This window comes from Serinus canaria, chromosome 8 (assembly GCF_022539315.1).
Source record: "Serinus canaria isolate serCan28SL12 chromosome 8, serCan2020, whole genome shotgun sequence".
Classification (NCBI taxonomy): domain Eukaryota; kingdom Metazoa; phylum Chordata; class Aves; order Passeriformes; family Fringillidae; genus Serinus; species Serinus canaria.
In genome coordinates, this window is record NC_066322.1 from 23,550,631 (window position 1) to 23,666,718 (window position 116,088).

Sequence of the window (116,088 nt, forward strand, 5' to 3'; positions counted from 1 at the left end):
ACCAAACAGCCTCTCTCTCTCACTCTCCTCTGGGATGTATAAATCTTTGAAAGGGACATTGAATCTGAATTTCTAGGTTCATAATGGTCTCCATTGTCCAGACATTATAATGGAAAGTGAATTTTTTCATTCTGCTTAAACATGCATAAATAACACCCAAACAATGTGTCATATATTAACACAATTTAAACACTTAGTCTGACTTGTCCCCAAACCAGCTAAACTTACCTGGAATGAACTCCTAAGTGAATTGCAACCTTAAATCACCTTGAGTTTCTACTATGACTTTGTGGAAGACTTGCCTTTTAATGTCTCCTATTGCCATCCCAGCTCCCCTCTCTGTGTGTAACCTACAGAGATGATTAAGACAAAACTGCTGGTGATGCCATCCCTGCCTTTTTGTAAGGAACATCCTTCTCTACTAACTCTTTCCTTCTTCCTCACAGACAGAACCTTTTGAGCAGCTTAGGGAGCAAGGGAGCTTGTTTTGATAATGAATTGAGACCCCTTTTCTCAGTAGGTACTGCTGAAGTGGGAGCATTTTCACAGATCTGCAAGTTGAAAATGACAAGGAGGACGAAGGATAGATAGACACTGAAAACATAGAGGAGAAAGAAAGGCAAGACTTTTGATATGTTTATTGAGTGGAAGCTCCCAAAACTGATGAGGAAATTATTGTCTTCCTAAACACCCTCAAATTGCCCAAAGGTGGATTCAGCTTACATGGCTCAGACATCAGGACACAGGTGCCTGTGCTTGTGCCAGTTATCCCAGCAAAGCACAAACCTCTGGAAGGTCATTCACGTCACTTCAACCCCAACCAGCCTTTGGAGGTCCTTGTTTCCCTTCAGTGACTCTAAAGGGCTCCATGGAGGCGTTGCTGCAGCACAGGTATCAGCTCTGAGATGTCAGGAGAAGGCAGGCACATCCTAACCCACAGCTCTGTACCACCACCTGTATGAAAAAGCTATGATGAAAGTGCATTTGTGATTAATCACAAATCCTTACAAGCTGGGGATTTCCATGTAATAGTTCCCTTATGAACCATAACACACACTTCCTGTCAGCTTAATGTTTTCTCTAAAGGTGTGCAGCAACAATTGCTCCAGGAGAGCTCAGTGTTTTGGACCAAGTTACAGTTTCTAAGGGAATCATAACTTTGCCTTGATTTGAATGCAATTAAATTCTCTGCCATAATAGCAGCATAATGACAAGAATATTTTTTCTTTATTTCCTCAGCTTGGAAATTAAAAGGGAATAACACACACTGGTGCACAAGGAAATAGACCTTCAATTCCATACAGACAGCAGTATGCTCAAGTCAGTGTGTTCTCCTTTCTGGTATGGAAAGGGATGCAGGAAAACCCCATTATATATTTCTATTTAATGCCCACTTCCTGTGCATGAAAAGGGGGAAGTTGTGCCAGCAGTTAGAAGAGGGACTCAGCCATTGCTTGTAGCTTTTCTTCTCAGCCCACTCTGGGTTTTAGGCTACTTACTGAATCCCTGTTTGCCAGCCTGAGATGCTGAGACCTGAGAGTTGATCTGATAAGAGCTGTGTACCGGTTTAAGTTTGCACATGGCACACGGTCCCTTGCTGTGATGCTGATAAATGCCTTGGGTAGGGCACAAATGAAGACTTCACCCACGTCAGTTCTACTGCTCCAAGCCATCCTTCTACTAGTTATGAACTTAGAATGTTGTTTGTTGGCTTTTTGTTTCTTTGGTTTTTTTTTTTTGGTTTTTTTTTTTTTTTTTGGTGCATAAAATACATGAAAAAAATCCCCAAATTCTTCATTACTGTTATAGTCACCTGGTTTTGCTTTATCTCCTTGCAAGCAGGATTTTTATGGGCCCCTGAAGGACTGATTTACATAAAATTTAACAGTGTTTATCTCCTAATGTAGGAGATACAGTTGAGATCTTAACAAGGAAACTGCTGTTACTGTTATTGGGACAGGGTCTCTTTTTGTCACTTAAAACTCTTTTTAACTTAAAACTGTGTATATTCCTGAGGTGAGGAGTGGGATTGGTTCTGTGCTTTGCAAACAGCTGTGCCAGAGAAGGAATCACCAGTGAGCAGTGTCCCTCCCAAAAGATGTGCACCTCTCTCTCCCCAGGAGGAGGTAGAACAGCTCACACAAGTCTTCTCTGTGTAATTCAGTGTCAGAATGAGCTGTGCTAAAGCAGAAGAGGCTTAAAGAGAAAGTTGTGCAAGCCTAACTGGCACTGAGCAACAAATGTTCTTGGCTTTGTTGGTGCTAGCTCAGTCAGGAGCAGAACTCAGCCTGTGCTTTGCATCCAACTCTGCACCTTGAAAGGCAGAGGCACCTTCTGCTGCTGACCTGAACAGGAGCACTGCACCCAGTCCTCACCTGCCACTCCTTCCCTGGGTTTTCAGACCTTATATTGTCTGTTTAGAGAAGAGCCATAATAAAAGGGGGAGGGGCTCTGGTGAACTGGACCTGCAGGCACACAAATAAAAGTCGATCTTGGGAGTTGGATTTAATGATCCTCGTGGGCCCTTTCCAACTCAGGGTACTGCATGATTCTGTGATCTTCACTGATTCATCTTATTTTAGCACAGGCACATGGCCTATGATTGCAGTGCCAGCACGAAGCATTCTTCAGGCTAAAACCCCAGTGACTTTGGCAGTACCTGTGCTGCATCCAAATGTTGAACAGTTGACAATTAAAGTTCCTGCTCAGTCTTTCCTCTCTCAGCCCTTGCCTGAAATTAACAAACAGTTTTGCTAAACTGTTAATCTGGAATTAGGACCTCAGGATTGGATGCTTTGCCATGGACCTTTTCTTCTTGTTTATATAGCTTCCAAAATGTGGGTGGTTTACTGGGGGGTTTATCTCCCTATTTTGTCTTATCTTTCCTAATTGCAAGCTCAGGTATAAGCAGAATAATTGAATCTGCAGAGTAAATAAACAAGCGCTGCACATAGAGCTGGGAGCAGTAAAGATTGCCTGAAGAATTCCCAGGTGTTTCTGTAGGTTTCTCCTACAGCTGGGCTTGCTTTGTGTCCCAGGGTTTTGGTGTAGGCCCTGCTCTGTGAGGATGAAGTTGTGAAACAGAAGACTCTGGAGGATTATGCAGCGTTAAGTGAGGCAGAATAATCTTTGACTCTTTTAAAATATTTCATTCTCCTTTTTGCCCTCTGAAGAGATGTAGTGCTGGGTGAGGTGAATGAGAGCAGCAGCTCCTACTTCCAAGGCCATTATTTATTCAGAGATAATTATTTATTGGTTAAAATGCATTCTCTTATATGCCCAGAATTTGCAGTCCAAGTTTTTCTGTATTGCAGATTAACATCCATTTCCATTTTAATAACGACAATGAATGCAACAAGCAGGGCCAGACTGTGCAAAACAAACATCTGCTAATTTGTAGCCTTTTAAATATGTAAAGCTAGTCTTTGATCTTCATGCACCATTAAAAAGAAGCTGGGAATTTCACAAATCTGTTCCTGTGTCACTTGTCAAGCAGCAGAACAGCTCAAAGAGCAGCCTGTTGGTTTGCAGCATCAAACTCACCCCAACAACTTTGGCATCCTATAAAAAATTTGGTACCTGACATCTTCACATTTTATAGAACATGCAAAATCCATGGGAGGAAGCTGCATCTGCAGGGCTCATGCCTTTCTGTGCCCTTTATTCTTTCTCCAGCAGCAACAGCAGTGTGGTCCATGTGAGCCTGATTTGGCTTCTCCAGCAGTCCTGGGGGATGGAGGAGTCACCCTGGCAGTCAGAGTCCATGCACAGTGACCACACTTTCCAGCCCCAGGGACTGTGTTTACAAAAACCCTTGAATATCAGCACGGTTAGGAAATAGTTCAATGTTTTGGGACTACAATACTTGAAGGGAAAATGAATTTGTCATTGTGAGGTTTACTTTAGCCAGGGTCCAGGTGATAACAATTAATGAAAATCCTGAAACTGTTTCTGGCAGCAGCTTGTGCAGCATTTTAGTTTTTCTTCTAAACTCCTGTTAATTGGGAAAAATGTGCAGCAATTTCACTTATTCTTCTATAAGGTGAGCCATGACTGCTCTCATTTCTCCCATTTCTGAAGTGAAGAGCTTCACTGAAGTATCAGGAAATCATCAGTGCCTTTCAGAAAATAAAGGCATCTGAAAGAGTTTTCAGCTTGAAACATAGACAGTTGTGCTGATAGCAGCTACCTGATCCAAGAAATGGTCTATTTTTCACCCATAACAAGTAGGACACAGGTACAATACACATACTTTTGGCATAAACAATGAACTGCATTCCCATTTTTAGGGGAAGACAGAGTCTCATTAGCATTGCTGTATTGATAGAACTGAGGCAACATGAGAGGCATGCACACACTGATTGCACTGCAGCACTGTGATGAGAGACAAATCTTTTTTCCCCTCAAAAATAGGCCAAATTGGTGCTTCTACACCTCTGCTTTACCTGCTACCTTAAGAGGCTTGTTCTTTCCTCTTGGCACAGAGGTGGAGCTGCTTTCAAAAGAAAACAACCAGGTACAAGCCATTGGCTTTCCATACTCAAATGTATCCTCATCTTTCCTCTTTCCAAGAGTTTTGAGGGGCTTATTATTATAAAAATAACGATAATTTCATCTTTGCAAATATTTTTCTCTGGCTACTTTTAGTCCATGACTCTCCCAGACCCAAGTCAATTCATTCCTACAGCAGCAGGAGAATGAAAGAAGTAAAACCAATTTCTATTCTCATGTACAAAAAAGTAAGGATGAAATTAGTTCTCCTCTTGCAGGAACAACCCCCAGCACTTGGTTTTGATATTAAACCTGTAATTTATTTGTGAGTTAATCAACTAATACCTGGTTTGAGCATCACTAGGCAGGGACAGAGCACAGGGCTCAGCTGATGGTACTCTTAGTACCAAAATTGTCCTAGATATCAGAAATTGTTTACTCTGTGTATCATTTTTCAGCTTCTAAAAATAGCTCTCCAGTATGCACTGTCTCATCTCAGAAATGAGTAAAACAAACACCAGAAATCAGGGAAATAACTATTTTCTGCTTTTAAACATATTATTGACTACATGAGAGTGGCAGACAAAGACTCCATCAACGAATTTGTGCATAAGGAAATGGATTTTCATGTAAATAATTATTATGAATGTTAACTAGCTGCACACATCATCAGGAAAACATCAGGGAGGTTTGCTTGTGGAAGCTAAACAAAATATGTTTGCTTCTTGCTGTTCTTTTATGGGCATTTTTATTGGAAGCACAGTTTATAGAGGCATAGCAATCATATATGTTTCACTGTAAAAGCACCAGGTTTCTTTGGAAACAGTATCAGGCTCTCTGCAGAAAAACAAAGTTGGCCAAACTTCACAGTTATCAACCTAGAGTTGAAAATATTCCCTCTTCTGGAATGTCTTGATGTTGTTTATGTGCACCTTTCTGGTAGTGATTTCCAGTGCAGCAAAAAATAATTAATTGCTAGAAAGTTGAAGGTAGAAATTACTTCAAATGGGATCTTGCCAAGGATTTGGCAAACAAACTGTTGTTTATTTCAACATTTTCATCACGCTGAAGGAAAAATGTCCTTAGATGAAAACTTATCTGCCTGGTTCATTGGATGATACTAAAACTGTAAGTGATGAAAAGGATGTAGGCTTGCTGGAGTCTTTCTAGTTCACATGGTAGCACTTCCTGGCAGGAACAGTCTGAGACAGCTTTTATAACCCAATCTTCAAAGAGGCCTCACCTCCATCTCCAGTTTTTCAGTTGTTTTCATGAAAAAGTCTGCCTCTGTGGACAGAAAAACACAGGTTTCCTGTGAAAGCTTGGGGGCATGGTGCCATAGAGCTGATAGGCATTGCATTCCTGGGAAAACAACTTCCATGCTAAGGAAGAGAAGCACTCTGCTGTTCTCCTACTGAGTGGGCCATGGACACCAAAGAGAGCCACATAAATATCCCAGAGGCAGGTGCCAAGAGGATGGTGCCAGACTCTTGTCAGTGGTGCTCAGTGACAGGAGGAGGAACAATGGAAAAAAAAGTAAAACATGAGAAGTTTATCAACATGGAACCATGGAATATCCAGAGTTGGAAGGACCCACATGGTCATCCAGTGCAGCCCCTGGTCCTGCCCAGACACCCCTGCAATCCCACCCTGTGCATCCCTGGGAGCGTTGCCCAAACCCTCCTGGAGCTCTGGCAGCCTTGGGGTTGTGCCCATTCCCTAGGGAACCTGGGCAGTGCCCAGCACCCTCTGGGGAAGAACCTTTCCCTGATCTCCAGCCTGACCTGCCCTGGCACAGCTCCAGCCATTCCCTGGGCCCCAAGAACAGAGATTGGAGCTCACCCTCCACTTCCATGGGGAAGAACTTATTTCCATGGAGGGCGGCAGAACCCTGGAACAGCTGTCCAGGGAAGGTGCGGAGTCTCCAACTCTGAAATATCCCAAACCCACCTGTGTCACCTGCTCCGGGTGACCCTGCCTTGGTGAGGGTTTGAACTGCACCAACTCCACAGGTCCCTCCTACCCTCACCGATTCCACGATTCTGTATTTGTGCATCGTGACCTCACCGGGCGCCTGCTTCCTTCCCGCTCAGAGCCCCTGCCCTGCGACACCGCGGATCCGTGTGCGCGACGAGCAGTGCCGGTACCGCGGGGCCCGAGTGCGGAACGAGCGGTGCGGTACAGCAGGGTCCGAGTGCGGAACGAGCGGTGCCGGTACCGCGGGGTCCGAGTGCGGACGAGCGGTGCGGTACAGCAGGGTCCGAGTGCGGAACGAGCGGTGCCGGTACCCCGGGGTGCGAGTGCGCGACGAGCGGTGCGGTACCCCGGGGTCCGAGTGCGGGACGAGCGGTGCGGTACCCCCGGGTCCGAGTGCGCGACGAGCGGTGCGGTACCCCGGGGTCCGAGTGCGGGACGATCACTCCCGGTACCCCCGCAGCCGGCGGGGACCCTGCGGGCGGGCGGCTCCTCCCCGCGGTGACGGCCCCGCTCCGCCCCGCCCCGCCCGCTCCGCCCCGCCCGCTCCCCGAGAGGCCGCTCGGCTCAGCTCGGCTCAGCTCGGCTCCGCTCCGCTCCCCGCCGCCGCCGCCGCACACCGCCCGGGAGCCGCAGCCGCCCGCGCCCGCCGCCCGCTCCGGCCCGGGGGAGCCGCTCCGAGCGCGGCTGCCGAGGTGAGCGCCCGGGGCCGGGGCAGCGCGGGTCAGGGGCCGGGAGGAGCCCCCTATCCTCCGCGGGGCCGCTCCCCCGCTCCCCGTTCCATTCCCTTATTTCTCGTATCCCGACCCCCCCCCGCCGCCGCCTCCGGGCGATGTTTTATTCATGGCCCGGCGGGCTTTGTGCGGAGCGGGCTCGCCGGCAGCGCCGGACCCGCGGCCGCGGCGGGGAAATGGCTGCGGGTGGGCGGCTCGGAGCCCCCCCGGGCCGGGGCCAGCGCCACCGGGGGGCTCGGCTGCGGCTCCGCGGCCGGGGCGGGAGCGAGCCCTGCGAGCCGCTCTCCGGCGGGTTTTGTACGTATAGCTCTGTGTCGATATCTGTGTCTATTTACGTTCTTTTCCGATGCTCGGCAGCGGTGTATTGCAACACCGAGCGCTCGTGCGCCGGGCGGCACTTACACCATCTCCGAGTTAACTGTAGATGTCAGACTGTGCTTGCTCTGGGGTGATGTCAGATTGGTAATAACGCGCAGAAATGGGGATTCGGTACGGGCAGAGCGTGATGGAGACGGCACAGACCCGGCTGGCGCGGACAGAGCCGGCGGAGCCGCTCCGCTCCCGGCGCAGGGCCTGCTGCGGGGGCAGTGCCCCGGCGCGGGCGGAGCGTGGGGGCACGGCGATAATTAGCAATTATTTGTGGGTAGCTGCGGACTCGGAGGAGCAGATATTTATGCCTGGAGCGGAGATACTTGGCTGGTTTTGCCTTACAAAGGTATTCAGGCGGGTTTTGGTTAGAGAGTCGGCTGATGCCTGTCTTGTCTGCCAGTTGTGCCATAAGGCAACCTCCTCGGCTATCGTCAGTCCAGAGGAGGAATTCTGTTGTGTGCTGTGGAAAGCTGGCTGTGATCAATAGGCAGTGTAATGTTAGCTCCTGATACCGCCTCTTGATTTCTCCCAAGCTGATCATGGACCAGTGAACTAAAGCTGAGAGATGCTGAAACGCTTCCCTCACCTTATTCAGTTCCCTATCCGCCTGCCCTTCACTTTCCCTATGCCCCGGTTGGTTGGATTTCAATGGAAAGATTCTGATTCTGGGCCTGTTCAAGGAAATCCGTGTGTTTTGATTTTGCTTGTCTAACTTGCTGTTTAATAATCGCTGTGAGGCTGAAGATCCCCGTGCCCAGGCGCTGGGGGTGTTTGCCCTTCCATACAAGTGAAGTTAACCGATACTGCTTGATGTTGTTTAACCTTGTATTATCTTAGGTGTCATATGATGAGGCAGCTTGATTTGTTTAAGGTTTTGTGATGATGCAATGCAATAATAATTATAAATCTTCTCAATGTCTGAAGAATCTTTAAATACTACTCTGTCTTGGGAGGTACTTCATGTGTGTTTATTCCCAAGAGGCATGGATGAGCAGATGATATTAATCACGTTCATTTTGGGGTGGGAGCAGTTTGGCACAGGTGCTTTAAGTTGTAATTTATGGGTGTGATGTCATGTGCTAGATAAGCTTTCATAGGATCTCGCTGTGTAAATTACAGCCTTTGTTTATATACGTGCAATTTCATGTTTTGGAAATCCACGCCGAGTAGTTTGCTCGGGAGCCTGCGCCCGAGCTGTGAGTGAGCTCCAGCAGGATGTGCTTCAGTTGCGCAGCGGAGCTCAGGGCTTGAGAACATTTTGCTTTGCCTTGTGCTCCCAGCCCGCTCCAGGTGTGAATGTGCCCCATGGCATCTGTGTGCTGCGATGTGTCTGGTGCTTGGCTGCAAAAGCAGTAGCCGGGTACTCGGTTTGTTTTCTTCTTTCTTCATGATCTGGTCTGTTCCGTTTCTCAGAAGAAGCGGGGTGCTGAAATTACTGATTTCAACTAATGTGTGCCGAAGAGAGCAGCTTGGTTATTTCGGGCTGCTGTGGTTTGTTATGCAATCAGATTAACAAAGGTTGAAATGATCATTCAGCTTTGGGTAAACACGATCTATAGAACAGTGTGGATTAAGGCAGCTGTTTACATCGGGCAGATCTGCACTTGGCGTGTTGCAAATACTGGATGGAAACACAATGAGTGCACATTTAGTAATGTACTAAGCAAATTTTCAGCAATCTCTTTGGGATTATGATGTACTTACTATCGATTGTCAGTGCTCCAGGAGCTTCTGCAGCGCCTTAGGTGCTGCCTGCACGCATGGGCAAACTTACTTTTGGCTTCATTTAGTTGACAACCCAAGGCCTCGTGGAAAGTCTTTGTGCACAGCCGCTGGTGCCTGGGGTGCTGTGCAGCCTCTGGGCTACTGCAGTCCAGGGGTTGGGTCAAGCAAGATGACTGATGCTCAACTGGAAGCTTCCTGAATTAAACAAAAAATACAATTCCAGCCGAGTTTGCTGAAGCTGGCAGCCCCTCAAGCGGTCCATTATTAGTTGGCCGTTTCTTGTCGCTGTTGTGGAGGTGGCATTGCTGCAGGAGAGGTTCTCAGGGCTTGTCTCCCTGAATCTGCTCAGAGCAGGCGGTGATGCGCGGGCAGAGATCGGCGCAGGCATCGCCACCGTGCTGGAGGTGACAGGAGCTGAGAGGGCAGGGGACAGGCTGGGATGTGGGGAAGTATTCAGAGCATGGGGAGGAGAGGGAGGTGTTGGTCAGCACGGACCTCTCCATAAGTGTGTGCTGGGATCCCTGTCTGCAGCTGAACTGCGGTGGGCTCACCTGGGCTCTGCTGCTGCAGGTGGGCAACTTCTAACCCAGAGCCCTGTCTAAAGTCTGCTCAGGGCTGGGTCAATTCTCCAGTTAAATCCCTCAGCACTGGCATCTCTTCACTCCAGAATTACCTTCCTTTGAAGCGAGCAAGAGGGCAGCTTCTGAAAATACAGGGTGTGATGGCATCAAATGTTTGGGGGAAACGAGGAGTAAGCAACTCCTGCAGTCAGTTTTCCAGAGGCCTTTGTGTTGGTGTGGAGCCTGAGCCTTCCAATCTTCCCCTCATTCTAGGGTAGGGGACCCTTGAGGGTGCTGCTTTTCCATCCTCTAGCAGGGGATGGAACAGAACTACATTTTGAATGCATGCCCAAAAATACTCTGGAAAGAGTTTATTATTATTTTTGTTGTTATTTATTTCCTTGCTGGCTGTGTTTAATTCTGTATAAGCAGGTGTGTAATTGCAAAGGGATTTCACAGGCACTTGCGATGTCTGTCACTGTGCTACTGTCTACTCTGTGTGCTGTATAGCATTTGTGATCAATGTACACAAGCACATTTTGGGTACACTGGAAACTAAAGAGGTACTACAGGGAATAGTTGATACTACTAAGGCTGTGTTGTAGGATGTTCAGAGGAGGCAGTGTGGAATGTGATATGCAGTCAGTCATGTTAAGACTATTTCTTTCACTGGTACGAGTTTACTTCAGCTCTGATTTATTAACAGGTTGCTCTCTTGTCATCTTCAATCTTGTGAAGGAAGTAAGAGCAGTTATTCTCTGTCAGACTGAAGATCTGTCTGGCTCTTGTGATGGGACCACTCCCAGGTGCACTGAAAAACTGGAGCAGTGAAGTTGTCCTCCTGCTAAACCCTTGTAGCAGTCACCACTCTAGGGGACCTTTGGGCTGGCAGCTCCAGGGAGGAATTAAACTGTGTTTAATAGCTGCTGAAGGATTGTCTTCTCTAAAAAAATGTCTTAATCAGTTTTGAAAAACTTCACGGCATTAGTGTTCACAACTTCCAGTGCTGGTGAGCTTCTGGTATAATTGTCTGGTTTGAAAAGGATTTATATTTTCATTTTACAGTTTGCCATTTGAAGTCCTTGTGGTTTTATCTTAATTCTAGAAGAATATATTTCTTTTTAGATTTTCACACAGAAATTAACTGTATGTGGGGGTGCTAATTGATCTTAGAAGGTGAGTGAAGATAACTGCTTTACATTTGCAGTGAGGTACAATCCCAGCCCTGTTTGCAGTCCCATTTCATGCATAGGTACCATTATGGCTGTCATATTTAGGTGACTGCATGCAAAAAAATGTTCAAATACAAGAAGTGATTTCTGCAGCTGTGCATCCTTGACATAGATTGGGGTGAGTCTTGACTCAGAAACTGAAATGACAAAAGAGTTGCTGCAAGCCAAGGAGCAACTTCAGCAACATTGTTGGAAGCTTTACCAAAGTAAATCTTAGCAAGGGATCTGGTGCAACATTTTAGGGCATGTGTAAGAATGCAGAGAACAGAATTTAAAAGTTGTATTAAAGAGCTTGAAGTTAAGTAATACAGGTTCCACTAAGTGCTGCATGATGCAGGAAAAGCAGTAACTCAGTCCCTGAACTGTTCTATTGGTTGGCTTCCACCACACCATCCTCGACCATTTCAAGAATAGATGGGTGGTAACAAAGTTGTGGTTTAAATTCCCCTTTTTCTTTGTGTGGCAGGGAAGCAGGATCCTTTGGCTGTGAATTGACCTACAGTATTTGTTTTTGTGCTGGTGGTTCAGGAGTCTGTCTGGGTTACAAGAGCCCTCTGGGTCACAAACTTCAGATGCTGGTGGCAAAGTTGTGTTTGGTTTATTACAATAAGCTCTTCAAAGGTTGGTAATTTATTCAGAATCATACAAAGGGTATCCTGAGCTGGAAGGGACCCATCAGGATCATGGAGTCCAGCCCTGTCCCTGCACAGATACCCCTCCAGTCCCACCCTGTGCATCCCTGGGAGCATTGTTCAAACACTCCTGGAGCTCTGGCAGCCTTGAGGCCGTGCCTGTTTCCTGGGAAGCCTGGGCAGTGCCCTTATTGTGGTAGCTTCTGAAATCCTTTTGATAAAAAAGGGTAGAATTTTCATGTTTCTAAAGCAAATAGAAATTCTTGATCTTGTAATTTCTACTACTTTTCCACCCTTAAGCCTGTAAACTTATGATTAAAGTGGGTGGAATTTCAGCCTGACGGTTTAGGGGTGGGATAATAGTAGAGACTGACCAGACAAATGTTTTGTTTTAAAAATAGAGAGGCTTACATAATGATGCTATACAAAACAACAGTATGTGGATATGGACAAGATCTCTGGAGCAGTGTTAATCTAACAGCATCCCTTGCCTGCATGTCTGCTGTTGCTTGCTTCAATGGAAGGCAGTTCTGGAGTGAAGAGATGCCAGAGCCAAATGATTTGACTGGAGTATTGATCCAGTCCCGAGCAGATTTTACACAGGGCTCAGGGTTAGAAGTTTGGAGAAACAGGTTTTTAAACCATTGTGAGCTCCTAATTTGTTACCTGAACGAAAGAAAATGATTCCTCCTCTTATTTTGTGGAGCTCTTGGTGTTTTGAGTTGTTTACAGAGATTCATGTCTTAATGTGTGGCATGTGCTTAGGAAATCTGAGGCCCCATTTTGGAGAATAAACCAAACCATTGAACATGTCTGAAATCATCAGGATGGGCTTAGAGACCTTTCTCTTGCTATGAAAGTGGCCTCAGTTTCTTCTCCTTCTGTCTCTGTATCTCTAAGAGAAAAGCACAGGCTTTATCTGTCAAGGTTGGAAAAAGATAAAGAGCAAGTTCACTTGAAATATGTATTTAATAGGGAAAATTTCCCAGGATCTATATATACAGGTGGGCATTTTCCCAAAAGTATGGTAGGTGTTGAGGCCATAAAAATGTTGCTGCTAACCAAAATTCTAGCCCTGAATGAGTCTATAAATACCATAGCCTCACCCCTTTGGCTCTGTGAAATTATATATAGCTGCAATAATTTCATACATCAGGACATAAAAGGGCCTTGGTGGACTTGTGCTTTTATAATAAACAAGGAAAAGTTTATCTAGGTTGCCCAGTTTATTCACACAAAGACAGCTCTTTACTTGAGGAGGGGGAGGTTCTTACCTCTTGGACTTTCCTCCTTGGGATTTTCATCTCATCCTGTCCCATGATTTTATTAATAAAGGCAAAACAATTTTAATGTTTATGCACTTAGAGCTCTGCGTTTTGGAGTCATGGCTAATTAGATTTGTGGAGCCTGTGCAGTTTTGGATATTGGGCAGGGAGGCTGTTTTTGCAGGAAGACACAGAGGAATACACAGTCTTCCCTTTCTTACAGTGGCAGCAGCATTTTCCATGCCCTGTACACGTTCATGATGTCGGTGTGCTGTTCCTGGGGAAGCAGGCTTGTTGAAGTTCACCTCTGTGTTTGAAGAATTCCTTTTAAATTGCTGTTCAGTAAAGCTCTGAGTAGCAGACATTTGCACTTCTCCAGTGGAGAGCAGTCTGAGGGAGGAATGGGCTGGTAAACCAAAACAAATGCTGTCTTTCTAAGGGCTGGTAACGGGCTGTAAGCCCATTTCTGCTTCAGCTTTGAGGGATGACTAAGATGTTTCTCTGTTCTGGCAATATCCACTTTGGATCCTGCTGCTTCATTTCATCTACAGGCCTGCTCACCCCAGCTGCATCTTGAAGGGAGCACAGCTGGCGTGCAGTAAATGCAGGGGCAGGCTGACTGCAGTAAATGCACTGGCAGTGTGCAGGAGCTGCTCTTTTGTTAGTGATCGCTGTGCCCAGCTCCAGGGCGTTCTCTGAGTTTCAGGCTGTGGTTTGGGCTGCTGAGCATGGCCAGCCATGTGATGCTGGAGGACAGGCTGCTGCTCCTCTCCTCCCAGCGCAGCCTATGTGCGTGCAGAAGTTGTGGTCTGGTGGATGCCCAGGGGCTCAGCTTTCCCTCTGAGCCTTTATTTTTGCAGGAATCTGAAACAGCAGAGCTGAAGCTGCTGAATAAGCCAGACTGAATCCAGGGGAGCACATCTGGCTCCCCCCTTCATCTGCCACAGAAATGTGGAGAGGAGAAACTCCTGGAATACTTCAGGGAATTGTTTTATTAGTGGGTGAAGGGAAAGCCAGACAGGGTTTTCTCATCCCATCTCTATTCTCTTTACCACTCAAAGGTCTAATGGATATAATTGTTTTTTCTTATGATTTATGGTTTTAAATTACTCTCTAGTTTTCAGGTGTGGGAGTCTATCAGCCAGGGCTGCTGAAATTAAAATCAAAACCTTGTGATGGACAAGCTCCTGTGAGCTTGATCCTCATGATCTCTGTTTAATAGTAAGAGGGAGCTGTATTCTTTCTGCTTTGGTCATGTTGGAATAAGGTGTATCTTTGAGACTAAAAAGTCCTGATGCTCATGGGAGGAGGGGAGTGTTTCTTTTGTCTCCAGCATTGCAGCAGAGATACTAATTAAGTACCAAACAAATTGGATTTGGGCAAGTTTGCCTTTGCTATGGCAGTGAAAATGTTTTGTTTGGGAGAGCTGCACAAATAACACCCGCAGGCATTCACACAGAGATAAATCAGCCCCTGGCTGCCCCAAATCTTCCTGCTTCAGTCGGCAGAAACATGCCAGAGGAGCTTTGGGGATGGCAGGAGTCAGCGAGCATGTTCTGGAGCAGATTGCACAGGGGCACAGCCCTGAGCAAAGATGTCACAGCGAGGAGTGACTGTGGTGCCAGCACAGAGAGCCTCTGTCAGCGGGACAGGCAGCTCCAAATGTGGGGCTGCTCTGCTGCTCTTCCCCAACTACAGGGCCCTGGGCTGGGTTTTCCTGGAACTGCCATCCTGAGCTGTGTTCTGAAAAGTCAGGCCTTAAAACGTGGAATAAGAAACCTCAGGCTTAGTAATGACGTTTAGGAGAATAAGAAACGCTCAGCCTTGTGAAGCTGCATTTAGTTGTACATTTATTTGGGGATCTTTACAAGCATAATGGAAAATTATGCACTCGACTCTTCTCAGAGTTGCCGTGGGATTCAGGGGACCTAATTTCCCTAAGACTATGAAAATCCCAGGCTTTGCCGTGTAATTTTTGTTTGCCTTTACACTTCTGTGCTAGTATCTGAGCCTTCTTTCATCCACAGCAAATGCTTGGGTGCTGCAACAGAAATAGTTTGGAAGCCAATGATTTGAGAGAGAAAGGGCTGGAGCTTCTTAGATGTCTGGGGACTGGATGAAGTAGGATTAATCTGGCATTAAGGCAGAAATTTGTGAGAGAAGCGTGGTCAAGTGACTGGCTGGAGAGAGGGGGGATTGATGAAGTCAAAGTCACTTCTTCGGCCAAAGGGGGGATCGGGCTGATACATTTCTGACAGGGTGTTTTGCCTGGCCTTTGCCACAGACTCTTGGTAGCTGTCACACACTTCTCTGCAATTGCTTGGCATTCTGAGAGATCAAGCCTTAAAAAAAAGACTCACAGAGTGAGCATCTTTCCAGAAGGTCATTGGAAATTTAATGCTACAGTGTAATGAGGTTTGTGAGTTACCTGTAACACAAATAACAGTGCTGACGAGTTGCTTTTCAATTATTAATTCTTGTACAGTAAGCTGTGGCCATTAAGATGGGTTGTCTATGCAAAGCGGTTCCATAAAATGCAAATTATTAGCTTCTATGTGGGTCAGAAAACATGGCATACTTGGTGTAACTTGTAGTTAAATAGACTTCTTTGCTAAGCAAATAATTTAAGCACTGGTTACTCTCAGCATCGTCAAAAACATACATGAGTTCTTGCTGAGTGTAAATAAAAGGGTTTCAGCTTTGAATGATGACTGCAGGATTTGGCTTAAAAGCTATTTTTGGGCCACGGGCACAGCCCAAAGCCAGGGGACGTATGTGGCTCTGCTCCTGGAATGGCGTCAGGATGGAGGATGACTAAGTCACCCCTGCAACTTCCTGCTTGCTCCAGAAAGGTGGTGATTTATTGCAGCTCTGTGTCAGCAGTAAATCGCTGTCCACCCGCGCTGATTCAGCCGCCCAACTTAGCTGGGAGTTAGGGCTGTGCCCCGGCTCCCTCCCGGTCCTTCCCACCCCGGGCTGGGGACGGGGCCATCGCCCTTCCTGACTCCTGTCCTGGTGCAGATATGGGGTCGGGATGGTGTTCCTGCCCTGGGGTTGGGATGGTGTTCCTGCCCACTCAAGGAAGACTGGCCAGGCAAAGCCTCGGGGTTTTGGGCTTCCGAAGGCGCTGATGTTGAAGCAATAGCAAATGTGGCAGAATCAGCACATAGCGATGTTGCTGCTTGGGGAAAAATTGGTCCAAACTCTTGGAGGCCCTGCCCTGGCTTTCCTTTGTAGGCAGAACAGGTTGGGCAGCAGCACAGGGCTAGGGAGGCTGCACAAATGAGGGGGAGGTCACTGAAGATGTTCATTAGGTGTACTGTGCTGAGGGCTCCTGTTTTTCTGGGGTTTACAATGCCTCCAGTGCATGAGGACAGATTTCTTCACTCCTGTTGTGATGAGTAAGGCAAGTTGTTGTTTTACTGCTGCCTTTTCCCCCTGCCTGCCCTCTGAAAGAAAGCCCAAGGTGCAAACTTCCACCAGTCTAAAGACCTGGTTTTGAAATAAAACACTTTGTTTCAGGTACAGGAATGATCTGACTGATGGCAATACCTCCTCTCTTCTCTTCCACCCTGCTCTCCCAAGAGCTGTTGCTATCCTGGGAAAGCACATGAAGAACCCACTTGCTTGCTCTTGTCATCACAGCCCTTATCTCTTTAGTGGAGTGTAAATAACCAGGATAATTGTTGTGTTCCTGTATGTTTTATGCCCTAAGACAAATGCAGAAGAAACAACTCTTTTCTGGGGTGTTTTTGCATCATCCTGTGCTTTGAAAAGGCACAAACAGGCAGTTGCTGGCCACAAGCAGCATCAGCTGCTTCCCGCTGTGTCTCTGGCCAAGCAGGAGGCAAGTTTTGATGCAGTCCTGGGCAGAGGTGGGAGGGAAGATCCCAGGTGAATTATCCATGCCATAAGGATATTATCCCCCAAAATCTGTGAGCTTTCCTAGTGTGTGGGGTCAGCTCTGCCTTTGATCTTGGGTTGTAACTGAATATCCTCAGGAAAAAAACTGCAAGTAAGAGTGGAGGCAGCTCTGAAGACTTCTGGATTTCTGTTTCATGGTTGCTACCTGGTGGGTGGTGCTGTCTGGTTTGCTGGTGGATTCTTTTAATTGGTAAATTGGTGACCTCTCTTCTTTCTTAAGTGTTCAATTTCCCATTCTTCTTTTCCTTGTCTATAATTTTCCATTCCTTACCTGCTGCCATCTCCCCTGACATGTCATGAACATGCTTGAATTTTTGTGTTGAAATGGTTTTATTGCTTTCAAAATACTAAGTGTGTCTGGGTGTAAAAATGAAAGTAGCACGTGAGCTTCAGCCTGCTGCTTCAGTGCCAGTGAAATCAAACTCTGTGAGCTAGCATCCATATCCATAAGGTGTTTTCCAAGTGCAGACTGAGCCGTGGTGCTGAGGGAGAAGAATGTTGAGGGAGAAGAGCCCCAGTACTGGAGGAGTGCAGGGACCTTTCTGTATCATCAAACTGCAGGACTGGTTTTGGGCCTTGATTTAAATGGCAAAGGAGTGATGGAAAGCAGAACATGGGAATGACTTTGGCCCTTAAGGCAGAGTATGCCTGCTGGTGGTAGGGGTTGGAAGCTGTCTCCAGTCTCCTTTCCTCATCCCTACCTGGTCATTAGCCACCAGGCTGAGTAGGTTGAAGGATTCGAGGTGCTCTAGGACTAAATTGAAAACTGGTGGAAGTTACAGTGGGCTCAGGGCAGTGCCTTAGACCTTGAGTTGTTTGTGATCACCTGGAAATGTAGGAGTGCTGTGTGCATCTGTCTTGGCAGTTCCCCTGGTTTCTCTCCTGTTTGCTGCTCTGTTTTAGGGAATACTGGGGGGAAAAGAGAGCAAGCATGCACTGGTAAAACAGCTTTACAGCCTGTGATAAGGAGGAGAAAATGTATGTGCTTCCAGATATTGCTGGAATAGGAGAAAAACGACATGGGGTAGGGAATGGTGCACTGGGATGGGAGCTGGGAGACCACAGCTCGTTTTTCTAGGGGGCTGTGGAGCTGCTGTGATGGGAGTTGCCCAGCCAGACTCTCTGCAGCCACCACAGTGTCTGTGGTAAGGCTCTGAGCTTGTTCTGTGCTTTGCTATCACAAAAATAAAAACTGGTTCTTTTTCTTGCTTTTGAAGTGATTTTGTTAGGTTTTTTTCTGGATCCAGAGCGAAATCTGGATTATTTTTCGAAATCCTTTGATCAACTTGAACCTCAGTATCTTAATTCTGTTCTCATAATAGATTTGCTTGTCAAATACTATTTTTAAGGTCAGAATTACGACAGAGAGTGTTTCCTCTTGCTGTCTTTGACAAGTACTAATGCTCAGAGTGCAGTCCTGGGGCTGGGGTGTGCATCCCTATTTCCTGATGGTTTTTGAAGCTTCACCTGCCTCCCAGTGCTGATGGACTGCAGGGCTGCATTGCTAATAACTGTAAACAGCAATTCTGACTCACTGGTCGTGGAAGACAGAAGTACAGTCATGGATTGTGGCTATGCTAATTTGTTTACAAATAGGAGAATTTGTATAGATGAGGTTTAGCACATGTCTTTCTGGTTGCCCTCTTTAGAAGGTGTATGGCTCCTCTGCACATCTGGTGTTTGGTTGTCCCCCAGCTTCAGCTCCCACCACCTTTCTGCAGTCCCTACCTACCTCATACAGACTGGAGTCTTTATACCTTGGGCTTAGCATGCATTAAAAATTAACTTCAGAGTAATGGTTGGCCACCATGATGCCCAGCAAAGGAGATTTCACAGATGTTCATAGCATGGCCTGGGTTGGAAGATTATACCTTGAAGATTATATCATTCCAACCCCTGGAATGGCAGGGACACCTTCCACTAGACCAGGTTGCTCCAAGCCTCATCCAGCCTGTCCTTGGGTATTTCATTTTGGCTGACTCTTCATTTTGGGGTAGAGGCAGAGCCTGAGCATTTGTGTTTGGGTTGTCACCATCCAGAGCTGGTGTCAGTAACCAGAAAAATGACATGGAGAGTGGGAGTATAATGTTCATCAATGTAATGAGCAAGGAGGTGGCAAGGTGGAGTGCTGAGATGGAATGTGGAGAGCTAAACAGCTGATGGCATGAGGCTGGAGATGTGAGCAGGAGAAGCTGAGGCACAGCCTAGCAAAACCAGGAGGAGGCACTTGGTGTTGGAAAGGACATTGTGTAAGGGCACAGGTGTGCTTTGCATTGCTGTCCCCAGGTGTGTCAGGGGCAGAAATGATCAAATGCTTTTCTCCCATCCTTCACATGGTGTGTGTTAGGAGTAAAAGCTTTCTGAGTGAGTGCTCAGGGCCAGAGCTGGTTTCTGTAGGCTGCCATGGCTTTTTGTTGCTTTTCTCCATTGTGCACCCTTCTCTTCTAATGGGTCACAGAGAGTTGGGCTGGATCCAGACAGAAAATTTGTCAGTGGAGTCATGCTGAACAGCACCACTAGGTATGGGCAGGGCACAAGAGGAAAGATTCAGTCAGGGTTTTTCTTCAATTCTGAAATACTAAAGAACAGCCAAAAAGCTTGTAAATATTCCAGTTGTGAACTGCAGTGATTCTGCTTAATGTGCTTTACTGATCTTCCTGTCATCTCTTCCATAGGGAAATGTTAATATTCCACTTAGGAGCAGTATTTCTTTTGATCTCTGGCTGCACCCCTTGTTTGTTCCCTAAACCTTTTCTCTTTCTACCACAAACCACTTAGATAACTGGTGTTACAGCAAAATAATCACCACTTGTGTTAGTTCCCTGATTCTCAGTGGTGCTGCTTTGTGTTCTGGGATTTGATTGCAAGACAGACAAGTAGATAAGTAGGTAAAAGGCAAGGCAACAGCAACAAGAAGAAAAAGAAACTGCATTTGATTAAAATCCATTTAACTGTGGTGCTTTAACTGTAGCTAATCGAGTGAGTGTTCTTGGGGGAGAAATGAGGGTATAGGTGAAATTTAATGGATGAGCCTTCACTTGTTCAACTTGGGGTGGGGTTGATGGAAGGAATCAGGCTCATTGTGGGCACACTGTTGGGAAAGAGGGAGCACTAGCTGGCTGTGGGAGTACAGAGATTTGTGATTCCAGTGGCTGTGCCTGGTTAAAAGCCCTGCTCTGTAGCTGCAGGCTGGTTGGTATTTCTGTTTCATGTCCCCACCCGTGCTCTGTGGTGTTGCAGTGACCTGCAAAAGCCAGAGCAGCACCAATTCTCCTGCAGTTTCGTGTTGCCACTTGTGCTGGCACAGGGGATGTTTGACAGGAGAGGTCCTGGCAGGACACCAGGGAACAAGAGCTGGCTTGTCAGCAGAGGGAATGGAGGGAAGGCTCAGAGCTGGTGCAGCAGGGCCTCGTGTCCAGGACAAAGAGCTCCAGTGCTGGTTTTGGGCAGGGAACCTCCTGTGTGTGCTGCCTGTGAAGTCTTGGGCAACACAAAGTTGTTCCATGGGGTCTTCTTTATTGGTTAAAACTTTAAGGTGTTTCTAAAAAGCGCTTAAGAAATTCCTTGGTTAATTTTGCTTCCAAGTCAAAAAGCTGTTCTGATGGAGTTTCCTCTCCCAGCACTGGCACCATTTCCCATGTCCTCTTCTTAAATTTCCCCTCACCACATTGCCAGTTGTTTTATGTTGGGGCTAGGAGAGCCCAGATGAGATCAGGTGTTGTTCTGGGAAGTGCAGTCTTGCCTTTCAGCAGGGAGTTTGGTTTTCCAAAGCTCCCAAGGTGTGGGAGAGGGAAGGAACGAGGAAATGGGCAGGAGAGCCCAACAGCTGTGATGGTCAGTCCCTGCTGACTTGCTGCTTTGCACTCCTACAGCTTTAGCTGCTCTTTGAGGAGAGGAGGGTTGGGGTGCTTGAGCTGGGGTAGGAGGGAGTGTTACTGCCTGATGGTTTCTGTATTCTACACCATTTCCCATGGATCTGCTTTTGGTTTCCCTTGGCTGCAGGATGAAATGGACTTCCCAGACTGGATGTAGTTGTTGGGAATAACTGTTGTCACCTCACCTTTAAAGTCTTGGGTGAGCTTGTGGGGTCTGTGTAGGATGGCTGGGGGGATTGGGGATTCCACTGAAGGCTTCCTAAAAAAAGGAATTGCTTCTTTCTGTGTTTCACCTGAGCTTTTAGGATAACAATGGTTTGGGAAAGCAAAGGAATGCAATGAAAGTTTGCAAACAAATTTGAAAATGAAAAAAAGCCTGTTTCTCCCATGGATATAAGAGCAGAGGGATGGAAAGGTAGAACTTTCTTTTGCCTCTGCTGTGCTACTTGCCCTTTGCTTTCCTGTCTGAAATGGTGTAAAAATGCCAACCAGCTCTGCTCAGCACAGGGGAATGAAGGTGTAAAGTGCTTTCCCCATTGATGAAAAGGAGCAGCTGTTCTCTTGGGTTTGGAGTAGGGGGGGTTGCCTGCCTGTCTTTAATTTCTTTTACTTTGTTTTCTCATCTTCCTCTCTGATGAGTGCTGAAGGAAGTGCTGGCATTCCTGCAGTCTCTGAGGAATGATGGATTATCATCTGTTAAGGGACTGACAGTCCAATCAAGGTGGTGGATTTTGAGCACACTGTGAGTGCACTTGTTCCTTGCATGCTCTTACTCAGCGTCTGTGGGGTACAAATGTTTGCTAGCTGACAAAACTCACTTTCATGTTTATAAACTTAATGATTTGTTTTGGTGAAACTCCCTTAATTTAGTCTATTTGAAGCCAGTAGAAAAATTCATTTACTTTCAGAGTTGGTCATTTTTTTTTTTAAGATTGCATTTTTCCTCATGTTTTCTGCCTACTCAACTATGCACAGCCAATCAGAATGTTTTTAGTCCTACTATAATCTGTATGGTAGATAAGCAGTTTATCCATCAGATATGGATAAACTATTCTCCATCAGATTCCTGTATAAAATGACTGAAGTGATTGGGCAGTGACCTTGAGAACCAAGGGTTTGCCATGTCCAGTCTCCTGAAGTGCCTCTGTGGAGATGTGGGAGCAGGGATGGTAGGAATGCCCCTGTTCCTCCAGAGGAGCTCTAATAAAAGGTGCAAGTGTCCCTAACTGAAGGTATATTTGTAACATTAATAATATAGATTATTATATTAAGTAAGTAAGTGCAATTAAGAGTATCTTAAGTGCAATTTTAGAGTCACTGAAGTTTGAAAAGGTCTCTAAGATTGAGTCCTGCTGTTCCCCCAGCCACTGCCAAGCCCACCACTAACCCATGTCCCCAAGTGCCACATCTACATGTCTTGGGAATGCCCCAGGGATGGGGACTCCATCCCTGTCCTGGGCAGCCTGTTCCAGGGCCTGACTGCCCTTTGAATGAAGAAATTTTCCCTGATATTCAATCCTGTATTCCCAATCTAAACCTTGCCTGGCACAGCTTGAGGCCATTCCCTCTTGTCCCATCCCTGTTCCTGGGGCAGAGCCCGTCCCCCCCAGCTGCCCCCTCCTGTCAGGGAGCTGTGCAGAGCCAGAAGGTAACAGGGATAAATAAGAAGGTAATAGGGATAAATAAGAAGGTAACAGGGATAAATAAGAAGGTAACAGGGATAAATGAGTAGCAGGACACATGCAGAGACAGTGGGGCAGATTGCAGCATGGGACAGCTGTCCAGGTAAGCACCCAGTGTCCCCTGATGACCCTGAGATTAGTGTTGGTGACAGACAGGGACATTATCTGTGATCCTGGGTTGGGTACCTTCTGCCTGTTCAGAGTTCATTAGTGCTCTGTGTGCAGATTGGATGGGCTGGCAGGAATCAGTGTGGTGCCTGTGCCCAAGGAGGGTGTTCAGGTCTGTCAGGATTTTGGGTGGATGTGCAGGCAGACCATGGCAGCAGGAAGCTCTGGCTTTAGGTCGAGTTTCCTGCTGACTGCTTGGCACCAAAGCCTCACCTACCCCTACCTTTCACTCCCCCCCCCATTTTACTTGGGTTAATTGGCTTTAGCCTAAAGATGTTCCTGCTGAACTTGTTCCAAGTGGAAGCCAGTCTAAACCACCTTGTAGCATTGTACATATTCAGGCAGTAGCAAAGGTGCTGGAGCTTTGTCTGGGGGTGTGGAAATCTGTCCTGGCTGTGGGCTTGGTGTCAGCAGTCACCCTGCTCCTGGTGGCTTTCCATTCTCCTTTGTCAGCTTTGTGAGGAAGCAGACTTGAAGCGGGAGGAGAAGGTAAGTGGAGACTGAAATTAATATTGAGCGCTTCTAGGTTAATTTCACTGACAAAAATCTCTGCTTGTTTTCTGTGGGAGGAGCGTTTGCCAGAACCTTGCCAAATTATCCCAGAAAGGAGCTGGAGAATGTGAAGCAGAAACCTCACAGCATTTTCACAGGAGTTTATTCTGTTGTTTCAGTAGTGACTCATCTCCAGAATGATCCATCCTTTTCTCTGTGTGTATGTGGGGAAAAAAAAAAAAGACACTGAAAAAGGTCTCAGAGCCATCTCAGAGCTGCACGAAATGCAGTGTCCTGTTCAATTGTTAGTTAAAGCACCTGAGTGTCTCAAGCCCTTAGGCAATTTTGAGAGTTATCCTGGCAAAAGATGTTTGCAGTCAAACCTGGCTGACTTTTTGTTAAACATCCTGAATTTTTTTAAGAGTGTGGAATGAGACAGAAGTGGTAGGTGTAGACAGAGGAGAAAGTGCTCGGTATGATTCTCTGAATGGACAGAATTGTTGTTGTTGAGACCTCAAGGATTGTTAGAACATCACTTTTTCCTTTCTGTACATCATGTTTTTAGCTGAATGACCTGAAGATTAAAGATCAGCATTCCAGTGTGTTTGTTAAATGCTTTGCTTCCTGAGGCTGCTGTTCAGAAAGCTGAGGGCTCTCCTCTCGATTTTTCATCCTGCCCCTGCTCAGCATCCTCAAAAGGCAGCAGGGAGTACAAAAACAGGAAAGGGGAATGATAAAGTGTGGGAATCAAGGGAATGCTGAGTTAGCAATGCCAGGAGGAAACAGCTCTAACCACAGCCTTGCTGCTGGTGAAAAATAAATGGAGGTGAACTGACTTAAAATACTTCTGAAAATGGAGTTCTCTTTCTTGTCACATTTTCCTGTGACTTCTCCTAACAATTTTTAATGCAATAAAGTAGAAAGCACGCCCGTTGTAGTGACTGGATGCTGGCATTAGTGTTTTAGCAAACACCTACACAGCATATATATGGACTAAATTATCTAAAGGGCTTGTTAGCATATCATCTGCATGCAGGAGAAAGTGATGGTGGTGATGCATGCTGCTTAGAAATCTTGTGAAGGATTCTAGCTCCTTCTTGCTTTCCTTTTTCTTTTCATTGTTTTCTCCACAATAAAAATGCCCACTGCATTTGAGGAGGACTTTTTCTCTCTGTCATCATTTTTTGTTGTTGTTTTGAAGGCCTTGAGACATTTCCCCCTATTTTATTGTAGGGAAATTTTGTAAGGTATGCAGGCAATGCTTTTGTGAAGTTCACAGAGCACATGAAATACTGGAGAGCAAAACCATCTGCCAGTGACAGTATTTGATCTACAGAACAAGCTATTTCTGAGGGAAGTTGAGTAATGCTTGACTTGATGTTGTTTTGTTTTGCTTTGGTTTCTTGGCTTCCAAATCAGTGTTGAAAAATACCTGCCAACTGTAATTGTTTTACTGGAAGTTTAATGCAAGGTCTAATTTTACTGGAAGCCTGGAGGAGAGGAGGAGACAGAGCTGGAGAATGGCATCTGATGTGGGGCAGTGGTGATGTCAGGCATGTTTAAGATAAGTGAACTTGCTGTTAATAAAATAAACACTCAGTGCTGCTTTTGGCCCACTGTGGGCCATGGAAGAACTTGTGGCAAGCTGGGCACTTCACTACTGGACCAAAAGTCTTGGCTGGTGGTTTTGGTTGTCTTTCACCAAGACCCTCTTGGCAAATGTGTAACTTTGAGCCCTCAAGCTTGCTGTGATTGAAGTATGTGTATGGTTGAAGTGCTTTGGCTTGAAAAGAAAATCAGTACTATTCTGATAAGGAGATGGGAAGTGCTAAATTGCTGAAAATATTAGCTTTTCTCAGGTGATTCAGGTTTTCTGTTGAAAACTCATTATTGTGCTGGTATTTTTCCATCAGGGAACCTTCGAAGCAATTTCAGCATTTTGAGATGGGTCTGCTAAAACCTTCCTTGTCCAGCTTTTCTTTTGAGAAGGACAGAAAGTAAAGAGAAGAGAGAGAAAAAAGTGAATTTTTAGAGGGAATCAGCATGAAGAGCAGGCTGTTTGGGGAGAATCCAATTTCTTCCACATTATGTGATGCTTCATGGTAGAGATGCCCAGATGTGCTAACACTGATGTGTGTGTGGCTGGTGTGAGACAGGTGAGTTACAGCTGGTGGCTTGGCATCCAGCAGAAACCCAGGGATTTGTCTTTGGTCCCAAAAGGAAGGATTTGGGAGGAAGCATCTGTTGCTCTTAGAACTTGAGGTTTTTTGACACAATCCTGGTCATCCCTCTGGAGTTCTCTTCCCTGTGCTCAGGGTGAACTGCATTCATCTTGTGGGTCACTTATTTGTTTATTTATTGAGTGAAAGATCAAACCCCCTTTTCAGACCCCCCCAAATCTTTAATTTAACTTTACTTAGCAGGTTATGTTATTTACCACTGACTTCTGGTTTTGCTGCCCATCACAGAAGCATGTGAGGAGTTTTAACTGCAGGACTGATACATTTCTGAAATTGGAGAGGTGATAAAGGATTGGTGGTTCAGATGTGCTCTGTGGGAAGTGTTTACAGAGCACCAGGGTTGTGGCAGGAGCAGTAAACATTGCCTTTTAATAATTTAGGCAAAGTGTTTGGGAAGAAAGCAGTGGGAAACAATTTTCATGTTGTTCTCAAAGGGAAAGTAGATTCCATCCTGTGAGCATTGGGCAGGACAGTGACAGTGCTGGGCACAATGCAGTTTTGTAGCTCACTATGAAAATGAAGAAGAATGAAGGGGAAGGATGAAGGCAAAGGGGATTTTCCTCCCTCACTCACTTTTTCTTCAGAGAAAAAAGCCCAGACCCATAGGTTTTCTCAATTTACTCATTGGGAATAAACTTTTAAAGTGTTTATAAACCACAGGGTTTATGTGATTTGTCTGGTTTAGCAAATCAGCAGAATCTGCTTAGGCAAGGAGCCAGGGAGGGTATTGCTGCCTTTCTTTTAAATTTCAGGTAGAACCTTACAATTAGAGGTTGCTACAAGTCCCTCCAGCATGTTTCATATAATTTGATATTTACACACTGAAAGCTTGTCTAGACTCTTCCCAGTTGTGTTTGTTATGTACAGCATCAATCACTGTGTGTCTCTCCTTGGCAGTTTGTGTGTGTGAGAGTCATCCTGGTCTCTCTCCATCTCCCTTTTCCCCATAAACCCCCCCCCAAAAGCTTACTCCCCTTTCCCCATAAAGCTGCTCCTGCCAGGAGCCCAGCAGTGTCCTGAGCTTTGGTTCAGTCTGGGAGCATGGGATGTTTTAGCTGATGCTACAGGCTGGCTGCAGAGACCTCAGCTGGCTGGATCTGCTTCTGGAAACCACCTGGCCTGGTTTGACAGATGCTGGGGAATGGGAGAGGAATCAGAAAATGGTAAAACCTGTGGGTTTGAGATAAGAATGGTTTAATACTTGAGTTAAGCAATAATGATATTATTAGTATTGTTATTGTAATGAGGAGGGAGACCATTGAAGAAGGGAGGACAGTCCAGACAGATGGGTGATGCCAGTGCAGTGAGTGATCCCTCACCACCCACCCACTGATGCCCAGCCCCTCCCTCAGCAGCCTTCAGCCCCTCCTGGCCACTGCCCCAGTTCCCACCCTGGCCATGGCATCCCCTGGTGTGGAACATGCCCTGCCCAAGGGGATCAGCTCTCCTGGCCATGCTCCATGCCAGCTCCTGCTGCAGCTCCTCACTGGCACAGCTGGGACCCTGCAGGGTCCTTGACTCGGGGGGAGCTCTGCTCAGCAGCAGCTGAAGCATCACCATTGTTCTCAGGCTGAATCCCAACCTCAGCACTGTACCAGCTACTGGGGAGAAAAGGAACTCTCTCCCAGCCTCAGCCAGGACACCATCTTCTGAGCTGAGGGTGATGCATTGTGCTCACAGGCTGAGGGCTGATCTGTTTTAATCTGGAACCCACTGCAATGATGTTTAGGTGTCTCTTTGCACCTGTGTAAGATGGGAATTGTGGTACCCTCCATCTTCTGTGTGGTACCCACCATATTCTGAAAGCTTGGCCTGGTGGCTGGAATGAGCAGCATTTTATAGGGGCTGGATGATAGTTATAGTGCTTTTTGTTAAATCCTGTTTGAGTTGTTTGTGTATCTAGAAGTAAAATTAGTTTGAGTAGGGCTTGCAAATTGTCTTCTGTGTGACCTTGTGCTAGTGTTTATCTTCTGTTTTATGCTTTAATCACAGGCTTCTGGGGGGAGCCTGCTCTTGCTCCATTTCACAGTGTCCAGCACAGAGGGATTCTTTCTCATGCTGCTCCCACGTACTACAGAACTTGAAGTAATAATGAAATTGTGTGCAGCTCTCCTTCCTCTCCTCCACAAACTGCTTTAAATTGTTCAACTCCTCCTTTCTTATCTGCAGCCCTGTGAATTGTGCCTGGAATTGTTCTGTGCCTAGAATTGTTCTGAGCTTGTCACAGCTCCCTGCTGCCTGTTTGGTAACAAGGGACACTCTTTACTTACATGGTGGTGAACCCTTTCTGTTAAACAGGAGCAGAAGCTGTTTGCTGTGTTCTGAGCTATTCAAGAAATCTTGAACAACAAACAGTTTTTCCTGTTTCTTTTCTAAATGCTGAAATATTTACTTCTTGTCTTAATCTTGCAGTGACATCCTTCACAGAACATGTGTTCAAAAAAGAAGCAAATCTGAAATTTGTAGACAAGAGATTAGAAAGTCAAATCCCAGTTTGGAAGGTAGATATATTTATTCCCTGTGTTCACACTTGTTTACAGTAGATGCAGCATTTGGTTTTGTTTTGGTTTATTTTCCTATCCCTTGCTGCTTCTGGAAGTATTTTACATATTTAATTAACAGTTTCACATTTGAATGACTCCCCACCAAATTTTTGCTTCCCATTATCAGTCTCTTCTCTTCTGCTGTCATCTGAAACACTTCCTTTCAAGTGCAAGAACTGAGGGAACACTGGAGCTCCTGTTTCTGTTCAGATGTGTGGATGCAGCCTTGAGAGCATTGAAGGGCAGAAGAAGTGCACAGAGTTCCTTGGGAATAACTGTGTGAGTGCTGCTCCTCCTGGTGCTGCAGGATGGGGCATCTTGTCCTGCACATCTGCAGAGAGCCTTGGCAAAGAGCTCCTCCCATCTCAGGTCTCACTGACCTGCCTGGCAGAGCTTCTCGTCTGTAGGATTGGAATGCAATCCCTTATTCCCAGTGCATTCCTGTTGTACCATGTACACGAGTTTGGGTTTTGTGAGTGGCTGAAAATGAAGCCTGATACTGAGAACTATATACATTTATTTTCTCATTTAATGGGATTGTCTTCCTTCTTTATGTATAAAGAAAACACATGCACATGGAAGGGGAAGATTTCATTGGCTTTTTGGGGCTGGAATCCTACCAAAGCAGTGATAATTTCCTTTATTGACTTCTTTTCAATTGATTGGAAACAACATGATTTTTTTTCCCCCTGACTATGTGCTCTGTGAACATTACATGACCTTTTTCTTCCTGACCCATGGTAGAGGAGATCTCTCTGTTGCTGGATGTTCTCCCTGGTGTGTCCTGCCTTGCTCTGTCCCAGCCTTGGTGCAGTTTTCCTGGTCCTTGGTGCCCTTGAGGGTCCTGGTTCCAGCTGTGCAGTACAGGTAGTTTGTGGTAGCTCTCCCTGTTTATGCCAGGGTCAGGATGCTTGGAGCATGAATCCATGTTCCCAGCTAGTCTGGAATTGAGACTTCCAAGTGCAGAGGGATAAATGTGTCATTGTGACCTAGAGGTGCATCTCTGCATCTTCACCTGGAGTCACAGCTCAGGAAAAAAAATTTAAAAAAATACATGGAGTAAGGAGTTGGTAAGGGATCCAACAAGCTGTTTCCCCACCTCTCTGCAGGGAAGGTGTCTTCACAGTCATGGAAAAGGTCTTGGTCAATGCTGTCTTGGGTTTCTAGAGAAAAATTCCTGCTGTGGATGCAGAAACCTTCTTCTAATCCAGATCATCAGGATTCTGGATTGTTATTGGTACTTACCAACAGGAGTACCCTGCAATAAAATCCTTCTGTAGATTTTTAGTTCACAAAAGGCAGACCACAGAGTTAAGACTGGTGGGGTTTTCTCCTCCCTTGGATTTTAATGTTGCTGAATGATAATGGTATCCATTTTTAAACCTGCTTTTGCAGCCAGTTTTTTTCATTGCATTTCATGCAGGTAGGCTACACATAAATGCAAAATTGCAATCATTAGTGGTGTCCTAAATAACCTCATGGATAAAAAATGGTTAACCTTCGTTTCAGAGGTCTAGTGTTTCTTCAGCAAGAAGATAATTGAATAGTAGAGGAACATGCTCCTGCTAAACACTGAAGGATGCCCTGCTGTAAGAGGAACTGGAGTGCATGTTAAACAACTGAAGGCTGCCCTATTTTGTAATTTAATAGAGGAGCTCATTTGAATGTTTTCCTGAGGGAATGCCACTTCAGTGAGCGTGTTGGTTGACTTGTAAGTACTAAACCACTTGCATCAGAAGGGAAGCCCTGTGGGATGTCGTGTTGAGAGGGGATGTTGAACAGGGTGAGTATTTGAATTTTTGGGATCTGGATTTGCTGTCACAGTAAAGTTTTGGATGAGGCAGAAAATGAGGGTAATCCTTAGTTCAGGCCCAAAGCCCCTCTCCAGCTCCCCTGTAGCCCCTTTAGGCGCTGGGAAGCACCTTTTCCACAGAACTTTTTCTTCTTTTTTTTTTTTTTTTTTGCTTCTCTGAGCATTTGGAAATAGTGAGCACCAAAATGTTTTTTTTTTTCTTTTTTAAAGTTCTTAGCATTTTGCCCCTGTGCTTTGTTATCAAACCCTGTTCCTGCTGGCAGTGTCCTCTGGCTTGTGCCTGGAATCCAGATTCTGCCAGCTCCTACCCCAGATTTGAAGGTGGCTCCAGGAATCTGGGAAGATGTTAAATTTGCTTTTTCAATTACCATTTTCTGCACAGAGCTTTTATTCTTTAGTCTGCCTAACTGTTAAATGCTTACCTTTTATAACTTGACCACCTCTGGCTCTGCAGTTGAAGTTAAGGCTGTTTAGTAAAGGAGGGGAGAGTTGGTTTTGTTTTGGCTTTTCTGCTGAAATACAAATTATTTTAAAAAGTGGATAATGTACTGAAAAGTGCTTGCATGCCTCATGTACAATTTTATCTGTATACAGGGCAGGTTAGTAATGTTTGCAGAGCAACAGCTAACTACCTCAGCTCTGAAATCATTCTTATTTCCTGTAAAAATGCTTTTTTATTCCATTGAGAGGTTGTGTCCCTTGCGTGTCAGCAGTAATCACCCTTTAGGTCACTGCACTCCTGGCAGTTGTTGACTGCATAATCTCATACCTTTTGTCTTATGAGAGATTATTCATGAAGCCATCATGATGCCTGGCAAGTATAATTTTTTAAGATGCAGTGTTAAGATGCATTTTAGTGAGTCTGCCGAAATTTCTTTTGGTAAGGGTTTAGTATTTGCATTGCAATAGCATCAAATCCTCTCACTAATGCTCCTCAACTCTTTGCTTGCCTTCAGGAATACTCAGGATTTTGCAAACTGAATAGGACGTGATGCTTTTCCCCTGAAAAATTTCTGCTACAAGCTTTTTTTCTTGGCAGACAGCCAGCTCTTTCTTAAAAATTATACCTGCACTTAGCCAGTGGAAAAAAACCAACAAATTTTTCTTGATCTTTTTGTCCAGGTACTAATTATATGATTTGTATAAAGCCCTCAGACTTCAAATACAGCATATCTCCATTTCGAAGGATAAACCTGGGGTACTGTTTTTCCAAATGCCATTAAAAAAAAGCCCTAAGTGAAGGTGTCTGACACACACACAGTTCTGTAAGAGCACCATTCCAAGGATAGCCAAATCCCCAAAGCTTTAAGCTCCTCTTTGATCCCAGGGATTAGTGGAGGTTTCTGCTTTTGCCTGGCAAGTTTTTGGGCTGTTAGAGATGCCCAGAGGAGCTGTGTTTTCCAGGGAGATGAGTCAGGTAGGATCAATATTGCTCCCAGTCCTCCTCCAGTGCTTGGCAGAGCAGCTCCAGATGGGTTTGACTATTCCCCCTGTGCTTTGTTAGGGGGGTTTTGTGCTTTGCCAGGGGTTTGTGATGCAGCTGTTGGTGGGGTCAGTGACAGTCAGACACATTCAGGTGGCATTGCCACACCAGCCTCATGTCACAGGCTTGGGGCAGAGGCTCTCTGAGAAGGACAAAGTTCTCCTTCACCTTGGGTGAAACACTTGCAGTCTTTTTGGGTAGTGTAGGACAATTCAGGGGGAATGTTTAAGTCCTGGTGGAATGATTCTCTTGCCCTTGCAATAATAACATCATCACAACATAACAGCTCAGGTTTGGGTAGGTGTGGTTGGTCTCACCTGTGAGGATGTTTCTAGAACAGGCTGATGGTGAGGGAAGCTACAGTGAGAAAGGCTGCAGAGACACCTGAAGGGGATTTTCAAGTGCAAAGAGAAAGCTCTAAGGTGACATAATAACAGATATTCATGATATTTAGAAGAAGATAGATGTTCTGTAGGCCAGCAACGTCTGTATGTAAAAGAAGGACTGATTTGTATCATCCATTTACAGTCTAAAATTAGTATTTACAGTATAAATACTGTCATGTGCTTGTAGCACCTCTTGTGGTGACAGTCCTGAGCAAGGCAGGAATCCTGTTGAGTGGAGCCAGGGTTCAGCTGTCTGGGTGAACTGTGGCTTCTCTCATGCCAGGATGTTATAAATTTAAACCTTAACAATCAAACAGCATCGGGCTAAAGAAATGCTCAGATAAAGAATGGGAGCTGTCTCAAAGGATTATCAAAACCATCGTGTGGTGTTGTCCTGGGTCCTTCAAGAGCTTCAGGAGCAGCGTGGATGTGGTCAGCTGTGGCAGGGCTGTGATGCCAGGCTGACTCCTTCCTCCTAGCTGTGTGAGGGATGAGCCAGGTAGGTTTGGCTACACAGGAGTTGTAATTTGGTCTCACTCCGTGGTGCAGTCACTCCTCACCTTTGCTGCTCACCCCCAGCTCAGCATCCTTGGTCAGACACTCACTGCTGCTGTACCTGGTGAGACAAGTTCCTTTGGCAGCTCTGGTTGTTAAAACACAATTTTGTAAATAATTCACCTCCAGCAGGGCCTTTCAGCCTGAGCAGCTGCAGGTATGAATCGAGGGGGCCCTGGGTGAATATTTCATCTTTTTTTGGAAGGGCTGGTTTTGGCAGGGACTGAAGCAGAGGAATTCAAGGTTGTAAAATATGTGCACTCAGAGACAAATGGTTTTGGGTGTAGAGAGAGGTCATGTGATAGCATCCTATCAAACTCCCAAGTGTGTTTTTGTTATCTAAAGCAGGAAAACAAGATTCTGCTCAGCAAATTTAAAGCAGGGGTAAAACCAAACAAGCAGGAGACTTGTAATACCTTTTTATGATTTAAAGTTGTACCATTCTCCTGCTGTTTTGATAGAATTATCTGTTTCTTGGTTTATCTTCTGCAGGGGATAGGATAGATCATGTTTATGAATGGCATGAGCAATTTTTCAAATTTATTTTATTTTTCATGTGTGTTGTTTCCCATCACCATAGTGTGAAGCTCTAACAATAGAAGCCTACAATTAAGAAAGGATATTATCAGTATCTGAAGGTTTCTGTCACTGTTCTTTACTGTAGGTTTGTCAACATTTATACTTCGTCCTTGTCTCCTGCTTTCAAGTTTTTAGTAGTGTACAGCATGAAAAGCTTTGCTTGGCATAATAAGAATATTGTCAGTGCATAACAGTTGCATTGTTTTTGGTGAAAAGCCCCAAACCCATGCTGAACAAAACAATTTCCAAGTGATGTGCTTTCATAGCAGCTACCAAACTGATACTCCTGGAGAGCTGTGTTGTAATTAAAACCTGCATTATTATTATTATTATTATTATTATTATTATTATTATTATTATTATTATTATTATTATTATTATTATTATTATTATTATTATTATTATTATTATTTGCAACCAGAGATGTTTGCTCTGTTGCAGGACCCTTCTCTTTGATGTGTGAATCTGCTGCTCAGCCAGGCACTGAAATTCTGAACAATCCTTAATATTTGTCATCTCATGTTTGGGAAGCCAGGGAGAGCAGAACCCCCCAGCAGGATGCAGCCATTTCTTTCTTGGCATCTGGAGCTGTGCTGTGATTTCATGGCTTATTCTTAACCTGAGCCATCAGAGCACAGCTCAGCAGAGGCTGCTGGCTGTTGCTTGGCATCGAGGAGAAGTTACATAAGTCTGGAGGCTGGGGCTGTTTCTGTCAGAAATGAAGGCTGCCAGCATCACTGGAAATTCATCTGGAATATTTGGGAGTGCCTTGGCTTGGGGAGCTTGACTTGCACGTGTCACCAGGGTTATGGGCCCTTCCTCCCCACCCCATCCTTCCTCTCCTGCAGGCAGTTCTCTCCTCCCTCTCTCGTTGGAGAGCTGCACAGTCACAGAACACACTGCTTTTAATTCAGAACTTCCATACAGGGTTGTTATTTACTGGGGGAGATCTCACTTGGATTAATATTAATCGACCCCACTTGAGGTTTAGGTTAAAGGCAATAAATAAATGCAGCTTTTATAATCAGGGGAAGTATTTGCAATGGTTTTGGAAAATGTTTTAAAGCCCAGTGTTGGGATGATTAACCGGAAAGTAGTTTTAAAGCTTGCCTTGCAGCCCCTCTGGAAAGCAGTTTTGATGTATGAGAGGATGAGAGATGTTTTCTGTCCTGGAAACCGGTTGGCAGAAGCTCTGGCACCAAGTGCTCTTAAATCTGTTTGAGCTGGGAGAGCCTGGCACCATGGGGGGAGGAGGAGGAAAGGACAGGCATGTTTAAGAATCCTGGTTTGGAAGTGCAGAGATGTGTGTATTGGTGCCTTCTAGATGCTTTGTTTGCCTTTATAGGATATACACACAGTTATTTATATATCTCTGTGTGTGTGTACACATACTTTTTATATATATCTGTATGGGCAGAAACACCTTTGTGACATTTTCATGCCAGAGGGGAGGATGTAGAGGAGAGCAGGAACACACATTCAGAGGTACCCTCAGCTTCTGCTCACTTACTCATTCATGGCTTGTCCTAGATTTGCCTCATTTACCTTGGGGAGTTGGAAGATACAAATTTTGCTCTCTGAACCAAGAGGGTATCTAGAGGAGCTGAAGGTGGCTGGGCTTTTGAAACATCTAATGAAGTTTCATAAAATGTCTAAGGAGAGAAAAAGAAAAAAATAAGATCATGTAGGGTTTTACACCAGAGGTTTTCTAGGCTAAAAAAGCAGTCCAAAATACATTATAGCAGCCCCAGCTGCACTGTGACAAAAATACTCCTTGAAAAAAGGAAATTCAAGTAACTCTTGCTGTGAGACGAGTGAAAATGTACGGACTCGGTGTGTGGGACCAACAGGAAATGATCCAAGTGGGAAGAGTGCATTGCCCTCAGCCTGGGGAAGTGGGAGGAAATGTGCCAGCCAGGATTGTTTATCAGCTCTCCCTATTTTGACTGAGCCTCCTGGTACAAAATACTGGGCTTCTTTACAGGGAGGGAGAACATCCATTGGTGGGGATGGGGATGGGGATGGGGATGGGGATGGGGATGGGGATGGGGATGGGGATGGGGATGGGGATGGGGATGGGATGGGATGCTCAGGGCTGAGCTGAAGATCAACGAGGGGCTGTTGGCAAGGAGCTGTCTGGGAGCTTGAGCTGCCTGTGCTGCTGCTCTGGAATACAAATGCCTCCCTCTTAGGGAAGGCATGGGGGGTGCGTGTGGAGTCTCTCATGCTGAGCATGAAAATTTAATCTGGGTAAACAATGTCCCCTGGCTGGTGGAAATTAGGGAGGAGGAGCTGCAGCTGATGGGTCTGCTGGTGGTGTCCCAGCAGTGAGGGGCTCGTGGGGCTTTCACCAGAGATTGTTTGAGACGGGCATAATCTGCAAGGACTGCCTGGCATGTCCTGATGCCACATCGTGACACCTCCCCTGAGTGTTTTCTGTGACTAGAGCTTGCTGTGAGATGGTGCTGTGCCTTCAAGAGGGCTTTTTAACATTTGTGAGAGATCTACTGAGTTACAGTCTATCAGGGTGAAGCCTTCTGCTGGTGAGACCAGTTGACTGTTGATGTGCATAAACAGAGTCTGTGTGGGGATGATTGGGAGATATAACCCTGATCTCCAAAATAAAATGTGAGTGTCTGTTCCAGCCCATCTCGTCATACAAACCAGGACACTTGTTTTGCTGTAGTTTTTAAAAAGTATTTTAACTCAGTATTCAGAATATCCTATGGTCAATAATGAAATGAGGGAATAAAACAAAACAGCACTGTGCTGATCTAGCTTTGTGTTGTTTTTTATCAGTTTTTCAGTGAGTTTTGTGGATCTAGTGAAACATTGTTATTAGTTGTCCACAGTAACACCCTCATCACAGTTGTACATTATTCCTTCTAATCTGTGTTACCTTGTGCTTGTCAAGATAAGTTAATTCAGAATGGTCTGGCTGTTCTCTGGCCCCTTGGGACTTGGCCATTTTCTCTAGTCTGGATGAATTTGCAGTTTAGCACCACCCATGGTGTACAGCTCTTCCCTGGCCGCTCCTTGCAGGAAATGAGTTTTAGCCCATGTCTGTACTCGAGGATGAATGCTGCTCTGGGGTTTTGGGCTGTTTCTTTGGCACTGGAGTTGATTGCAGGGGGATTAATGAGGACCAGGGAGGTCACAGGGCCACTCACCCGGCCCAGGTCAGGCTCTGGAGTGTTCCCAGAGGAGTTCCTCACTTACACTGATGTCCATGAGGGTGAACTTGCTCTTGTGAGGATTTCCCTCTTCTTCTCCCTCTGGCAGGCCAGGTGACATTCTGGGGTTCCTTCCAAGCCACTTTCCAAATGTCTCCAATAAAGCTCCTTCAAGTCGCTGTCCCTGGCTTTTGAATGTTCAAGTAACATGACATTTCCTTTATTCCAAAAAACCAAGCACACTGACTTCTCTGACTGAAGCTTAAATTTCTTGGTTTAGCATCTTCTTCTCATTGCTTTCAAACACTATCATGAATTAATTCTGATTTCAAACAACTTGTAAGGCTGATCAGTCTATAATTTTCAAGATCTTCCCAGAGTGTTTCCCACTCTAGCTGGCTTGGATGGAAAATGGAATATTTTTCCCAGGTAAATTGTGAGTAAAACCAATCATTTATGGCTTTATATCAACCAAGCAACCGTGCTCTTGCCAAGTGGGGAGCAGGGACGTGTCAGGGGCACAGCATGCACCTCGAGCTCTGCCTTAGTGCACCCATGAACTCCTCCTTGTGCAGTGGCACCAGGGCAGTGTATTTACCTCATGTCTTTAGTTTGATTTGCTAAAATAAATGGATTTTATTGCTGCTCTGTCTGGCCTGTTCTGGAGCCCCTGGTTTGGTTCCCAGTTGTCCCATCCCATGTCATTGGTATTCTGTGAGGGTGTGTGGCAGCTTGCAGGGAGAGAAAGAAATGCTGGGGATTCAGGGGGAAATTGCCAGCCTGGGCTGGCTTTTCACTCTCAAACCATTGAGGGAAGCTAAGTGCCATGGTGAAAATACAAAAATTTGGGATTTTATCATGTGAAATTGGATTACCTGCTCCTCTCCTTATGAATAAGTCTGCTGTGCTCTGAAATACTGGTACTGGTTTTTATACACTGATAAAACAATCTGTTCATGTCCCTCTCTGTGGCTGTACTTTGGCTTATATAAAGTCAGATCCTTCCCTCCTCCCCCCCCCATAAGGCACTTAAACAACCCTAAATTAAGATTAATGTTCCATTACACTTTTATCAGTTATGTTACAGGCTGAAATGCACTAGTCACATGCAGATTGATCTTCTCTGTCAAATAATAGCAAAAATCAATACTTGTATTTTTCTTTCTAAACCGCTCTATCTACAGAAACAACACTCATTTGCATCAAGCTCTGTTCTGCTGGATCTCAGCAGGGGGATCTCTGTGCTGCCCAGGCTGAAGCTGCTGGAAAGCCCAGCTTTGAGCCCTGGGGTCTGTGAGCACCCACATCATTCCTCCTGCCACATTTTAACCTAATATTATCATTTGTTCTTGGAATTCAGAGGCCTCTGCAAGATCTTTCTGTGGCCTAAAAAGAGAGGATTGACTGAGCTGTTGGGGTTACAGCCTCCGTTCCAGCTGGTGCTGGCTGGCAAATGCCCCATCCTGATTTGGCATCTTGGCTGTATTTAAAGTTTCCACTCTGGTTCTTGCTCAGAAACTCACTTTTTGGGCTTGGGAGGAAGTTGTTGGCATTTGGGTGTGGAAATCCAAAGTGGCTGCTTTGTGTAGATCCCAATGCTGATCCAGTCTGCATTCCCAAGGTTTCTGCTGCTTTATTTCTTCACTGGGTAGCTGCTGATTCCTGTTACTTTTGCCCTGCATCCACAACTGGCACAGGATGATTTAGCCCATCAAAAACCATCTGAGTAATGTGACTCAGGTCAGCCCAGGACCTTGGAGAAAACAAAGTTTCTGTGTTTAATTCCTTTATCTTTCCAACTTCTTTCATCCAACTGGCTGTCAGAATAAGAGAGTTGCTAAGCAACTTCTTCCCTTCTTCCCATGGCATTTCTCTCCTCCCCTGGTGTTTTGGTGTACTTTGGAGGGTCTCTCCCATCTCAGCAAGCAGTCACTTCCCATCTTCCCACTGGGAGGGGGCAGGATGATGCTGGTGCAACACAAAGCTGATTTCACTCAGTTCCTTATCAGAACTGCTTCTCTTGCTGCTTGGATTCCTTGTGAGCTCCTGTGGCAGGTCTCCAGCCAAGCCCTGGGTCTGGCTGTGCTGAAAAAGTCCTTCCAGGGGTGGTGGTGGTGCTGGCATTAATAGGGAGGGCTCAGGTGTTACCACACAGCCAAGGAAGGAGATGAGGGAGTGGTGCTTTACAGAAAGCTGCCTATCAGAAAGCAAAGTGAAATTATTTCTGGGCAGAATGTCCTGAGTTGTTTTTTTTTTTTTTTATTTTTGGTTTTAAACAGCATTTTTTGTAAACCTGAGCACTTAGACTTTGTTTCTTTTAGCCATGGGGAAGTGAGGAAAAAAAATTAAGGAAAAATAAAATTTTTAGTTTTTATTTTAGCATCTTTTAAAACCTGTCATAGAATCCTGGAATAGTTTGGGTTGGGAGGGATCCCATCTCATTCTACCCACTGCCATGGGAGGGACATCTTTTACTAGCCCAAGTTGTTCCAGGGCCTGTCCAGCCTGGCTGTTCTTGATGAACCAGAGACAGTGTTTCTGTCCTTGCTGTTTTTTAGCTTCAAGCTCTCACTATGGCATTCTGGATTTAGTCTTTGGAGTTGAGGATGTCAACTTCACCTGGATGCAGTAAGGGCTTTTTATGAGCACTGACATATGTATTAAATGATTCACTGGAGATGAGAAAGTAGTGGCTCTCTGTCATGTGATTTTTAATTATAAAACATGCAACTGAAGAGAAACAAAGTCAAGAGAGAAGAATCCAGTTATTATTTCTGGGGTGGATGCTTCTGTGCTGTTGCTGTCTTGAGGATGTGTTTTGCAGTGGGATAAAGGCACCTTTAAATAGTCTGTTTAAAATATCATTGGGAAGTGCTCAGCTACAGTATTATAATTCAGTTGCACAGAATTTGCTTATGACATGGGGATGGAAAAATACAGTAAGAGTGAGAAGGATTTATGGTGTTTTGGTGCATATTGCTCTGGACGCTGATTTTCCTGAGCCTGGGCTTATCAGTTGTCTGGCAGTGGATGATTTACAGGTGCTATAAATGGCATTTCCAGTTGTGTTGTTTTGAGTTAAAGGCTGTTCCAGGGAACTGGACTCACTTCAATGGTTTTTCTTGCAAATAGCATTGAATCAGCTTCCAGCTACGGGCTCCTTGTGCAGCCATGTCCATCCCAGCCTGGCTTTGGGAGGGAGGTGCTCAGGCTGCAGGACCTTGCACATTGCATTTTTGGTTCTCCCATTTTCTTTTTTCCCCACCCTCCTTCTTCTTTTTACTAACCAAGTCAATGTTTTTGGAATTTAGTCTCAGTATTGCTTTCCTAACATAATAAAAGTGGATCTAAGAGAGCCAGCCTGATTCAGCCTTCATAAACTTATCTCTTTTTCTAATTTTATAAAGGAATCCTCTTCACACTTGACCCTGGAAGAAGGAGAGAAAGCCCATTAAGGGGTTGCAGAATTGACTCTCAGGAGAGCAGCTGCTATTTTCATGTGAAGGAAACTAAATGTGGAGTGGAGGGGCCTTTGAGCTCCACAGTGTCCAGCTGCTGGGTGGCTGGCTGCCCTTTAACAGGGGATGCAGCTGTGTCCAAGTGTCTCTGTCACAGGGAATCACAGACCCTGGGCAGTGGAATGGTCCTGCTGGCCTTGGAGACCTCAGGTTACTGCTGATAGTCCTTGCTGGACACAAGGAGGGAAATAGCAACAAAACAAAAGAAGGAACAAAATGTAAAAGGAATTTAAATTAATAAATGTGACAGGGTTAAAAAAAACACTTTAGAGTCAAGTCCCTGGGGAAGATCATAAAACCTTGACAACCTTTTTGAGAGGCTTTCAAAAATACTGAGCTGATGCTGTGCTACTGAATCACAAAATCCCAGAACAGTTTGTGCTGGAAAGGACCTTAAAGCTCATCTCATTCCATGTCCTGCCATGTGCAGGGACACCTTCCACTAGACCAGGTTGCTCAGAGCCCCATCCAGCCTGGCCTTGGACACTTGATTATGAGCACCTTTGAAATGTGATGGTTTTCTGCCCAAATAATCAGCAGGCCAAAGTACATAAAGTTTGAAGGCTGTTGGAGGTGAATTCTTTATGGCTGTGTGGGTAGGTCCCAGAGGCTCATGTTCCTTGGCCCCCCTTACCTAGTGACATTATGTAATGACTGACATTACAGAATAACTAATTCAATTGGAAAAGCAGCTGTATTTGAACATTTGAATAATGAAGTAATTGTAAGGAGAATCCTTGTGGGCAGAAGGAGAAGGACTCAGCTCCTAGAGGGGCAGCTCAGATGATCCCCATGAAAAAGGAGATCTGCTTGGGGCACAGTGGGAGAACTTGGGAAATGCTTTTGAGACAGTGTTCTCCTGAGATGATGAAAGCAGTATGGTGGGTGAAATTTTCACTGGCCTGTGGATGTTGTCCTCTGCTCTCAGGGGTGAGTGAGGGTCCCAGAGTGGGCCAGCCTGGGGGATGTATTTACATTCTCAGAGCCAGTCCCTGCTCTGTCCCTCCTCAAGCCAAACACACTGTGCACTCACGTTGTCCTTGCTTTCCAGAGTTGCCTCAGTCTTTTCCAGTCCGTATTCCTGATTTCTTCAGGGGCTCTGTATAATTTTGTCCCACTCTCCCAGTGTTGCACTGACTCTTCTCCCCATCAGTTTTCCCTTCATGAGGAAACTGCAGGAGCATCTGCAGAGCTTTAGCATGTTTGCATGCCTGCTCTGGCCTATTTTGACCTGGGTTTTCCACATGAATTATGATCCTGTAGCCATTTGTATTGTTCTGACATTACAATTCTTAAAAAAAAAATCCTATTACATTTCAATTCCTACTGATTGTATTCAATGGTCTTTGGAAGCCTTTTCAATTATTTATAATACATTTTTTCTCCGCTCTTACAGCTGAGCAGAATTTGTATTTTTTCCCTGTTCTGTATGGGTTTTCTCCTTGCTCTGACTGCTGTGAGGCTCTTTCCAGCTGGGCTTTTCCCCTCCTTCTATTCATGTGTTGATTTGGCAGGAAAATGCCACCGTGGTCTGGCCCCAGAGTGGCTGTGAGGGGGCGTGGGAGAACGCTCCATTTGTCCTGTCTTTTTGGGATTGTTTCCTCCAGGCTGCCCCTGCTCAGGGACAGACCTTTCACAGCTGCAGGACCACCTCATCTCCCTGCATCCAGGAGCTTTCCCAGTCCTCTGCTCCTTCCTTCCTCTGTGGCTTTCACTCTGCGTGCTGCCTAAAGGGAGTTGGAAGCAGGACCCAAAATAGTTTTGGGTGGTTCCTGGTTGCCAGGTCAGCTCCAGGTTCAGTTTTTGGTGGTGGACAGCACAGATAAGTTTATACCCTTCACTGCTCCTGCAGAGATGTGAAGGCACACACACACTTTGCAAGGATGACTTATATTGTGTAATGCCTTCGTTTAATGCAGTCCCTGCATCCATGCAGGAAGCCCTGGCATGGTGTTTGCATGCCTTGGGGCTGAATCTAACTCAATATCTAATTAATATCCAACAGACCTTTCCAAAAAGATGCTTCTTAAACCTCTTTATGTACCAAAAATTGCTTCAGCATTACTGTTCTGCATGGTATTTGGTTTCAATAAATTCAAGTGGTCTCCAGGAAGAGTTTACACCATCAAACTGAAAGTTGTGCTTTGTACACAGTTGGTTTTAAATGGTGGTTTTTTGAGTTCAAGCAGGTGCTTAAATTGTGGCTCAAAGCTGAAGGGAACTATGCAGGTGTGTGAAATGCAGAAGAGGGCCCAGCTCCCTTTACACAGAAAATAATCATGGTCACTTTTGGGAAATGTAACATGAAGTCAAAATACAGAAACAGGATGCTATCAGCTGGAATAAGATGTAGGTAGTTCAAAAAAAAAGACAGAAGCTGGTTTCTGTGTTTTAAATCCTTGTGAGTGCTGTTGCTGTCTTGGCTGCTCCTTGTCATCAGTGGGGAGGAGAGATCTGCAGCCCTCCCTGCTCCTGTGCCACTGATCCAGTTCTGCCCTGCCTGGTTGTGTTTGAGTTATAACTCTGTTAACAAGAACTGAAAACACTGCAATTGGTTTTGGCTAGTCTGCTGCTCATTTATTTATGTCATAGGCTGAAACATGGTGTAGATGTTATTTTGTGAACATCTAGGCTTGGTTATGGATGTATCCATTCAGCATGTCACCGTGGAACTGTAACTGATGATGTTCTAAGACTTTTAAAATTAAAAAAAAAATAAAAAAAGGAGAAGGTCTCCACCCAAAGCTGGGACTGGAGTAAGTTCCTAAATCTGTGTTAAGGAAATGTTTTTGCCTCCATGAGGGATGTCCAGAAGCTCCAGTGCCTGAGTACTGCATGGAGGGGTGGGATGAAAGTGGGGAATGGATCACAACAGGTTTTACAGGAGCAGAACCTGGTTCCTCTCTCACCTGTGTTTTTCCAGCTCCCCATTCTGGGCTGGAGGTTTCCGAAGCTCTGCTGCTTTCAGAGCAGCTTTCTCAGCTCCCCTCCCAGCTGGGGATTCTCAGGGACAACCTGTGGGATAGGGTATGATATTGAATAGCATATGGCATAGGGCTCTTGGATCAAACCATACCAGCACAAACATTCAGGCACTGTGGCCTTCAGCCCCAAAAATCCTGTGTTCCCCTCCTTGATGCTGAGGAGTCATCCTGCAAAGCAGGAGGGAGCAGTCAGTAGTGTCATTTTGGGGATGCAGATTGCTGTGTGCATCCCTTTCATTCCTGCTTGTGCCATTTCCACAGGACTACAGTTAGGAAATCATTAAAAAAAAAAAAAAACAAAAAAAACCAGTAGAAACACTGTGCAGTTGTTCAGAAGAGCTAAGAGTGAAGCGAGCTGCTTTGTTAGCTCTTATCCTGAGTTTTACCTGCTGATTTTTAGCAAGATTGCAGCTACTGGTTGAGCTGTGGAGGAGGCAGACATGCATGGAATGGGTGCCTGTGCTGGGATCCTCAGCAGCCTGGATGAGTCACCTCCTGGGGCTTTGAGCAGCAGCTCTGCACTTATTCTGTCATTTAAGTGTTACCAGGTTAGTGAAGAAAGATTTCTTATTTCTCTAGCTCATCTGCCAGCAGAGGAGGCCCCTTGAAGCAGCTCCATCCCCTAATTGCACAGCAGCAGCAGCAGTTGTGCATATGGCAAATGTTTCCTTGCTGACACATCAGCAGCAGGTCCCCAGTGTTGTCTTAGATAGCAAAGGTTCTATCATCATCATAGTATGAGGATTTCATATTATCAGAGCTTCATACCTTCTTGATGTTGCTCACAGGCAGCTCCTCTACTCACTGACTGTTCCAGGTCCTGGCAGTAATCTGACTCTCCTCACTCCTCTTTCCTTACTCTTATATAGCACTAGTTCTTATTGATTGCAGGTGTGGCCTGTTAAGATCAGGCCCACCTCCAATCTTCTGCAACTGACCCAGCTGCCACTCCCTGGGGGACAAGATCACCCTCTACAATTCCCCCTTTTTCTTTTAACCACAGAGCTGCAGCATTTCCAGAAGTACATATTCAAATAAATTAATATTATTACATATTTGTATATTTCATTTAGAATTAAGAGTTATAAAAATGTTCAAAACAGCATGTTACAGCACAGACAGATATATATTTCTAAATATTAGTTAAATTCTACAGCTTTTCCCAATTTACAAAAGCACTTATCTTCAAGGTCTTTTACACTCATATTTAGCAAACACCAATAGCTGTAATTGATATATTTGCCAATAGCTTAGTGTTCAAGTCCTGTTTCCCAAATCCACGGGGTTATTTGGTCAAATCCACTTTCCTGAATCCTCAGGGTTAATTGGTTAAATCCAGTTCTCCCATATCCACGGGGCAATATAGTTTAGTCCCAAATCACGTCGGGGTCGCCATTTGTTGTCTTAGATAACTCGAGTTCTATTATCATCATAGTATGAGGATTTCATATTATCAGAGCTTCATACCTTCTTGATGTTGCTCACAGGCAGCTCCTCTACACACTGACTTCTCCAGGTCCTGGCAGCAATCTGACTCTCCTCACTCCTCTTTCCTTACTCTTATCTAGCACTAGTTCTTATTGATTACAGGTGTGGCCTGTTAAGATCAGACCCACCTCCAATCTTCAGCAACTGACCCAGCTGCAACTCATTGGGGGGCAAGATCACCCTCTACAGCCCAGCATCTCAGCCCCTTGGCTTGTGCAGAGCTCAGTTGTTCTGTGTTCTCTTTATCCTCAGTGGCACCTAAAGTAGCTCCTGCTGCAGCTCTTTGGATTAAAAAATGCCTTGGAGGTGAGGTGGGGGGTGGGTTGTGGGCTCTGTGTGGGTGCAGAGACATCCAGGGACATCCAGCCACCCCTCTCCAGCTGCAGCTGCTTTCCTCTTCCTCTGTGGGCAGGAATTTGGCCCAGACATGGCCAAGCTTACCAGCGTGCAAGGAAAGCTCTCCAGGTGGGAGCTGGAAGCTCACAGCGTAACTGGAGAGTGTATATTCAGGGCAGGGTCAAAGCAGTTTGGTGAGCTGGGGTAATTCTGTGCTGGGTTTTTGAGCAGAGAGGTGACTTGCTGTTGTGTATGAATTCATCATTCATTGATGGAGCTGGAGATGGAGGGAGATGCCAGGGTCTCTCATCACATTTGTGAATATTTTAAAGAATTTTCTAGGGAATAACCAGTCAGCTGACTGCGGGGCTTTTTGTTACAGAGCTGTTATGGTAAATCAGTGGGTCTGAGGGCAGGTGAGACCCTGCAAATGTGCAATTGCAGATAATTGCATTGGGACCCAGCTCAGAGTGGTTATTTCTGCTTTCGTGGTGGCACACAGGAAAAATTAAGAAGTAGTTTGGGAAGGAAATCAAAGTGTGAAACAAGAAAAAGTGAAGATTAGACAATCAAATATTAAGACACATCTTAAATTCCAGATCTTTGCTGCCACACTAGTGGGTGGTATTAGGTCCTTGATGCTTTTCCTGTTGAAATTAAGAAGTATGTGCTTCACATCTTTAGGAGAGACTCGTTAACCCACTGCTTTTTGTGGGAGAGGGGCAGTCCTTAAAAGAGCTCAGCTCCTGGCCAGAGTCAGTGTTGACATTTGGGGATTGATCCCTCAGCCCTGGTGGGAAGATGAGAGGAGCTCAGGAGAGCAAAGCTGTTTTTTCAGTGTGGTAATTATCCCTCAAGGTTTTCCTCCAAAGCAGCAGGGTCCTGTTGATGAAGTGGCTGCAGCTTCTACATCAATTATTTTAGTGTGATTTGACATGGTGGTGGTGACTGCCTGGATGTAATGGCTGCATCTTTAAATTGTTTTATTGAGGCAGAGCAAGGGGAGTGAGTCTTCAAGAGGGAGATGATGCTCAGACCTGTGCTTAGAGCATGCTAAATATTGTATAAATCTCTGTTCCTGTACCTCAGGGCCTTTTACTGTGTCCTGCTCAGTAAAGCATCTTACTCTTAAACTATGAAGACAGAAATAAAATTAAATGGGAGAGCTTATTGCTTGCTTTTTTTATACTTTAGAGGTGCTGGAGCTGCTTTCCCATTATGGTAAATGCTGGAGGTTATTCTTAGGTACACAAGAAAGTCATGCCCTGAAAATGGAACCTGGCTTTCTGTGGTCCTGCCTGGTGCCTCACATCACATCAGCCCAGGGTGCCACCACCAGCACTGCATTTCCAAAATCCCTTTGGAAATAAATCACAAAACCATCTTTGTTTCATGACAGTGGAATTTCAGGAAGTGACCTCAGGCCACCTCAAGTCAGTGGAAAGGTCTTGTTGCTTTGAATCAGATCCCTCGTGGTGGTTGCTGGTGGGTTTTTAGTTATCTGGTGTTGATTGTACTCTTTTTTAGTGAGGGTTAGATGGGATACTGGGAAGGAATTGTTCCCTGTGAGGGTGGGGAGGCCCTGGCACAGGGTGCCCAGAGAAGCTGTGGCTGCCCCTGGATCCCTGGCAGTGCCCAAGGCCAGGCTGGATGGGGCTTGGAGCAACCTGGGATAGTGGAAGGTGTCCCTGCCCATGGCAGGGGTGGGATGGAGTGGACTTTAAGGTCCCTTCTCACCCAAACCATTCCAAGGTTCTGTGAACACCTCTCTGCCATGTCCTTGCCATGCCATGCCATGCCATGGCATGTCTCATGCCATGTCTCTGCAATCTCTGCTGCAGAAGCAGGAAATATTTAGGTGTTCTCTGCCTATTGTCATGTAGTCTTATTTTTAATGAAAAGTTCTTGTTCTTTCTGAAAATATTGAGGATAAATGTCCTGAATCTTTGGAGATCTGGTTGAATAGTACCTGCTTCTGTGTTAAAGGCAAGCTTTGGTACTGCTGCTGGTTTGGGAGAGGTTGTGCAGATGAAATATGTTTGAAAAGTTTGGGTTCTCACCTGAAACAGGCCACCTCAGTGTGCAAATGAAAACAAATATTATGCAGTGTTGCCAGCTAATTAAATCTCATCTATCTTCAAAATTTTGTCTATTAATTCTCATAGAGGGGGGGAAGTTATTAAATATTAGAACTGCATTCTGTAATGGTGGTGGTAGTCTTTGTATCACTACTCCTAAAGTATTTGAGGGTAAAAGAAATTCAGAATGAAATGTAATTAATTTTCTTTGGAAAAGTGGTAAGTTGTATGACTGACATCTCATGTGCTGCTGGGCTTTTCACACTGATTTTACTTTAACTTCCCCCTGTGTGGATGAAGAGTATGATTGAAATGCAATTCCCTTTCCCTTCCATATTTGCATTTTACTCCCTGATGTTTGAAATCTTTTTCCATGGATTTACTGGTGGTATTTCTCCCTAAGAGTCTGAGCAAGGAGAAGATGCTCCCAGGATGTATCATGGTGCTGTTGAGAGCTTTTCTATTTGGAAATCACTTGTTGCTTTAATATATCAAAACCCCATGTACTGGATCAGCAGAAATCCTGATTGCAAGCACAAGAAAATAAGATCAGCAAATTTTGCTGATGAGAAAGGTGATCTAAGCCTCAGCAGAGCAAAGGCTGTCCTCTGTTAAGCTGATGATGTGAATTAGTAGAATTAATTCAAACCAGGCTCTCCCTGCTGAGAAAACAAACCAGCTAGATGATCTTCTCTGTGATGCTGGGTGTTTTTAGCTGTCAAGTTGCAGCATCCCTGTTTTCTCTTGGGAAAGGGATTGGTGCTGAGTGCAGCTTCCCAGGGAGGACACAGGGCAGCCCTCTGGCCTGGGCAGCTGGGCTGGTTTGGTGTGTTTCCCTGTGTTCCTGGCTTTCCAGCCTGGAGCTGATTCCCTCCCTTCCAGGCAGTCACTGCTCTGCCTCTCTGGGATAGCCTGCTTCCAGCAGGAGGCTGGAATTGCAGTCAGCACAGGACCTGAGCCTGCAAACCATTCACAGAAGGGCAGAAAATGCTGCATTTCCTGGCTGTTTGTACCTGGGGCTGAGGGCAGCATGTTCTGGCCGTGGCTCCCAAGGAACAGAAGTCACCCCTCACTTTGGCTTTCTTTTTCCCCAAGGAACAGAAGTCACCCCTCACTTTGGCTTTTCTTTTCCCCAAGGAACAGAAGTCACCCCTCACTTTGGCTTTTCTTTTCCCCAAGGAACAGAAGTCACCCCTCACTTTGGCTTTTCTTTTCCCCCTAGTGCCACTGGAAGATGTTGCTCCAGGGTGTTTGCACCACTCATTCTGCTGCTCATTTAGCCCTGCTTATTTAGCCAAGTCAGTGGGTTAGTTTTCAATATAACTGCACTATTCATGCCCAATTTGAATAGTTTGAAGAAGGAGAAAAAGATCTTATAAGAACTTTTTTTTAAAATATTTTTTTCCTTCCCTCCTTAGGCCATTGGTGCACTTCAAAGGCAAAAGTGATATCTTTTTTGTTCCAAAAATGCCTCTTGGCTGTTGAATAAAACCCAAAAAGCCATCTTTTGTGGTGGAGGGTAGCTGAGAAAGAGAGATGTTGCAGTGGAGAAGTCCCAGGTGCTGACTGCCAGCACCCCTTGTGCAGGACAAATTCAGAATTCATTTCTGCTTTTTTCTTCTTGGGGAAAAAAATGAAATGGAAACCAAACAGGCCTGTGTCTTATAGGAGATAAATGTAATGAGTAGCAGTGAGTTAAATTCCTCAAGTTCTGCCTGGAACAGGTTGTTTCATAGGTGGCTTTTGTAGCTTGGGGGTTTTTCATGATTGCATGAAACTTGTTGCTTTGATCTCTTGGGCATTGTGAAATTTTAACCTGATTTCCTGTGTGGTCAGCACGGAAAGAAACTCGTGGATGTACCTGCAGCCTGAAGATGATGCAAGCTCAGCTATCTCAATGCAATAAAGATGAAAAGAAATACACCTGTTGTAGTAGAAGAATTAACATGCATTTGTTGTAAGACAATGGAAGTCCTCCATTTGTATGAAGTGTTTGTGGAAGCAAAACGTGTTTTGTCAAGGATGCAGCCTTTGGCCTTCAGAAATAAGAGGTGAGGGCGTAATGAGTGGATTAATGAAGTGTTGAAAGAGCTGGTAAAAGAAAAAACACATCATAGGCATTGCTCAGAAGAAAGAAGAAAGGAATTGCTGAAGGTTTCCAAAGGTATTCTCTATTCTGAGAGTTGAGCTCCCCCATTTTTAGCTCAGAAGAAACCTGGGGTACAAAGCACAGCATCTGAGAGTGCCTCTAGTCTTCTTCTGACCCACGTGTAAGATGTTAATCCTCAACCTGCTGCATTTCATTTGGGGGTGGTGTAGACACTTTTGATCTGCCTGAGAGATTTTTCTCACCAGCGCTTTGCAGATTGGAGCCTGCAAATTGCCTCTCAAATCTTGATAATTAGTGATGGTGGGTGGTGAACATGAACTGCAAATGGTTTGAGGTTTTCTTCTTCTTTTTATTTTTGGCTTCTGAAAATCTGTGTGCCCCCAAAATGCTGTGGAAGACAAAAGGGAAGATTACATGTGTGCAGAAGTGGGGGAGGAGGAGGAACGGATGTGTTGTTCTGCTGCCCTGTGAAGTGCTGTGTTTCACATCCCCAAAGCTTTGCCAGGCATCCCACTGGGTGAGGACCAGCACCTCTCTTCTGAGTGATTCCCAGACCTCATTCCTGAGGGCCCTGGTTCTCAGGCAGGGGAGGTTTCCCAAGGCTTGGGAGCATCCTGCTGCCTTGTACCTTGTGGATTTCATCTCCTGTGAAATTAATGCTGCTTTCCTCCCACTCTGTTCTTGCTATTAAATGCTCTGCTGTCCCTGGGTTGTGTTTAGTTACCTGTGTCTCACAGCACTATGTTAGCAGCAGTCCAAGGAACATGCCTGGAAGTGTGTGTTAGACTCACCTTGGAGGTCATTTTTCTGGAGCTTTCTCAGCCTGGTTTATTGGCACCAGGAGAAGTCTGCCTCCATAACCCAACTATTAATTGTATGGCTTTTTCAGGTGCTGCTGTGATTGCTGTTCTTTAATGTAAAAGGTGAAACTTCCAGTTCTTGTATCCCCATCTGTTTCCTTTAATCACAGTATGCCTTCAAACCTGACCATATTTTTAGAGGTTGATGCGTGCTACCAAAATGCTGCAGGAAAGATTTGACTGTGGATATTTTTTCCTTTTCTCCCCCAAAGAGCTTTATCCTTCTGCATTCCTCTTCTGTATTTCCTTGTTCCTGATTGTTCATGCAGCTCAGTGGTCCTGGGACCATCACCATCCTGGGCACTAATCAATAATTCAGTATTTTGCAGTTTGTTGTGCTGCATGCTGGCTGTATAAGGCTTCATAAAAAATCTCCTTCCTAAACCCAACCCACTGCTCCTCTGTGAAATACATTTGGGTTTTATTACTAAGCATCTGTTTTCCCTTTTGTAAACTGTCCCTGCTGAGAGGCAGAAAAGGAAACAGGAAAAATAATTGAATGTGGCAGGAGCATAATTCATTCAACAGGTACTTCTGTGCCTGCAGTTCTGCTGCTCAGAGAGGCTGAGCTGTGGTGGGCAGTAGTCCCCCCACGACAGCCTCCTACCCAGGGCTCACCCAAACACCTCCACGTCCTTTCCAGGGTTACATCAATCCTTCCCTTGCTCCTTTTCCTATGGTTGGCCACACCCTTTCCCCTGGAATAATGCTGCTGGTTGTATTTGAAACCAGAAGTCAGTTGGTCAGTCAGACAACCAGACTCTGTTGTTTATGTTTGCCTCCTTACTTTTTTCAGCTGGTCCATTAGAAGCTCTTGTCTTTAACCAAATTTATGTCCTCTGGGAAGATAAGTCCCCATTTCATTTCCAGTCCAGGCAGCAGTTCCCTCTCCCAGTCTGTTGTTTCTCCTCCATCTCCCACACCCCTTTAGGTGTCTTTACCCATCTCCAAACACAGCCTGGCTGATGCTTTAAATCCCTTTGGATCCTTGTTTCCCCCCAACAGTGGGATGAAGACCTTAGTACGGGCTGCCATTGGACCCAGGAGAGGATGAAGTGTCAGCTGTGGCCCTCCCTGTGCTGCAAAAACTGAGGAGCTTCCATGGCTTTATAATGACATTTTCCTTTACATTTTTCTGTAAAATGTAGGTTTTCAGGGATGGGGGGAAGTTATGGAACCATATAGGGTTAAAAAATAGCTCCAGAGGGGTGTGCTCACTCCCTTCCACTATCAGCAGCAATGCCTGGTGTTAGTTGCCCAAAACATTGGCTGCCCTTGGATCCCTGGAAGTGTCCAAGGCCAGGTTGGATGGGGCTTGGAGCAGCCTGGGCTAGAGGATGGTGTCCCTGCCCATGGCAGAGGTTGCAAGGAGATGAACCTAAAGTCCCTCCCAGCCCTGATTTTTCAGTGATCCTATAACATCCTGTGCTTTGGGGTGAGTAATTAGCTTTGTCCAAGGGGGAAGAGAAACCTTGGGCAATGAGAAATTCAGGGTCAGGTGTGCCTGTATAAGAAAAGGATAAAAGGAGCACAGCATGCAGGGGGATGTATGAATAAAACTAGGGAGGGGTGGCTGCTGGGAGCAGGGGTTAGCAGGTACACATTGTGTGTTCTGGAATGCCCTTGCCAAGGGGAGGAAAAGCACTGCTCTGTTGGTCTGTGCAGGGAAGGGGGAAGCTGGCTGTGAGTAGGAGTTGGAGGTGGTTCTGCATCCAGAGTCCTTCCCCTTGCTTGCTGAAAGCCAGGGTCTGCTAAATGGAATCACTCTGAGCCTGGCTGCCACATCCTCATGTCTGTGGCTTTGGGGATGGGCAAGAAAATCCCTGCAGAGGCAGGAGCAGAACCCTCCTAGCCCAAGTGCTGGTGTGTCACTGAGCTGCCCAGTGCTGAGTGCTCAGGGAAAGGAAAGTCACCATTTCCCTTGGGATTACACATTTCTGCTGGAGTGGATACTGCTGTGTCATAGAATGCTTGGGGTCCTGTGGGAAGGGACCTTAAAGATCATCTTGCTCCAGCTCTCCCTAGATAAGAGCACTTGTCTGATGTTGCACATGAACTTGTGGGCAGCATGGAGCAAAATGAGCCACAGCCTTGTAAAGTACATGCTCAGAAGTAATGAGTTAAGACATGGTGTGTATGATCTTATGCTACAGCTGAGCTAAAAACCTTGGCAAAAGGAGGGAGAGTTTCTTGCTTTTCTTTGTTCTGAAAAGTTTGGCTGGTGGAAAGGCAAACCAGGTCATCTCACCAAACTTTGAGGTAGCTTTTGTTCCAGTGCAGAACCATTTAGCAATAAACAGTTCATTAATTTGAATTTATTTTTAACCTAAAATATTACAGTTCTGGATTAGATTTTTCTTTTCCCTTTTGTTTTATGTGACATCTGGACTGTTCAGGGAGTGTTATTCCATCTTAAAGTGGGGATGGTTGTCTTTTTGAGCGATGGAGTAGAATAATGAACACGCAGAGAAAAGATAATACAGCTGACTATCGCCTTTCACATCTGGGAACATAAGATCTTTAATTGATTTAGAGGAGTTATTTTGTCCCAACACTTGCAATTAGCAGCTCTTAATCAGTAAAATGCTTTTAAGAAATCTGGCTCGATGGGTAGATTGGTAAAAGGAGCAGGAGGAGCAGATATTGATGGTTTCTTATCTCCTCTCCCAAAACCCTCTGTGTTCTGTGAGAATTGCTGTCTGGGTGGGAAACAGAGCTGCACGTTGCTTTCTTCAAGCCACGGATTAAAGAATCGGGCTGGAAGAGGCTTTGAGTTCAACTGCTCTGTCCCAGGGCAGGGTGGAGGCACCTTTATCATGACCTGCCCGTACCGGGAATTTGGTTTTAGCAGCCTCAGGCCGTGGAGGCTGTGCCCTTGTGCTCCTCCTGACAAACTCCACTTTTTATCTCCTCGAAGCTCACCGTGTGGAGGGTGCCTTGTGTGAACGTTTTCCTCTCTCTCTGGCCGTGTGTAGGTGGAAGGCACGCGGGAGCCGAGCGGGGAGCTGGATTATTGCTGCCAGGATGAGCGGGCGTCGCTAGAGATGATCTGTGGTTCGGTGCAGCTGGAGCTGTCTGAATGAAGCTATGGGCTGTGCCTCCGCCAAGCATGTGTCCACTGTTCAAAACGAAGAGGAAACTCAGAAGGGCAAGAACTACCAGAACGGAGATGTGTTTGGGGGTGAGTGTCGCGGGATTGTCTTTGTCCCAGCACCATGGAATGGGAGTCTTAACCTTTCACCAAACACAAAGCAAAATGCCTGTCAAAATATAGCACAATGGCAGAGCAGTTGGCCCATCCAGGGGAGGGTACCATGAAACAGAGGGGAAATCCTTAGTGAAAAAATAACATTTTAGGTGATGTACAGTACTACGCTGTCTTTAGCGCCACAAGTCCAGGAACAGCTCAGAGACAACAAGTTGCACAACCCCCTCATGTATTTATATATATATTTATATATGTATTTGTACATATATTTAAATATGTATTCATATATATTTATATATGTATTTATATATATATTTATATATGTATTTGTATAGATGTTTATATATGTTTTTATATATGTGTGTCTATATATACGCCATTGGGAACCAACATAGTTGACTCATTTCCTAAAAATATGAATTGTAGGAAAAGTAATTCCTCATTTCTGTAAAGCAATAAAACATTATTTCTCAAGTCCTGTGGCAAGCAGGGTTTGAAGGGACAGTGGAACCAGAAACTGAGGGGTTTAGTGGTGCTGGGAATGTGGGATGAAAACATCTGGTTCGCTGTGAAGACTGGTCTGTGATCCAGGTCTGTGCATCAGGAGAGGTAAAGTGATAGGAGATAAAATCATACTCAGCTTCATGGGGGGTTTATTGCCCCAAGTTCTGTCAGTATACACAAAGTTTTTTAGATAAAGGGATAAATCTTTAAATACAGATTTTAAAATGTCAGGAATTATCTGAAAGACTGTTCAGAAATGAAATTTCTAAATCTGCCTGGATACCTGTCTGAAAGTTAGCTCAGCTGTGAATAAGCTGCCTTGGTACTGTTATTCTTAAAACAAGTGCCTTGGTACTGAGTGCACCAAATCTCCCTGGTGTTTTTCCCAGCCTTTCTGAGGGCTGCCTTGGTCTCCCAGTGGATCCCAGAGTAAGAATTCCCAGAGGTGTTACCTGAAAAGAAAGCAGTTGTTGAACTTCAGGACTGTTCAGCCCTCTTTCTCATCCCTGGGAGATGCTGAGTTTGGAACTCAGCTCAGTACATTGAGCTCGGTACATTGCTTTTGTTTAAAATAGGCTTTAAGTGCTGTCATAAATAGAAAATTCTGTCAGTTGCTCAGAGAAATTTCAGTTTAGATTTTAGCTTATACTTAGCGAGGGAGCAATTTTTTTGGCAAAATGTGAGTCTCAGTCTTTTTCTTTTTTGGTTTTTTTTTTTTGGTGGTGTTTAACTTCATGCTGTGGGCCAAAGATCATAACTTTAACACAGGACACTTAAAGTAGCTTCTGGAGTCAGAGGATCAAGAAGATTGAAGGGATTTTAAAAGGCTCCCATTTATAGAGCTGGACTGGTGTCAGCAGCATCATTTAGGTATTTTGGGATCCATTTGAGGGCTGTAAATTGTTCTGTATTTTACTGTCAGGAGTACTACCTGCTCTTAACCATTTCCTGGCCCATGCTTCAGTTTAGGTGTGGGATTTGTCATTCCTAAAGACCTGAGTCCGTGACTGATTCCTTCTTAGAAGAGTTGGAGTCTGCCTTAACTCATTGAATGGTAACCACAGAAGTCACATTTTCCCCTTGCTGTTGAAAGACAGCCTCTAGGTCAGGAGCTGGGTGCAGGAGGAGGCTGAGCTGGAGTTTAACACATCACCCAGTGTCACCCCCTGCCCTTGGCAAGGACACCTCCCACTGCCCCAGGGTGCTCCAAGCCCCATCCAGCCTGGCCTTGGACACTGCCAGGGATCCAGGGGCAGCCACAGCTTCTCTGGGCACCCTGTGCCAGGGCCTGCCCACCCTGATGCTTCCTTTCATATTTCTGGGAAGGGACAGAAGTGTCTCACCCAGCCAGTGGCCCTGAGCAGAGTATCTGTGCTGCCTGTGGGGATTGAAAGTTCCCTGCAGTGGGAGTGGGCAGAGCTAAACCAAGGTGAGTGGCAGGGAAATGAGGAGCCAGGAGATGAGGGAGAGGGAATTAGAGGTTAGTTTTTGGGGAGGAGGCTGCAAAGTAAAGGAAGCAGAAGGGAGGTGGGGTTGGAAGGTGGCTGATGTGTCAGCCACACCCTGAGAATATCAGTGAGCATGAGCCATGCTGTGCATGGACAGGGAGCACGGGCAGTGTTGGCACCTGGGGACCAAGGTGACCTCAAGGTGCCTGTGCAGAAGCAGCAGGGATGAGCCTCATGGCTGTGATGGCCACATTGCCTCAGATCTTTCACTGGGAGAGGAAGTCCTGAGGGATTTGGTGCAGCACTGAGAGGATTAAAGGAAAAGAGCAGAGTGCTGGTGCTGCCTTCCCTGGGCAGGCAGAGGGGTCTGAGGGATGTGGCTGACAGGAAATTGCCCCTAGCTCTGTGACTACACCCCACTGGGAGCAGGTCACCTTCCTTCCTCTGGCACCTGCCCCAGACAAGCTGCAGGCAGAAGGAATCAATAGTAAGGATTGTACCTTCCAGTTAAGCAGTGTTTGGATTTTTTTTTTTTCCCCATGAGTAGTTTTTACTTGACTGACATTGAATCCAGAGAGAATTTTCTGAGCTTCTGGGAGTGGTGCAGTTCTGCTTTGGCTCTTCCTCAGAACCTCTGGATCTTTCTTCTCCTTTCATGATGGGATTGGTTGCATCAAGTCTATTGACTTGATGGGAGATTGGGAGATCATGGCTTCTGGGAGATTTCTTTTTTTTGAACTTTTAAAAGTCACTGCAGGTGACTGCAGGTTAAGATTGATCTCCTGTACCCTATTTCCTCCCCAGCTTTTTAACCTTTTATTTTAGCTGAGCAGACCCACTGAGCCAGGTGCTTGCTGTGAATTGGAAATCCTGGTGTTTAAACCAAGAAACCCATGAATTCTGTAAGGACAAATCCTGGTAAATGAAACCAAAACACAAAAATTTCCACCCTGTCCCAAGCTGTAGGAGTCATGCTGCATTTTGCTGTAATATATATTTAAATAATTGAGTTAGCAGGCCTATCAAAGGAGATGTTCTAGAGAAGATTGAATATAATATGATTATTATGTCTGTTGGTCTCTAATGACTTTAAAATCCCTCTAATAAGGATAGTAATAATAAATCTTCATTTATTCATCATTCCACTTCAAAGCTGATTTCCAGGGCAATACATAAGAACTGTAATATGTAAATACCAATGAAGAACAAAATGCCATGATAGAGCCTTGAGCATTGTTGATTTCAGCATATGTTTTAATAATATAACATCTCCTGTAGATTAATTTTATTTGTGCCTCTATAAAAAATTATGGAATGTTCCGTTGAGGGGGAGGTTATTGGAGTAATTCTTTCTGTAAGAAAGTAAGTGGTAATGTGATTTGGAGGAAAAAAAATATTCTAGAATGTCTTCATTAGTCAGAGAAGCTTAATCCAGATGTTTCCATGGAGCTCCTGGGTGCTTTGCAGAAGGGGGAGTGAACATGTCAGGTCAGAATTTCCTGACAAAATGAGAATATCATGGTGGGATTTCTGTTATTAAGAGCAGCTCCAGTTGCTAAACCTGTCTAAATAAAGCTGAACCCAAAGCACAATAGTTTTTAAAGCAGTTTGTAATGAGATTGAAAAATTCAGTAATGCACAGGGGCAGGCTGGATGGGCTTGGAGCAAGCTGGGGTTGTGGAAGGTGTCCCTGCCCGTGGCAGGGGCTCTAAGAGATGGGCTCTAAGGTCCCTCCCAACCCAAACCCTTCTGGGATTCTGTGAGGGGATCTGATTGCTTCCCAAGCTCTAGGGCAGTGTTCTTCCTCATGTTGCTTTCTTTCTCCCAGTGTGTTTTGTGGGGTTGTCTCCCTTCTGTTCATCCCTGTCTTGTGGCAGGTATTTCCTTCCTTGTCTCTGTCAAAGACAGCAGAACCCTGACTTAGTTTGAAGTAAATGCCAAATTGCTAAAATAATTGAAACCTTTAAAATATGTCCACTCCATGCAGCAGGGGAATAACAAGGGGGAATTTGGACTGTTGTATACCTCTCCTAAATAAGCATTGTCATCTCCAAAAATAGTGTGTCCAGATCTTTGTAGAGGTTAGTTTGCTTTGAAGGCTCTTTGCTTAGCAGGCCAGAAGTATCATCTTACTGAAAACTTCAGTCTTGGGATGTTGCTCAGGACAATTCAAAATATCTCTAGGCCTAGCAAGACTGTTCAGATGTCATTAATTAACATGAGGTGACTTCTAAACCCATCTTGTTCCCGTACACAAAATGCTGGAGGTCATCTGACCATTTGGACTGGGAAAGTTTTCAGTTCAAATTTTCAGTCAGAAAAATATCTGAGAAGTGTTTTCAGTGAATAACACCTTCCTGTTGTTACACCATTTTAAGCCCTCTCCCTTCCCCTCATTTGTCAGGGGGGAAACAAAAAAAAATCTGAAATTGAAAACGAGAATTTCTTTGTTCTAGAAGACAGCATGGCTGTCCTCAGTGAACTGAGGCTGTCTGGAATGCTGTAGTAAGCCATGGAACTTGTGTCCTGTCAAGGGTGGATGTGTGCTGGGATCAGAAGGTCCCCCTGCACCCAAACACACAGTTCCCTTTGCCTGGCAGCCTTTATTTGATGGCTGTGGTGGTTGGCTGATGAACACTCCACCAGGAACTGCTCCAGCTCACGTGGCTGTCCTGGTATCTTCTCCAGTATCAGCTCTTACTCTCTCTGGGGACAGATGCACAAGGGGACCAGCCCCATGCTGTGTCCTAATTCCATACTTTGAGACTGTAGCTTTTTTTAAAGACACTTTCAAACATGAAAAATGTTTAATGTACAACCACACGTGCATCACTTGTTCTTAATCCAAGCTCCGTGGAAGTGAGTGGCCTGCAGGCACCCACTCTCTGAAAACTCAGTCTCGGGGTCTAAAACCAAATATCAGTGAGTTTCAAAGGAAAAGATTTCCATTGCTTGAATTCAGATTCTGGCTGAGCTCCTGAAAGGGAAGGTTTCATGTTGTTCATGGTTCCAGCAGCTCCTGTTGTAAAGTAGATCTTGTTCCAGTGCTTGGGAGCTGAAGAACAGCAGATGAGTGAGGGAGTGATTGCAGCAGAGGGTTCAAGTGCACGAGCATCTTCCAGAACTGTACTGGACTCTGGGTTTTTTACCTGCCAGAGGGCAGGGTTAGATCAGGGATTGGGAAGGAACTCCTCCCTGTGAGGGTGGGCAGGCCCTGGCACAGGGTGCCCAGAGAAGCTGTGGCTGCCCCTGGATCCCTGGCAGTGTCCAAGGCCAGGCTGGATGGGGCTTGGAGCAACCTGGGACAGTGGGAGGTGTCCCTGCCCATGGCAGGGGGTGGGATGGATAATCATTAAGGCCCCTTCCAACCCAAACCATTCTGTGACTCTCTGATTCTCTTTCCTTGCTTTGTTTAGCAATTTGTTGATAGCCTGCTTCTTATCTAAGTAAAAGGGGGCAGTTCTAAACAAGTGCTTCAGGAAGTGAGAGAAAGGAATAGAACCAAACCCTACCCACCCTGGTTATATTCATGTGGGAAATGTAACAAAATTGCATGTGTTATCTGGGTTTATGATGTGTTTGTGTAACTCTGAGAACACCCTTGGTAAGTCAATAATTTACTATTTTATTACCATAAGGAAGCTACAGAGTTTAAAGAAAATCAAAACAAAACCAAACCACACCCTCAGGTTTTGTCTAGTTGTTTTCATGATCAATACGTGCAAAAAAAAAGTGTTTTCCACATGGATTAAAACTGTATTTTCACATTTTATGTACAGAAGTGGCTCATCTTTATATCTCTTGGGAGAAGTGCTGCTTTTGCAGAAGAGGGAAGAGGCTGCTCTGGACTATGGGTTGGCTCTGAGCGGTAACAAAACAAGCTCTTCCTCCCTCTCCAGCACAGAAATATAGATATATAAAGATTACAAAGAGAGCAGTCCCAGGCATGGCAATGAACCAGATCCAGGGAATGCAGTGAGGAGCACCAGGAGACGAGGCTGAGACGGAGAGGAGAGATGGGAGAGGAGATCCCTCCAGGAGATGGGACCAGAGGCAGGCAGACCTGCTCTGGCAGGGACTGGAGGCCCAAGTCTCAGCAGGAGCAGGGCTCCTGGATCCATGGGCAGGAGGTGCAGGTGGGCTCTCTAGGCTCTCAAGGTTGTGGCCTCTTAGTGCACTCAGGACTGACAGCAGCTGTCCATGAATTGTGGTCTGCATGTAGTGATGGTGGTTGAAATAGTTCTCCCTTCTCCTACTCTTTTGTCTATTTTTTTCCCCCCTTGGAAGTGCAGAAACACTGATCTGGTGTTCCTTTGGGGTGACATCCAGGCCTGTGGAAAGGTTCCTCTGGGCTCCAAGAAGGTACCTTGCCTCTTTTGGCAAGATTGGTTTTTCAGTGTCTATTTCACCAAACCAGCAGAGAAGAAAACCAGTTGAGAAGTGATGGGAGAGCAGCTTTTTAGATATCTGGGTGCTGGAAAATTATTTAGCTGTAAATGGTCCAGGCAGTTAGAGCAACAGTGTTTGAAGATATTTCTCAGTGCCTGTTTGAAAAAGATAATCAGAAAGACCCAAAAAAGAGATGTCTTTTCTGAATGGATAGAAGATCTTCGCCATGGAAAGGTTGCTGAAAGAGAGAGCTGGACTTAGAACAGGTATCCATAAATTAGACAGCCCTTGTACTCTATGGTGACCTTCTTCTGGTGGTTAATCTTATTGGATTTCTTCTGTTTTTACAGCCCCTTGTCATGGTGTTAGATGAGGGAATTATTCTGCACAGTCACTCTCCTCAGTGGAAGGGAGCTGTTTTTACCCAGATCTTTGCAGGGCTGGGTTTGGAATGATGCAGGCATGGTTGGACTTGGCACTTCCAGTGGGGATTTACAGTACAGAGACAGAAGGTGAGCCAAGGTGGACAAACAGTTGATACCCCTGGTTTAGGAGCAGAAATTAATCACAGGCAGGTCATCACTTCCTTGCTGCTTATTTTCATGTGAGCTTTCCCCTTTGGCAAGCTCCCCATCAGCATCAGAGCACCCAGAGGGCTCTGAGGGACCCCTGCAGTCCCTGGAGGGTGGGCAGAGAGAACGTGGTGTTATTCCAGGCACTGTGACCTTTCCTCCAAGCTGCTTAGCCCCATGGAGAGGGCAGTCCCAGCCCATAGGAATGAAGTGCAAGGGGTGTGCATTTCACAATTGCATTAGTGGGCTATAAATAGGGCCATACATCCGCCTGTGGTGCTGGCCAGGAAGGAGCCAGGATGTGTTTTCTGGCAGCCTTGGTGCTAAAGGAAATCCGTTTATTTTATGGCACAGACACACTTAGTTTTTCACCTAATCTTTTCAAGACGATCTCTGGCATCCATTGCCTACCTGGACATGCAAAAGAGGAAAAATCCTGGTCAAAATGCCATTTACTTCCAGTTACTGCAGTGTTCTTTTAGCCATTTTCCATGTGTTTTATTCCTGGGCCACAAATTTGGAGAACTAAAAAAACCAAAGCCTGGAATTTGGCCGGAAAAGACTCACTCTGGGGAATAATTCCCAATTCCCCAGGTGAGCCTGGTGTAGCTGCATGGGTGTGTATTCATTTCAGCCACACAAAAGTGAAATTTTTAAGGCTGTAATTTTATAGTGGGAAATATCTACTGGTAGAAATAGCTGTTAAACACAAAGGAAAGGTACCTAACCAATAAGTATTTGTGTATCTTTGGCATGCACAGCCAGAGGTGCCTTTATGGGATAGAGGAAGTGAACATAGAAGGCGTTTTTCCAGTAGGTAATTCTCAAAAACACTGTGCCATCATGGGGGTTTTAAATAAATATTGCAACCAAGTGGTCTCATGTTCTCCTTGGTCCGAGGCCCAAGCCTGACAGTGCTCTGTCTTGAGCCAGCACCAGAAAAAAATGGGACCAAAATAGGAAATGTTAAGACTTCTGCCTCGTGTGCTCGTGAAAAACACAGCCTGGCTCCTGCTGGGGGGTGTCATTATGCCCTGCCATGCCCTTTTTCTCCTTACCTGTGTGAGTGGGGACTCTGGCAGAAAGGATCAGGGTTAAGGTGCTTTTAAATTCTGTTTTTCCTTTCTGCTCTTGTCACAGGAGCACTGCAGGGGCTGTTCAGGCAGCTCGGGTGCAGAGCACTTCGTGTTCTGTGGTGCTGGGAAGGAGCATGCAGTCACCTTTGTTCCAGGAGTTATGGCTCCATGAATGATCCTGAGCTATTCAGAGGGAAAAAAGGGGGTGTAGTGGGTTGGTTTTTTCCACTGAAGTCTCCTGAATTGTGTAATGGTTGTAGTTACATTTGCATGCACGTTATCTCCTGTATTTTGTTGTCAAGTGGTCACAGCCCCAAGGCTGTCAGAGCTCCAGGAGTGTTTGGACAGCACTCCCAGGGATGCACATGGTGGAATTGGTTTTTTTAGCTATTACTAAATTCTTTTCTTTCAGACATCAGTATTTTGCTTTCTTTTAAAAATTGTTGCCCAAAGGGAAGGGAAGAAGGCATGGAAAATCTGTGACCAGTGTAAAATATTAATCTTTCCAATAGGTTACTTTTGGAGCTGCTAGATGGTCTGTAAGTAAAATAATGTAATTAACTTCTGTATCTTTTGCATCTGGAAATGTGTGCTCTATTTTGTAAATCAAGTTTTCCTTAGATCTCCCCTCTTGGTTTAAAGAAATACTGACAGTGAGGAGATGTTGCTGGCTCTGGGTGTTTATTCAGTCCCTTCCATATTGGAATTAATAAAAATGAAATAGCTGCTGATTTACAAACACTCTTTGAGGCCCATGAGCATGGAGAATTTGATAGCCCAGTATTAATAGAAAAAAGCTCCTATCCCAGAAAGAGTATGAAAATCCATTTCAAGTCATATGTTGCGGGGCAACAATCTCATTTAATAGTTGACTGATTGAGAATGGCATTGCTTGTTAAGGAAAGGCTTTTTTATTGACAAGGAAACTGAAGGCACCTCATCCTGCGTTTGCAATAACAGGAGATGTGTAATTTCGAGGGTGTGGAGTGGTAATGACTTATTTTCCAGGGAATGCTTGGGGCAGCTCTGTTCAGGAGTGGTTTTGGGTGGGTGGGTAGCTTAGAGGGGCTGTAAAAGGCACAGCCTGCAGTGCTGCACGAGGGATGCTCACAGAAATGGCCAGTTAGGTGTTTTTCCTGGAACTGAATAGTCCCTGACAGGTTCTGTGCCAGAGGAATGTTCAGTGGAGTACATAGACAGATGGGGGTGAAGGGAGGGTCAGCAGAGACTGGGAGTTTCATTAATGACATTGAAAAACCTGAAGAAAATTAAGTGTTTTGTGCTTGGTGGTTTTTTTAAACTTACTGAGGGAGAATTTCAAGCCAGAGCAGTGAAATGGAGTTGAAGGAGCCTTTCCAAGCTGGCCATGCCGTGCTGTGTTCAAGGCAGCCTGGATCCAGACACACACCTGGGGACTTCACATGAACAGTCATGTTTTCAAGGCACAGACCCTTTGTTTTCCTCCTGTCCATTCCTTTAATTAATCTCTCTGCAGCTTGTTCCCTCTCCTGCTTTCATTTCTCAATTTCATCTTTTCAGTGGGCTAGATAATTGCATTTACTGGGTATCCTTCCTGCCAAGCACTGTGGCTGTAATCTCCTCCACCTGGGAAATGGTTTCCTTTAAAAAACCTGGTGTCTGCCTCAAAGTTATATGTTAATTAAATGAAAACAAAAAGGTAAAAAAAAAGTGTGTGTATATATGTACATATTTTTATATATATATGTAGATATGAATTATATAGTTTCAGCAAGCAGAAATTGAAAGATAGTTGTGAGTGCACACCACCAGCACTCTTCTTTGGCTTTGTAATTACAGAGGAGTGCACAAAAGTCTTTAATTATATGATCACATGGCAGGTTTTTTCAATACCACATGTGGTGTTTCCTCAGATCCTGAGCACAAAGACAGTGGGAGCAAGGCAGAGATTGTGTGTTTGGCATTAACTGGGTTTGGGGATGTTGAGGTTGTATTTTCAAATCTTCCCTGAGATAATGAAATGGCCTCTGAGGCTGTGGTTCCTCTGACCTACCTACAGCTAAGGGGGACCTGGCAGGTACAGAGCAGTGGGCCTGTGCCCCTGGTGTAGGGTTAGTTAAAACAAGCCTTAACTCATAATGTGATGGAAAATTGTATGTACAACTCCAGGTTTCACAGGGCTTGCACTAGATGACAGCAAAACGTAGAGTAGCCTTGAGGACTTTTTGACCAAGAAGAAACCAAGTGGTGGAAGGAACCAAGAAGAAAAAACAAGTAGAGGGAGCTAAGAAGGAAGCAAGTGAAGGTGGGAAGCAAGTAACCCCCTCCTTGGTTGGGCTGCACATCTCCTGCTGTGACAGCTGATGTACAGTGGTTTGTTTCTGCGAGTCACATGCCAAATTTGAGAGTTAAACCTATAGATTTAAACAAGGGAGCTAAATTAATGGGCTCATCATCAGCTGCCACCTTTAAACTGGGGGGAAAGTAATCAGAAAATGCAGGATAGATGAACTGAGGCATCTGAGGAGCAGCAGCAGTGCAGGGGTTGGGACAGCACCTTTGCCACAGGCAGACATCAGGCTGGGAGAGGACAGAACTGCCAAGGGATGGAGAGCTTGTGAGTAGCTCTGAAAGCTGCTGACAGCACTGGTGAGGGTGGGCTAACACAGAAACAGGAGGGTTTGAGCTCCTCCATCAGCAGAGATCAAGATGATGTCCAGGGCAGTTAATGGAGCTGTGTTGTGTCAGACCTGTTGGCTGTAGGGATTGCTGCTGAAAGATGTCATGGCTGGGCCTGCAGGAAGGAGGTTTGGTAAAGTGGAAGGGAAGTTGCTAAATTTCTTCAGGTGGGCATCACCCTTGAGGGACTTAATGTTTCATGAAGCATGGGATGGCCATAGGGCTGCTGGACAGCTTAGGAACGAGTTCCTCTGTCTTGCTGAATATTCTTCCAGTTCTGCAGGAATCCTCCACTTAGGGACTGGCTTTTGTTACACTGAGTAGTCTCAATCCCTTTTTTTCCTCCAAAAAACCAGCCCTAGTGGTCACATCTGCCTTGTGCAGAAGGAGTTGTTGGCGTTCCTTGGGTACATGTCAGAGTTGTGTAGGAAGAAGGAAAAGTGCTTGAGGGTGGTCTTTGCAGATGTGCTGCGATCTGTGTGGTGTGTTGATTTTTAAAGAGCTATTCTGTCAGAGGATTTAGTTTTTTGTTGGCAGAATTGGTGTGTTGCTCATGCACCTGTTCTCTGTTTAGTATCTGGTGGTGTCCACTGCCTCGACTCCCAGCAGTGGCTGTATTTTTAGATTGGATTATGGTAAGGTAAATTAATTTGGGAAATCTGAATGAGCATTTTCAGATAATCCTTGGAGAAAAATGGGTTGGCTTATTTCCTAAGCTATTTTTATTATTCTGTTCATGTTAGTAAAACCATGATCATTTGGATCAGGAATTGCCTGTGAATTGATAGCTTTGAGGGTTGGTGATGAGGAAAACAACAGGCTGTTCACCCAATACTGGTTGATCTCCAATGAAATTTCACTCCCAGCCCACATCCAAGTGGATCAGAAACCCACCCCCACAGCTGAGCAAATGCTTTAACCCTTTAGACTCAAATGAACCATAGAGCTGCTGCTTTCTGTGAGTGCTTGAAGCTGGACCTAAGAAGATAACTTAGATATCCTCCATTTCTTAATAATTAGTTCAAGAAATATTAATTTGCAGGATTTTTGCAACTACTTTCTCTGACTGTTGACTTTTTTGGGGATTTTTGGGATCCAGGCAGTTGATACCCAGATCCATTACAGGGTTGGGATAACCTGAGTAGCTCATCTCACCCTTCCAGTCCTCCAGAGCAGATGCACATGAGCCCCTGGCACTCAGGGCTGATGACTCAGGTGCTGGAAGCTGCAGCCACCCAGGCAATCTCATTCTGCTCCTTGACACTCCTGGTGCTCTGTGATTTTGTTTTTTCCCCTGATGTGTAGCCTGGCTCTTTCTAGAGCTGAGCCCACCACTGCTCATCTCCTCCCACAGTGCAGCTGTGGATCTTGGAGTGTTCTTCCTTCCCCGTGGCACTCGGGATGGGCTCCAGGAGAGCTCATCCAGCTCCAGCATCCCAGCACAGGCAGGACATGGAGCTGTTGAAGCCAGTCCAGAGGAGGCCATCAAGATGATCAGAGGGATGGAGCAGCTTTCCTGTGAGGATAGGCTGGGAGAATGGGATTGTTCAGCCTGAAGAAGAGAAGATCCAGGGTGAACTTCTTGTGGCCTTCCAGTGCCTGTAGGGAGATGACAAAAAAAATGGAGTGACTGTTTACAAAGGGTGGAGTGATGGGACAAGGGGGAAATGGCTTCCCACTGCCAGAGGGCAGGATTAGATGGGATATTGGGAAGGAATTGTTCCCTGTGAGGGTGGGGAGGCCCTGGCACAGGGTGCCCAGAGAAGCTGTGGCTGCCCCTGGATCCCTGGAAGTGTCCAGGGCCTGGTTGGACAGGGCTGGGAGCAGCCTGGGACAGTGGAAGGTGTCCCTGCCCATGGCAGGGGGTGGGAATGGATGATTTTTAAGGTCCCTTCCCACCCAAACCATTCTGGGATGTTTGGCATGTTCTGTGCTCAGCATCTAAGTGGCTCACCTGCTGCTCTATATTTCAGTTAAATTGCATCAAAATCTCTTATGGTTCTTAACAAATATTTTTAGAAAAAGCAATTCAGTCCTTTATCTAAATATAGCTTTGAGCTTTCAAGCCTTTGGGAGAGGGGAGCACGTGGAGCTTTGATCCGTGGCATTCACAGCAGCAGGAGCACTTTCTGCACCTGGCAGAACCAAGTGCAGAGCAGAGGAATTTGTTGGACATAAAGCTCCTATTTTACAGAGCAGACCTGTGGTTTAGTAGGGATGGAGGATAAATCCTGGCATGTCGTGTGATAGAAAGGCAAAAGAAACTGCAGAAAAATAAGTGGCACAGAGAGATGAAGGTGTGTTCAGAAACTTCCCTCTTGGTGGGATCACTGAAGTACCACTCACCTCCTGCCTGATACTTGATATTGTGCTAAAAGTAGAGAAGAGGCTCACCCATCGTCCCTCTTGATGACCGTGGAACCAAATCTGTTTGTCCTTAGATATCTGAAATGGGAATCAGTGTAAATCAGCATTCTATTCATTTACTTATCTAAAGGCTTGCTGTTTAACCAAGTATTTCTCTGAAAGTCACAGTGACTCTAGATATATTTGACAAAGTTATGCTTTTTTCTTCCTTTAAACTGAGCCCATATTCCTGTGGTAAAGGCACTTACAGCCGTGTCTGGAAGTGCTGAAGACATTTTTCTCATGGGAACCACCACAGTTTTGTGCCCCCCACCCAGTAATTGTTTGAATATTCTAAGTTGATATGCTCATTTATCACTGGAATTGTTATTAATGAGTGCTGTTTTTCTTTGTCACATTGCCATGGCAACTGGGTGACATGTTTGAGTGGAATTATCTGTTTCCAGATGGAGATCTTCATTCATAAGATTTGCCTGCTGAGAATTTTTGCAGCATATTCAACTTCAAAATTCTTCCTCCCTGTGCCTTTCCACAGTTTGGAGCTAGAAGCATTTCTGCTTTCTGGTTTATATCCTGTGATTTTGTGGTGGGTGTTATGCTCGCAATATTTCTGGTTTTTGTGGTTCATTTATGTTGTTTTTCTTTTGATTTAATTGAGTTGCTTTTCTTCAACTCAGGATTTGCTGTGACAGTCCTGTAAAGCCATTCCTCCCCCATATGAGTTATTGGAAATCTTCTCATTTTATGTAATACACCACACAATGGAAGAGAGGACTTGATTTTGTTTTCACTCCTGAAAGGAGCATAAGGATCCATGATGTATCACATTCTGAGTGATAGTGTCCTTATTTTTTTATCATATTCACTACTTGATTTTTAGTTCTATACAAGAAAGAAGCCTGAACATGTTTCACTTTTCTTTTTGATATAAAACTGTATTTAGGGAAAAGACCAAGGTAAATACTCACAGAGTACAAATTTCCTTGATCCTGAACATCTTACAGTTGTAAAGGTCTTGTTAGTTTAGGTAGACTTAATGAGGTCTTGCTAGATCTCAGTCAACCTTTCAGGATTTCTCTGGCTTTGTTTCTGATCACTCAGACCAAAATACCTCAAAATGCTGTGTTTACTTCAGTAGAAATCAGAAGGTAACACTCAAAAGATGGTTTTTATCACCTTTTACTTCTTCAATTCCAGGTCACTCTTGACTTGGTGGGCAAAACCAGGTGAGCAGTTTTTTGCACATCCCTACAGGGAAGGCATTAAGGGCCCATTCATCCAACCTGTCTTTAATCCAGTTTTCATGTTCACCTCAAACTATTAATGACCATACACCTCATGATCTACTTCAAGGTCTGTGTGTTGTGTAAACATCCTTTTTGCACTTGCAGAGCTTTCATCCTGACAGTAGGTTTAGAACAAGAACAATCTCATAAATAGCTCAGAATCTGTGGTTTCTGAACACGTTGCCTTATGTGTAAAGTTTCTATAGAAGACAAATTTTGTCTTCACCTAGTCAAAAGAAGTCTATATATCATTGTGTCCTCCCAAAAATAACATAATGCAGTGCAAGACCCACCTTCTGGAAATAATTATTTTATTTTAATTCCTATGTTTAATAAGTTTGAAATAAAGGATGTTGTTTTGCCTGTGAGTAAGGCTCTCTGTTAGACCAGCAAGCAGTGTCCTCCCTAGCTGTATAATTCTGTATAATTACTTAGCTCTTCTTTTCCCTTGCAAAGTGGAATCATATCTATTTATACCCCCCTCCAGCCAATGACTACTCAAAACTAACAAATATTTCCAATGTATTACACCAGTGCTCCTTGTTTTAAGGGAGGGGTTTTGCCTATGATAGGGAACTAGGAGAGCTTATGAGTAATGATGTTGTATCAAACATAGCAAATCTCTGATCTGCTCCCTTCATTTCTGTGTGTAGCTGATAAAACAATTATGGCTCAGATATTAACCAAAATGAAGTTGAACCCTGCCTTTCCACAGGCCAGTGCTGCTTTTGCCTTGTGGTCTCACCGTGGTGGGTGCAGAGAGCCCCTGGATTGCTGGAGCTGGGAGCTGCCTGGAGCTCTGGGCTGTTCATCACTCCTTGAGCCACTGGGGCCTGAGTGCCAGCCCTCAACCCCTTCCCAGTGGGTCTCATCCCAGGAGATAATCTCGTGGCCTTTAAAGCAGATCCTCAGCTTTAGATTGTGTCAAAGCTTTATTGCTTTTTGAGATACCAGCATAGATTTCTTCTGCTCCAACACATACCATCTATTAGAGCCAGGACATTTATATTCATTTTGTAAGACACTTTCTGTTACTGGGCTGATTCTGCCAACATCTGCAGGGGCTTCCTGATTTTTTTTACCTGTATCCACAGAATCACAGAATGGTTTGGAAGGGATCTTAAAGCCCATCCAGTGCCACCCCCTGCCATGGTAGGGACACCTCCCACTAGCCCAGGTTGCTCCAAGCCCCATCCAGCCTGGCTGTGGACACTTCCAGGGATCCAGGGGCAGCCACAGCTTCTCTGGGCACCCTGTGCCAGGGCCTCCCCACCCTCACAGGGAACAATTCCTTCCCAATATCCCATCTAATCCTGCCCTCTGGCAGTGGGAAGCCATTCTCCTAAGGAGAAATTGGATTTCTCCAGAATAAGACTTGCTGTGGTGGATTCAAGTTGTCCAGAAAATGTTATGAAAATTACAGGTTTATTTTTCAAAACCTTCTTGCTGCTGCATATCTTGGGTATAAATTATCCAGTTGTCTGCCCTTCTGCAGTTGGTGGGATGGAGGGGACAGTAACACCAGCTGTGCCAGAGAGAATTGAATACTTATTGTATCATCAGGAAAGTATTGAAGTTTACTAACACTGTTGGAAATAGCTCTGGAAATATCATAAGCAATCTGTGCAAAGTTTTCTGGCCACCAGTTCAGAGCTACTCGGTGCATCTGGCAAATGATGCAGCATTTGAAGGATCTGTGCCCATGTCCATTGTGAATTTAAAATTTTTGATCTCTAGGGAGACTCTGTCCTGTCCAGGTGTATCAGAATTTCACATGTCAGTCTGATTATCCTGGCTGTCAGTCAGGGACTCCTCGGTGCTCTGGTTGACTTGCTTCAAGGGATGATGTGTCCAAGGAAGCACCATGCCCACAGGATCAGCTGCTGCCTGGATGTGGTGTTTAATCATAATTAATCTCTTGGAATAAGCAGCAGACACATTTCAGGGTTATTTTTGTCATGGAACATCAGCCCCTCCACACCTTCCTTGTTTTCTACAAGGCTGGGCTGAACTTCCTCTCTCCTCCAGTGCCCCTGGACTGGCTGTGGGTTGGGAAATGTCCTTTGTGCTGCTTTCTCTTGCTCATCTGTTTCCCCATTCAGATCCCTGTGTGCCTCTGTGGGAGTTTGATGCTTTTTCTGTGTGTGGGTTTTATTGCTAATCACAACACAGAGCACAGAGGCAGAGAGGAAAATGTAAGTTAGATAATTGCAGTCAATCAACTATTTCTAATTCCCAGGCTTTATTGTGTTCAGCCCTTTTGGGCTTATGAATTGTCATCTCCAGACTAGCTGAATTACACTGGGAAAAAAGAAAAAAAACCAAAACCTGTGAGTTGTTCACATTTACCAATCTGATAATAATGTCTTAAATTCTTCCGTCAGATTTGAGGTTCTGTGTCTCAGATGCTTCTATTTGATAGATTCAGTTTATTTGAACTCTATAGTAAAGAAAATGTATAGATGTGGACTAGTCCAAATGCAAAACCGTGATGTATTTTAAAAAGTAAGATTGTTTTTTGAAACAAGTTTATTCTTAAAATAAGCCTTACTTTTCCAAGTGAGGCTTATTTAACTTCTAGACTCTGTGGTTATTTCCTGAAAACAACTTTGTTCAAATAATATTGATTCTTTTTTTAACAATACAGTAACCCAGAAAAATCTATTTGTGCTTTGTTTCCCCTTAGTATAAGTGAGAGAAATTGCTTGAAAAGCCAAAGGAAAAAAAGGAAAGTTTGTGCAGTGTCTTCTAATTTGCTATGGTTTTGCCCTTTATTCCAAGTGAACTATGTCTCATTTCACTTTGAATTAATATTTTCCACCTTTGTGGGATGGAGCTCCTCTTCTTCATTGTTTTTCCTGGATGGAGGAGGGTGGATGCACAACTCTGGATGTTTTTTCCAATAAACTCACATGCTGCAAAGATAAGCAGAGCAAAAAGTGACTGAGCAAGGGCAGTGCTGGTCCTGCAAGAACTGGATTCACAGGCTGCAGGGAAGAATAATTCTTCTTCACATCCCATCTTGTCCTATCAAGGAAAAAAATCCCTTGTTGGAGCTTTGGGTTTACTGTGGTATAGCACCTCTATGTTAGGTAACATTTCCATACTGGCATTAGAGCTGGGAATTCTAGTATTTGAAGAGCTGATAAATGTTGAGGACAAACCAAGAATCTTATTTTTCTTCCTTATTTTCAGGCTGAATTTCTGTCTGGGTAACATTTGTGTGCAGGAAAAATGGTGGTTGGTGGGGGAAGTGGGAAGAGGAAGATGGTCAGCATGGAGCCCTTTCTCCAAAACAAAATTTAAAAAAGGACAAAGTGATTATGGTGTGGGTTGGCTTTTTTTCCAGCTTTTAACCTACATTTTCAGTGTCCTCCATCAGCTTTGCTGAGCAGGGAACACCCATGAGCAGCCTTCTCTTGAGTAGTCCATGGCTTGTTGGTCCACTGAGAATAAATATCCAGGGAGGGTGCAGGAGCAAAGAACTTGTTTGTATTGAACCTATTAAACAGAAAACTAGGGATTTGGGAGAGACTACACACTAAACATCCCTGTTTCCTGGTGCATGGCTATACTAGACCAGACAGCTACTGAAATGCTTACTGAAGCTTTAGGCAGGAGAAACTTCCTTTGTATTAGTCACATGTAAGTTTTTGAAAAGATACACATGTAATTTTTAGTTGCTTTGCTTAACTAGGGTCTATTCTAGTCAGCTGTTTTGGTTTTAGTTTGGTTTTTATCCCAGCTGCTGAACTACACTGGTTCAAATTTTTTTTTTCTTTTTTTTTTTCTTGGTGCTCAGATGAGTATAGGATCAAACCAGTGGAAGAGGTCAAATACATGAAAAATGGGGGAGAAGATGATCAGAAAATAGCAGCCAGGAACCAAGAAAACTTGGTAAGGATTGAACTTATCACTTCTCTAATGAACTAACGTGGCTCTGCTTTTGTAATGGAATATGCAACACCCTCCAGCTCCGGCTTGTGCGCGGCAAGAGGATTTTCTCCAAAATGTCACCACTGCCTGCAAAGCTCTCATGGAAGGTGCAAAATACAACTTTTTCCTGCTTGTCTCTCTGAATTAGATTCTACCTGATCTTGGAGTGAATGCCTCCATGATTTTAAGTCACTCCCCTTCCTTGCAGATCCAAAAATGCTCTTTATTTGGAAATGTGTGTCTGTGTTACGAACGAGCTGGAGTAAAACAGCACTTCTCTGCCATTAAGAAAATGACCTACTTATGTAGATACTTGCTGGTTTTCTGTGTTTTAAAATTCCCAGGGAAGGCAATTTGGAACAGAAAAAAACAATATATTCATAACACAGCAGTCACAACAGTCGTGTGTGTCTCTTTTGCCCCGATTCGAGCTCTTTGCCAGCTCGTAGTTCCATTAAGGGAAGGCAATCACAGCCAAACTCTTAGAACTACTTGAAATAACTAAGATGCTGTTGAAGCAGCTTAAAAATCACGGTTGAGTCACTTCTGGCATTTCTGAGTAGTTGTTTCTTCTCTTCCAAAGCTGAAGGGCTGTAGGTTTTGTTATTGGCTGGCTGGGGCTTTGACCACTTGAAGTTTTCAAAGACATCCCACAGTTCTTGTAGTTGGGTGCAACTTTCCATGTCCGGTGCCACTCATTCAGTACAGCTTTTCTTCACATGGAATGGTTGGGTTTTCTCCCCTCCATCTGTAGGTCCAGAGGGGAAACAGCAGCAGAAGATTCCAGTGGAACCATAACCATTATCACCAGCTGAGGATTTGTCTTTTGCCATTATTGGGCAGCTGTAGAAAAAGCCAGTTTGGGATTTTTAACTTTTAATGAAAGATGTGAGCTCCAGCAACTTGGCTCTTTATATTTCCTCTCCTGGACACACATACTTGCCTCACACAACTGCAGGTACATTCCTGTAGCAAATGCAGTTTATTTTGCTGCCCTGTCCTGTGGCTGAGCAGCAGGCAATAGGATTTCTTCTTCAACCTCCGGATCAGCCATTTGCTACCTGCAATTTTGCATAGCTAGTGCTCCAATGGGTGGTGCAACTTCAGTTTGGTGCAGGATTTAGAGTTTTTAACAGACTGTTGGGGAGTCCTTTGCAGGCCTGGGAGGGAGTTGGAGACAGTGATCCCTGTGAGTCCCTTCCAGCTCTGGATATAATGTGATTCTGTGTTAGATTTTCCACTGGCCTTCAGCTGTAATTAAATGAGAGTATTTGCAGAAGGTCCCATGTCACTGGAATGACAGCAGGGGAAAGCTCAGGTCTGCTGGGATGACACACATGCTGAATGTCTATTCAAAACTAGCTCGAGCTGTTTTGCACCTTGTTTGGTGCTAGCTGTCTTGTAGCACCCAAGTGTTCACCTGGTTAAATGTAGGAAGAGCACAGTGCTTCTTATTTTATTATTGGTGGGTCATGTTTGGTGGGAGCAGTGAGTTTGTTGGAAAATGTAACAGTGAGGATTTGGAAGGCTGGTGTAACTCTTCTCTGTCATGTTTATCAGGAGGGAAAAAAAAAGGCAATAACACAAGAAAGTCTTCAGCCAGACAGGATGGATATGCCTTAAAACAAAAACTGTCTTGCCCACCAAAAAGGCTTTATTTTCCTTTTCCTCATCTTACTGTAAGGAGATTACCTTGTCTGTAATATATGCAGCTCTTTAATCCTGGGAATTGTCAAGTCCTCATCACTTCTGGTTTTTTTAAAGGGGTTTCACTATTGGAGTTCTCCTTAGTAAACATGTTTTAGCTCACTGCTTAGAGGATGGGTTAAGCTACCCATCACTGAGGCTTTAATTTCCTTAGTGTGTGAGAAGTTGGCAAGCACTTACATAATCCCATCTTCTCATCAGCCTTTTCCAGGCAACTGAAATTTTAGGAACAAGAAAAGGCGGTGGGAGAATTGACTGGCCCTTTTTCCTCCTCTCTTGTTTCTTAACCCCAATTTCTTTATTGCCACGGGGCTGCAAATTCACATCCCCTTCAGAAACACAGCCCAGATGAGATGTGTAACCTCAGTGTCTGGGAACTGCTCTGGGTGGGTTATCTTATCCCCTGATTCTTGTGCTTGAATTATGTTATTCAGATGCCTTTGAATTTTTCGATCCCATTATCATCTCTGTTACTTTTTTAAGGTATTTTGAAGTCTTGCCTAAAATAAAAAAAAAAAAATCTCAGCTTAAGTGAAAATAAACCTGCTTCCCTTGTAACTTAAGCTCTTTGATGTGCTGCCGTCTCTGCCTTTGGTGCTGCAGTATTTCTGAGTCAGGGGGAAAGAAGGTCACATGAGTAGATGAAGAGAATGGGAGGGCATGGCAGTCATCAGGGAAGCTGTCATTTCACACTGGGTGCTGAGGCCAGAGTCCCAGGCTTTGATTCTGCTTGAGGAAGAGCCAGAGGAGGGCTGGTACAAGTGTGGGTATCTGTCAGTGAATCACCACCTTCTCAGCTTCCACCCGAGGCTTGAGCAAGGCTCCACACTCGGGCAGGTCTGGCATGGTGGAGCAGAAATGCTCCTAAGACACAGTGCCAGCAGGAATGGCTGTGCTAGGGCTGTCTGCCAGGGGAAACACAAGATGCTCCATGGGAAGACATTTTCTGCTGGAATCAAAGGCCCCTTTGGATTAAAATGTAGACCTTTGACAAGGGGGTGAAAAATAAGAAAAGATAAACTGAGCTTGTTTTCCTGCTGTTCCTTAGTATCCATAGGCCTCATTCACTTTAGTCAGGTTACTTCTCCAGTTCTCCACCTGCCACTGGGATCTCTCTGCTTCTGGTTTCATTCCAGGTACCTCTGACACCTTCCAGAGCACCTCCACCTTCAAAACAAAGCCAGAGTCATTGCACTTGAGCTGGCAGTCCCACATCCCAGCCTGCAGGGTGGGAATGGGCTGTAGCAGGATTGGGCACTGCAGAGCTGGGGCTGCCCTGGATGCTGTCACTGCACCACGTGCTTTTGGTGGCTGCTCAGCTAAACCAGGGAAGTTGGGAGTCAGAACAGTGAAGAACCAGCAGATAGGTGAAAGACAGAAGTAATTTGTACTACATATTATATATGTTATTAAACCATAAGCGTTGCTTTGTGCATATATATATAATTTTTTTTTTTAAATTTTTTTTTCCACCCACATGTAAGAAAACATGGGAGCTGTGCATGTGAGATGATGCATAGAAGGTGCTGTTATTCCTGGAGGTAAATGAGCAGCTAGGGTGGTTATTTGTGAATTCAAAGCAGAAGGCCTGCCTGGGATTATTTGTTGGGATCTTGGGCTTTGTCTCCATGCCCAGCTTGGTGCCAATGTGCCACATGTGGTGCTGAACTCCACCTTGTGTTAAAACTAAACTTCAGCTCCACAGGACTCCACAGGGGCTCTACAAAACCTCTCCTGCATTTTCCCCATCTTTGGGGAAAATGCTAAGCCTTCTCCAAAACAAAGGGAGTTTTGCCAGCCTTGAGTTTGCCACTCAGCAAATCTGGATGGGGTTTTTTGGCCCTAAGGATTAGCCAAAGCTAAGGGTGGATTTGTCACTGCGAAAGCTAAAATGCCAAACTCAGGCAGTATTAATATTTTACAAGCAGATATGACCTAAATAAATAACATATTAATAAAGACCTGTTAACTTTTGTTTGGAGGGGACTGTTTAGCTCTTACACCATCATGTTAAATATACAGAGTACAATTACATAACAGCCTTTTTTATACTCATAATAGGGCAAATTTTATTGTCCTCATTTCCATACTCTCACAGCACTCCTGGCTTTCCATTGTAAAATATTACTGCCAGAAGAGGTAAAATGAGAAGGTGTGTGGTATTCCTGCCACTTAGCCTTGCTTTGGCAAACTTCAGGAGCTGGATCAATTTTCCTCTGAACTGGGCTGTCATAGTACAGATATCCCTGAAAATACCAATTCCCTAAAGCTGCATTTCTTTTCTGTTGGGTAGTTATCTTGATATTTATTGCACTTCAGGTTTTGGATGTTTTTATAACTTTTATTCATCATTTTCTGGGCTGTACTGGCACAAAAGGCCACTTACTGAGATTTTTATGCTTTGTTATCCAAACCCCTAAAACAATTAGATATAATCCTGTGTTTCATCCTGGAGCTCCGTAGTGAAATTGCATGTTAGAGCTTGAGATGAATTCCTGCTGGAGCTGGGGGAAAATTGCCTCTCTGTTGCTCTTGCTACCTCTCACTCCACCTTTAATAACAATGTTTTGCTTTTTGTTTTACCCAATTTCCACAATTTCCACTCCACTTACCTGCAAATGTGATTTTTGTCTCTCTTGAGCTTCTCAGCCCAGCTGCTGTTCTCTATTTATCACCCAGCTCCACATTACTTGGAATTGCAAACCCCCTCCCTGCCTCCCTGACTCTGTATTCAACACCAGTTATCATTTTCTGTAGTGATTTGTTTAAAGTAGGCAGTAATATCTGATAGATGAAGTGTGTGAAATTAAAAGCCTGGCAGAAAATGCAGAATGAAACGCCTTAATAACCACAGAAAATGTAATATGGGAAAGGGAAGACCCCCTATTTAAATATATATATATATATATATTATACACAAGATGTAAAATGCATCTTATAGATACATCAATCATAAATATTTTTGTTGTGCAGTGCAAAGATTGGTATATGTTGAATTCCACATCAATTTAGGAAAACACATTTTAATTCTATTACCAATCTGCCCAATCTAAGTGCTAAAAAAACTAAATAAAAAAGAAATAAGCCAGCTAAAAGAAATAGAGTAGCCACCACTGAGTTTATTGGGGAACTTGTGGTGTTTTCTTTATACAGGTGTAAAATATCACAAGGGCAAATTTAAGCATAGAAATAGAATTAATTTGGTACTTTAAAATACTTAAAGGCTGTGCTGCTTATTATTGCTAGGTAAGCTTTAAATTGCAGTGTTGTAAATGCATAACTGCATTTTTATTTCAGCACTGGTGCAGTAGATTGGTGAAGAGCTTTTTAAAAACTGAAGTTAGCACATACTAATGCATATTCCAGTGTCAGGGTTTCTCTCTCTAATGTCCTAATTATTTATTTCAAACCATTGTGCCGTGCCAGTGCTTCAGAACACACCATTGCAGGATAGAACTTGCTCATGCTCTGCTTATAAGGGGAAAGAAACCAAAAATGCCCAAGAGCCTTCAAGCCCTTAGAAAAAAGAGGTTTTCCTGGTTTTTGTCCATCCTGAAGAGTTTGGCTGTGTTAAATCCTGTACTGGCCCCTTGTTTGCTTTCCTTGCTGCTTGTGACATTCTCCAGGAGCCCTGTTCCACCAGCACAGGGTCAGCTCCAGTTCAAGTGTTGGGAAAACTTCATCCTGCTGGTTCATTTTCCACTGTAAAGGATGGATATCTAGAAATATATTTTCTAGATATAAAAGAGAGGCTATTAATTTGGCTGCATCTTGTCCCCCTTATTTTCCTGTCTGCTTTCAGATCACAGACTCCCAGGTTGGTTTAGGTTGGAAGGAGCTTAAAACTCATCCAGTGCCATGGGCAGGGACACCTTCCACTATCCCAGTTTGCTCCAAGCCCTGTCTAACCTGGCCTTGGGTACTTCCAGGGAGAGGGCAACTGTGCCAGGGCCTCCCTACCCTCACAGAGAGGAGTCTCTGCTCAGTAGCTCACCTAACCCTGCCCTCTGTGAGTTTGAAGCCATTTCCCCTTGTCCTGTCAATCCAGACCCTTGTCCAAATTCCCTCTCCAACTCTCTTGGAGCCTCTTTAGGTATGGAGTACCAGTACATATAGATGTAGCATAAGTGTATATACATACATATATATATATATATATATATATATATATATATGTAGAGGCTCAGCTTAATGAAAAACTTGGAGTTGTTGTTGGTTCTTGTGTTGGAGTCCTGGCAGGGTGAAACCCACAAAAACCCACAGCAAGATGCAGCTTGGGTCGTTGTGGGAGGGGGAAAAAGAAATTGAGACGCCCTTTCTCTTTGGTTCCTGGGGCATAGGAGTGCTAAAAGGACAAAGTGAGCATCAGCAGATGTGCCTGGAGATGGGATAGTGTGCAGAGGTTCCTGTGGTGTTCATCCATGCTGAGAGTTAGGAGAGAGCAGGGGGTGGAGGGCTCCAAAGCCAGCCTGCTCCCCAGCACGTTTTCCCACAGGGACAGGCACCCACTTTGCCCAGGTGCTGTGTCAGCCAAAGCCCAGGGCCTGGGGCAGCTCTGTGGGAACAGGTCCCACAGGTTCCTCACAGCCCAGCATGGAGCTGCTCCTCATCTGCACTCTCCTCCCCCCACCTGAAGAAATAAACCACAAAACAAAAGCCGCTGATACAAAAGTGCAGCCCCAAAATCAGTGAGAAAAGGGAAGCCAGGGATTAAAATTCAAAAGTAAGGAGGTGCAGGAGGGAGGGGTGTAACACCAAACTCCTTCTGCCCAAGGTGGCAGGGTTCACATTGGGATAGAGGTGGGTGAGCTGGGCACTCCTGCCCCGGGCACCTGCAAGGGCAAAGGTGGGGATTCCTCGGGCAGAGCCACTCTGAGCAGTGCTGGGACAGAGAGGGCAAAGCAGGGGCTGGGCCCCACTGGGGGAAGGTGCATTCCAGACCCATGGAAGAAAATACCTCTGTAGTTCTGGAGGCCTGGTACCCCATCCCTGAAAGTGTCCAAGGCCAGGTTGGACAGGACTTGGGGCAACTGGTGACAGTGGAAGGTGTCCCTGCCCATGGCAGGGGATGGAACTTGGATGAGCTTTAAGGTCCCTTCCAAGCCAGACCTTTGTAGGATACTAAGAGAAGTTTGGCATTCTGCTTTCATAAGCTGATGCCTAGAAAACTCCCTGGGAATATACAGCATTTTCCTCCAGTCTTTGTTGACAGGACCTGGGTTGGCACATTTGGCACTGCATGCCATCCAAGGTTCCCTTTCTCAGAGAAATGAGAATTACAGAATCAACCTTTGGATTTCTTTTTTTCCCCAGAGCCTGAGATTCTAAATGAATGCTGCCCTATCACTATCAGTACTAAGTAATTACAGCATTTCAATTTTCATAACCCAGCCTCTCCAGTGTTTTTTGCAGCTGAAATAGAAATGCACAGAAAGGACATTGCTGCTGGAGCCAGTTATTTTAAACGCTGTGCAATTAGTTCATTTCCATATTGCTCATTTCATTTCAAATTTGCATTGATATTCTTCAAAGAATGGTTTCTCATAATGAATTTATGACAGTTTTAGCTCATTCCACTTACGGGTCACTACATATTATATAGACATCAAAGTAAAAGATTGCACTGGGTATTAATATTCTTCTTCTGGATTCCATTAAAATGGTTCTGGTGAAGAAGTATTCATTTTTCTTTCAGTATTTAATTTTGAAAATTTAGAAGTTAAATGAACATCATTAATAAATATTTTTAGCAACTCAGAAAATCATACAAAAGTTGTTGAGCTCCAGGTGCATTGCTTCAGACCAGATCTTGTTTCTGTCTTCCCCCTTTGTTGAATAAATGTGCATAGTGCTCTGTGGAGAGGTAGAATGATATGATTTTTCAAGTTCTTGATGAATGTCATTTTAAAGCAGAAAGCTTGAAAATATGTCATTCTATTTCTTTCAAAGTGTGTTAAAATAACAGTGTCCAGGAGCAACATGTAATTGTGGGCTTGATGGTGGAGGAAATGCAGCAGTGATGGGCAGCTCTCAGGAACATGGTTCAGAACCAGCCCTTATTGTTGGTGGAAAGGATTCTTGCAAAACCTGCAGAGACATTCCCATTGTCACTTGTGGAAGCAGGTCATGTTCTATACAGCTCGTGTTCTTTCCATGCCTGTATCATTTTAACAGGTGAGTTTCTGCCTGGGATTTCCCCCCCTGTCTGGGAAAGCTTCTGTTGTTGAGGAGGGTGGACACAGAGCTATTGGTGAAACAGAGGAGTCAGCAGTCATGGCAAGGTGTCAAGTTGTTAATTTAAGAGTTTCTTCCATGATTGTGAGTTCCAGGAACCTTCAGATTCTTTTTTATTATTATTCTTTTTTAAAAAGAACATGAGCATCTCCACTCTTGCAGAACTGAATCTTAAAGAAAGATGAGCTGTAGGATTTTGCAAGCTGTCAGCAAGAGGATACAGAGGCTCTCTGTATCCTCTGTTTTTGTACTTGCTATTCAGCAGTTGCCTAGTAGGTGTTAATTATTAACTCTGCTGTTTTGGAACAGAGGATGAGGCAAGATACAGGCAGAATGGATCGTGCAGAAATACCTATAATCATCAGAAGTCACTGATAGAGACTGAAGCTGTAAATGCAGGTAGCTGCTATGGCCTCAGAGTCTGAGTTTGGAGCAGTCCTGACCAGTGGTGAGCTGTGATCTCCTGACCTCCTTGTGATAGTGGCAAAGTAATTCAGCCTTTTATCTGTTCACATTTAATTATAGATATAATGTGGTCTGCTCACCCTTTCTTTTCAGGGACTCCTAGAGTCAAAGTGGTTGTGGTGGAAATGTAGGGTCTGGGATCTCCATATCTGGTGAGGTGCCAATTTCAGACTGTTGTAGAGCATAGAGATAACAACAAATTCATCCCTAGGTGCTTCATTAGATGTTTACCCCTACAGCCTTTGTGATCTCTCAGTTTCAGTAGTCACTGCTTTGGTTAACTTTCCATCTATTAGGCAATTTTATGCTCACATCATCCTTGAGCAGGAACATTCCCACCACTACAAGCTGGAGTTTTGTGTTTGCTTGTTCTATGTTTTGGTTGTGCTTCACCACTAGATGTGAGCAAAGGTGGGAAATGTTTCACATTTATTGTGGAGAAAATGGTGTTTTGCTCAAAATTATTTGAAATTGGTGAACATGGTGAAAATGAAAATGGTAAACATTTTTGAGTGGACTTTTCTTCTTCACTCTTCCAGGGAAATGCAGGGCCTGGGCTACCCAAGCTTAGGCTTTTTGGGATGTGAGGGCACACATCAGCAGGAAAGATCTTGATTTAGTGGTGTCTTCTCTTGAGAAAGGGAAAGAGAGCTGCTGGGGAAGCTCATCAGCTGCATTAACAGGTCCTTTAGCTCTTTAGCCTTGATTGCTGTGTGCTGAGGGTGACAGGATTGGCATGTCCAGGTTTCCCCAGGACCTGGTGTGACCTGGGATGCATTTTGGGAGCTCTGGGAAGGGCACAGCAGCCTGACCCACAGCCTGCCCAGGGCTCTGTGCTGTGCAGCCATGGCATGGCCCTCAGGGAGCTGGTGGGTGACCCAGGAGGGGGGATTTATCCCTGGTGGCAGGTTAAAGCAGGATGGGTGTGCAGCCCCCCAGGAAAAAGGAGCTGGGCTGCCTCTAGCTGAACTAGAAGTGCTTCAGCCACCTCCAGGAGTAAAACAGTGAGTGTGTCCATCCTTCTGCACTGTGTATTCCTAGAGCAGGGCTGGAAGGAGCTCAGCCTCGTCTGTTTTTCACTATAATTGAGCTTTTGGACTTTGGTTGTTTCCCTTTGATTTTGTGGATAGCCAAAACCAGCTGCTCTGCAGGCAGCTGGGAGACTCAAATGTGTGTTGGAAGGGATTTCTGCATTTCAGCTGGTGGAAAGAAGAGTAAGAAATTGGACTGGGAGGAGGGGAAACAATGTAAGAATATAACATTCAAGAGTTCAGGATTTTTTTCAAGTAAGAAAAAGTCAGGGATGGAAAGAAAATCTCTGTGAAAAATAAGTTGATGCCAGTAAAGGCAAGTACTTCAATATTCTGAAAAAGCTGGGCAGATAATTTAGACTCTTGTGCATACAGAGTTTTGAATTATATGTAGGTATGTTAAAAAATCTCCTGAATAATTCATGAATAATTTCTGATAGAAAGCAGTGGTTTATACAGATACCAAAGTACTACTGACCTAAGTTAATATTCAGTTTCATGTTTGTTCTCACTGAGAAGAAATTCTTTTTTTTTTTTTTGCTTTAAATTGTTTGTTCTTTGCTCCTGGAAAAAGCAGTTCTCAAACAGAGCTCTGGGTGCTCTGCTTTCATCTCCCACATTTGGTCTGTGTGGACCATGTGCTGTTCTATCTAATATGTAATCTTTCCATGGGATACCATCAAAGGCAGCTTTAAAAAAAAAAAATTAAGCCAACAGATAATCTCTGCATGGGAACACAAAGCCAGTGCTTCTTAATAAGGTAATCATATTATAATTGTGTGTGTGTATGTATTTAAATGTAGTTTGTATTGCAGCAGCACCTGAAGGCAAGTGTTGGGAATCAGAAGCAGCTGCTGTGCCTGCAAACACAGCAAGAATGGGCTCGCATATGACCAGTTCCTCCCCAGAATTTTATCCAAACTTTTATTCCAAAATCCTTCCAGGGCAGTGAGCTGGGGGGAGTTTCTGGAGCCCAGGGTGTTAAAAATAAAGCACAACCTGCTGCAGGGAAAGTTCTGTGCCACAAGGGTGTTGTGCTGTCCTCTTCCCCCAGTATGGGCTTACAAGAGAGGGACTTGGCACTAGGGTCTGGAGTGACACAACTGAGGGGGAATAGCCTTAAACTGCCAGAGAGCAGAGTTGGATCGGATATTTGGAAGAAATTCTTTCTGGAACAGGGTGCCCAGGGAAGCTTTGGCTGCCCCTGGATCCCTGGAAGTGTCCAAGGACAGGTTGGATGGGAATTGAAGCACCCTGGGCTAGTGGAAGGTGTCCATGCCCATGGAGGGGGGTGGAATGAGGTGGATTTTAAGGTGCCTTCTAACACAAACTCTGTGATTCTGTGGACATTTGGACATTCTGTTGGGCTCCATAGTGTGGAGGGGCAGTTTGGGAGGGAGTGCCATCAGGCTGCCCTTTTCCCTTGGTTTTCTCCTCTCCTTCAGCCTTTCAAAGAAACAAAGCTGCTGTGCGACAGAGGAGGGGCAGGTTTGGCTTTCAGGTGTGGTGGAACACAGAGGGTGTTTTGGTTGGAGGAATGCTGGTAGTGTGGCACTTCTGCTGAAATGCTGTGGGTTTGCCGCATTACCCTTTCCTTTTCCTGGAATCATGGAATCTGACCGGTCTGGGTGGGAAGGGACCTTAAACATTTATATGTTTATGTATGTATAGTCCCACCCCCTGCCATGGGCAGGGACGCCTTCTGCTATCCCAGTTTGCTTCAAACCCTGTCCAACTTGGCCTTGGGCACTTCCAGGGATCCAGGGGCGTCAGCAACTTCTCTGGCATCAGCAACTTCTTTGTAGAGCTGGAGAGCTCATTTCCTTAGACAAGCAGTCACCTGAGCTAGGCATAGGAAATCTCAGCCATCTCAGCTGCCTGGTGGGGCTCTGAAATAACCAGCTTCAAGTTGCTTCACAGTGTCTAAGAGTGAGTCAAGGTCAAAACGTGCCTTCCTTTTTTTTGTAAGAGCTTGGCCGCATTCACAAGTTTAGCAGCTTGTATATTTGTGGGATTTGTTGCTGCTGGAGATCTCCTGGCTCTCTAAGTCACTGCATCCTGCCCAGCTTTTCCAAAGAATAACATCCGTATGGGAACGCTGCCTCTGAAGTGTTTACACTCATTTCCTTCCTGGGGAAAACATTCAGCCCTGAAACAGGCCTTGGGTGACGGCGAGGAGACAGTGGCACATCTTTCCAGAGTACAGCTCGTTCTTAGCTGCTTGTGTATGGAGTTCTCTGCATCCTCTTTTCTTCATTAGAAAAGCAAGCAGAAATCTCTTCCCGAGCTAAGGCATCCTCAGCCTCGCAGCAAACCCAGCCAGGGCTGGCCACCAGCCAAGCCTTTGCTCGCTGCAACCTGCACACCATGTAACTCCTCTAAGAATAGCCCTGGTGATCTTAAAGAAAAAAAAAAATCACAACATCAAAAAAAAGGCTATTTTAGCAATGTATTATCTTCATCCCTTCTGTGAAGCAGTGGAGTTTGGAGTGGATTTCCCCCCCCCCACGCCCGTGTCCGTTGTTCCTCCCGCAATGAGCTGTCGCTAATGCCGAGAAATATTTTCGGACTTAATGCAGTGAGTCAGGGCTTAGCTGTAAATTGGTCATGGGATGGGAGGGATTCAGATTGTCTATTAGCCAGGGTCTGCTTTCAGCCATTTCAGTAACATGAGCAATGTCTCCACTGACGGTAATTAGACTCATAACTCTCTCTGAGATGATTTAAGGCGAGGATTAATTATAAAAGTTTCTCGGTGTTAGAACATGTTTCTTTAGTTAAAGTTTGGCATGCTTTCATTTTATGATGGGCCTGGAAGAATGTTCCTCTACTTAAAATGTCTAAATACACCATTCTGTCATGCTATGTAAATACCCATATTTGTGAGTTTATCTAAACAAATCTCTTAAATGGGAAAAATACATAGAAGGGCCAAGAGCCAATTCAAGGGCTCATGGAGTAGACTTGCATATTGCTTGTGAGCCTGCTTGGGTTTTGGTAACTGTTTTTTGGCTGTACTTGATTTCTCACTAAAATAAACAAAATATAGTGGTTTTTTCTATCTTCATTGAAAGATAAGTGACCTAAGTACCTTGATGTGCTTCTCCTTTTGTCTCCATAGACAGGGGCTTTGCCAGGGCCAGCTCAGTGGGTTCTTGATGGAGTTCAGGATCCAGTAGTAGTCCCATGTTAAACTGCCTTCTTTGGTTGTATTGCCTTAAAAAATATGTAAAATTGTCAGGTGTGAAAAGAGCCAGTTCACATCAGCCTCATCAGTCTGCCTTTTTGAAAACCTAAATAAAAGTGATTGGATGGGAGTATGGAAGGCTTGGCTTGACTTGATGGCATAGATTCACAAAAGGCTAGATAGTATGACACATCTTTTCTATGTTCCTTATTTTCCTGGGGGTAAATTCCAGCCGATTCTCACAGCATAATAACAGAGTATTCCCAGTTAATATTTGAAAAACTTGTCCAAGTTTTCATTTTGTTCACTTTTTTATTTCATAAACCTATTTTCTTATGATTAAGTCACACAGCCAAATAGTGATGTCATTTTTTTTTCTTTTTGCTGTTCTACTGTGAGTACTTTTAAAAGATAAGAGATCCATATCTGGCTCCTTGGCTGCTGTGTTTGAAGTCTGTTTTTCTAGAAAAACATTGTGTTATTAGCCTGTCCTTAAGCTCCGGGAACAGAAAGTTGTTGAGGGGTTTTTGCTTGTAATAAATTTAGACTTAGATTCATATCAAATGTTAATGTTTTTAATGACCTGACACTGCAGATCTCCTTTGCTTTATGGCCTGCACTTATGACTCCTGCATTATGGATGCTGATGATTACTATGAGCATATAAGTTATTGAATTGACTTTATGAATGGTAGCATAGAGCATGAAGCCGAGTTCACTTAAGGAAATAAAACTAGGCAAACAGACTAAAATATTAACAATGTGTTTTGTGTCATGGTGGGTGGCTTGTAATTCACTGAAACCCTTTTGTGAAGTGGTGCTTCTGCATCACTCACCCTCCAGTCCCCAGTGTCCCCAAACTCGGCCCAGTTACCTTTGAGACCAAATGTATTGGATCCACTTTGAGTTTACAAGTGGTGACAGATTAATTTGGAAAGACAGATTGCAAACATGCATCATGGGCCCGGTCTGAGTCGTAAAAATGTAATGTATGGCTGGTGCAGCATGATAAAAATTCATATCAGGGGAACAGCTTAATTAACTATTCTTGATTAAAGTAATACAGTATGTGAATTTAATAGCTTGCCTTCAAAAGCAGAATGTGAAATCACTTATTACTTTGGTGAATCTTGCTGGCAAATAGGGAGCTGCCAGCGGTTCTTCGTGATTAATTGAGTTTAGAGGAACTTAACTCTGGGGTGCGAGATACCAAATAATTATTCTGCTCTTGCTTCAAGCTCATTGCCTTACATGAATGAAGAAGTTGTCAGGAACAAAGTTGTGGGAGTGGACTAGGAAAAGGATCGAGAATGCATGAAATAGGATTGATAGCTAGGAATAGGATTGATAGAGGAGGGAAGGCATGTTGGGATTGTGAAGAATACAGTGCAAGGACTGGAGCTCTGCCACCACACTGTTAAACACTTTGCCATCCAGATCCCCGTGTTGCTGACCCATTTTTAGGTCCTTGGGGTGATGGTAGGTAGGGAGAGCAGGAGAACATTGTGTCTCACTGCTGTCACCTTGGAGGCTAAGGAGCTCTAGTTCATGGAGTGTTTTCTCCACTTCATGTGGAGCCATTGTCGCTCTTGTTCTTTGACACCTTCCTGGTGCCTGTAGCCAAGTCACTCATTCTGCAGCCATCCCAGCTTCTAGATGCATCAGGACGAGGCCTGGCTTGGTTGCAAGAGCAGGATACTGATGGCTGGTGTCCAGCAAGTTTCTAGATCCTGTCCAGCAGAGCTACTGCATAAGCTAGTGCTTCCATGTTGGTTATTTTATTATGGATATATCAATGTGTTATTCTATGCTGTTGGTTATTTCTGCTGGTGTACTACCTAGGACTTGGCCCTTGTTGGAATGATCTGACTTTTTCAGGACATCTCTCCAAGTTGCCAAGATAACTCTGAATCCTGCAAAACTGAGTCTTTCCTGGCTTGGTGCTCTCTGCGGTTTTGGAAAGCAGTTCCCTAGTGAAAATCCAGCTCCAGGACAGATACCAGCAAAATCCTACTTGATGTATTCCTCCATTTAAACAATGTTCCATTGTAAAGTACCTTCTTCTCAGCCAGCTTTGCACTTTGGTATTAGTCACAGCTTAGATTCAGCCACTCTGATCAATTAGCACAGACGTGTAAGTAGTGAACTTTTGACATCATTATATTATGTCAAAATGAGCTCAGAGAAGGGTTTTCTCATCCTCTTTAAAATAGTACACAAATCGTGCTTTACATTTCTTCCAGAGTCAGTACCTTCAATATATTTGCACATGAACTCATCTGAAGAACTTTCCTGATTCCAGTCATTGATAGTTTTCAGGGCATTTTTTCACTTTAAATAGATAAATATTCTAGTTGGACAACTGAGCATTGCTGATGCTTTACAGTAGGGTGGGTGAAAACAGGATCTCTGAGCAGCTTTCCTGGCTTGGAGGCTAGGCATCTGCACACCTGTGACTGAGCCAAGATGCAGAATTTGGGTTTGCTCCTAATTTTTTCCTGGTCTAGGATGAAGAAATAGGGTTCCTAATGTTTTCCTAATTTGTTAGGTTCATGCATGGGATTTACCTTGACTAGTGTTACTGAATGTCTGGGTTCTGAATTACACAGCAAAGAGGTTTCCTTGGGAGACACTCATTCCTGCTGGTGTCTTTCTCCTGGGAGCAGGGCTTACTGCAGCAGGTGGGCTGGCTGAAATGAGTAGGACTGCTTGTGACTGAAGATATTGTAGCTGACAGTAAGGAAATACAAAGCCCAAACTTCTTAAGGGCATGTCTGTGTCAACACATTCTCCTTGGAGAGACACATGTTGCAGAAGCTGCTGCTGCAATTACACCTCATTACAAGGCACCATGTTTTTTGTATTTTATGAGTGCTTTGAAAAAATTAGCCAAGTCCATTAATAACGTGGCCGGTGAACTCAAATTGCCTGACGATGCTGTTCTGTGCACACAGCGGAAAAATCGATCACTTTAATCCAAGGTAAAGCTGTCTGGCTCTCCAGAGGAGGAGGCTGCCTCGGTTGCTGAGGGCTGGAAATCATTGCCTCACGCTAATTGAGTAACATCCAGCAATTGTGAGGCTGAATCTTGCAGACTGGTTTGACTCACGGGGGCTGAGTATCTAAATGAAGTGTATTTGTCATGCTGCAGTCCTACAGGATTAAGAGTACTTGGATTCATTTGATCTGATGCATTCCAACAATATTAAGTAAGTCCATTTTTTATTGTCCTTTGCGCCTTGTATTTTTCTGGCTGTAAAAGTCCAGCATCTTACTTTTTGGAAACTGAGCTGTGATACGACAAATATTTCTGGCTAGTATTTGAAGCTCTGGCAGGGCTTGAAGAATTCTTGGCTGGCTTTTACACTAGGCTGATAGCTGAGACCAAATATAACAAGAAGCAGAGTACTGCATGTAGAATTAAATCGTATTACTGGTTATTTTATTAGTTTTCTTGTCTTGCAATTATTCACTGTTCTCTGTTTTTTTGTGATAAATAGTAACTCTGCAGTGTTTAAATCAATCCTTCAATGTTAAAGAATTTTAAAAAACACTTTGAGAGATCCTTTTGTCTTTCAGCAAAATAATTATGCTGCAAAATTTGCTTTCCAAATTCATTTGGGAAGTCCAGCTTATTGAATGTTTGGAATGAAGGACTTAGTCCTGATACATCTGTGGCTTCTCCTCTGCAGTCTTTTTCTTGTTTAGTGTCAGACCTCAGTCAAATGGCCATGAGTTGTGGCTGCCCCACCCCTGGCAGTGCCCAAGGCCAGGTTGGACAGGGCTTGGAGCAGTCTGGGACAGTGGAAGGTGTCTCTGCCCATGGCAGGGGTTGGAACGGAATGAGCTGTAAGGTCCCTTCCATCCCAAACCACTCCATGATTCCAAACTGACTGTGAGGTTGCACTCTTAATGAGAGAGGGACCTGCTGAGAGGAAAATAAATACCTTTAGATATTGAAAAACATTCTCAGAACACATATTGTGTTATAAATGCTGGCCAGAGTTTCTGGTAAGTTCAGGAGAGCGTGTGCTGAGTGTCCATGGGGGTGGCTGTAGGGCCCAACGTGCCTGATATTAAAATTAATTGAAAGCAATTTTAAGCCTCAGGAATTTCGGGCTTAAACTAAACTCCGAATTTGAGGATTATGGAGAGACTAGCTAATCATCTAAGCACTTGTCTTCTCAGATAAGCCTTGACAACATCCTGGGCATTCCCTGCACCCCAGCTGCTGGGTGAGCTGCGTGATGTGCCCTTTTGGAAGTGAGGGATGGGGAAGAGAGCTGGGAGCCATCCCAGTCTGGGGCTGCATGGTCACAGATTGCTCACTTGGTGAGCAGGATCTGATCGCTTCCAAACAGCAGGAAAGTCCATGGGAAGGCTGGAGAAGAGAGTCCATGGGTGTAGGAGCTCAGGTTTGAGGCAGACACTCAGGTGAGCAGCGCGTGGCAAGGCCTTGCAATGGCTGAGGCAAAGCAGCGAGCCCTGTGCATAGTAACAGAAAGGATTTAATGACCCTAGAAATTATTTAGGACAGTGCAATGTTACCACCTGCTTATTTATAGCTGTAAGTTTAGGCCATGTGTGATTCTTCCTTTAGAAAAAAGGAGTACAGGAGCCTTGGCTGGAAGGAGCATATTTCCTTCTGCTCATTACACTCAGATGATCACTGTTGTTTAAGTGAAGTTTAAACATCATAAAATGTGCCCTCATCTTGTGATCCCCATCTGCTGCTCGCCCTTCCTTTCTCTGCTGAAGGTTATTTCAGCAATTTTGCCAGTGGCACAGGATGCTGTTGCTGGGGCGGGTTGGCCGCCCATCTTCCCCCTCAGCCTTCCCTCCCTGCAGGCCTCACCCAGCTGTTCTAGCAGAGTTCTTCCAGCACGGAGTCATTGCTGTCATCATCCTGTTTAATAACTGCAAGATAAGTCTTCAGCACGTGCTGGAGGACTTGTGCAGGCCGTGGTTCAGGAGAGGAGCGAGTGGGCCTGTGCACCATTGACCTCCAGGGGATTTAGGCACCTCCATGTTTAGGGATGTTTCAGGACCTCTGGGCCTTCAAGTGCTTTGCAGATCCAGGAGCAAAGTGTTGAAGTTTACATCAGGAAAACTGTTAGCAGGCACGTTTTGTTAAGGACATGCTCCACTGTGTCCCAAAGCCTCGGTGATGTGGAAGGCTGTGCTCTTGGTGAGGAGTCAGGGAATTTGAGCAGTTCTGCATTTCACTGCTGGGGGGAATCACATCATCCTCACACACATTTCGTGCCTCCCTTTGTTTCAAAACTGCTTTTGTAACCCTTCAGGTTGGGAAGTTTAGGGTTTGTCCGGTTGTTAGGTTTGGATGCCAAGTGCCAAGCGTGATGTTTCCACTTTTCTTTGTAAAGTTACGTGATCTGTTTGTTGTTGGTGTTTCTTGTAGAGTTGAAGAACCTGCTGGAAGGTCAAGTGAGCTCCTTGCTGGGCCTTGATGTTCTGGGTTTGGTAGGTCTCCAGTCTAGTTTTGAGTGTTTATGAAGTGTGAGGCATAGAAGGGCCAAGAGGGATTCATATCGTGGGGTCTCTGCTGTGGTTGTTCAAGAGGTGAAAGTTTTGTCAGAATGAATGGTCTAACCAGGTGCTTGAACATACATACAGGGTCTCCAGATCACCATCTCTGCTGCCCTTCAGTTTGCAGAGAGATGAACAAGTGAGAACTATTAATCACAGCCAACTGATTTTGATTTCAAAATAGATTTTGTTAATCTTTTTAGTGGCAATCAGGGAAGATTCTTGTCCTGATGCATCTGCTGTGCTTTTGTATGAATCACAGTGTTATAAAAAGGAAGAGGAATTATGGGGCTTGGGTGACTTAAATAAAATCTATTTTTGCTGTTAGGATCACAGCATTGACATGGTATATGGTTTGAATTAAAGTTCTCATTATCACATTAAGATTCAACAAGGAGTTAATTAAGTGTAGGGAAGTAATTGAATGCTAATAGTACAACATTGCAGTGAAAAATGAGGCCACAGCTCCATACTAAACTCGAGTTTTCTCCTCATTGTAAGTACTCTGCCTATGACCATGCATTGGAGTGCACTTCTGACTCAGGCAGAGAGCTTTCTTGTTTGAGACATGCTGGTCCATCCTTTTTCAACATTCCTGCGATGGCACAGCCCTGTTAAATTTTAGAGGTGCTTATCTTTTCCCTCACCTCACTTGAAAAGAAACTAGAACTTGTGTTAAAACTCACTGTCTGCAAATGGCTGGAAATCAACTATAGACTTGGAAGCCAGTTTTGCTTAGATAGTAAAATTGAAATGATTTAAGAACACCTGTTTTGCATGTTACATGTGATTTTGGTTAATTTTAAGGAGACCTGATGATCTGTGAGTCATAGAACATGGGGATTTTTTACTTCCTGATACTTTTGTTAGCACCAAATTGTTTTGTTTAATATTTCAAGCATTGAGGCAGGAAGACAGACCATCCCCACCAATTTTTTGGCAAGAGACATCTTGAGCACTGTACCACAAATGTTTTATAGCCATTAGAGAAGGAGACCTTAGCTAATTTCTCCTTCAACATTCTTTTACCTTAGGTTTTTTTGAGTATGAATGCAGAGTTTACAGGTGCACCCTGTAACTGTTGTAGGTCAACCTTGCTTGTTTGAGGTAATGAATTAAAAACAGGAATAAAAAAAATACATATGGCAATGCATGTGATCCATCCTGACTTCTGAGGGGCTTTAAATACTATGGCTGAAATTGGAAATGTTCTTGGTAGGAAAGATGTGGTCAGATGGGGAAGAGCCAGAGGGGGGTGACAAGAATAGGACACTTAGCAAACGTAAGCTGTAATGGAAGATGGAAGAATTGATTTGTTTAGCCTAAAAATACAGAAGGAAACGAGTCATTCAGTATAGGAAAGGTTGCTTTAAAAGGCACAACAATCGTATTTTCTCCACGACTCCTGAGAGAGGCAGGAAGGCACCAGGCAAGGATTAAAGCTGGGTAGTAGGTTAAACGTTTGAACTTTCAGGGAAGTGGTGAAATGAAAGACAGACTCTTGGGAAAACCTGTGGGATGGGAGTTTGGAGAACAGGTTAGACAGAAATCTGTTGAAGTGGTTTGGGTCCATGCCCTGGGGTGGTGCAATTAGGTGGTATTTTGAAATATCTTACTTTTGTGATGGTTGATACCAGGTGAAGATCTGAGGAGACTGATCTTGTAGGGTTTCATGTTCTGATCAAGAGAGACATTGAAATTCTGTGGGTGAACGATGGATCCATCCCTGCTTGCCTGATCTTGCACACCATGGTGTCTCCTTTTTCATGGCTGGTTGCTCTCAAGGGAGCTGACACCTCATTCTGAGCCTTTCCTGGAGGAAAGATTTGCTGCCTTCTGGAAGAGGAGGGGAGAGCTCATTTTGAGTCTCCTCCATGTCCTCTCCCACCTACAAGGGGTGGTTTTGGGAAGAGGGGATGCAGAAGATGAGAGGATGGAAAAGCAGAGTGGGTATTAATGGCTATAACAGGCATACAGTCATTTTAGGGCTCTGAAATACTGGTCTTCTTAGGCTGACAGAATCATAGAATTGCTAAGGTTGGAAAAGGCCTCTAAGGTCATTGAATCTAACCAATAATGTCCTAAATGTTGGACTTGAGTATTTCCAGGCCTGTAATTGAATTTTAGGCTAGTTCTTCTCCCAGTATTGGTTTGGATATCTTCTAACCTGCACCACCCTGAGCATCAGAGCTATATTTCTACATCCTCATTGGAATATATTGTTGCCTCATTTTGCCAGCACTTAAGAGTTACATTTACTTATCTGCTCTTCTTCCAAGGAAACTTAGAGGAGATAAACACTTAAAACTCAGCTTCCATTACTGATTTAAATGGCTTATAAAATTTTTAAGCAGTTTATGATTGTCTTCCATTCTGATGTATATGGTTTCTCTTCTCAGTATTACTCTCAGATAAATGTGTTGGGAGAATCCAGGCAAAATCCATGCTTATACAGCTGAGGATTGGAAATGCAGTAAGTGAGCAGGCCACTGTAGTCTGTGGAACAAGAATGGTTCTTTCTGCTTTTCAAAAGTAACTGCTAACTAGAACAAGGAGAAGGTGGTACAAAATACACAGATCAGATGTAAGGCTTCTCCTGCAATCCTAATGTTTCTCATGTGTGTCATAGTACATATGTGATACTTAATAATATTCCAGCTATTACATCCTCTAAAATGCACATTTTACCCAGGCGTGCTGGAATTTGCCATGTAGCAAGAGCTGTTATTCATTCTCTTGGGTCTTAAATCTTATGCCTGGTGCAAATTTGAGAATTAATGCAAATAAAACAGACGTTGAGAGGAGCAAAATACAGACATTGAAAATATGTTCCAGCAATGGCATTTACATAATTGCAATTACTGAAAATCTCAAAATTAGAGCCTTGGACAGTGCTGGGAGAAGGAGAGCTTATTGTAGGGAATTCTTGCTGGTTTGGAGCACACAAACCCTTCCTGAGGTTAATGTATGTGTATTGCTGAGTAGCCCCACTCTTGGGTTTCTGTTATCTCACTTCTCAGGGTTACATCATTCCTAATTTCTTGCTACCGTTTCACTCTGCTTACCTATGTTGTAAGAGAATCTTTTCATTTGCACCACCTCTTTAATTAGTTTGGGTTTTCCTCTTAATCGTAAGCAGCAAACACAGGAGGACTTTGTTTTCCCTTGTTCCATCCTTTGTAAATCCCAGGTTAGAACAAGATGGGGAAAAGTATCTTCATAGGATCAAAGAGTGGTTTGGGTTGAAGGAACCCTTAAGCTCATCTCATCCCACCCCCTGCCATGGGCAGGGACACCTCCCACCAGCCCAGGGTGCTCCAAGCCCTGTCCAACCTGGCCTTGGGCACTGCCAGGGATCCAGGGGCAGCCACAGCTTCTCTGGGCACCCTGTGCCAGGGCCTCCCCACCCTCACAGGGAGGAATTCCTTTCCAATATCCCATCTGACCCTGCCCTCTGGCAGTGGGAAGCCATTCCCCCTTGTCCTGACACTCCATTTCTTGTAAACAGTCCCTCTCCATGTTTCCTTTTGGCTCCTTCAGGCACTGGAAGGCCACAATTCGGTCGCCCTGGAGCTTCTCTTCTCCAGGCTGAACAATCCCAATTCTCCCAGCCTTTCCTCACGGCTAAGCAGCTCCATCTCACGTGTATCCTGCTAAATTCCCTTTTAAGACTTGGGTAATGTCAGTGCACTTTATGGAACTGCTTGGATGTAATTAAAAAAATGTAATAAGCATAGTCAGCCCAAACCTGCAGTTGACAGATCAAAGCCAGTGACCACCCTAACTCCTGAGGAAGCACCATCACCATGCTGTTGTTTGCAGCTGGGGGGAACCAGCTGCTATTTTTACTGCCTCTCTCAATGTGGCTGTTTGGTGGTCACCATCATTTCCATGAGCCCATCCTACAGTGAAACCCCAAACATTGTATTTAGGCAGTGAGGGAGGAGCTGTGTGCTTCTGGGTCAGTCTCATTTGGTTTTGACAGCACAGGAAGATCACAGGAGGCTTTGCTTGCATGAGAAGGCATCTCTCAGGAAATCGATTTTACAGAGGGTTAAAGTAGAGCATGTTCCAAAAACAGGCTGAAAAAGACCAGTTTTGGCTCTAGAAAAGCAGCTTAAGAATTTGCTTTAGCTGCTGAAAATGTAGACCCAGCTATTTAACCAGGGCACACTCCTCTCTCTAGCTGTGTTCTCTCATATAGGTTTGAAGGGCATAAAACTCTTCAAAACCATCCCAGTAAAAAGTTCTCCAAAATTGTGGTGCTATAACCCTCCTGCCATTCCAGCAAGGAGCCTTCATGGAGCAGGACTACCCTGACACCCCAACTCCTTCTCACACCATTTGTCCCTGGTTGTAAATGTTTCACAGACTTTACCCAGTCCTGTTGTTTCATGCTCCTTGCCAGCTCTTTCTGTGCTGCTGCACTTGGTGGAAAAAGGCCTTCAGGAGACGTGCATGAGGAGCTGGGAGCATGAGTAATATCTACATTTACTGTAAATTAGGGTATTTCTGTAAAAGCTGGTTGAGTGAGAGAGGCAGAATAGTTGATGGCACAGAAAATTATTAAGCAGAAAATTAATTTTTGAGCCAGGTTTTGTTATCTAGGATGGCTCTACAATCCAGAAGAGCAACATACCTGCAGAAGTGCAAGGTTGCCATGTGCTTTTTGTTGCCAAATGTTCTCTGAGGTTTCCTCAAGAGTCAGCCTACTCTTCCACGTCATCAGCAATGGAGTTTTAAACTTTTTTCTATCTATTTTTTATTTGCTAGATAAAAGTTTCAACCAGTCTGATGATGTTCCCAAGCCATTGAAGATCAGATGTATTAATGAGAGCTGGGGAGCAGGTTTCCTTCCTGCCCGTAGCATTTTGTTTGCAGTATTTTGAATATCTTTTGATGCCACTGTTCTTCGTGCTCTAAGGCACCTTGCCACCTGGATTTCTGGGGCATACAGCTGTGAGGGACAGTTTTCAGCCTCCTGCCAAGGAGAGGGGATGTTTCCAATCTTCATTCTGCAAATCCCTTCCTGCAGACAGTCCTGCAGTCGTGTCCCTTCCTCTGCTTCCTGCCCGTGCTCTCTGGGGTTATCACACGGATGGGCAGGGCTCCTTGCAGGAGCAAGGCAATTTCCCATGTGACCTGAAACTTCATTCACCTTTGGAGACAAGTGTTCTGCCTTTATTTATCTCTGCTATGCTCATTTTCTTATCCTGGCTGACCTTTCGGAGTGCTGTGGAGGAGCACTGAAGGAACCAGAAAACCCTGATTGTCAGGGCAGCATAATCCTCATATTTCACAACAGGGGCATTTCACCAGTGATTACACCTCTTGTTTTCTCTAGGGGACACCTTGAGGTTTATCAGTCTGTCTGGAGAAAGGAACTTTGAGATAGAAATCCAGATTTTATTTTTCTGGACCTTAGTGTCCCAAGCTATAAAGAACCCGAAGGATTCACCCATGTAGGTTGATAAAAGCTCAGAGCTCTGAAAGGGAGCAGGGTGGCAAGGTGCAGGGAAGAGTTTCCCTGCAGGATTTATTGGTAGGACTTATTTATCATTAATGTGCCTTATTTGTGATTTCATCTGTTTACCTGCCCTAATTTCCTGTCATCAGGCCAGCTGCTGCTCCCATGTCTGCTTTTCACACAAAGCCCTGGTGTTTGGCTGCTACTTGACAGAATTAACTGGAATTACTGTAACTAATTAGCCCAGACTTTCTAATATTGCCTGGGAGAAAAGATGATGAGGATGTGTAGAAAGTTGTAGCCATTAGACTTAGTAAATACATGCTCTGTGAAAACCCTTCAGTGGTGAGAATTGCCCTCCTTTTTTTGTCTCCTGCTCTTCAGTAATGTCCTCCATCAAAGCTCAAAGGCCACTGACTTGGGCTGAGGGTGAACTATATTTAGGTACTGCAGAAGTCCTTCAACTCACTCCAGAGGGAGCTTTTCCCTTCATCTTCCCTTGTTTTCTTCTTTATTTTTCCCCTGACTTTATACTTTTGGCTGGATTTTTGAGCTCTTGCAGCTTGAGTTGAGTGTAAAGGGCATGTTATATGTTCTTCTGAAAATAATCCCTTCAGTTTTTAACATCTCAAAAGCATTTAAAAAGAGTTATCAGTGTGTTACTGCACCACTCACCGTGTGTGCCCCTCTGCATGACTGGTAAATAAACACTGAAAGCAGCATTCCTTATCTTCTCAGCAGTGGAGGCCTTTTGGTGGGCTGCAGAAAGCTGCTCAGGATTTACACATTTCTCTTGTTTTACTTGTTTTTATCCCATTTTGAGTAATGGTTTGGGGTTTTTTGGGCTTTACAAATCCTGCTTTTCCGTATTGCATTCCAGGAGCTGGAGTTCCTACAGCAGAATTTCCCAGCAGTTTCCCTGGGAAGGAGGAGCTCCATTAAGTGGCTGGTTTCAGGATGAGGTCTGCCCTCTGGAACACATTTTGGGTCCCTGATGAAAGCAGAGGAGTTTTCCCTGCCAAGCCTGGGTTACACTCCCTGTGTCAGTGCAGACTCACTGCGTGGTGCTGGCTGGGTTTGCAGAATCAGGTTTTTTTCCTAAAATGAATGCCAGGCACTGTGTCTGCTGCTGCCTTCCCTTTGCATGCCTGAATGACCTCAGTCTCTCCCACTGCTGCTTGGGGATAAAACTCAACAAACCTACTCAGAAGTGGGTTTTTCCAGGCTCTGATTATACTTTATCACAGAACTAAAGGCTGGATGAGGTTGGAAGAGCCCTCTGGATGTCATCTGGTCCAGCCCCATGACTCAAGCAGGGCTATCTGGAACCTCCTGCCCAGGGTCAAGTCCAGGCAGCTTTTAGACATCTCCAAGGATGGAGATACTGACAGGGGTGGGGCAGCTCCTTCATGCTGGGCTGAGGAGATACTGACCTGGCACAGCAAGAGTATTTACTAAAGCATTCTGCTTCAGACACCCTCCTGGACTGGATGCCTGTACACATTCTGGCAGAGCTAATGTGATTCCTCTGATGAAATTGCATCCAATTTGACTAGTATCTGAGATTTTTCCATATTTGATTTGCCCCTTCATTATAAAGTTACCCTAAATAACGTTTTCAGGTGGTTTTGCTCCCAGGTAGGTATAGAAAAGTAGAGAGGCTCTCTTCCTGCCAAAGGATAGCACGAAAAATGAGCCCTTAAGTACACATAAAGCAAGGAAACTTGAGTAAATCTCATGGGTCAGTGCTTCTCCCTTGTTCATCCTGATGGATGCAGACAGCCCATGTGAGATATTAGTACCTGAGGCTGGTGCTCATGACTGAGTGAGGTTAAAAAGTGCTGGGCTGGCATACTGAAATTAACCATCTCATCATTCAGTCCATTTCTAACTGATGCATTTGGTTCCTCCTTTTCAAATACAATTATTTTTAAGAATATTTTATGGTATAAAAAGAAAGCAAATACTTCATTTTTCCTTTAACTGACTTTAATGATGATTTGCTCAGGTCTAGAAAGCAGTTTAAAGGTGCTGTTGGCTCCTTTGAAGAATAGTGTCATCTTGATATAAATCAGGAATATTATTTTGCAAGGACTGTTAGCAGCTTACCTGAGTCAATCTGTGGCAGCTTTCTGAAGAAAAAGCAAGGTACTTCAAATGAAGTTCACATGTCTCTAGAAATGGGCTTGTCAGAGGGGAGGCATCAAGGGAAATGTTGACAGATATTTAATTATAATGGCAGTAGTGGCTGTTGCTGTGTTAATAGCATCTGGCAGCAGAGTCACTGCCATCTGTTAGTGCCCTGAAATCCTGGAGAGGGTGCATCCTTTATGGAGGAATTAACAATAATTAACAAATCTATCACATGAAATCACCTTGATTGGATGACAGCCCAACCTTGATAATGATTAATTGCAAAATAATGTGGAATAAAATGTCCACTATTCTCCTTTTTTGCTGCTGCTGCTCTACAAAGGCAGCATGCTGGGGGATTTCCTTTCAAGCCTGTGGTGTGAGGCAGCATTTACTGCATTTATTGTAAATAATCCTTATAAGCAGAGCTAGATTAAAACCAAGCTTCTGCATATTCATTTCAGTTTGCAACAGATTAGATCTCTAAAACCAGTTGTGGTTCTTTTGGTGCATGGTAACTTACTTAATGTTAAATATGGGAGAAAATGAGGTTGGACTGCCAGAAGTGACCTTTCAGCCAAAGTCAGGTCAGTTCTGGAAGAACAATCTGACTGCATTAAAGCATTTCGAGGTGTTTTTGTTAGCTTGGTATTAGAAGCCAAGCCATTAATTTCTGATGAGTCAGTTTGTCTTCAGAGCTATGAGGAAAAAATATTGTATTTGTTTGCATTTGGAAGAATTATTTTTGAATATCTATTTTTATCCAAGCCAATATTTCGATCAGTGCAGTGAAATATCACTGCTGTAAATAAGAGTTACAAACAAAGCAATGAGCCAATTTGAGACCTGGTTGGGTTTTATTTTTCTCTTAACTCTTCCTTTTCTGTCTGTTCCTGCTGAGCAACAGATGGAGAAGGTAACATACTCTTTGCTTAATAGGAGAATTGTAATAGATAATTGAGGTGTGGTAATTAACAGGAGCAACAGGAGGGAAAGAGTAAACTCTGGAATCTTAAGTTAATATTCTGAATATTGCTTTGGGACCCACAGTGAGAAGGCAACATATACTGTTCTTGTGTCTTTCTATTTGTTCCTAAGTGCCAGAAGTTTCTTTAGGCTGGGATTTGGACTGACTCCAGCTTCTGGTAGAGCTGCACTGACCCCAAACCACGAGCAGAGGTGTGGAAAGCTGAGTTTGTGCTGCCTTGATTTATCACAGCTTCCAACACAGGAGCTGTAGATCCAGAGTCTTCCCATCCCATGCAGTAGATCTAAGGATGAATGCTCAGGAGGCTGGGCTTCAGCTGATTTATGGCTTTGTTGTCTTCTCCATGAGTCCCATACCTCTCTTTTTGTTCTGCTCTGACAGCCATGAGCTCATGGGTTGTGTGTCTGTGTACACACGTGTTCATCACACACAACATGTACATCTCACACCCTCCTAGCACTGCTGAGATTGGAAGATCCTTTGAAAAAAGTGATTTTGTTTTTTGTTCTGCTGCTCTGGCAGCACATATCACAGGATCCTGAGCAGGCAGTGGCTGGTGGGGTGTAGCAAACACAGACACCCTTGTTAAGGCTTGGAAGAAGGGCTTGTTTCTCTCTCACTGCTATTTTCATGCAAGGCACTGTCCCCTGGTTAGGAGGATTAGAAGATATGCATTAAACAGTGTTAAATATGCTGAGGCAGTTGATGTTTACAGCCCTTGTAGAATTAATCATTAAAATATTAACTGCTAGACAGCCTCCTTTTTTTTTTTTAATCAGTGATTTAGTAGCCCTTTCCAAAATCTTGTGTGATTCAGACATTCAAAGACTAAATATGGCTAAATAAAACCACCAAAATTACCCACAAAACCACTCATTCTTGGGTTTATGTTTCTTAAATTGCCATGGGTGTGACGTGCCTAAGGAATACAGAGGGATTTGTGGAGCAGGTGAGCTCTAAGATTTGACTCAGACCTCTCCCATCTGCACCAGCAGCTTTCCCAAACACATGGCACTGGGAAGATCTGGAAGGGGCTGTATCCCTCTGAAGAAGGATTTTGGAGACAATAGATACGTGTTTGCACTAAGTTTTGGGTTACAGAAGCTCATGACATGATGAGGAGGTCTTACCAAGCAGTGCTGGCTCTCAGCTCTCCCCCCCCAGGCCTTTTTAAAGATGTTTTTAATGGTTCTGGTCCCCTGCAAAGGACAGGGTTGTGTTCTTGCCTATAAACACAGACTGGTTTGTCTTGGAAGGAACCTTAAAGCCCATCCAGTGCCACCCCCTGCCATGGGCAGGGACACCTTCCACTATCCCAGGGTGCTCCAAGCCCTGTCCAGCCTGGCCTGGGACACTGCCAGGGATCCAGGGGCAGCCACAGCTTCTCAGGGTAATCTGTGCCAGGGCCTCACCACCCTCACAGGGAACAATTCCTTCCCAATATCCCATCTGACCCTGCCCTCTGGCAGTGGGAAGCCATTCCCCTTTGTCTTTTCCCTCCATCCCTTGTCCCAGATCCCTCTCCAGCTCTCCTGGCCCCTTTAGGCACTGCAAAGGACTGTAATGTCTCCCTGGAGCCTTCTCTTCTCCAGGTGAACACTCCCAGCTCTCCCAGCCTGGCTCCAGAGCAGAGGGGCTCCAGCCCCTTGTCACATCTCTGTGGTCTTCTCTAGACTCTCTCCAGCAGCCCCACTCCCTTATTTTTGGGATCTTCAGAGCTGATTTTCTTCCTTGGGCTCCTTGTGCCCAGTTTTGTGGCTGAGCAGTTGCTGCTCTTCCCCGCACATCTGACATGTGCTTCCTCCTGCAGACATTCCTTGATGCTGCTGTTTCCCCACTCTGCTCTGAGCCAGCCTGGGGTGCTGGGTGACTCTGGGACTGCCTTCCCAGTGCTTTGCCTTGCTCTGGGGGAGGTGGAGCCTGGTGTTGGTATTGATTTATATGAGCACCCCCCATTTTCCATGGACTGCTGGAGAGTTACCAGCCAGCATAGAGTTTGATCCCTGGATTTCATCCAGTGACCCAGAGACAATTCCACATGCCACTGAGCCCAGGGCATTTAAAAATTGCCCCCCTGGGGTCATTTCATCCCTTGTGTTACCTTTAATTTCATTTTTGCTGAGCTTTTCTCATTCAGTTGAGCCTGGCCCCAGCCGAGTGTGACACCCTGATGACAAATGCCTGTCACCTCTGTGTGCTTCATAAATACTGATGCTGTTGTGTGCTCTTTGTGTGTTTCAGGAAAAAAGTGCCAGTTCAAATTCAAGACTTAAATCTAATAAAGAGATACCAGGATTAGTACATCAACCCAGAGCAAAGTAAGTTCAATTTCTGTTGTTTAATTCATAATACAAATAAACACAAGCAGTGTCTGTGAGGTTCACAATTACTGCCTAGGCAAAGACTAAATGACCCAGCAGCCCTAAAGTCATGCTGAGTTGGGTACCAGAGGTAAGATCACCTGTGTCCCAAGGCTGGGAAGCATCCACTCCTTTGCACAGCAAAGATGCAGGACTTGAAAAAAGGTGAGATGCATTCTACTGTGCCAAACAGAAAACCCTGTGCTATTTCTCAGCTTTCTGTACAACTTACACAGAACAAACTTCTCTACATCCACTAGGGTTCCTAAATACAGCTGGGTCAGTCCCAGGGAGGTTTTTGCCAGCTCCTGGTTTAGATTAGCAGCTGTTCTGCCTGGGACTGGGAATGGTCAGGTTCTGTAAATGAACTTGCTCTGTAGCTGCTTGGTTGGCACTTCTATGCCCATGCTCTGCCTGAGGTCAGTCAGTGTTACATGAAGTATTTGCCTCTTGTGGCAGAGCTGGTTATTGATAGTAGTAACTCATTTCTTTTCTAACTCAGTGTTACATTATAATCACTAATTGGTTGAGGAATAACTGATTACACAGAGCCACATATTGGGTTTGTGAAGAACAAGTGATAAAGGTTTGTGATCTGGGTTTTGAAAATGCTGTTCCTTGTGCCCTACCTTCAGGGCACTTACTCACCTAAACTTGCTGCCTCTCAAGTGCCTTGAGCATGATTTCAAGTCTGGAAACTTCAGTTATTTCCTAATCAACTGACAGTGTAATTCAGCCTCTTTTCAAAGGGAAAAGCCAAGTGCTTTGGATGCAATTGCAAAGAAATTCATGGTAGGGAGGTGGAGGTAGAAGCACTCTTCAACAAAGCTGTGCTTCATTATTGTGGCTCACTCCTTCCCAGCAGGGTCGGAAATGTATTTAAAATGTTCTAACATGAGGTTAATTACTCTGGGATAAAAAAGGGCTGTTCTTTCATTGGGTCATCTTTTGGTACACCCACAGCAGAGGAATTGCATGGGGCCATGGCTTCCATTCCTTCATAAAACTCTAATTTGAAAAGTCCCTACAGAAATCAGAACTGACCAAAAAGCCTGGTTTTTACATTGCATTGACAGAGGTAAATATTTCTGTCACAGACCTGCAAAAATAAGGAAACTTCCCAGAGAGGTGTAGGATGTAACATAAGGTTGTTGGGTAGATCCTCCAGTGTTTGCCCAGGGCTCTGCTGTTTGCCCAACCTACCACAGCATTTCTGTTTATAAAGTGGCCACGTGTGTTTGAGTTGCTAATTGCCAAGTCAGCAAACAGCTGTTATGATGTACAATTTTTTTTCTTTTTTTAAGGTTTATCACCTAAAAAACATGACAATTCTGACTGCAGGGTGGGGTGGCATTGAGTGGAAAAGATCCACTCAGCTGGAAGAGCAGAAATTAATAGATAGCTCATTAGATGCATCTTATAGTACTGTTCTGGTACAGTGGATGTTACTTCTAAAAAAAAAAAAAACCATGGACTAAGTGCCAAATTATAAATTATTTTACAATATTTTGATGTCAGCTGAAAAGTAAGATTGTAAGGGTTTTTCCCCCTGCAGGAGGATTTAGATTTTTCCATCCAGAGCCCTGGACTCTCAAACCAGGGGATGTAGGGAGCCAGCAGTAGCTTTATGGGGGTCTTTGACAGAGGGAGAAGGGTTGGTCCTTTCTCTTTACACCCAGTCCTGGTACCTGCCACACCTTCAGGGCTTCCCCCTGCACTCTGCTCTGAGCTCACAGGCACTTGCTCTGCCTGTTCATCACCAAACTCACCCCCCTGACACCTTGAATGATCAAACACACCCACCAAGTACCCTGGGACAGGTTCATAACTCAGGGAGTGACAGCAGCCTGAAGCACCAAATGAAAGTGGTTATTTCAGGCCACTTTTACCCTTCCAAATCACGAACTCTCAGAATGGTTTGGGTTGACACATGAAAAATCAGCTAACCCAACCTCCCTGCCATGGGCAGGGACACCTTCCACTGGACCTGATCTGTGGGATTATCCTGTGGGAATCCATTTCAGGGATATGACTACACTCCTTTTTTCCCCCCCCTGCCTTCTTTTAGTTCTCGTAGGAATTATGGCTGGGGTGAGTCACTACAGTATTATCTGATTTTATTAGAAACTGGATTTATGATGTTGGAAAGGCAAGACTATCTTTCAAGCACTTGCCTACTCAGAAAGGGCTGCACTGCCCTAAAATCCCTCTGCAAAGCACCTGAATATGCAGGTGATGGGGTCAGCTGTCCCAAAAAAAGCATCTCTTCCCCATCTGAGGAGGAGGTGGGAACCTGAGGAACAGGCAGACAGCTGGGGACAGGAACTCCCTCAACCACTGAAAGGTGAATTGTTCCTGCTCCTGAATCACCAGCTTTAGGTTTTAATGCCATTTCTGAGCCCTCCTCGTGTGAACTGAGCTCCATTTATGTCCCACATAAGCAGATCTTTGTATACATTCAGCCCATAGCAGGGAGGGCTCAATGCTGAGCTTTGTGGGGAAGTGCAGCCCGTTGTTGGGCACTTAGGGAGAGCATTAACTCATTACAGCTGAAAGGATCACTCTGAGGAAGAGGGGATGGGTGGGAATTCAGCAAGCTGAGCCAGCTTTCTGTGCTGGGGGAAGTCTCCAAGAGCTGTGTGTCCTTCTGACCATTTGGCATCATTGTTGCCGCTGGCTCCGCTCCCCATCCTCCCCTTTCTGCATCTTTTTGTGCTGCACATGGAGTCCCTGGCACATTTCCCTGCTGCCTGGGAGCCCAGTGCTCCTCCCTGCTGCTGGTCCAGAGGATGCTCCAGCCTCACCTTCCTGGAGGGGTTTTACTCCTGCAAGAGGGAGGCTCTCACCATCCCCTAACATAAATAAACACCCCAAAAAACCATAAACACCTGCCCCATAAATAAACACCTGCCATCCATCCTCACCCTTGTCTCCTCATCCTTTCTGGGTTTTTTTTGCTTTCAAGTGGGGAAGGACCTGTAGTCTTGTGTGACCATCAGCGTTTTACAGACAATGGAAAAAGAGTGTTTTCCAGCCCTCTTTACTAACGCAGAATCGTGTCACTGAGCCTCTTGGTGCTGAAGGATTGGTTGAAGTGAAGGATCTGGAGCACCAGGAGTGGCTGAGGGAGCTGGGAAAGGGGCTCAGCCTGGAGAAAAGGAGGCTCAGGGGGGATCTTGTCAACTCCTGGCAGGAGGGGACAGCAGTTGTCTGTCTCTTTTCTCCCATTACAAGTGGCAGGACAAGAGGACAGAGTCTTTAACCTCATGTTGTGGGTGTCTCATTCTGTGGTGGTGAGGTTGCCAGTCCTGGAAAACCTTCTGTCCTGGCAGAGAGGGGGCTCTCACTCTCCCTCTCAGAGGAGAGGTACTGTGCCATCAGCTTCCTGCAGTCAGCCTGGAAAAGGGAACAGTCTCCTCTGGACGCCTGTGGATCCACTCCACGTGTTGCACATGTACACAGAATTAATGCAGTAACTTTTTGTGGGCAAACAAAAAACAGGGGGGAAAAGATTAAAAATTGGCATTGTAAATGAAAGCATAAAGTGATTTATTTTTCCCCGTGGTGGAAGCTGACAGCTGGGCCCCCCAACAACCCTGGGCTGTTCTGTAATGGAGGAAATCCTTTGGTATTGATACTGTTCCTTTGCCTTCCAGCATGCACATCTCTGAAAGCCAACAAGAATTCTTCAGAATGCTTGATGAAAAAATTGAAAAGGTAAGGCACAGTAATGTGAGCATCCAGTGTCCCTCAGGGGTGGGCACAGCTGCATGGGGAGGACAGTGACCTGCCTGCTGCAGTTCTCTGTGTCCTCCATGATTTGGAGGGGTCTGGCCCAAGATTTCCCTTCCAGCTCCTTGATTACATAGCTCAAGTGCAAGGAAGACCAGGGAGGTGAAGAGTTTGCAGGAGGTACTTAGAGAATCCTTTGTTTTGGGGGAATGTCACCAGTCTGGGATGCATGGCAGGCAAACTCAGATGTGCAGGATGTACATGCTGGGTAAAGGTGAAGAGCACAGTGGGGTTTTACATCATTGCTGATTTGATCTTTCATCTCCTTGGGAGACAACTGAAGTATTAATGCTGTAGTAGCTGGGATACCCCAGGAATTCTTGCTGAAGCTCCTCCAAATAGCCACTGGCTCCAAGGGGTGGTGTGGCTGAGAGTGTGGGTAACCCTGCCCCAGGGCTGTGCCAGTGAAATAATGGTGCTGGAGGTGTTTTGAAGAAGAGGATGAATAATTCTTTGCATATCTCAGCTGTCCTAAGAGCAGCTTCTGTGTTTCAGAAAGCTTTTAAATGACACTCTTGGCTTCTTTGTGAGACAGCAGTGAAGGAGCTGGAGCACAGCTCACACTGGGAGTATGAGGGAGGGAGATGGGGGAGCTGATGTTCACACACCAATTTACTCTTTACACTGCCTGTCTGGGAGTTGTGCATCTTGTTTAAATACTTTATATTAAATGTTTTCTTCCTCAGTAGCAGTACACTGAGGAACTAATTTGTTCTGAGTACTGACTACTAATCAGCAGTACACTGAGTACCAGTTTGTACTCCCAGTTTCAGACTGGATATGAGGAAACATTCCTTTATGGAAAAGGAAGTCAGGCACTGGAACAGGCTTCCCAGAGAGCTGCTGGATGCCCCAGGCCTGTCAGTTTGAGACATTTGGACAATGCCCTTAGCAACACACTGTAATTTCTGGTCAACCCTGAAGTGCTCAGGCAGTTGATGATTGTAGGTCCCCTCCAACTGAAATAATTCTAGCCCAGTCTAGTCTATTCTTCTGTTCTTTTCTGTTCTATTAAGTTGTCATGATGGGTTGCAGAGTAGAAGGGAAATTTTTACTTGCCTGGCTCTGAACTTCTGCCTTTTTTGCCAGCACTCCTGGTCCCAGGAGTCAGAGTGCTGCAGTGAGTGCATCTTGTATTTGTCCCAAGCAACACATTTGTTACTTTCCTCTTAAAAAATAAAAATTATGAAAACAAAAGAAGGCATAAAAGGGAAGATTAAACGTGAGGAGTTCATAGATTCTTGAGAAGAATATTTCTGTACCCAGTATTTCACAGGGGCAAGATTTTATGTAACCTAATGCATTAAAAATGAGAGTTTCTACATATCCATAATACAGCTATACCTCCTTTGAATAAATGCATTCACCCTATGAATATTCAGATTGCTTTTCCTGGACATCATCAGCTTCCAGAATGCTGAGCACAGAATCTCCAGTAAAATGGATTTTGCAAAGATGTGTCTTATCTGCAGACCAGACAATGCCATCAGGCTGTATCTAATTATGAATTTTGGTTAATTTTTGTTCCTGAGGTCAGTGGCAGGGCACTAATACCCTCATTCCCCAGCTGCCACACTGAGGTGCAGCTGACCCTGTCTCCTGTGCTTGGAGCTGTTTGGATCCCCTTTGAGATGCTCCCAGGTGATCTCCAGGGCTAATTTATCTTGGGGATAATTTATCCTGGGGATCAGGAGATTGTCTGTTCAGAGGAAATCCTCAGTTTATCTGTCAAAGAGACCAAGCTGCTGACAGCTGATGGGATTGGCAGGAGTTAATGTGCAGCTGAATGTGGGATTTGTGTTCCCTGGGGACCTCCTGTGCCTGAGGAAATAGTCTTCATTAGAGAATTTCTGGGGTTTTTAATTCATCTTTGCTTACAACACATTTTTTTTCTAGGTGTTGTCACAAATGCCAAAAAAGATTGGAAAATATAAGGGGCTTTGTCTGATCCTTAAATAGCATTTTCAGTCCCTTCTGCAGGGAGATGGAGGACAGCAGTCAGACATTTAGAAGGATTGTGTCAGTGGCAGCTGAAAAGGTCTGTGGATGTGTGGGGGGTGTTGCCTGTGGCTGGTGAGGTCCCAAACCTTGTGGTGTTCCCATGGTTACCAGGGCTGTTGGATTTGTGATGGAGACTCCAGTCAGGAGCAAAACACCCTCAGCTCCACTGAGATCCCCAGGGGTGCTGGGTCACCAGATCCAAGTGCCCAGCAGCAGCTCTGACATGTGAGCACTGGGCAGCAGCGTTGCATGGGGGCTTGGACCTGGCACAGCCATTCTGTGAGATAAAACTCCTGCAGCCAGAGTGGGAAATGGAAAGAACAGGGGCTGGTGTTCTGTCAGCTGCTCACAGGAAGTGTTTGTGAGTCCTGGAGATCAAAAAAAGCCTTATTGAAGGAGTCTGGAGAGTTTCTCTGGAAGTGCTGCCCCCAGTGGTGCATTCCTGGCTGCCCCTACAGAGCTCCACTGCCTCCTGCAAATGTCACCCGAAGGTAAAAAACAGAATGTCATGAAGCATGGAGCTTCTGTCTACCAAAATTCAGTGTCAAAACACTGTGAGTCGTTCAGAGGGGGACATCTGCTCTGTCTCTGAGTGAGTCTGTCCCTGCTTCAGGAGCTGGAGCTGAACTGGCATGTACAGAGCTGCCTGTGGTGGTGCTAATGCCATTCAAAGGGTTTGCTGGAAGGAGGAAATACTGGGATAAGGGCTGGGGTAGGACTGGCTGAGAGTGTGGAAGTCAGCCTCCAATGTAGGCTTAGATATTGGTTCTGCTGGAGTCAGCCCAGTCCTTTCAGAAACAGGAGAATTTGAGGTAAAAATACTCCCAAGAGCTGATGAGAAGCCAGAGTTAGAGGTTAGATGGGAGACTGGGAGCAGCTGGAGAGAGCTGAGCAGTGGACAGCACAAGAAGCTGTAGTTACTGTGCTGTGTCACTAGAATATCCTGAGCTGGCAGACACCCACAGGGACCATGGAGTCCAGCTCACAGGACAAGCCCAAGAATCCCACCACAGTCCTGAAAGCTTTGGCCAAACACATTCTGACCTGTGGCAGAGCATGGAGAGGAGGGCAGAGGGGAAGACCAAGGAGCTGTGTGCAGCACAAGGCCCTGAGTGGTGGCAGAGGAGACTCAGAAATGTTCCCAACATCTGGCAGCAGCTGCAGCCAGTCCTGCTGGGGCTTCCCACTCACTGAGGTTACTGGGAGTGGAGTCCCAGGCTTTGCTTTGGGAGACAAAAAGCACCTGTGTTCCAGAGTTCAGGGGGAATGGAACAGAGGCAGGCAGTGGGAAGGAGGCAGCTCATCTGCTGTCAGCATTGTCATAATTTATTGAAAATTAGCCTGAAATCACAGAAATATATTCCAGTGGAGGATGAGCAACAGGTAATAGCAGCAATTAAGCTCGAGGAGAGCGTTCCCTGGAGTAAATTAGAAAGATGTGGGTCAGGAGTACAAGTGATTTGCTTGACCTGAGAGATGAAGGCAGAAATATACAGAAATACTCAGAAATACACAGAAATACACAGAAATATGGCTGTGGAGACCAGAGAACGAGGCAGAGAGCGACTGAACAGTCCTGCTAAAGGAAACTCTGCTGCTGCTGGATAAATCTGAGATCTGCTGTGCCCAGCAGAGGAGAATTGGGCTCCACTGGCTGCAGCTGGGACTGGGACAATCACTGCACTCCTGTGGTGGGATAGATCTGGTTTTGAGCTATCAGCTCTGATTAAGAAGATAGAAATGTCTTGGTATCAGGCCATTTGTGTTGGTGTTCAGGCAAGTCAATGAATGACCTGGGTTCTCTCCTGGCTCATCTTGGTCTTGAGCACCAGCACTTGTGTTGGGGTCGGTGTGCAGGGATTTCTGGGCACCTGGAGCTGGTGGGAGGATTCCCATCCCGTGGGAAGGACGGCTGGCAGCAGCTGCCTGCATCCCTGGGTAGTGATGCCAGCCATGGCAGCAGGGAGAGAGTGGGCACAAAGCAGCTCCCTGTGTGGGGTGGAGGGAAGGGAGTGCCCTTGGGAGCAGGCTGCCAGCCCCACGGACCCAGGGCACGGTGCTTAGGCTGAAACTCATTAGCAAAGTGGATTGCTCTTAATGACTCCATTGATTTTTCCCTAACAAAATGAGAAAGGGACAAAAATTAGCGCGCTATGCAGTGATTTAGTGCCGCCTCCCGGCATTTTCTTCCCGGCCTTTCTGGAGCGCTGTAAACAAAACCAGCCTGGTGAAAAGGGTTCCCCTCAAAGGGGCCACTGTGTCCCCAGCCCCTCAGCCCACAGGAGATGCTGGCCCTCTCCATCTCTGCCTCCTCTCCCTCCTCTGCCTCTCCTGCCTCCTCTTCATCCCCTCCCACCTCTCCCTCCTCTGCATCCCCTCCATCCTCATCCTCCTGTCCCTCCCCTGCCTGGCCCAGTCCTCAGGCACAAGGGGCCATTGAGCCAGGTTGTTTATTGGCCTGTCACCCGCACAATGGGGACAGGGCCTTTTTCCTGCGAATTTCTCTTTCCCTTTTTTATTCCCTAAAAGGATACCATGAGAGGATACCCCCCTTTTAGGAGGGGCATCAGGAGGGGGGGCACTTTGGAGGTGCAGCAAGGAGAGAGAGGGGGATGAGCCCTTCTGGTTTGTGGGCAGGCAGCAGGAAAGGAAGATCAGACTGCTTTTTAATTTACCCTCAATTCACTCTGTCATTTAGAAATGCTCCTGGTGTTCTGTGGACATCTACAGAAGCTGCCAGTTGTATTTTGAAGCTGCAGAGGTGGGAGATGGGATTCCTCAGGGATTAGCTGGACTTGGAGGCACACACCACAGTTCTCATCTTCCTCAACATAGTTCATTTACACTTTCAATCATTAAAGCTTCTCAGAAATCACAGAATTGGAAGGGACCCACAATAATCATTGAGTCCAACTTTTAGTGAATGGCCCGTGCAGATTGACCCCACACCTTACTTAGTCCATGGGTGGCCCATACCTTCCTGTCAGTAGCCACCTGCTCTGTGCCTCTGGCCCCTCTGGATGCAGGAGCCTGCTCCCCCAGACAGAATTTGACTGCCAGTCATGGAACCATAGAACCAGGGAGTGCTTTGGGTTGGAAGGGACCTTTAAGGGCCACTTAAAGGTCCCTTCCAACTCCTGCAGCGAGCAGGGACACTTCCACTGGAGCAGTGTGGTTTTTGCCAGCTCTGAGCTGACCATTTCCCATCAGGTGTTCCCAGGCCCATCTCAAGCACTGCAGGATCTCACTGATCAAGGGATCCAGCATCTGGCAGACATCCTCTGAAACAACCCACAGGCCAAAAATGGACATTTTAAAGTATTTCACTGGGTTGTGGCTGGCTCTGCCAGCAGGGAGTGGCAGCCCCTCCCAAGGGCACAAGCCTTGTCTTGGATTTCTGGTGCAGTGGGGAGGGCTGTAACAACAGGGAACTTCATTCCTTCTCTGATCTTCCTGAGCAATGCTGACCTTGTTGTTATGACAGAAATGCATTTGGGGAGTAACATTTATACCAAAGCTCTGTTGGGCACCAGTGGGCATCACCTGAGCTGGCCAGGCCACCAGAAGGTGTGTGTGATATGTGCCCATCCCCAGCAGAGTGCAGATGGAAGTGACATGTCTGGAAGGACCAGCCCAGCTCCTGGTGGCCTTCAGGCCTTGGTGGGAGCTGGTGTGTCTGTGCCATGGCTAGGACTGGCTCAGGACATTGGTTTGGAGCAGTTCTTGGTGTCCCTTTGAGAATGATGCACTTGGCAGCCAGGGAGCACACCCAGAAGCAGGAGAACAGCAGGAGGAGTAGGAGGGGAAAATGCAGGATGGCTTTTCCTCTGTCAGATTTGGGTCTGCTCAGGGCATTAATAGCAGTGATGGCCTCCAGTGGGGAGTGCTGGGCCATGGGGCTCCTCTTGAGTAAAGGGATGTCCTGGAAATGCTCTGAACTCAGCCCTCAGTCACTGCTGCCTTTCACAGCTCTGAAGCATTTTGGACAAAGCCTTCATCCCACCACCTCAGTCTCCTGGATTTGTCCAAATGTGGTCCCTGGCCTGGAGAAAACCAGATTTGAGCTTCACTGCAAAGAATTTCAGTGTTCCTTCTTTTTGAGTTACAGCTTTTAGTTCAAAAAATGTATTTTTTTTCCCTTTCTTTTAGGGTCAGTGATAGCTGAGTTGGAATTTGGGCTGATGAGTCTCTTGGGGGTTATTTTAACGTACTTAGAAAACCCTTCTGCTCTCAGTGCTGGGCCACTGGGAGTTGTCAGAGCCCTGCACATTCCTGGGTCTGGGCTCCAGCAAAGCCAGTTCTGCAGTCCTGCCATTGGCACTGGGACTGCTGAGACATTTTGGAGCCTTTGTTCCAGCTGTGCAGCCCCAGCTGTGTGTCCCAAATCAACTGATCACTCCTACAAAACATCTCCCCATTTTTTTTGTCTATCTGGCTCTCCTTCTCCAGGTGCTCAGGTGATGCACCCAGCACTCAGGAACAATGGGAAATAGTCCAGAGGTGGAGATTTTGGGTCCTGCATTTGAGGCACTTTGATGCAAGATGCCCTGGGTGGCTTGTGCTGAGCAGCTCAGCTCCAGCTAGTTTTGTGCAGGGCAGCAAGGCCAGTGGCTCCCAGCTGGTCCTTTCCTGCTGCTCTGCAGGAGCTGGGTAGGGAGGGATGGGATGTGCCTTCTCCAAGGGGAATGAATACCCAGAGAGGTGCTGCTCCACACCTGTGTTTGGGATGGGATAGAAGGCATTACATGACTGGGCTGATAAGAAATCCATGTTTTGTGAAGCTTAGGCTGAATCCCCTGCAGAACAAGCTGAATTTCAATACGAATGGCATCTTTTGCTCTGGGGTTGAACTTCTGCTGGGGTTATCAGATGAGGGATTCTTGTTCACAGCAGCTGCCTTGTGCTGCTCATAGGATTATATGCTTTGTTGCTTTTGCCTCAGAGATTATCCTTTCACAGCAAATCTCGGGGCTGTGTCCATCAAGGTGGATCTTTACACAAAGCTGGTTTGTAAATCAGTTTGTTGGAGCCCCCCCTGGAATTCACTATCTGGGGGATGATGTTTATGAGATTATTAGTGACAGAAAGGGAAGTGTCTCCTATCCTGGTTTCCTGCAAATTCCCTGTGTCTGAGGTTTCTACCTAGCTCTGAATTTAAACCCCCCAGGTTCAGAGAACTGCTCTCAAGTAAGTGTTGCCTGGATTTATTCCCGTGTGCTTCTCTAAGTACCAACTGCCTGGCCTTTGTCCCTGCAGGGTCGTGACTACTGTTCAGAGGAGGAGGATGTCACATAGTGCCAGCTCTGCCCTCGCCCCAGGAGCACCTCCAGTGTAAATAGATCCAACCCAGCCTTCTGGATACAACCTTTGGGACGTCTGCTCGAGTGAACAGCACTCCATAACAGAAGAAGACCATTTCCACATTATATGCTCCATTCAGTTACAGTGTTTCCTAATGAACACATGAGGAATATTGCTAAGAACTCGTAAGGAACTGTTTTTGTTGCTGCTAGTTAAAACTTGTTGCAACTTCTCACTTTTTTCTGTGTCCAGATACGCAGCAAATCCTTAAAAGTTAATCCAAAAGACGTTGTTGATTTTATTGAGGCTCTGGCCTGTTTTCTATCAGATGAGGTAGTGTTATACCAAGCTTCCATAAGTGAACATCCAAGCATCTAAGAAACACCCCTGAGCTGTGTGTCCGTCCGTGTTGGGGCCAGAGTGCTTGTTAGTGCTGGTGATTCCAAGCTTTGGAGATGGGATGTTTTTGCCATGGCAGGCCTTGTTTCTCAGCTGAGAAGAAGCTGAGAACCTATTATCCATTAAAAGCATGTTATCACTGAAATACTGGAAGTGATACAGGAGCAGGAACTTGTATTTTAAGAGGAAAAAAAAAGGTTTCATTTAAAAGGTATCTTAATCAAGGACTAAGCTTGCAGTATTGGCTTTGCTGAGCACGAATGGGAGTGTGATCACAATCATTTTGAATCTCTTTTTTTCTAAGAAAATAAACATTTTACTGTTTTTATGTATTCTTGTCTTTTACCATTCCTACAACACGATGTTTTAAGAGTCTGGGGACAAGGAAGATCAAGCCTCTCCTCTGCCTTGATGTGTCCCGTGGATCTGATCTCTTAAAGCAGCTCTGTGCCAACTGGAGGGATGTGTTGTGTGTCCTGTAGAGTTTATTTTTCCATATTAAATGGAGAGGATATTACCTTCTCAAAAGCAGATGTAATATTTTTAACAAATGCTGTCATGAGTTAAAAAAAAAAAAAAAGAAAAAAAATACAGCTTTTGTATTTATTATTTCAAAGAAGATTGGTACCTGTGCTGATATTTCTTCCATCTTTGATGCCATATGGGGGCAGGGTTTGCACTGCAGCTAGTGGAGCAGCTTTGTCACTGCAGTTTGCTCTCATTGTTTTGAGTTCATTTGTGGGATGGGTGTAGACCAGACTGAGGGTGCATTAACAGCATGTCCTAGGATGTGGCTGACACTTGAGTGGGGCACTCAGCCCAAATATTGGGCATTTTTCAAGGGGTTTTCTGAAAAACAGATCCCTCTAAAGGATCTCAGTCCCTCAAAGATCACCTGTGACCTCTGCATAGCTCCAAGTCAGTGCTGAATTTCCTGACTAAAGAGGTTTCCCTGAATGTTGGCTCTGAGGGGGGCTGGACAGTCCACACCCGATTTCATTCCCCACCAGTACTGTGCTGTACCTGGAATATCTCCAGAAACCCCCAGCTCCCTTTGCTGCCATCCCTGCACTGGATTTACCTTTGGCTTTTGGGGATGAGCAGTGGGGACAGAGCTGGCAGTTGTCCCTGAAGGGCTGGGTGTGAGCCCATCCAGCAGCAGCAGCTGTGAGGCTGAAAATCAACCTGTTCCTAAAGGTAGAAGCTCTTTCTGAGCTCTGCAGGCTCCCCAGGCCCCTGGCCACCTCTGTCTGAGCCCAGTGGTTGCTGTGTTCCAGGATTCTGACAACCCAAGAGCTTCAGCACTTCCCCTATAAAAGCTCAGTGTCAGGGTCCTCTATGGCACATTCAGCTGTATCCTATTAATGGGCAAAACCCACCAGCCAGCTCTGATTTCCCTAAATCCTTGCTCATTTGAGCAGCTGCATTGGCCAGGCAGCCCTGCCCAAGTATCCTGAGCCCTTGGAGACAAAGTTTCTCTGCCTCCTTCCCATCCCATGGCTGTTCTGGGGCTGTGGCATCTCTCAGTGCTACAGAGCCATTGGGTTTTGGGATGAATTCTTCAAGGTGATGTCTCTCTCCTCCTGGATATGATTTTTTTCCATAATTTATGCCAGCTCTTGAGCAGGTGACTACGCTTGGGAGAGTTGAGAGGCTGTGCATTTCAATTATTTAAAACACTTTAATTAATAAAGAGTCCTGGGGCTTGGTCCCACAAACCCTTCTCTACGAAGCACTTTGGAAAGCTTTCACAGTAGTGCAGGAGTGATGGGGTTGGGTCTGTTGTTTTGGAACATTTCCTTGTCCAGGTGCTGAACATCTTGTGTGTAAATGTCCCACACAAACACTGTGTTAGACATGCCCTGGTCTTTCTTTCAGCCACCTCTTAGTTTTAATAATTCTTTTATTTAACATTTTCCTTGCTGCTGCTGCTGGCACTGGAGACCTGTGCTTTGCTGGACGTTTTGTGAGAGAGGAGAAGCAATTCCCATCTTTCCTGTGCTCGTATTCCAACCAGCAGCAGGTGCTTTAGACTTCTGGATGAGTTAAAGCCTCCCTGCTGGACCTGAAGATGGCAATATTTGGGAAGGCCTGGGTAGGCTGTGGTGCTGCTGGCTGGGAGGCTCTGGGGTGGGCAGGAGGTTTGGAATTCTTCCACCTTTGCAAAATCTCCTGGGGTGCTGGGATTCTTGCACCTTTGCAAAACCCTGGCAGATTTTGTTAGAAGTCTAAATATATGTGGCAGCTGAAGGTCTGTAATAATACAAGCAGATTGCTCTGGCTGAAAATGTATCTCTCCATGGAGCTCTACCTCCCCATTGCTTTGCTCTGCTCAGATACATTCAGCAGTGTGGAGAGGAGGCTGGGAAGAGAAGAAGAACTTGCTTCTATCTGGTATGCTGTGCTTGGCTGTAAATGGGATTTCAAGGTTCCTCTCAAAATGCCAGGGAAGTGATTTGAGGCCCAAGCTTCTTTTCAGGAGGCTGATGCAGTATTTCCTAAGCTCCACATCATTTTCTGGGATCTTGGAGGAAATGGTGCTGGAGGGATTTTGCAATCAACCTAATCAACCTTCCCTTGAAGTGCTTTCTCCTTAGTCCAGAGCCCTTTGAGTGGTGCTGGTTTTCCTCCTTGGAGCCTGCCCCAAGCACTGGGAGGGGGAACTGAGGAGCTGCTGCCCACCCCAGGCCCAGCCTTGGGCCCTGTTGTATCTCTTGTTTAATTTCTGGCAGTTCCACCGCACCTGTGCCCCCTGCCAGCCCCTTCCACCCCCCAGTTAACATTGACTTCTTCCCTTGCATTCAGTCAGAGGTTTGGTTCTTTTGAATTAGGTCTACCTGCCAGCATCCAGCAGAGCCACCTCTGTGTCCTCCCCTGCCACAAGCCCTTTGTGGCCACGGATGGGCCACCAGCTCCAGGCTGGCTTAGTGCACCTCTCCATGCCCTGTTAACAGCAGGAGCAGCAGGGCTTCAGCAATCCCAGGATTTTTTGCAGTGTGCCTCTTTCTTGGTGTAAGAGCCCCCAGGCTGATGACTGGCCCCAGAGTACAGCAGGATTTAAGTTCTGGATGATGAGACAGGAGCAAAGGGATCCATGAAGCACCAGGGAGTCGTGTTTGAACTCCGAAGACGTCGCTGTCATCGCATGAGAATGGGCCTGGAGAGAAATATTCTGTACCCAGCTATTTTGGTTTTACCAGGTCTGTAAAACAGTAATTTCCTGTCACTTCCATTTGGAGTCAGCAATGACTCAACTCCAGATCAGCCTGGCTGACACACCAGACCTTCAGATGGGAGAGGCTGGGTGAGGTGTGTGTCTGTCAGAGAGCAGATGTCAGATGGGCTTTGCACAAAAAGGGTGGTGTCCAGTTCCACTGTGGGGGTGGGACACTGACACAGGGTGCCCAGAGAAGCTGTGGCTGCCCCTGGATCCCTGCAAGTGTCCCAGGCCAGGCTGGATGGGGCTTGGAGCAGCCTGGGCTAGTGGAAGGTCCCCATGGCAGGACCAGGTTGCCCATGGAACAAGATGATTTTTAAGGTCCCTTCCAGTCCAAACCATTCTGGAATTCCATGATTATTGAACCAGTGCCCTGACTCAAGTCCTTTGTGGTGTGTTGGGGAGTCTGAGCAGCACCCCTGTGCTAAAGAAGCTTTTACCTGTCTGGGGCAGCCCCAGCCCAGGGGGGAAGTAATGGCACTTGCACTCTGGAAAATCAAAAGCTTTGATCTCTGCCACACTGTGGTACAGGCAATTTTTAGGGTGTTCACTGAGAAAGCACAGATTTGTGGCACTTCTGCCAATGTGGCTTTATGGAAGATGCTTTTGGGAGAACTGAACACTGCAAGACCCTGCTGGGCAACTCTCCTTTTTCAGGCTGAAACTCTGTTTAATTCTGTAGGAGTTCGGGGAAGAGGAGACAAGAAATGCAGGGATGGCTTTGGAAGGGCACCCTATTTGCTTGTTGTTGGGGGGATGAGACATCCAAGAAGTTGGGTAAGCCCTGAGTGAAATTCCTATTCTTGTTACTGTGCTGTTGTGGCAAAGGGAAAGAAGCCCCAGCTCAGGGTACTTCAAGATGGGAAATTTGATAGAACTCAAAGATGTTAATGACTTTGCTTTATGAAAAAATGATATTATTTTCTTTCAATTTAGCTGCAAACATCTACCCATGACATCCAGGGAAATGCTCACTCTGAGTTTGAAGATGGGAAGAGTCACCATCATCATCCTCAGGATCATCATCATCATCATCACGTGTGGGACTGTGGGGACCTCCTTCACAGAAACCAACTCCAACACCAGGGACATCCATGGCAGCAAAAGGAGAAGCCTGTGATTCTTCCTCCTTGAAATGACTCCCTTTCTCCACCCTGCTGCTCTGCCACCCCAGATGGAGCCTGGCACCCTGGAGCAACCATCCTTCATCCGTGCAGAACAGCCCCTGCTAAAGCCTTCGAGGTGCAAGCTGAACATTCATACATTTAATTCTTTTAATGTATCTGTATATTGAATTAAATTTTGAGACAAAAAGTTCTCAAGAGCAGTTGCTGCAAGAAGCTAGAAAGCTCCATGTGGGAACAGAGCATATTCCTGGGGTTTTGGCATTCTGCTTTTGTGTCTATTAATAATCCCCTGGAGTGAGTCATATGGAGCTGCATTTATTCACTGACTCGGAGAGAGCTGCTACCCAAAATAGCAGCTCTGTAATTTTTTATGATGCTGTAATGCCAGTGCAGTGAAGATTGACATCATTTAAGGGAGA

At 45.1% G+C, this 116,088-nt stretch overlaps 1 protein-coding gene across 1 annotated transcript; it reads left to right on the forward strand.

Annotated features, from left to right (window-relative positions):
- The first annotated feature begins 7,046 nt into the window (after positions 1 to 7,046).
- Positions 7,047 to 111,657, forward strand: C8H1orf21 (chromosome 8 C1orf21 homolog). The gene is made up of 6 exons (XM_050977497.1): positions 7,047 to 7,160; positions 52,245 to 52,450; positions 70,580 to 70,674; positions 99,714 to 99,790; positions 103,489 to 103,549; positions 110,882 to 111,657. The coding sequence occupies exons 2-6, from the start codon at positions 52,357 to 52,359 to the stop codon at positions 110,918 to 110,920; spliced, it is 366 nt and encodes a 121-aa protein (XP_050833454.1). The 5' UTR covers positions 7,047 to 7,160; positions 52,245 to 52,356; the 3' UTR covers positions 110,921 to 111,657.
- The last annotated feature ends 4,431 nt before the right edge of the window (positions 111,658 to 116,088 follow it).

Bases quoted from the DNA above. Each gene is read 5' to 3' on its own strand.
- C8H1orf21 (XM_050977497.1), top strand. From the start codon at position 52,357: ATGGGCTGTGCCTCCGCCAAGCATGTGTCCACTGTTCAAAACGAAGAG. The intron at 70,675-99,713 runs GTAAGGATTGAA...TGTGTGTTTCAG, and splicing joins CCAGGAACCAAGAAAACTTG to GAAAAAAGTGCCAGTTCAAA. The intron at 103,550-110,881 runs GTAAGGCACAGT...TTGTCCCTGCAG, and splicing joins TTGATGAAAAAATTGAAAAG to GGTCGTGACTACTGTTCAGA.